The sequence below is a fragment of the Pleurodeles waltl genome, chromosome 1_2 (genome assembly GCF_031143425.1).
Source record: "Pleurodeles waltl isolate 20211129_DDA chromosome 1_2, aPleWal1.hap1.20221129, whole genome shotgun sequence".
Taxonomy (NCBI): Eukaryota; Metazoa; Chordata; class Amphibia; order Caudata; family Salamandridae; genus Pleurodeles; species Pleurodeles waltl.
In genome coordinates this window covers 1,053,023,894-1,053,168,072 of record NC_090437.1, presented here as the reverse complement: position 1 = coordinate 1,053,168,072, position 144,179 = coordinate 1,053,023,894, and positions in this window count along the sequence as shown.

Below are 144,179 nucleotides of genomic sequence, written 5' to 3'. Positions count from 1 at the left end.
TCAAATAAGGGATGCTGCTATTCCACAGGATGTAGGCGTCATGCACAGAGCCAGGGAACATAGCATTTACCTGGGAGATGTACTGGTCTGCCAAACATACCATCTGTACTTTCATGGAATGATAACTCTTCCGGTTCCTGTACACCTGTTCACTCCTGTTGGGGGGGAGGACCAGAGCTACATGGGTCCCATCAATGGCACCTATGATGTTGGGGATATGTCCAAGGGCATAGAAGTCACCTTTAACTGTAGGCAAATCCTCCACCTGAGGGGAAACGATGTAGCTCCGCATGTGTTTCAGCAGGGCATAAAACACTCTGGACAACACATTGGAAAACATAGGCTGGGACATCCCTGATGCCATGGCCACAGTTGTTTGAAATGACCCACTTGCAAGGAAATGGAGCACTGATAGCACCTGCACTTGAGGGGGGATTCCTGTGGGATGGCGGATTGATGACATCAGGTCAGGCTCCAACTGGGCACACAGTTCCTGGATTGTGGCACGGTCAAACCTGTAGGTTATGATCAAACATCTTTCCTCCATTGTCGACAGGTCCACCAGAGGTCGGTACACCGGAGGATTCCGCCATCTCCTCACATGTCCCAGCGGACGGTGCCTAGGAAGGACAACAGCGACCACAGAGTCAAACAACTCAGAGGTATGTACCCACAGTCTACACAGAACACCATTCATACACAAAATGTGGCCTGTATTTGTGTTGTGAGACAAGGCCTCGGTATGTGTGACGCAGTTGGTAATGAGGCCATGTGGGCCCCTGAAATGGCGGCTGCCTGACCTCTAAACTGGGACAATGGGATGTGAGGTATCTGCGCTGGCGTTGTACACCGTTGCGGTAGGTGGTCAAAGACCGCGGCGCAATGCTGCATTGGTTAACATTGGACCCTATGGGTCCCAGGAGCCAATGACGATGTACGCCGGCGGTGATGGACCGCCATTTTCTATCTTTTCCATCACTCGATACCTGATCTTCGACAGGAGAGGACCTACACTGCAAGTGCTGCTGTGACCTCGGTCTGGAAGAGACCATGGCTCGTGCGTCTGGGGAAAGGGCCCCTGCCTTCACTGCAGAGGAGTTGGAGAAGCTCGTGGACGGGGTCCTCCCCCAGTACGCGCTACTCTACGGTCCTCCAGACCAACAGGTGAGTACACAGGGAGCACGGTGTATGGGCTATGCCTGTGTGGAGAGGGCTGGTTGTAAGAATGAAGGGGGCACAGTTCTGCGTGCACGAAGGACTGTGAATGCATGTGCCACATGGCAAGGGTAGGGATGTGGGCCACTCACTTAGACGGTGCAGTTGGTAATGACTTCTCTTCTTCCCCTGTACATGTCATGTAGGTCAGCGCCCACCAGAAGAAGGATATTTGGCGTGCCACTGCCAAGGACGTCCGGACCCTGGGGGTCCACCACAGACGGAGAACCACTGCCGGAAAAGATGGGAGGACATTCGCCACTGGAGCAAGAAGACGACGGAGGCTCAGCTGGGGATGGCCTCCCAAAGTGGGAGGGGTGCCCGTCGAACCATGACCCCCCTGATGTTCCGGATCCTGGCGGTGGCCTACCCTGAGTTGGATGGGCGCTTGAGGGCATCACAGCAGACACAAAGGGGTGAGTACAACATCATTCAGCTGACTTTGCGCGCAGTGAAGGTGTCAGGGTGGGTGAGGAGGGCTGTGGGTTTCCCTAGGCCAGGGCGAGTTCTGTAGGCTAGGCCCCTCCGTAATGCAGGCCATGTGGCACCCCACCCCAACTCTGTAGAGTGCCAAGTACAGGTATTCATGCCCTGTGTCATCTATGTGTGCAGATGTCGTGCATAGCCATGTAGGCCATATCCCAGCCCAACAGCGCGACGTAGTGCAGGGGGCTGCTGTGTCTGTATTGTCCGCCAACGGTAGCGGTAAGCCATGCACTCAACCTGCCTTTCTTCTGTCCCCCCCCCCCTTTTTGTGGTCTCCCTGTTCTTGTGTGCATCAGCATCATCAGGCGGAGGTACAGTGGCACCGGAGCACGAGGGAGCTGCATCCCACATGGCCATGGAGGGCCACACCACGGACTCAGAATACACCAGTGGGACGGAGGGCGAGGGGAGCAACACAGCGGTCACAGGATCTGCAACCAGCGACACAGACTCGTCCTCCGATGGGAGCTCCCTTGTGGTGGCGGCAAAATCTGTGCCCCCCACTTCTACAGATACAGCCGCCTCCCCCCCTACCAGCACCACCCTATCAGCAGCCCCTCAGCGTGTGCCCCGTGCCCACTCATCCAGGAGGGTGGGCATCACCTTTGCCCCAGGCACCTCAGCCCCTGCCCCTGTCACCTCTGCTGCCCTCAGTGAGGAGTCCATTGACCTCCTCAGGTCCCTCACTTTTGGGCAGTCTACCATTTTGAATGCCATCCAGGGTGTAGAAAGGGAATTGCAACACACAAATGCATTCCTGGAGGGCATTCATTCTGGTCAGGCTGCCCTTCATCGAACCCTGCAAACTTTGGCCTCAGCACTGATGGCAGCCATTGTCCCTGGATCTAGCCTCCCCCCTCCAACTTCCTCCACCCAGACCCAATCCCCTGCACCCAAGCCTATCCCAAGCACACCATCAGACCAGCCTGCACACACCTCACTACACAAGGGAAGCTCAGGCATACATAAGCACCACACATCCCACAGGCACTCACGCAAGCATAACACACATACAGACACACCAACATCCACTGCCTCCACTGTGTCCCCCTCCTCCTCGTCTCCCTCCTCCCTCCCAGTCTCGTCTACATTCACACCTGCATGCACTACCACTACAGCCTCTGTCTTCCCCCAGTGTGTCTGTGACGCCCCCTCCGAAGATACACAAACGCAGACACACACCCACCCAACAGCCATCCACCTCACGACAGCCTCCAGCCCATGCACCTGCACCCAAATCGACAAAAGTTACACCTCCTACAACCACCACCTCTTCCTCCACTCCCAAACCCCCTCCATCTACCTTTACCAGTGTCTCCAAAAATCTTTTCCTGTCCCCCCTTAACCTATTTCCCACCACCCCCCCTTCCAACTCATAGGTCCCGTACTAGCACCTCAGCCAAAAAATCTCCGGGACCAGTGGTGCCATAGGTATGTGGAGTGCACCGGCCACCAGGACAGCCAGTGTGGCACGGAGCCACAGCACAGCCAGTCTCCCCACCCCTGTGAAACACCAGAAATTGGACAGTGCCCGGAGGGAGAGGGGGAAGACTCCAGCCAGCAAAGTCGCTCACAAGGGTCCCGGGGGGAGTGTCGACTCAGCTGTGACTCCTCCCAAGGTGGGGAAGGGGCAGAAGAAATCTCCAAAGTCTGGGAGGAGCAGCACGGCGGAGAAGACCGCCATCATCCCCGCTGCCCAGGAGGCCACCGCCAGCCCCATCGTCACTGGCCAGGAGGCCACCGCCAGAGTCACTGCCCAGGAGGCCAGCCCCATCGTCACTTTCCAGGAGGCCACCGCCAGCCACAGCCCAACTGGCAGGAGAGCCCCGCAAGCCACAGCCCAGCTGACCCATGAAGGACCGCCAGCCACAGCCCTGCTGGGCAATGCTGAACAGGCCAGGGACCGCTGAACAGGGCAAAGAGCGCCATGGAATGCACAGCTGAACAGGTCTGACACTGGCAACTCAAGCACCGCTAAACAGGCCAGGGACCACTGAACAGGGCAAAGACCGCCATGGAATGCACCGCTGAACAGGTCTGACACTGGCAACTCAAGCACTGCTGAACAGGCCAGGGACCGCTGAACAGGGCAAAGACCGCCATGGAATGCACCGCTGAACAGGCCAGGGACCGCTGAACAGGGCAAAGACTGCCATGGAATGCACCGCTAGCCCATTTGCGGCAGGGGCAGTGACGCAACTGGGACCGTCACGGGGTGTGTGCTGCACTCTGGGCACCAGTCCCCCTCCAGAACCAGTGGAGACTTGCATCCACTCCGTCTGTCCTGCACAGGATGAATCACTCTGGCCACAAAGCCCCCTCCAGAACCAGTGGAGACTTGCATCCTCTTCCTCAGTCCTTGGCAGGATGAAGCACTCTGGGCACAAAGCCCCCTCCAGAACCAGTGGAGACTTGCATCCACTCCGTCTGTCCTTGGCAGGATGAAGCACTCTGGGCACAAAGCCCCCTCCAGAACCAGTGGAGACTGTTATCCACTTGAGAGACTGTGGCTCTGCACTCCCCAGGATGGTACAGTGGGCAACCCACCCACTGCAGAGACTTGAGAGACTGTGGCTTTGCACTCCCCAGGATACATCAATGGCCATGGAGCCCCCTCGTGGATCTGGCATTGTGCACTCATCCGGCTGAGGTGCCCCCCCTTCCCTTCCCCCTGAGGTGCCTGTTGTATTTCTATCTGATGCCCCTGCAGAGTGGACAATGAATGGTGCAATACCTGCACTACTAATCGTGGTGTATATTTTGTTTAATGTGTATATATATATATATATATATATATTTGCTTACTGTATTTTGATATATTACAATGGTTCCACTCATTTCCTTTTGTCTTTGCATTCTTCCGGGGGGGTTGGGGGTTGTTACTGTAATGTATAGATTTGCATTGGTGTGTGTGTTGTAGTGGGTGAGGGTCGGGTGGGGGTTGGGATGTTGGTTGTGTGTGTCCCTGTGTTTTTGCCTCCCCCGCCCCTATGTCGTAGGTGCAGTACTCACCGTGGTCTTCGCCGCTGGCGTTGATGATCCTCGTATAGGAGCAGGAAGACTATCGCAGGGAGAATATGGAGTTCAGGCTCCATGGTGCCCTCGTTCCTCGTAGAGTGTGTAGAGGTGAGCATTTTCCCTTTGAAATGGCTGTTTCCGCCATGTATCCGCGGTGAATCCACCCCCGAAAAGGTGGCGGATTGGTAGGTTGTGATACTGTGGGCGGTACATTGTCCTCCGCCTGTCTGTTGGCGGTGACCGCCGCGCTGTTTGTCTGTACCGCCGTGGCGGTCTGAGTGTTAAAGTGGCTGTCTTTGTTGGCGGTTTCCGCCACGGTCATAGCTCCAAATTTTTACCGCCGGCCTGTTGGCGGTTTTACAGCCGCTTTAACACCGTCCGCCAGGGTTGTAATGACCCCCTAAGTGTCCTTTGCGTGAACTACAACCGTTACCCAGGAGCTAAATAACTACATTAATGAAGTGTGAACTTTCTCACAGAACTAAGACAAAGGCCTTGTTTGTAGAGAGGTGTTCTGTTTCACTAGCAGGATGGCCATCTGGGCTGTGCCTAGGAACTTAATTAACTTAAAAGAGACTTACACTTTCACAAGCAGATGTAACTGACACCTGGCCTGCGCCTTCTTTTGTCCCTCTAGTCAGCCATGCCCCAGTCCGTGTGGGAGAGGAGCTACCCCTGATCCAGTGTTGAGTGACCACAGAGGAGGGGTTGCTCATTTCCCTGGAGTGAAGATTTGGGTGTGCTATATGATGTGGCTGTGGGATCTCATCATGCAACACACTTACACATACCATCTTGGGTCCAGTCAGGCTCATTTACTTAACCACAAGCTCTACCATAGGTAGCTGTGGGTTCGAGCAGTGTGACTCAGTGAAGGAATTATATGCAAAGCATTTAACAGCACCAGACAATGAAATTAGAAAACAAAATGACACATGAAAGAAAAAAGACACCGATTTATAAAAAAATAGATTATCTTTTTTATTAATTTGTAAAGAACTTGATCAACAAAATCCACCGGAGGGTTCCAGAGATACGGATATTATCATTTTGAATGCAACTGCAAACAATAAAAACTTAAAAAACTCTTACAAATTTTCAAAAAGTTAGTTTGGCTATTCCTGCCCAGGTAGGGCAAACAGTTTTGGCAGGACAGAGGAGTGAACACTTTGGACAGTTACATGGCACCAGAGTGTATCTGAAGCAAAATCCAAACTTAACAGGGCAACTGCTATAGACTTTAATAAAGTGAATCTGATGCTGAGGAATGCAGGCAAAAGATAGTCAAAGGATGCTCAGGGTGTGGTGTGGTTGATGGGTGTGTCTTTGTGGGCACTCCTTGGTCTACGGGCGAAGTGGAGCGAACTTAGCCTGATAGATCGGGCTCATTTGAAGTCCTCTATGTTGCAGTAGCAGGCCAGCGATGCTGGAATACTGGTCATTCTGCACCTCAGTAGGGGCAAAATCATGAGGTGCGGGCTAGTGCCCTCACTCTGGACTTGAATAGCACTCCCAGTCATGCAAACTCGAGTTTCAAAATTGTTGTTTTGCGTGTCCAGCAAGAGGTAGCTGCATAATGTCTGTGGTTTGGGCTAATTCAGCTCTTGTGTCCCTGGAGCTGGTTCCAGGAGATCAGTCAACTGATCCTTGGAGTCACTGCTATTGCATGGGGCTGGGAATCTACTTTTCCCCAAATCAGGAGCTGCAGGCACAATCCAATCTTTGTAAGCCCGTAGTGCAGCAGGTGCAGTCCATCTGACCATGCAGCCTCTCTTTGTGTGGGTTTAAGGGCAGTTGGCCAGTCCTTCGTTGGTCCTCTCTAATTCCAGCATGATCCAGGGATCAGAGTGCCAGGGGTGCCATATTTATCCCATGAAAGTGCAGTGAGGGGACCACATGGTCATTAGCCAATGAGCTACTGGTTCCCCTCCTACTTAGTGACTTGGGCCTAATTATGAAATTTGGCAGATAGGGTACAACCATCAAAACAGCTTCAGTTTCCTTGCCCATCAATTTAGTGGTCCGCCCGCCCAACTGTAAAGCAACTGGATGCATGGACTAAAGACCACTATGGCACCGTCAGGAAATCCCAACCACAACAGTGGCGGTATAGGCCACTGCGTATGTCAGAGGGTGGACTGCCAGTTACACTGCCGCTTCAATCACGATGCCCCTTCTCTCCAAAGTGACTGTGGTGGCAAAACCACATCTGAGCTGGCAGAAAGGGATGGATATAAGGCAGAAACTCACCTATATTCACCTGGACACGTCCTCTATGTCATGGAGCCAATAGTACACATCCTGTCACTGCTGCTGCTGCTTAATGAAGTCCAAAACCCACTCCACATGGACCCAACCGATGGTAAGCCACAATCGTATCCACTCCCGTTGCCTCTTCAGTTCAGAGATGCAAAGGCTGGTGCAACTTAAGGTGCATGGGGTGAATGGGCTAAACATATTTTATGGTTCCATGTTCGGAACAGATCCCAATGTATGATCCAAGTCAGCTCTTTGATGCCCTCTTCGGCCAGGTTACTGACACTGCACAGGCACATTCTTCTAAATTTTAAATGTGTGCACGGCTATTATACAGGGATAGTGATGTGTGTCCACAATACTGTAACAAAAAGTAGGCGCACACTAATATCACAGCAAATAATCGCTATGACATCCTTCAACGTCTCACACGCTCGGTCCAGTTTTGATAGAAAAGTAGGGATATTGCATGAAACATAAACACACCTTCTCTGCACAATTACTGCAATAAACCCTCACACATCAGGCACATCAAAAAGTAATTTTTGTAAAATGGAATCCAAAACAATCTGCCAAAGACATATTGCAAGGTCATCATGGAAATACTCTCTGTAAAACAGGATTGGCTCAAACAGGGGACCCCCTGAAAGGTTTGGTCCATGTGCTACAGTCCACTTTGCCCATGCCCCAAAATGTCACTGTGCAGAGGCCCTCTGCCTTAAATATACCAGGGACAACCAGTAGCATCACCAAGTGCCATGCATATGTGTGCAATGTATAAGTGCAAGATATTAAAACAAACACAACATTCTTCACTTACAACTAAAGTAGGTGTAAGTTACCACAGAACTTGGACACATCACAGTACAGAAGACAAAAATGGATGGCAACCAACCACCCTCCAGGTGTGGATAAACAAATAAGAAACGTGCACACAGCTAACATATGTCCAACACACTTCATAGAGTGAAGTGCAAGCAAAATGAGATTGACATTGCACAAGACAAGCTGAAGGTTTACCATGTGAAATACCACCCAAATCAATGTCTGACCAAATTTAGATACATCCCAATTAGGTAGGTCCTGCACTGGTCCCAAACTTTAAATATACAAACCCAGTAATATTGATCAGCAATCGGGGTGAAAATAACACACCTGCAGTCCCACATCCTAATGTATTAAAGCACAGCAATTAGATGGTGCAAGTGCTCAGCGCGATGATGAATGTCTGCCCAGAAAAGCTGATCACCAACACACATCATTTAAAATGTTGAATGTACATAACAAAATACACTAATAACATGTGTACTATAGCCTTCTATAATGGCTATACACAATGATATTGTGTCACAATCTAACTGATGCAACATTGCTAGGTTTCCAAAACTAGCTAGGATCACTAAATCAAGGACAAATGTGTTGCAAAACAAATGGATCTTTATTTTTTTTTCAAAAAGAAATCTAGAAAAACTGCAACAGTTAATGACCAGTCCAACTCTAAATGGTGTGAGCACACTTCTGTGCCACCAACTTGCCTCAAAAGACACTTCCTGAGTAACTTCCTCACAAAGACTCATCCATTGGGCACCTCAAAGCTAACATTTGGGAGTGGGACATATGAGTTTGGGAGGGGTGTCCTTGTTATGGGAAGTAGTGGGTTGGGAAGAGGAAGGAGTGGACCAACGTTTAAGAGGGGGGTGTTTGGAACGTGGAAAGGGTGGAAAACATTTTGCTGGGGTGCCTTTGGACCTGGAAGTGGTGGTTGGGTGGATAATAGGGGTGAATTTTGAAGTGGGAGAGCACCTTGGGAGCGTGGTTTGATGTTTGGGAGGGTTAATGGCCAGGGAAAATGAAGAATCTTCAATATGGTACTTAGAAGTGGGAATGTGGGTGTTGTGTTTTCAGTGGTGGTTGTGGATGTGATGGCATTGGGGGTGTCTGTCGGTGTGATGGTGGGTGCGGTGTCTGTTTGGATGTATGCCTTTTTTGTGTTTGTGCTTATGTGTGCATGTGCTGCTTGGGTATATGTGAGTGTGTGTGCATATGGCTGCATCTGCTTTAGACTGGTGTGGGCATAGGGTATTAGTATGGTGAAGGGGCAGGGGAGAGACACAAGGATGGGGATGAGATGCTGAGCTGAGGGAGGAGGCCAGAGCCTAAACAGATCTCTATAGGCCAGACATTGCACTTTTAATTCCTTCCAGGTAGGTCACCGTCTGCTGCAGATGGCTGCCTTGCCTCTAGATGACATTCAGAATAGAAGTCTGACCCACAGAGATGTTTCCCAAGAGGTCAGTAGTCTCCTCACTCTGCGCAGCGGGGGGAGGGGCAAGGTTTGAGGTTCCCAGAACAAAGGCGATAGCTCCATTCCTAGGCTAGCGGGCCAGTCCAACTGTGTGGGGAGCAACAGGGAGGGTGGAGATGGAACTGGCAGTGGCAGACATGGATGAATTAGGAACAGATTCTGTGGGGTCCACCACCACTCATGAGTGTCCACTGGAGGATGACTGGGAAGGTAAAGACTTTGAGCTGGTAAACATCCTTTTTTACGACTTTTTTATTACGAAAGTCGTGGTTAACGAAAGCGTAACAATGCTTTTTTTAACCACGACTTCGTATTTTTGTGACTTAACTACGTATGTTCTGAACAACGAACATGAGTGGTTAAGGTACAAAGAAGGGAGTTGGCGAAGGTAAGTGGTGGGTTTAGGTTTTGGGGGGTGGGGCGTTTTTGGTTTTGGGGAGGGGGTGGGGTGTCAGGGGGTTTTAGGTTTTATGGTGGGGTTGGGCGTTTTTGGTTTTGGGGAGGGGGTGGTGGTTAGGGGGTTTTAGGTTTTGGGGTGGGGTTGGGGGGGTGGGGGGTTTGTGGTTTTGGGGAGGGGGTGGGGGGTTTTAGGTTTTGGGGTGGGGTTGGGGGGGTGGGGCGTTTTTGGTTTTGGGGAGTGGGTGGGGGGTCAGGGGGTTTTAGGTTTTGGGGTGGGGTTGGGGGGGTGGGGCCTTTTTGGTTTTGGGGAGTGGGTGGGGGTCAGGGGGTTTTAGGTTTTATGGTGGGGTTGGGGGGGTGGGGTTAGGGATGTAGGGTGAATGGTGCCTATTGCTAATTATTTTATCAGGAATGCCTTTACAACAAAATATCATTGTTAAGGCATTCGTTGTAAAATCATTAGTAGTAAGGACGAGGTCGGTGTTCCGACCTCGTTGTTAAGGTTAGTAGTTGTTTTTAGTTTGGTGTTCCGTCATATAATCCTTTGAGCTTGCATCCTCTGTGGCACTCCCCACATCCTCTCGGCCAGTGGGTCCTTCTATGTCAATGGAGTCATAAACGGAACCACTGTGGCCAGCTGTTTCACAAAAGATTTTGGCACAGTCTCCTTCACTTGCCCTGAATGAATCTAAAATGACACATGATAACACAAAACATTACAGATGGGCACTGGTTTCCCCAGCTGCATGGTCCACTTCGTGGGTTCAACATTAGCATGAGTAAGTGCATGCACGCTAAAAACAGCTGACAACAGTTGGTGCAAGTGATGTCACAACCCTAAAAAATGTCCTATGCCCTGAATGAACTTGTCTACACTCCATCCTCATGTATGTGCTAGGACGGTTGCTCACCTTGTATACTGTGGCCCTTGTAGCATACCATACTGAACTGATGTCACAAGATATGATGGCTACCAAAAATACATTTCCACAGTGTCAACACAATGCCCCAAATTCAGCTAATGTTCATTTCCCTGAAACAACATAATTATGTGATGATGGGAAAGTCATTCAGCAATGTAGGTGCAATAAGCGCTGTTGCAGAAATCATGTCACATGCAAAGGCTCAGTTCGCAGTGATGCTATTATTTCCTTGATACTTCCTCATATGTCCATTGTCAAGATAGTAAAATAAAAGCTGAACTGAGGTAGCTTCGCTACATGGTACATGTAGCATAGAAACATCGGCTGGAGAGAATCAGGGTCAAAGCATTGAGAGATCAATCAATTAAAAAATGTTATAGAGCGCTCTACTCACCCGTGAGGGTCTCAAGGTGCTGGTGGTGGGGGGGGGGGGTGTGAATTACTGTTCGAACAGCCACTTCTTGAGGTTCTTTCTGAAGAGCAGGAGGTTCTGAGTCTTGCAGAGGTTGGTGGGGAGGGAGTTCCAGGCCTTGGGGGCTAGGTAGGAGAAGGATCTGCCTCCGGTGGTAGCGCATTGGATGGGGGGACTGTGGCAAGAGCGAGGACGGTGGAGAGGAGGTGGCGAGTGGGAGTGTGGAAGTTCACTCTTTCATTGAGGTAGGTTGGTCCTGCGTTGTGGAGGGATTTGTGTGCGTGGATGAGGATTCTGAAGGTGATCCTCTTGTTGATCGGAAGCCAGTGAAGGGACCTGAGGTGTGGGGAGATGTGTTCATGGCATGGGAGGTTCACGATGAGGCGGGTGGCTGCGTTCTAGATCGTCTGGAGTTTGAGTTTGAGTGTGGTGCCGGCATAGAGGGCGTTACTGTAGTCTAGACTGCTGCTGATGAGTGTGCGGGTGACGGTCTTTCTGGTCTCTATGGGTATCCATTTGAAAGTTTTTCGCAGTATGCGGAGTGTGTTGAAGCAGGAGGAGGTGATGCCGTTGATTTTCTGCGTCATGGAGAGGGAGGGGTCCAGGATGATGACGAGGTTACGTGTGTGGTTTGAGGATGTTGGTGGGGGGCCTAGGGAGGTGGGCCACCAGGAGTCGTCCCATATGGTTTTGTTGGGGCCGAAAATGATGACTTTGGTTTTGTTGGATTTGAGCTTGAGGTGGTTAGCTGTCATCCATGTTGCGGTGTCAAGGAGTCCAGCGTGGAGGTTGGTTTTGGCGGTGGTAGGGTTTCAAGTGAGGGAAATGATGAGCTGGGTGTCGTCTGCGTAGGATATGATGGTGATTCAATGTGGTCAGAGGATGTTGGCGAGCGGGGTCATGTAAATGTTGAAAAGGGTGGGGCTGAGGGAGGACCCTTGGGGGACTCCGCAGATGATTTTGGTGGCTGTGTAGTGGAAGGGAGGGAGGCAGACTTTCTGGGTTCTTTCGGTGAGGAAGGAGGTCAGCCAGTCTAGGGCCTTGTGTTGAATACCTGAGTTGTGGAGTCATGTGCGGAGTGTTTGATGGCAGAGAGTGTCGAAGGCAGCAGAGAGGTCCAGGAGGATGAGTGCGACGGTCTCGCCTTTGTCGACTCTGGTTCTGATGTCGTCAGTGCATGCGATGAGGGCGGTTTCTGTGTTGTGGTTCTTGCGGAACCCAGACTGGGAGGCGTTGAGTGTGTTGTTTTCCTCTAGGAAGTGAGACAGGGGGGGAAGGAGAGGAGTGAAATTGGGCGGTAGTTGGTGAGGTCATCAGGGTCTGCTTTGGGCTTTTTCAGGAGAGCAGTGATTTCTGTGTGCTTCCAGGGGTCTGCGAACGTGGAGGTGTTGATTATGTCGCGAAGCTTGGGAGCGGTGGTTGGGCTGGCTTTGTTGTAAATGCAGTGGGGGCAGGGGTCCGAGGGGGAGCCTGAGTAGATGGAATTCATCGATATTTCAGTTTCTTCATCGTTAGTAGTGGCCCAGGTGAGTAGTAGGTTGGGGGAGTGGAGGGTCTTTGCTGATCGAGTCGGTGGTGTGTGTGGCGGGTGTGTGAGGTGTGAAACTGTTGTGTATGTCTAAGATTTTACTGTGGAAATGGTTGGAGAGGGAGTTACAGAGGAATTGTGTGTGTGTGGGGTCAATGTTGCTGGCTTTGGGTTTGGAGAGCTCTTTGATGATGGTAAAGAGTTCCTTGCTGTTGTGAGAGTTACTGTCTATGCGTTCCTTGTAGTATGCTCTTTTGGTGGTGCGTATAAGTTGGTGGTGTTTGTGAATGGTGGTTTTGATGGTGGAGTAGTTGGTGGTTGAGGGTTCCTGTCGCCAAGCTTTCTCCATTTTGCGGCATTCACGTTTGGAGGCTTGGAGTTCAGTGGTGAACCAGGGGCTTTCTTGATGTTGCGGGTGATGATGTTTCTTCTGAGGGGAACAAGTGAGTCTGCGCAGGTTGTGATCCATTGTGTGAGGTTATGGGCAGCAATGTTGGGGTCGTTGGTGTGGGAGGGATTCTGTGCGAGTTGGGAGTTCAGGTGCTCTGTGGGGATCTTGTCCCACATGCGGTAGGGTGTGGTGTGTTGGTGGTGGTGTGTGAGGGGGTTTGGAGAAGGAGAAGTGGACGCAGTTGTGGTCAGTTCAGTGGAGTTCGGTGGTGTGAGTGTAGGTTATGTGGTTGCTCGAGGTGAAGATTGCATCTAGTGTGTGTCCTGCTGAGTGGGTGGGTGCTGTGACCAGTTGTTTGAGTCCGAGGTTAGTAAGGTTATCTAGCAGGGATGAGGAGTTGTGGTCGTGGGGGTTTTCTAGGTGAAAGTTAAAGTCACCGAGGAGGATGTAGCCTGTGGAGGTGAGGGCGTGAGGGCTGATTGTGTCAGCAATGATGTCACAGAAGGGGGGGCGAGGCCCTGGTGGTCTGTAGATGAGGGTTCCTCTGAGGGTGGTGTTGTTGTTTATGTGAATTAGGAAATGCATGTGTTCTGCGCTGTCTGGGGTGTCGTGTGTGTTGGTGGTGACCTTATTGGTGTTTTTGTGTATAATGGTGATGCCGCCTCCTGGTTTGTTTGAGCGGTCTCGGCGATGGAGTTTGTATCCATTTTGGGTGGCTGTGGCTATGTCTGGCTCAGATGAGTGGTTCATCCAAATTTCCGTGAGGAGACAATGTCTGGTGAGCGTGATGTGATAAGGTCCCAGAGTTCAATGGCATGCTTGTGTAAGGAATGGGTGTTTAGCAGTATGTAGTTGAGGTGGTTGTGGGGGCTGTTATTGTTGTGGTGCACGATGGTGTTTGTGTGGGGGGGTTTGGTGTTGCTGTGGGTTGAGGTGGTGTTGTTGTGGAGTGTGTTCGGGTTGAGGGGCTTGTTGGTGTAAGGGTAGGGTCTGTTGGGGTGGGTGGGGACTGTGTGAGAGTCTTTTGCGTCAGAGTTGTGGTGTTTGTTGTAGGGAGCGTTGGGGTTGGGGTGGGGCGTGTGAGGGTCTTCTGCGTCAGAGTTGTGGTGTTTGTTGTGGGGAGCGTTGGGGTTGGGGTGGGGCATGTGGGTGTATCTGGTGTTTGTGGGGGAGCAGGAGAACCAGCAGGCATAGCAGGTGAAAGGTCCCTGTGTGTGTTTGGGGTTGGCTTGGGTGCAGGCGGGGAGTAGTCCTGGGTTGAGAGAGTGAAGTGTGGGAGTTGAGTAGCATTGTCTGGGGGGGCTGGGTCAGGGGTACCAGGGGGGCTGGCGCGGACCAGGCGTGGACGGGCACAGAAGGGCTTGCCTCTGGGGGCACCAGCAGCGCGGGCATGCATCAGCCGCCATTAAGAGTGTGAGGTGGGAGGGTGTAGCAGCTAGGAGGTGGGAGGGAGGGCCAATGGGTGTGCGAGAGGGGCGGGGCGCAGGGGAGGCAGCGGCAGGGTGAGCAGAGACCAGCCGGAGCCGATAGCAAGAAATGGGCGGTGAGAGCCGGCAAAAATGAAAGATATACAGGGGGGCAGGGTGTCAGAGACGTGCAGAAAAACGCGACAAGAGTAGACGGCAGTACAAATATCTAACAGATTCTAGCAACACGGCAACAATACATGGCAATACAAAATTACTTAAACAGATTCTAGCAACGCGGCAACAATACACGGCAATACAAATTACTTAAACAGATTCTAGTAACATGGCAACAATACACGGCAATACAAATTACTTAAACAGATTCTAGTAACACGGCAACAATACACGGCAATACAAATTACTTAAACAGATTATAGCAAACACAGAGAGGATTATTCACACGACGAAAGCAGGGAAGGCCTACCACTAGGCACCAGGGATGAGGCGCAGGCGGGTGCCTGCGGGTGGAGGAGGGCCTCAAACTGGTGTCCAGGTGGCAGTCGACAGTCACAGGGGCACGGGGCAGGCTGGTGGAGCCAAGTGAAACTCTTGGCAAGAACCAGTCAGGGAGTTTACCATAGAGATATGTAATACAAAAGCATTGGTAGACCTGACAGCCTTAGGGTGGTCATCCCCAACATTTTGCCTGCCTCCCTCCACTTTTCTGACACTGTTTTTGCTGGTTTTAGGACTCTGCGCACTTTACCACTGCTAACCCATGATAAAGTACACATGCTCTGTCCCTAAAAACATAGTAACATTGGCTCACTCTCAATGGGTATATTTGATTTACTTATAAGTCCCTAGTAAAGTGCTCTACATGTGCCCAGGGCCTGTAACTTAAAAGCTACCAGTAGGCCTGCAGCACTGAATGTGCCACCCACATAAGTAGCCCTTTAACCATGTCTCAGGCCTGCCTTTGCAAGGCCTGTGTGCGCAGTTTCACTGCCACTTCGACTTGGCATTTAAAAGCACTTGCCAAGCCTTAAACTCCTCTTTTTCTACATATAAGACACACCTAAGGTATGCCCTAGGTAACCCATAAGGCAGGGTTTTGTGTAGGAAAAAGGAAAGACATGTACCTATGTAGTTTACATGTCCTGGTAGTGTAAATTCCCAAATTTGTTTTTACACTGCTCCCTTCATAGGCTAACATTGGGGTTGTCCTCATATATTGTTTGAGTGGTAGCTGCTGATCTGAATGGAATAGGAAGGTCATATTTAGTATGGCCAGAATGGTCATGTAAAATCCTGCTGACTGGTGAAGTTGGATTTAATATTACTATTTTAGAAATGTCACTTTTAGAAAGTGAGCATTTCTCTGCCTCTTACAATCCACGTCTGGCTGGGTTTAGTTGACAGCTCCTTGTGCATTCACTCAGACACACCCCAAACACAGGATACTCAGCCTCACTTGCATACATCTGCATTTTGAATGGGTCTTCCTGGGCTGGGAGGGTGGAGGTCCTGCTCTCACACAAAGGACTGACTGGGAACCTGGAAGACAGGATTGAACTGAAAGGGGCCTGGTGCACTTCTAAGCCACTCTTTGAAGTCTCCCCTACTTTCAAGGCACATTTGGGTAAATAAACAGGGCCTCTGCCCCTTCCAACTCAGTCACTTCTTGGAGAAGAAACTTGTAACCAGAACCTGCATCATGCCAAGAAGAACTGCCTGGCTGCCCAAAGGACTCACCTGACTGCTTTCGGTGAAGGACTGCTGCCTTGCTGTTGCCCTGCTGCCTTGCTACTCCCTGGCTGTGGTGAAGAAGTGCTCTCCAAGGACTTGGATAGAGCTTGCCTCCTGTTCCCTGAAGTCTAAGGACCAAAAATACTTCTCTCTTGCAATTGGACTCCTTGTGTGGCACAAATTTGAAGCACAACTTGCTAAAAACGACGCACAGGTGCTTCACATGGTGAGAAATTCACTGCACGCTGAACTGGAATGATGCAGCCCGACTTCACAATGAGAAGATCGACACGGCGCCTGCTTTGTGACCGGAACTTCGACGCACAGCCCACCAGATCAACACACAGCCGACCAGGGACGACGCAGCCCGACTTCAAGAGGAGAAATCAATGCAGCGCCTTCCGTGCGGAAGAAATTTCCACGCAATGCCCACCGGAATGACGCAGCGCTTGTGACTCCGCTCCACAAGCCCAGGATTCCACGCACAGACCCCGGGGGCATCTGAAAACCCCGCAACCCGAAGAGGATCCACGACCGAGTGCCAGAAATCGACGCACAGCCATCCCTGCATGGAAACTAAACGATGCCTCACGGTGTGCGGCCCAAGAAATCGACGCACACCCCATTTGTTTCCACGCTTCTCCTCCTCTGCGGCCCATTGCAGAGATTTTTCATGCAAACCAGGTACTTTGTGCTAAGAAGAGACTTTGTTTGCTTTTAAACAACTTAAGACACTTTTATATCACTTTTCAGTGATATCTATACATTTACTTATTGCATCTTTGATCGTTTTGACCTGCAAATATCCAGATAAATATTGTATATTTTTCTAATCACTGTGTGGTGTATTTATGTGGTGCTATATTGTGTTATTGTATGATTTATTGCACAAATACTTTACACATTGCCTTCTGAGTTAAGCCTGACTGCTCAGTGCCAAGCCAATATGTATCTGGATAAATGCAGGTCAAAACAATTAAAATGCAGTAAATAAATGTTGAGATATCACTGAACAATGGTATAAAGGCCTTCATTCCTACCGCGGCGGTCATTCTGACATTCCCGCTGGGCTGGCGGGCGACCGCCAAAAGGCCGCCCGCCCGCCCAGCAGGAAAGCACCAGCAACGAGGATGCCGGCTCCGAATGGAGCCGGCGGAGTTGCTGGTGTGCGACAGGTGCAGTTGCACCCGTCGCGATTTTCAGTGTCTGCCAAGCAGACACTGAAAATCAATGTGGGGCCCTGTTAGGGGGCCCCTGCAGTGGCATGGGCACTGCAGGGGCCCCCAGGAGCCCCACGACACCCGTTCCCGCCAGCCTGGTTCTGGCGCTGAAAACCACCAGAACCAGGCTGGCGGGAAGGGGGTCGGAATCCCCATGGCGGCGCTGCTTGCAGCGCCGCCGTGGAGGATTCACAGGGGCAGCGGGATACCGGCGGGAAACCGCTGGCTTCCCTTTTCTGACCGCGGTTATACCGCCGCAGTCAGAATAGCCCCAGAAGCACCGCCAGCCTGTTGGCGGTGCTTCCTCCGTCCCCTACCCTGGCGGTCTCGGACCGCCAGGGTAGGAATGACCCCCAAAGTGTCTTAAGTCTTTCAGAAGCAAACAAAGGCCGTCATTACAACCCTGGCAGTCGGTGATAAAGCGGCGGTAATATCGCCAACAAGCTGGTGGTAAAAAAATAGAATTATGACCACGGCGGAAACCGCCAACACATGCAGCCACTTTAACACACCGATCCCCACGGCGGTAGCAACAAGCACCGTGGTGGTAACAGCCAACAGCCAGGAAGAAGACAATATACCTCCCACAATATTATAACTGGCCTATCCGCCACCTTTTCCGGGGTGGTACCAACGTCATCAAAAGCACGACGGAAACAGTACACAGAAGGCAAAGGTCTCACCTCTGGACACTCAAGGAAGGACCACAACGCCATGGAGCCCAAACTGCAGGTGTTCCCCATGCTAGTCCACCTCCTCCTACACTAGGAATACCAATGCTGGCGAAGCCGACCACAGTGAGTACTGCCGCCTAGCACACAGGGGAGGGGGAGGAAAAAGAGAGTGACACACACACGCAACACGCAACACCCCCAACCCCAACAAGATACACACAAATAGATGCAGTAACATTTCATATTCACCCCCTACCCCTCAGGAATAATGCAAGGACAAAATGATTTGAAGAAAGTGAGTGTAATAAGATAAAATACTAGAAATACGTCCTCAAAAATCAAAAAAGTATTTACAGATATACAAATGAAGGGACACTGCACGGTCCATAATGTCGGTAGGCCACAGGGCCATATCACATAGGCCAATGCCCCACTTGACTCCTGCTTTAATACGGAGAGAACACTGCTGGTGCATCAGGTTGAAAATACACAGGCACCTCAGCGGGAAGGGGAAGGGGGGGGCACCTCAGCCGGAAGATGGTACAACGTCACTGCTCCTGGAGGGGCCTACATGCCCTCTGCGATGTTCTGGGGAGTACAAAGCCACAGTCTCTCAAGTGGGTGGTTTTCCCACTGCTTGGCCCTGGGAAGTGAAAGGCCACAGTCTCTCAAGTGGGTGGTTTGGCCCACTGCTTGGTCCTGGGGAGTGCAAGGCCACAGTCTCTCAAGTGGGTGGTTTGCCCACTGCTTGCTCCTGGGGAGTGCAAAGCCACAGTCTCTCTAGTGGATGGCTTCTCCACTGGTTCTGGAGGGGGCCTTGTGCTTCATCCTGGCAAGGAGAGGGTGAGTGGATGACTTCTTCCACTGGTTCTGGAGGGGGCCTTATACCCAGTGTGCTTCATCCTGGCAAGGAGGGGGTGAGTGGATGCCTTCTTCCACTGGTTCTGAAGGGGGCCTTGTGCCCAGTGTGCTTCATCCTGGCAAGGAGGGCTGAGTGGATGCCTTCTTCCACTGGTTCTGGAGGGGGCTTTGTGCCCTGTGATGCAGCCCTTGGGGAGTGCAACGGTCACAGTCTCTCACCTGGGTGTCAGATCCATGAGATTTGCTGTGGGCAGGATGAATGACACTCCATAGAGGCAGGACTACAATCCATCCACCGGCGGCATCGGCTGCACAGTGGTGGCAGTGCCGGTGCTGGTGTCGGTGCTGCCAGTGGTGGAGGAAGGCTTCAGCCCTTCCCCTGCAGGCTCGGATGGCTGCCCACTGGGTCTGCAGCTGCTGGCAGTGGTGCTGGTGGCGGCGGTGCCAGTGGCAGTGCTTGTGGCGTGCTCATGAGGAGGGGGACACAGTGGAGGCAGTGGAGTTAAGTGCATCTACTTCTGGATGGTGTTTGTGTGAGTGCCTGTGGGATGATGTATGGTGCTTGTGTTTGCCTGAGCCACTCCTGTTTGTTGTTTTGGGTGCATGCCTGTCTGATTGTGTGCTTGGGATAGGTTGGGGTACAGGGCAATGGGACTGGGTAGAGGAGGTTGGAGGAGGGAGGCTAGAGACAGGAACAATGGCTGCCATCAGTGAGGAGGCCAGACCCCGGAATGATCTATGTTGGGCCGCCACGCCAGAGCGAATGCCGTCCAGGAATGCATTTGCATGTTTCAGATGCCCTGCCAGCCCCTGGATGGCATTCACAATGGTTGACTGCCCAACAGAGATGGATCAAAGGAGGTCAATAGCCTCCTCACTCAGGGCAGCATGGCTAACTGGGGCAGGGCCGGAGGTGTCTGGGGTGAAGGAGATGCTCACCCTCCTGGTTGAGAGGGCACGGGAAACTCGCTGAGGGGCTTCTGGGAGGGCGGTGCTGGTATGGGGTGGCGGCTGTACTTGTAGTTGGGGTGGCCACAGAGGTGTCCGCCACCAGCAGGGAGCTTCCACCGGAGGAGGTGTCACTGTCAGAACTGTCCCCTCCTGTCTCTGCCATGGTGTTCCCCTTGCCCTATGTCCCACTGGTGCCCTCACGGTCGGTGGATTCGGCATCTATGGCCATGTGGGATACAGCTGCCTCAGTCACCGGTGCCTCTGCTCCTCCGCCAGATGATGATAATGCGCATTAGGACAGGGTGACAAAACAAAAAGGGGGGTGAAGAGACTGAGGATACACTTGATCAATGCCAGCAACGCCACTGTTGGAGTACAAAACACACAGGAGACAGCCCTACAAACTAGGCGATGTACTACCAATGCTAGTCACCAGGCCATGGACAGTAATACCTAACACAAATAGCAGCATACCTGAGACCCACAGATCCCTGCCCAGTAGGAGATGCCCACTAGCATGTTTGGGGGCGGAGTGCATCAGCCCCTGCCCAACATGGAACCTACCCTGCAATGTCCAGCCTGGCTTAGGGGCACCCACAGGCCCACATCCCCCACCCAGAGACCACCCCACCATGTGCAATTTGCAGATTTGGAAACTGTACTCCCCCCCTTGTGGCTGCTGTGATGCCCTCAAGTGCCCATCCAGCTCGGGATAGGCCACTGCCAGTATGCAGAACATCGGGGGGTCAGGGATCGACGGGCACCCCTTCCTCGTTGGGAGGCCATCCCCAATTGGGCCTCTGCTGTCTTCCTTGCCCAGCGTCTCAGGTCCTCCCACCATTTGCAACAGTGCATGCTCCACCTGCTGTAGACCACCAGGGTCCACACGTCCCTGATGATGGCACGCCATATACCCTTTTTCTGTTGGGTGCTGACCTGCTGAAAAATTTAAATGGAAAAGGGATTATTCATACCGTTCGGCCTGTTACACCCATGGCCCACCATATCCCTCCCATCCCCTTACGCTCATTCATTGCCCATCATACATGCTGCACGCTGTCCAGGACCCCTCCACACCCCCCCTTACACGAGGCCTTCGCACACCTCACACCATGCATTCATGACCCATGCATCGTGCCTACAGTGTACCCACCTGTTGGTCTGGAGGCCCAAAAAGCAATTGGTACTGTGGTAGGACCCCATCCACCAGTTTCTCCAACTCTGCAGTGGTGAAGGCAAGGGCCTTTTACACAGTGACTCGAGCCATGGTCACTTCCAGACACAGGTCACAGAAGCACTTACAGTGTAGGTCCTCTCCTGTTTAAGGTCAGGTAGCAAGTGAGGGAACAGATAGAAAATGGCAGACACATCTGCAGCGGTGTGTACCGTCACTGCCGGAGTACATCACCATTGGCTATTGTAACCCATAGGGCCCAATGATAACCAATGAGGAGTTGCACAGTGGTACTCGACCGCCTCCCGCAACGGCGCACTACGTCAGCGGCATTACTTCGTTTCCACCTGTCCACACAGGACAGATGTCCGCCATTTCAGGGGGGGAAGGCCATGGCACCTAACTACGTCACAGCCGACATAAGCACATTTTGGGAATAAACATGAACATACTGTTTCTGTCACAACATGAAATGCATTGTACAATGAGGAAATGTTGAAAACTGACCAGATGCTCAACATTTTTCCACTAGAGTACAACAGCTGAGAATGAATAGGAGATGAAGACATTCCCTGTGTACAGGCCCGTGGTGGTCTTGGCAACAATGGAGGACAAGCAAATTATCCTCACCTACAGACTTGATAGGGCCACAATCCAAGAGCTGTGTGCCCAATTGGAACCAGACCTGATCTCAACTATCCGTCTGCCCACTGGGATCCCCCCTCTCGTGCAAGTCCTATCTGTGCTCCATTTCTTGGCAAGGCATGGCAGGAGGAATGTCCCAGCCAATGTTCTCAAATGTGCTGACCAGAGTGTTGTCTGCCCTGATGAAACACATGCACAGCTACATTGTTTTCCCCTAGGTGGAGGATTTGGCCACAGTGAAAGCTGACTTCTATGCAATGGGACATATCCCCAACATTTTTGGGACAATGGATGGTACACATATTGCCTTTGTCCCCTCCCCCGGAGAAATGAACAGATGTTTTGAAATCAAAAGAGCTTTCACTCCATGAATGTAGAGATAGTGTGCCTGGCAGACCAGTATATCTCCCATGTGAATGCAAAGTATCCTGGGTCTGTGCATGATGCCTTTATCCTGAGGAATAGCAGCATCCCATTTGAGATGGATCAACTCCAGAGGCACAGGTTGTGGCTGATAGGTGAGCCCATGGCCCCTACCCAGTATATGTTGGTATATGGGTGTGGGGTAGGCCCTAAGGGTGAGTGTCTGGCTAACAAGTGTCCCTCAATATTTAAAGGTGACTCTGGTTATCCCAACCTCTCATGGCTACTGACCCCAGTGAGGAATCCCAGGACTAGTGCAGAGGAACATTACAATGAGGCTCATGGGTGAACAAGATGAATTATAGAGTGAACCTTTGGCATCCTGAAGGCCAGGTTTCGGTGCCTCCATCTACCAGGTGGATCCCTGTGCTACTCACACAGGAAGGTGTGCCAGATCATCGTGGCATGTTGCACTTTGCACAACCTTGCCTTGAGACGACAGGTGCCTTTTCTGCAGGAGGATGAGGCTGGAGATGGGCGTGTGGCAGGGGAGGAGCCTGTGGACAGTGACGAAGAGGAGGCAAAGGATGAGGATGTGGACAACAGAACATCTATCATTCGACAGTACTTCTAGTCACACACAGGTAAGACACTGTAACTTCACCTTCCATTGCAGTTTTGTGTTGTAAATTCTAACTGGTAGGCTGCTGTTCCCACTACTATGGTCACTTACTGTACCCTTTGACATGTCTATTCACAGATATTTGTGCCCTACTCTGGCTCCTGGTGTAATGACTGCAGCACAATACAGGTCATACCTATGTATACATTACTGTACAGTCTACTTGTAATGTCTACAAATTGTTAAAGGAATACATACTTAAATCATTTGACATACTACATACTTGCATGTTTTCAAAGGGTGTTTATTTAATTGCTGAAAATTTAATGGGGATGTGCAGTGGGCTTGGGTGATGGTGGAGGAGAGTCTAGGATAGAGTCCAGTCTCTTTGTATCACAGGTGCATTGTCCAAGGGGAAATAGGAAGTGGAGCAATGGCAGTTCAAGGTGGACAGGGCGATAGAGTGGGACTTGGCAACGTTCTCTGGCTTCTGCCTGGATCGCAGGGACATTTTGTGGGGTGTTTCTCCTTCTGCAGGGGGAGGGGTGCTGGTGGCCTGTTGTTCCTGTGTCAGGGCCTCCTGTCCACTAGTGTCAGCGGAGGTGGAGGGCTGTTCACTGGTGTGGCTAGTGTCAGGGGCCCGTCGCTGTGCCACCGCCTCCCTCATGGTGTTGGCCATATCGGCCAGCACCCCTGCAATGGTGACCAAGGTGATGTGGATGTCCCTCAGGTCCTCCCTGATCCCCAGGTACTGTCCCTCCTGCAGCCGCTGGGTCTCCTGCAACTTGGCCAGTATCTGTCCCATCGTCTCCTGGAAATGGTGGTATGCTCCCAGGATGTTGGTGAGTGCCTCCTGGAGAGTCGGTTCCCTTGGCCTGTCCTCCCCCTGTCACACAGCAGTCCTCCCAGCTTCCCTGTTGTCTTGTGCCTCTATCCTCTGAACCGTGTGCCCACTGCCACTGACCCCAGGTCCGTGATCGTCCTGTGTTTGTGGGGTTGCCTGGGGTCCCTGTAGTGGTGAACACACTGCTGATTGACGTGTCCTGGGGACAGAGGGATGGGCCTGCTGGGTGGGTGCTGTGCTGGTGTTTCCTGAGGGGAGGCTCTGTGGTGGTATGGGCCTGTGGCTGGGTAACCGACTGTCCAGAGGTCCCTGATGGGCTAGGTTGGTCATCCTGATCCAGGCAGGCAGAGCTGCTGTCATTACTGTGGGCCTCTTCTGTGGGGGGCTGGATGTTGCTGGCACCTCGTCTCTGGTGATGTTGGGTGGGGGACCTGTGGGGATGTAAATGCAGTGTAATTGTTTCTGTATGTGGCATCTTGTGCGTGGGTGTGTTGGCCTCTATGGTTGTGAGTGCCCTGTCAGCTTTGCCTTGTGTGAGTAGTTATTTTCTGGGCTAGGTGATTCTCTCTAGTGTGCATGCTGTGCTGATGGGTGTCCATGCAGGGTTGTGAGTGGTGTCCATGCATTGGGGGTGCATGCAGAGCTCGGTATTAGGATGGGTGGGTTGTGATGGTGGGGTGTGTGGGAGGTGGTGGAGTGATGGGAGTGAGGGTTCGAGTGGGTGGTTTGTGATGGCATGCAGGTAGGGGGGTGAAAGTAGTAAAGATTTGACTTACCAGAGTCTAGTCCTCCTGCTACTCCTGCCAGGCCCTCAGGATGCAGTTCTGCCTAGACTTACTCCTCCCATGTTGTTAGCTGTGGGGGAGGAGGTGGGGGTCCACCGCCAGTCCTCTGTACAGCTATCTCTTGTCTTGCAACTGCGGAACGCACCTTCCCCCGTAGGTCATTCCATCTCTTCCTGATGTCATCCCTTGTTCTTAACTGCTATCAAACGGCGTTGACCCTGTCCACGATTCTCCGCCATAGCTCCATCTTCCTGGCAATGGATGTCTGCTGCACCTGTGATCCGAATAGTTGTGGCTCTACCCGGATGATTTCCTCCACCATGACCCTTAGCTCCTCAGAGAACCTTGGGTGTCTTTGTGGTGCCATTGCTGTAATGTGTGTGGTGTGTGTGAGGGTGTGTGGGTTGATGTGTTAGGGTGTGTGCTGTGAAGTGCGTGGATGGTATATGGGTGATGATGTTCTGTGGCTCTGGTTCTGTGGGTGCTCTTGGTGTGTCTCTCAGTCGGCAATTTCTTTGAGTCGTAAAGGGATGTGGGAAGTGTGGGTGTGTGTTTTATAGTGTTGTGGGTGTGTGGGTGTGGTGTGTGTATGAGTGTCAGGTGTGTAGTTTGAATTGTCCAATGTGGTGTTGTTTTGTATGTGTGTGTGTATTTTGAGTGTGGCGGTATGTACCACCAATGGTTTACCGTGGTTGAATGTCCCCAGCGGTGATTCGTGGGGCATAATGCTGTAGGCACAGTTATGTTGGCGTAATGGTGTGGGATTTGCTACCGCCATTTTATCACTGACCTTTGGGCTGGCGGACTTGTGTTTGTGTCCAAATAGTGACGGATTGCTAAGGGTGGGTCATAATATGGGTAGCGGTACACCGCTGCGGTATGTTGGCGGCAGTCAGTATGGCAGTAAGCGGGACTTACCACCAATGTCACAATGAGGGCCAAAGTCTCTTTCAAGCACAAAGTACCTGTTTCACGTGAAAAATCTCCGCAGAGAACCGCAGAGAACCGCAGAGAAGGAGATGCGTGGAAACAAAGGGGGTGTCCGTCGATTTCTCAGTCCGCACACGGTGATGTGTTGTATACTTTTCACGCAAGGACGGCTGTGCGTCAATTTCTGGCACTCGGTCGGGGATCCTCTTCATGTTGCAGGATTTTCATATGCCCTGGGGACGATGCGTGGATTTCCTGCGCTGGCAGGACGAACTCACAGGAGCTGCGTCGATCCAGTGGGCATTGCATTTAATTTTTTACCACACGGCAGGTGCTGCGTCGATTCCTCTCTGGAAGTCGGGCTGCATTGTTCCGGCTCGGCTGTGCTTCGATCCTGTATGCCATGCATTGAATTTACGGTCACTACTCTGGTGGTGCATCGATCTTCTCGTTGTGAAGTCGGGCTGTGTCATTACGGATCTGTGTGCTGTGAAATTTTCACTGTGGTTCAGGCTATGCGTCATTTCTGGCAGGCTGTGCGTCTAATTTTGATGCACAAGTAGTACTTCTTGAAGAGATGAAGTCTTGTTGGTCTTGAGACTTCAGGGAACAGGAGGCAAGCTCTATCCAAGCCCTTGGAGAACACTTCTTCACCACAGCCAGAGAGCAGCAAGGCAACAGCAAGGCAGCAGTCCTTCACAGAAAGCAGTCAGGTGAGTCCTTTGGGCAACCAGGCAGTTCTTCTTGGCATGATGCAGGTTCTGGTTCAAGTTTCTTCTCCAGGAAGTGTCTGAGTTGGTAGGGGCAGAGTCCCTGTTTATATACCCAAATGTGCCTTTGAAGTAGGTGAGACTTCAAAGAGTGACTTAGAAGTGCACCAGGTCCCCTTTCAGTTCAATCCTGTCTGCCAGGGTCCCAGTAGGGGGTGTGGCAGTCCTTGTGTGAGGGTAGGCCCTCCACCCTCCCAGCCCAGGAAGACCCATTCAAAATGCAGATGTATGCAAGTGAGGCTGAGTATCCTGTGTTTGGGGTGTGTCTGAATGAATACACAAGAAGCTGTCAACTAAACTCCACCAGACGTGGATTGTAAGGCACAGAAAGATTTAAGTGCAGAGAAATGCTCACTTTCTGAAAGTGGCATTTCTAAAATAGTAATATTAAATACACCTTCACCAGTCAGCAGAATTTTGAATGACCTTCCTACTCCTTTCAGATCACTACAACTCAATCAATGTATGAGGGTAGCCCCTATTTTAGCCTATGAAGGGAGTAGGCCTCACAGCAATGTAAAAACAAATTTAGGAGTTTTACAGTACCAGGACATGTAAGCTACACAGGTACATGTTCTGCCTTTTGCCTACACAGCACTCTGCCCTATGGGTTATCTAGGGCATACATTAGGGGTGTCTTATATGTATAAAAAGGGAGTTTTAGGCTTGGCAATCACTTTTAAATGCCAAGTCGAATTAGCAGTGAACCTACACACACCAGCCTAGCAATGGCAGGTCTGTACACGGTTAAGGGGCTACTGAAGTGGGTGGCACAATCAGTGCTGCAGGCCCGCTAGCAGCCTTTAATCTACAGGCTAAAGTACACTTTACTAGGGGCTTATAGGTAAATTAAATGGGCTTATTGGGTATGATCCAATGTTACCATGTTTAAAGGGAGAGAGCATATGCACTTTAGCACTGGTCAGCAGTGGTAAAGCGTGCAGAGTCTTAAAACCAGCAAAAACAGTATCTAAAAAGTGGAAAAATGGAGCCCCCACCACCAACCATGGTTGTGCAGCCATCTGAGGGTGCAGGGGCTGTGCAGGAGCTTCCCACCACCACCAGCACCACCACAGTGCAGCCATCCAATGGTGCAGGGGCTGGGTAGGAGGTTCCCACCAACACCACCAGCACCACCACAGTGCAGCCATCCGAGGGTGCAGGGGCTGTGCAGGAGCCTCCCACCACCAGCACCACCACAGTGCTGCAGTCACCGCTGGTGGACGCAATGTGATCCTGCCCCCGTGGGCTGCTGTGCGGCCTGTCCACTCCAGAACAAGTGGTCAAGACACCCACTCGAGAGACTGGGGCCTATCACTCCCCAGGATCAAGCACAGGGCATGTTGCCCCCTTCATAACCATTGGGCAAGTCACCCACTTGAGAGACTGTGGGCTATCACTCCCCAGGACCAAGCACAGGGCATGTTGCCCCTTTCAGATCTAGTAGGCAAGTCACCTACGTGAGAGACTGTGGCATATCGCTCCCCAGGACCAAGCACAGGGCATGTTGCCCCTCCAGAACCAGCAGGGAAGACACACACTACAGAGACTGTGGCCTTGCACTCCCCAGGACAGAGTAATGAGCATGTTGCCCCTTCCAGAACCCGTGGTCTTGTTTCCACTCCTGGCTGAGGTGCCCCATCCTCCCCTTGAGGTGCCTGCCTATTAGCCAACTGATGCCCCTGCAGTTTTCTCTCCGCATTGATGCAGGTGACAAGTGGAGCCTTGGGCGTTGCCCTGTGGCCATGTGACCCATGTGAACTGAGGACTGGGCAGTGTCCTTTTTTCTGTACATTTGTAGATATCTGTTCCATTGGCTAAATTATTTTTATAATGTGTTGATCTTATTACAATCACTTTAGTAAATCCATGTTGTCCTTGCATTATTCAGACGATTTAGGAGGATGAGCTTGTTTTCTTGTGCATCTGGTTGTGTGTGGATGGTGTGTGTGTGTTGCGTGTGTGTGTCACTCTCTTTTTCCTCTCCCCCTCCCTTGTGTGCTAGGCGGCTGTACTCACCGTCTTCGCCGGCGTTGGTGTTCGTGGTGGAGCAGAACGTAGAATATCGTTGGAAATACATGCAGTTCAGGTTCCATGACGGTTTGGTTCTTCCCGCTGTCTCCAATGGTGAGTCCTTTCACTTCTGAGCTCTGTTTCCACCAGGCTTTGGATGCCATTGGTACTGCCCCGGAAAAGGTGGCGGATTGTTTTGTCATAATATGGTGGGAAGAACTTTGACTTCCGCCGGGCTGTAGGTGGCTACCACCGTGGTGCCTATTGTTTCCACCCTGGCGGTCGGTGTGGTAAATTGGCTGTCTTTCGGAGATCTTTCCCCCATGGTCATAATTTGGCGGTACTTACCGCTGGCCTATTGGCGGTATTACCGCCACTTTATTACTGACTGCCAGGGTCTGAACAAAGGCCTATATGTCTTACATAACAAAAAGGACTCTATAGGCCTTCCTTCGGGGATACTTTAATACAATGTTAAGGTATAGGTTTGCTTTGTTATTGGTGTGAATGGCAAAATTGAACTGGCAATGAAAACCCTGCCCTTCCAGTCTGCAGTGGCAGGCTGGAAGTCATTTTGCACTTTATCACCCCCAGGGTGTTAAAAACAGTGCTGCAGCCCTGAGTGGACACTTTGCCATACATGCCCTGGGTAAACTGAGTACCATATAATAGGGACTTCTAATTAAGTCAGTCCATGCCAATTGGGTGTATCCAATTTGACATGAAATTTGTATAGGGTCAGAATTCTGGCAATGAGGTTTGGTTGGAAGTCGTCTTTGCACTCTCTGAGTAAAAAAAACAGGAGTTAATAGTCCAAATAGGATTGGGGGGGGGGCAAACAATAGGGGTAGATCTGCAAAGAACCTATTGCTTACACCTGGTCTAAGCTCTAGTGCGGGCAAAGGAGCACCACATAGGGTCAGAAAGGTTCCCCCATCTTGGTTTTAGGTTTGAGGGGAACTGTGGGATTGTTTGCAGTATGCCACACAGTAAAGTGGCCATGAGCTGCCCCTGCCCACATATTGATGCCAGGAATAAATATGCCACCTAAAGTACACTCCTGAGAACACTTTCTAGACTGTAAAAAACAGAAGATGACTGGAAATGCAGTCTGTGACAAAGAATAGCCCTAAATTCTGGATGGCTCTTCCTTGTGTACCCGGGACAAAGAAGTCCCCTGCAAGTGTCAAAAGGTTGACTTTAAGTTCAAGCTACAGGGACACATCAAGTTGCAATATGCTGTTTCTGCAACTAACCTGCTGACCAGTTCCAATTGGGACTGCCCTTGAGTCTGCTGATGGCCTCTGCTAGAGGGAGATGTAAGCCCAAAGTGCTGTCCCAAAGGTCCTAGAGCCTTGGCTGGTATAAAAGTGTACTTTCCCTAACACAGACATTGTTAAAAAATGGGTTATTTGCTGAGTGGGATGGAAACCTCACTCAGGCAACAACCCCCATCCTTGTCAGGGTGAACCATAAAAGTCACTACATAAACCTGTGCTTAATCATCTGGTAACTTGGCAGAAAGTCAGACAGGCTCAACGTAGAGGCAATGTGTAAATTATTTATGCAGGAAACAGTAATGAAGTGGAAACACTGCACAAGAACGGAATACATTCTAACAAATAAAATTATACCAGGATAACAAAAATCCAATTGGTGGACCTGGAGGTGTGCAGTTTTGTCATTTTTAGTGAAAAATAGAGCCTAAAAGCACAAAGTGCCACTCGTGGGCATCTGTTCAATTTAAACCAGGAACGAGTCACAAGATCAGGCCAGCAGCAATGGTCCATGCTGCAGCATGAAGTGCAGATGTGCATTATACTCTGTCATTGATGTAGCGTGAAGAGATTGTTGGGCATTGCAGACATTTGTTGCTGTAGCTTCATTTGACGGTCACTGTGGGCTGTTATGCTGTAGTGTGAAGTGCAGCTCTTGCATTGCTGGTCATCACCGGCAGTCAGTGTAACACAAAGAGCAGGCATCACCTGAGCTTTGTGTTGCCGGTCAATGCGGGCGGGAGAGTCTCAGCCAATCCATGGTCTTAAGTAGCTAAAACTTCAACTTTTCTTGCAGAGGAACACATTAAGATGACAGCCAGAGATCCAGGACCTGGTCGCACCTCATGGGAATCAATAACTCATTTCAGGAGAGGCCAGCCAAGCTCCTGGAGAACCAGTTGCAGGTTCAGTCAGGTCCAGGTGCAGAAGGTCAGCTGGGAAGTTTTAAGGAAGTCTCTGTAGCTTAGTTTGTGTATGCAGCTCTCACAGGAGGTCAGCCAACTGGCCCTTGGAGTCACTTTAGGTTATCATGGGATGATGGTAAGTAGGTGCTGTCTTCCTTCCAGACAGCAAGGGAGTCCTCAGTAGCAGGGCAACTCTCTGGAAACAGGGCAGTGCTTCTGTAACTTCTAAAGGTCCAATGTATTGAAGAATGGCTCTTGGAGGTCCAATATTCATACATGGTGCCAACCTTTGTGTGGGGGGATTCCCTGTCCTATCCCCACTTCTATGCTAGTTTTTCCCTATTTGATGTCAAAGCTCAAAAAAATCTGGGGTCACAAAAGACAGGGGAGTCCAGGAGTCAGAATGACTTGAGGAAAAGCCATTTTAAATGTAAGTGAGATTGAGTACAGCCCCGTCTAATCATCCGGGCAGCATGGCCTATTCTGTCCGCATCAAGGCCCTCTGTGCATTACAGTCTGGAAGCAACACACAAACACCAAAAGCAGATCAATTCACAGTCATATTATCCAGGACACAGGCAGAAGTCACAAATGGCTCGTACCACAAAATGACAGCTTTCTAAAAGTATACAAAAACTGCCAGGTACTCCCTGAACTGGAACACAAGCAACCAATGACTAGTTTCATCCTATTTATGGCTCATGAGCCAGCCAAACCTGGCTGGTGACATAGTTTTGCATGGGACCTACACCTGGGCATACACATCACACTCAGAGTGACACACTTAACAATATAAAAAAGTAACAGCTAGGATGCTTGAATTAATTTCAGCCATAGTAATTACTTGCAGCTGTATCCCAGTTCATCATTATTCTACTCACCATGCCTCGTCAGTTTGGGCCTAGTTATATGCAAATTAGTCATGATCCTGCTTCAATGGAAACAGTCCAGATGGAACTGCCAGGATAGGTCATCTTGCAATGGTTCTAGCAGAGGAACGCATCTACTCGTATACCCATGAGACAGACCGGAGACCGGTTTGTCTATCGGGGTGGAGCTGTCCTCTGTGACCGAGTGCACACGCTTTGGGAGGGACGTACATGGAGTGGTGAGGGAGGAAGGGGATACCTGCCTAGCCAGCCAGATCAGCTGAATCAACCCTAGCGATCAATGGGGTGACAGATGTCACAGCCAGATCACCCTCACATCCCTGCAATGGATCACACACGACCCAGGACCTGTTTTGCCCTAGTTAGGGCTCATTAGCCAGGTATAGCTTGGTTTCAGTGACACAGTGTGCACAGGACCCACATCTATACATACCCATTCCACTAAGAGTGACAAGCTAAAAGTGACATTTTCGGAACTGAGACATGAATCTGTCCTCACCATTAAAGAAGATTTTAAAATACAGTTCACTTGCATGTAGTCACATCCTCCTATCTGTACCAAATCCAAAGTTAGCCCTTATTAAATTTAATATGGTAACTCAGTGTTAGTCAAAGGGGGAGATAGGCCTTACAGTGGTGAAAAATGACTTTAGGAGTTTTTCACCACTAGGACATGTAAAACATAAGCCCACATGTCCTACTTTTTAAATACAATGCAGCTTGCCCCACAGGGTTTAGTGCCTATCTTAGGGGTGACATATGTGAAAAGAGGGAAAGATTAAGCTGGGCAAAATATGTATTTCTTAAGGTTGAAATGGCAGAATAATGTTGCACTACATGCTGAAGAAGCAGGCCTGAGACAAGTATTAAAGTGCTACTTTACTGGGTGGCACAAGGAGTGTTGCAGGCCCACTAGTAACATCTAATTTAAAGGCCCTAGGTACACATAGTACCATATACTAGGGATTTACCAACTAAATTGAATGTGCCAATCAGTTGTAGGCCAATTTTATCATATTATCAGAACGAACAAGCAGCTTAACACGGGTTAGCAGTGGTAACGTGCAGAGCCCTAGTGCCAATAAACAGGAATCCAGAAAATAGGAGGGGTGAAGGCAAACATTTAGGGAATACCACTTCAAGGATGTCAAGTCTAACAGAAATGTTTTAGATCTCCGTAGGACCTGGATTGACCTGCCATCCCAATCAGACAAATGGGCATTGCTGCCTGGCCAACAAAGGTGCAAAACGTATATGGCCAGCAAGGGACCTTTTCTGGGCATGAACTTAAATTTTTTCTCACTTTGTGCTTTACCACCAAAAGTCAAAACTTTATTCAGCACGTATTTGACAATGTGAAGTCCCCTTCAGCCACAGCTTTCTATCATGACCCACTAAGGATTTTCCTTGTCTTGAGTTTTGACTTCATTATTCTTTATATTTATTACTGTTTTTGATGATGAATAAATACTGTACATAATGCCTATAAATTAGGCCAGTCTGCTGCTTTGACATAGGTACCAGGGGACTGAGCTCAGGCTAATTTAGTAACTATAAGGGTTAACCCTGACAAAGGCTGTGGTTTGAATGAGTTATTACCTTCTTAGCATACTGCTACCCCAGCCATTTCCACAATACCAGTATAGTTGTCTTCTGGCCCTTATCCTGTCCTCTGAGATGTTGACATTTTTTGAAATAATTATGCTGTATGCCTTGCAAAAGTAATGCTGTTTGGGAGACTATGGTGGTCATTCTGACTTTGGCGGGCGGCGGAGGCCGCCCGCCAAAGTCCCGCCGTCAGAATACCGCTGCGCGGTCAAAAGACCGCCGCGGTAATTCTGAGTTTCCCGCTGGGCTGGCGGGCGACCGCCAGAAGGCCGCCCGCCGGCCCAGCGGGAAACCCCCTTCCATGAGGATGCCGGCTCCGAATGGAGCCGGCGGAGTGGAAGGGGTGCGGCGGGTGCAGTTGCACCCATCGCGATTTTCAGTGTCTGCTTGGCAGACACTGAAAATCTTGGTGGGGCCCTGTTAGGGGGCCCCTGCAGTGCCCATGCCATTGGCATGGGCACTGCAGGGGCCCCCATGGGCCCACGACACCCGTTACCGCCAGTCAGGTTCTGGCGGTCAAAACCGCCAGAACCAGGCTGGCGGTAAGGGGGTCGGAATCCCCATGGCGGCGCTGCCTGCAGCGCCGCCATGGAGGATTCCCTAGGGCAGTGGGAAACCGGCAGGACACCGCCGGTTTCCCGTTTCTGACCGCGGCTGTACCGCCGCGGTCAGAATGCCCATGGATGCACCGCCAGCCTGTTGGCGGTGCATCCGCGGCACTCTGCCCTGGCGGTAGTCAACCGCCAGGGTCAGAATCAGGCCCTATATGTTCTTTTTGTAATTATCAATGTATTTTTCTTTCAAGCAACCATGTTGGTATGTACAATCATATGGACTTCTTCGAACAAAAAAGTCTGTACGACCATCATATTTGTCCGGGGTCAGTCACATAATGGTCTTTCATGTGAAACTTCCAGACTTGCAATATCACCTCCACTAATGAGTGACGTGATAAAATTACATTACTGAAGTTTCCGTCTGTTCAAAAGCATGGCCATGTTCACATCAAACAAAGATAGACTTCACTTTTGAAGTTAAAGGTGGGCAGAGAGAATCTAACTGAAACAGAATTTGTTTTTAGCTATACTCTTGTAGTAGAACATATAGGCTAGTACTACCCACTGTGATGCTGTTGGTTTGATTTCAGTGATCATGTGCGCTTTCTACTTTTGTGAATTGGGAGAACCAGTTCACTTTAGGGCAGGGAGTTTGAGTTCTGAAGCCCATCCTTTTTATTTGCATAGTTCATGCAAGCATCTAATAAAATTGGTCTTGAAACATAAGCCACAGCTATTGGTTTATAACACACAAAATAACATATTTACCTCATTCACCAGCAACGGATGATTAAACAATAAGGCCCTCATTACAACCCTGGCGGTCAGTGTTAAAGCGGCGGTAATACCGCCAACAGGCTGGCAGTAAAAAAAATGGAAGCACGACCATGGTGGAAACCGCCAACATAGACAGCCACTTTAACACTCCGACCGCCACGGCGGTAGAAACAAACACTGCGGCGGTAACCGCCAACAGACAGGCGGAACACGATGTACCGCCCACTGTATTACAACAGGCCTATCTGCCACCTTTTCCGGGGCGGTACCAACGCCATCAAAAGCACGGCGGAAACAGGACTTGGAACGGAAACCACTCACCTCTCGACACCCAACTAGGAACCAGGACACCATGGAGCCCGAGTTACAGGTCCTGCCCATGTTGGTTTACCTCCTCTTCTAACAGGAGCAGCAAAGACGCTGGCGACGACCACGGTGAGTACTGCACCTAGCACACAGGGGAGGGGTGGAGAAAAGAGAGAGTGACACACACACACGCAACAGGCAACACACCAACCCCCACCCTCACCCACAGCAACATACACACAAATACATGCAGCAACATGACATTTACACTCCGTCACCCCCTGGAGGAACGCAAGGACAAAATGAAATGATTGTAACAAGTGTAATCATTGAAAAATCAGATAGGCCAAGATAACTTTAAATCATCAGTATATACAAATATGTACAGCAACTACACAAGTCCGGATAGTGTTGCAATCATTGTCTGTGATGGACTAGTGGTCCCAAAATGCATGGGCGAAGCCCACACATGATACCTGACTTGACACGGAGAGAACATTGCTGAGGCATCAGAATGAAAATAAACAGGCACCTCTGGGAGAGGGGGAGGGGGAGGGGGGAACCTCAGCCAGATGAACGGACGACGCCACTGCTCCATGAGGGGGCTCCATGCCCACAGTTTGGTCCTGGGAAGTGCAAAGACACAGTCTCTCAAGTCTCTAAAGTGGGTGGGTTGCCCACTGCTTTATCCTGGGGAGTGCAAAGCCACAGTCTCTCAAGTCTCTCAAGTGGGTGGTTTGCCCACTGTTTGGTCCTGGGGAGTACAAAGCCACACTCTCTCAAGTCTCTCAAGTGGGTGGGTTGCCCACTGTTTGGTCCTGGGGAGTGCAAAGCCACAGTCTCCCAAGTCTCTCAAGTGGGTGGGTTGCCCACTGTTTGGTCGTGGGCAGTGCAAAGCCACAGTCTCTCAAATCTCTCAAGTGGGTGGGTTGCCTACTTCTTTATCCTGGGGAGTGCAAAGCCAGAGTCTCACAAGTCTCTCAGGTAGATGGTTTGCCCACTGTCTCTCTAGTGGATGCTTTTCTCCACTGGTTCTGGAGGGGCCATAGTGCTTCATCCTGCCAAGGACTGTGTGAGTGGATGTTTTTCTCCACTGGTTTTGGAGGGGGCTTGGTGCCCAGAGTGCTTCATCCTGCCAAGGACTGTGTGAGTGGATATTTTTCTCCACTGGTTCTGGAGGGGGCTTGGTGTCCAGAGTGCTTCATTCTGCCAAGGACTGTGTGAGTGCATGTTTTTCTCAACTGGTTCTGGAGGGGGCTTGGTGCCAAGCGTGCTTTATCCTGCCAAGGATTGGGGTTGTGGATGCTTTTCTCCACTGGTTCTGGAGGGGGGTTGGTGCCCAGAGTGCTTCATCCTGCCAAGGGCTGTGTGAGTGGATGTTTTTCTCCACTGGTTCTGGAGGGGGCTTGGTGCCCAGAGTGATTCATCCTGCCAAGGATTGGGGTTGTGAATGCTTTTCTCCACTGGTTCTGGAGGGGGCCTGGTGCCCAGATTGCTTCATATGCAGTGTGGCAGGGCCCATTCCCTCACCTGGGTGTGTGTGCCACGAGATTGCCTGGGAACAGGTAGCATGATACCCCATGGAGGCAGAGACACACTCCACACTGCTGCGACTTTGCCTGCAACCTGCTGGTACAAACAGTGCTGTGTGTCGTGCCTCATGTACGCTGTGCAGGGTCCAGGATGTCTCCTGCAGCCTCGGATGGCTGTCCAATGGGAATGTTAGCCATGTCGGCTGTGGAAGCACTGTCTGAGCACGTCATGGGGCTGGTGGCAGTGGTTTCGGCTGTGTCTGTTGCGAGATGCTGCCGGTGGTGAATGTGTCAGCACCTGTGGAGGGAGACAGCAGGAACTCTCCTGCAGCCTCGGATGGCTGCCCACTGAGGATGATGCTGGGGACTGTTGCTGAGGCAGCAGACTTGCCCGTGGCGGTGCAGGTGGCGTCGTCCACCGCCATACAGGTTGCTGTTTGGTTGCCAGAAGGGGTGACTCTAGTCCCTCAGCCGAAGGCTCCGTGCTCTGTCCTGACTTCCCCTTCACCTTGTGCCCCTTCTCTACCTTGGATGTCGCTGCTGGTCCCTTGGCACTGTCCCCTTTTGGCTTGGAGGAGGCCTTGCTGGGTGGTTGGTGCAGCTTTTCCCTATGGCATGTGGGCCCCTTCTTCACCTTGGCAGGTGGTGGAATAGGCTGATCCTTGGCCTCGCTAGGTGGCACACTGGCAGACCTGATGGGTGCCACCCGCGATGTGACCGGACTTGCTGAGACCACAAAGTGATGGAGGATTTGGTGGCTGAGGTGCTGGGCTGGGACCTGGACATCCTGGCCCTAGGGGAAGGACCGGGGGTGTAGGGAAGAGGTCATTGTTAGCCAGGATTTTTTTTTAGACACACTGGGATGGGAAGATGGAGGGGGTTTGGGAGTGGAGGAAGAGGTAGTGGTTGTAGGAGGTGTACGTCTGCTGAATTTGGGTGAAGGTGCATGGGCCAGAGGCTGTTGTGAGGTGGATGGCTGTTGGGTGGGTGTGTGTCTGCGTTTGTGTACTTTGGGAGGAGGGCTCACAGACACACTGGGAGAGGAAGTGTGCATGGTAGTGTGGGTGGTGAGTGCACATGAGCGGTGTGTGGTGATGGGTGTGCTGGTGATGGAGGTAGTGGCTGAGGATGTAGTGCAAGCAGGTGTGAGTGGAGACCAGACTGGTAGGGAGGAGGAGGACGTGGAGGAGGGAGACACAGTGGAGGCAGTGGATGTTGGTGTGTCTGCATGGGTCTGGTGCTTGTGTGCGTGCCTGTGAGATGTGTGGTGCTTATGTTTGCCATTTCCACTCTTGTGTGTTGATGAGTGTGCATGCTGGTCTGAAGGTGTGCTTGGGAGAGGCTGAGGTAGAGGGGATTGGGTCTGGGTAGTGGATGTTGGAGGGGGGATGCTGGACACAGGGACAATGGCTGCCATCAGTGTTGAGGACAGAGCCTGAAATGCTCTCTGTTGGGCCGCCACGCCAGAATGAATGCCCTCCAGGTATACATTTGTTTGCTGCAAATGCCCCTCGACACCCTAGATGGCATTCAAAATTGTTGATTGCCCAACAGTGAGGGATCTCAGGAAGTCAATAGCCTCCTCACTGAGGGCAGCAGGGCTGACTGGGGCAGGGCCTGAGGTGCCTGGGGCGAAGGAGATGCCCACCCTCCTCGGTGAGTGGGCAGGGGAAACTCGATGAGGGGCTGCTGGGAGGGCGGTGCTGGTAGGGGGGTGGCAGCTGTACCTGTTGTTGTGTTGGGCACAGAGGTGCCCGCCACCGCAAGGGAGCTCCCATCAGAGGAAGAGTCGCTGACGCTGGTGTCTGCTCCTGTCCCCGTCGTGGAGCTCCCCTCGCCCTCCATCCCACTGGTGCCTTCAGACTCTGTAAATTCACCCTCCAGGGCCATGTGGGTTGCAGCTCCCTCCTGCTCCATTGCCAATGCTCCTCCGCCAGATGATGCTAATGCACACAAGGACAGGGTGACAAAACAAAAAGGGGGGAAAGACACAAGAGAGACATGGTCAATGCCTGCAACACCACTACCGTTGGCGGACACAACACACAGGGAGCAGCCTTATGCACTAGAGCAAGTACTAACAGTGCAGGGGAAAAGCACATTCCCATGGGGGACTCTGTCTAGACCCATTTCACGCACAGCTGGAACCCCTAGGAGCCTGACTAGGTGTAGAGGACAACTACAACCTTTGGGGTTGGAGTGGCACTGAGCCTGCAAAACAATGGATGTACCCTGGCGCGTTTGTCCTGATTTAGGGGAACCCACAGACCACCTCCCCCACCCAGACACCTCGTCAAGCGCGCAGAGTCAGCTGAATGAGACTGTACTCTCCCCCTTGTGGCTGCTGTGATGCCCTCAAGCGCCCATCCAACTCAGGATATGTCGCTGCCAGGATCCGGTACATCAGGGGGGGTCATGGTACGACGGGCACCCCTTCCACATTGGCAGGCCATCCCCAGCTGGGCCTCCATCACCTTCTTGCTCCAGCGGCACAGGTCCTCCCAACTTTTAGGGCAGTGGGTGCTCCATCTATGGTAGACCCCCAGGTTCCGCACTTCCTTGGTGATGGCCCGCCAAATACCTTTCTTCTGGTGGCGCTGACCTAGAGGAATAGTGTAGTAAAAATGGGTGTTACTCCCCCGTACAGTTCTTCCCACTCATTGGCCACAAACCTCCCACACTGGCCTAGAAAAACACACACTCATCATCCTCACATTCTGGCCTGTGCCCCCCCTGTCTCTTCCATCCACAACACTCCATACAATGATGTGCCATCCAACATGCACACAGTTTACTCACCTGTTTGTCTGGAGGACGGTAGAGTAGCGTGTACTGGGGAAGGACTCCATCCAACAGTTTGTCGAACTCCTCCACAGTGAAGGCAGGGGCCCTTTCCCCAGACACTGTATCCATTGTTGCTTCCAGACGCAGGTCACAGCAGCACTTGCAGTGTAGGTCCTCTCCTGTTGAAGGTTAGGTATCAAGTGAGGGAACTGATAGAAAATGGAAGTCACGTCCGCGGCGGTGCGTACCGTCACCGCCAGCGTACATCGTCATTGGCTCCTGGAACCCATAGGGCCCAATGATAACCAATGCCGAATTGTGCAGCGGTCTTCGACCGCCTACCGCAACGTTGCACAACGCCATTGCAGTTACCTCATTTCCCCTTGTCCCTCCTTACAGGTCAGGCAGCCGCCATTTCAGGTGGCCACATGGCAGGCCAACTAACTCCGTCTCAGCAATTTTGGCCCGGAATACAGACAGACAAAGGCACACAAAGATTATTTCACGATTGTGCTAAACAGCCTTATGAAACCTATGTGGTGTATGACCCTCTGCTCACCCTTCTCCTCCATGGGGCACGTCCGCTGGGGCAGGTGATGAGATGGTGGCATCCTCCGGTGTACAGACCCCTGCAGGACCTGTCGACAATGGAAGAAAGACACATCATTATCACTTACAGACTTGATCGTGCCACAATCCAGGAACTGTGTGCCCAGTTGGAGCCAGACCTGATGTTAGCTATCCGCCATCCCACAGGCATATCCCCTCTAGTGCAGGTCCTGTCAGTGCTCCATTTCCCGGCAAGTGGCTTCTTTCAAACAACAGTGGCCATGGCATCAGGAATGTCACAGCCAATGTTTTCTAACGTGTTGTCCAGAGTGTTATCTGCCCTGCTGAAACACATGCGCACCTACATCGTGTTCCCTCAGGTGGAGGATATGCCCACAGTGAAAGGTGACTTCTATGCCCTGGGACATATCCCAAACATTATTGGTGCCATTGATGGTACACATGTGGCATTTGTCCCCCCCCACAGGAATGAACAGGTGTACAGAAACCAGAAAAGCTACCATTCTATGAATGTGCAGTTGGTGTGTTTGGCAGACCAGTACATCTCCCATGTGAATGCCAAGTATCCTGGCTCTGTGCATGACGCTTAAATTTTGAGGAATAGCAGCATTTCTTATGTGATGGAGCAACTCCAGAGGCACCGTGTGTGGCTAATAGGTGAGCCCAAGGTCCCCACAAAGCTTAAATAGGTGTCTGGGTATGGGAGAGTCCCTAATGGTTGGAGGATGTCCCTCAATATTTTCAGGTGACTCTGGTTACCCCAACCTGTCATGGCTACTGACCCCAGTGAGGAATCCCAGGACAAGGGCAGAGGAATGCTACAATGAGACACATGGGCAAACTAGGAGGATAATAGAGCGCACCTTCGGCCTCCTGAAGGCCAGATTCCGGTGCCTCCATCTGACAGGTGGCTCCTTATACTACTCACCGAAGAAGGTGTGCCAGATCATTGTGGCATGTTATATGTTGCACAACCTGGCTTTGTGACACCAGGTGCCTTTTCTGTAGGAGGATGAGCCTGATGCTGGTCTTGTGGCAGCTGTGGAGCCTGTGGACAGTGAAGAAGAGGAGGCAGAAGAAGAAGAAGATATAGACAACCGAAACAACATCATCATGCAGTACTTCCAGTGAGACACAGGTAAGAAGATGGCACTGCTTCTCACATCTCATACTACTGTAGGACATAGCATAAATCTGCCTTTTTACCTCTGTGTATGGACCCTGGCATGTCAGTTTGGCTTTCCATTGCGCAGATCTGGGTCCCACTTTGTGCCCTCTTCTATGTTTACTGCTGCCCAACAACTGTGTAACCATGGTATGTGAACATGAACATTGACATTGCTAGATTTCTGAAAGGTTGCAATAACACATTTGTAAAAGTACAGACTGACTCCAGATTGATTTGTGATTCAAGGGTGTTTATTTCCTGGCTAATAAGTGGAGGGGGTGTGTGCAATGGGCTGGGGTGATGGTGGAGGAATGTCCATGGTTGAGTTCAGTCTCTTGGTCTCACAGGTGCATTGTCCAAAGGGTCATAGGAAGTGGAGCTAGGGCAGTTTAAGGTGGACAAGGTGACAAAGCGGGACAGAAGGGTGACAATCAGGAGAGTGTTATTTCCTGGCTGGGGGTCTTGGCAATGTTCTCTGTCTTGTTCCTGCATCTCAGGGACCGTTTGTGGGGTGGTTCTCCTTCTGCAGGGTGTGGGGTGCTGGTGGCCTATTGTTCCTGTGGCGGGGCCTCCTGTCCACTAGCACCATCGGAGGTGGAGGGCTGTTCATCGTTCAGGCTAGTGTCAGGGGCCTGTTTGTGTGCCACTGTGTCCCTCATGGTGTTGGCCAGGTCTGCCAGCACCCCTGCAATGGTGACCAGGGTGGTGTTGATGGACTTCAAGACCTTCCTGATCCCCAGGTAGTGTTCCTCCTGCTGCCGCTGGCTCTCCTGAAACTTGGACAGTACTGTGCCCATGGTCTCCTGGGAATGGTGATATTCTCCCATGATGTTGGAGAGTGCCTTGTAGAGAGTGGATTCCCTGGGCCTGTCCTCCCCCTGTCGCACAGCAGTCCTCCCAGCTTCCCTGTTATCCTGTGCCTCTGTCCCCTGAACCGTGTGCCCACTGCCACTGACCCCAGGTCCCTGATTGTCTTGGGTTGGTGGGTTTGCCTGGGATCCCTGTAGTGGTGGACACACTGCTGATTGACGTGTCCTGGGGACAGAGGAATGGGCCCGCTGGGTGGGTGCTGTGGTGGTGTCTCCTGAGGGGGGAGGATCTATGGTGGCTTGTGACTGTGGCAGGGGAACCAACTGTTCAGAGGTCCCTGATGGGCCGGATTGGTCATCCAGATCCAGGCATGCAGAGCTGCTGTCGTCACTGTGGACCTCTTGGGGGGGGAGTGGATATGTCTGGCACCTCCTGTCCGGTGATGTTGGGTATGTTTCCTGTTGGGGTGTAAATGCATAGTTTTAGTATCTGCGTGTGCCATCTTGTGCATTGGGTGACTTACCCTCTACTCCTGTGCTTGTCTTGTTGTGTTTGAAATTGTGTGATTAGTGTTTTGGGTCTGTGTGGGTGTCTGTACTGGACATGCTTTGGCAATGGGTGTCCATGCGTTGGTGTTGCATGCAGGGCTTGGTATTGGTATGACTGGGTTGTTATAGTGGGGCATATGTGAGGTGTTGGAGTGATGGGGGTGAGGGGGAGGGCGGGGGTATGTGAAGGCATGCAGGTGAGGTGGGGGGATATGGTAATTAAGATTTGACTTACCAGAGTAAAGTCATCCTGCTACTCCTGCGAGGCCCTCAGGATGCAGTATTGCCAAGACTTGCTTATCCCATGTTGTTAGTTGTGGGGGAGGAGGTGGAGGTCCGCCAGTCCTCTGTACAGCAATCTGGTGTCTGGATACCATGGAACGCACCTTCCCCCGTAGGTCAATCCACCTCTTCCTGATGTCATCCCGTGTTCTTGGATGCTGTCCCACTGCGTTGACCCTGTCCACGATTCTCCGCCATAGCTCCATCTTCCTAGCAATGGAGGTGTGCTGCACCTGTGATCCGAAAAGCTGTGGTTCTACCCGGATGATTTCCTCCACCATGACCATGAGCTCCTCCTCAGAAAACCTGGGGTGTCTTTGAGGTGCCATGATGTGATGTGGGTGATCTGTGAGGTGATGTTTGTTGTGCTGTGTGAAATTTTGTGTTGGTGTGTGTTTTTTGAGGTGCGTGGATGTTGTATGAGTGATGGTGTGGTGTGCTTGTGGATGCTGGTGTAGTGTTGGCTATTCTCTCTCTGTGCTTCTTCACAAAAATGTTGTTGTAAGGGTTTGTGGGTAATGTGGGTGGGTGTTTTATAGTGGTGTGGGTGTGTGTATGTGTATCAGGTGTGTGTATTTAGAATTGACCTTTGGTGTGGCGGACTTGTGTGGGTGTCTGAATTGTGGCGGATTACGAGCTGTGGGTCGTAATACCTGTAGTGGATTTCTGCCGTGGCCAAAGTATGTTAGTGGCCTTCAGCACGGCGGTAAGCGGGACTTAGCTCCAGGGTTGTAATGAGGGCCTAAGAAGAGAATAACATAAGGGGAATGAGAATAGTTGAAGAAAGATCAATTTGTAGCATGATCTCAAAAAGAGCAGAGCAAACCCAGGGTGATGGAAGGGGTAGCAATATAAGGCCAATATTTAAAGGAAAATAACAGAGCGCAACACTGTGCCGAAATATTCACAATGCAGGGATGCCCCGTATTTAATTGAATACGGCACACCCCTGTGTTGTCCCCTGCGTTGGTGCTAAATTTAGTTGCCAGCACCAACACAGGCATCCTTGCGAACTCCTGCAAGGATGTCTGTGCTGAGGTTTTTGATTGTTTATGTGTGGGAAGGTGTCCCTTCCTATACATAAACAATCACTAATGGAGATTTGGCTCTTCTGTGTGTGCTGCATTCAGAACACACAGAAGTGCCAAAGTGTTTTTTTTTTTAATTATTGTTTATTTCCAGGAACGGACACCTTCCCACACATGAACAATCATGTCTGGCATTTTGCTCTTTGTCTGCATTCTGCAGAATGCAACACACATAAAAAAAAGCAAAAAACAAGAAGAAATAAAAGGTATTCCTCCTCGTTGCGCCTTGCTAACGCCACCCCTGGAGTGGCGTTTGATTTTGGCGCTGCCTCGGGTTTATGAAAACTCGGAAATCTGAGGCAGCATCAAAATATGATGGTTGTTGCTGTGGGCTTTGCTGTGGCACATCCACAGCAACACCCATTGCACGCCCCTTCCACACAAAGGGCTACGTGTGAAGGGGTCGCATTTAGAAGGTGGCGTTAAGCCACAAAAAGTGACTTAGTGTGACCTTGTAAATATGGCGCAGGGCATAGCTCCACAGAAGCGTCACGAAAAGGCAAAGCAGTGTTTTGTGAAAAAACATTTTAGCACAGAATTATGGAAGCAGATTTCTAGAGACTGATATGAGTCACAAGATTGTTTTGCATATTTAGGTCCTCATTTAGTAGAAACTGGCACATCGTGATCGATGAGCCAGTTTTCTTGCGCCCCCTAATGACACCATTGGAGCGCTGTATTTATAGTACAGTGCTCGACAGTGCACAGTGTCCACAACTGAGTCAGAAATTCTGACACATTTGTGGCATTAAACCTTAGCATTGCTGGACTAGCGTCAAAAATGTTGATGGCATTCCAGCAATGCTAAGGGATCCCCATAGAACAAAGAAAAGCGTCACTTTAATGCCTGCCCTGTGCAGGCATTAAAAAAATGATGCTGTGACAGCGCAGGAAGGTGCAGTAAAATTTGGTAGATTTCACTATGTCGTCCCTGGGGGCCCTTTTTGTGGGGTAATGCCTTCCTTGCATGCATTATACCTGGCACATGTATATTGTGGCACATGGCTTTACAAACTGGTGCAATGGTACCATTGTCTCAGTTTGTAAATGTAGAGCTGCGTGGGGGACTGTTTGCACCACTGTAGCATAAAAACAAATGACTACAGTGGTGCAGAATCCTTGTAAATGAGGCCCACATTGTGTTGCATTTTTTTCTTGTGGTGATATGTTGTGATGCTTTTCAGGCTATTGTGTTTTTGTGCTGGAATGTTGCATTGCGTTCTTCTTGTGTTATGCTCTTTGACTGCTTTGCTGTATTGTGCCTTTCTTATATTTCACTTGTATTATTAAGTTGCTTTATGCATGTAACTTTATTATGTTCTGTCTTTACTTTGGCCATTTCACCAAATTCTGCTACATTTCTAGCCAATAGCAGCACGTCTTTACATTTCAACAACATTTACCATCTATAGTGTCAGAATGCAATTCCTCCAGCTCTGTAAAACACCAATAAGCCAGCAACTTTGAAAGAGATTGACATGAAGGTATGCCACGGTTGTTCATTGTTAGAGAAACTGCTTAAATGATAAGGTGATCATCTTTAAGGACCCACACCTGACTCAGAAACATATAGGGAGATTGCTACAATGCAAAATGATACTCACTTTAAAATTCCAAAAACATAAAATATTGTTAAAGTTTTGAATACAAGAACTACAATGCAGAGAGATTTAACTGAGGACTGTTAGACCTGCCATTATTCGTGTGGTTTTCCTCCTAACTTTTTGCCTTCATATCTCCTGTTTGCTTATTTCATTTACACTGGCTTTAGAACTCTGTGCACTTTACAACTGCTAACCAGTTTGAAAATACCAGTGCTCTCCCCTTAAAACATGGTAGAATTGGCATCTACTCAGTTGGTATATAGAATTTACTTGTAAGTTCTAGTGAATGGGTGCTACCTGTGCCATGGCCCTGTAAAATAAATGCTACTAAGGGGCCTGCAGCACTGAATATGTCACCCACCTAAGTAGCCCTTTAATCATGTCTCATGTCTGCCATTGCAGCCTGTGTGTGCACAGTTTTTTTACTGCCATGTCGACTTGGCAAAGTACATATTTTGCAGACCAAAACCTTCCTTTTTTTATTTATATAGTTACCAGCAGAAGGTCCTGGACAACCTGGGGAGCAGGGGGCATTGTATTTAAAATGTAGGATCAATACTTAAGTTTTACATGTCTTCATAGTGAAACATTCTTCGATTATATTTGTCATAACTGCAAGGCCTATCTCCTCCATAGGATAACAACAGGATTAGGCTATAACATTTAATAAATTATAATTTCCAAATAGGAGCAGGATACCAGTTCATGTTTGATGTCTTTGGAAATGTAATGAAAACTTGCCTCTCATGGTGAAGTTGTTTTTAAAATTACATTTTTTTTAAATGTTACTTTTTGAATGTTGTCATTTTCCTGGTTTAGTAATTTAAGGCATGCAGCCTGTCTCTGGGTCAGACGACTGAGTGCAGCTGATAATTGGGCTTCGTGTATTCTTCCTACATAGACACACACCTTTGAGAGCTTAAGTGTGCGTGGATGGACCATCCCTGGCAGGATGGGAAGGTTGAGTTGGGCACATACCTACTGAAACTTGAAGAAGCTGTGTCCTGCCTCCACACAAAGGGCTGAATACTCTCTGTGGTTAGTCTAGAACCAGGAAAAGCATGGAAGCATGCCTGGGGACTTTAAAGGCAAACCTCTAGAAGCTTCTTCCACTTCAAAGTACGGTCCAGGTATAAATATTGCACCTCAGATACCAACTCTTCTGTGCTCTTCTGGACCTGTGGTTACTCTGCCAGAAAGAAGGACTGCCTTGCTGATAAAATGACTGCCACTCTGCTGGACTTCTGCTCTGAAAGATTGCTTAACTGGTCTACTTTCCTGCAACCTGCAGCCCTCTTGCCTGGGTGACAAGGACGGGCCTGTATCTTTTGAACCCAGGACCCCATTGTGATCCCAAGGGCGTGTTGGCTGACCTCCTGACTAGAGTCTCAGAGAGAGAAGACATCAACAACCTTGAATACAACACCTGGGCTCTGTTATCTGTGTGTCCTACTCTGCCAAGTGGTGCAACCTCAGTCGTGGACACTTGGAGATGGGTCTGAATATGCTCTGTCAGGCCATCGTTGGACCCAATAGAACTGGTGCATCACCTCTGCTGTAAAGGTTCTTCTAGTGTAAGGACTCTGTATCATCCTTGCAGCCCCCATTGGAACCACTGCTGTGCTAAGCTTCATTGATGCAGGCCTTTGCATCACAAATCTATCATCAATGGCAGCCTCGATGAAGACGCAGGTGCATGCACCACAGGGTTGGAGCTCTTCAGAACTGACCTTGACTGAGTGACTCATCCTCCAAGCCAGACATCACATCGCTAGTTCTAGTCAACAGGATCCATAATTACGATGCAGGACCCCACATCACTGCCAATGTTAAAGGATGCATCTCCTCCGCTATGTGACGCATCCTCGACATGGGACCTCACAACACTCCACAACCAGGATTTAAGGTACTCCTGTTCAATGGGCCTAACTGGGTCCCTGTAGCCAGCCTGCACTCCATTGTGGTCGGCCTGAACTTGTGAGTTTTTCTTGGACCAGTGCAACCAGATATCCACAGATGGCACTTTGTGCTTTTGGGCACAATTTTTAGTGAATTCCGAAAAATTGCATATCTCTGGTTGTACTGAGTGGATTTTGGGCATTCTGGTCTTAAATTATTTATGAAATTTGACTCTATTATTCGAAATTGATACAGGATTTTTCTTGTGTTGTGTTTCACTTTATTACTGTTAGAAGTGATGCATAAGTACTTTGCCATGTTAGCAGAGGGTTGAGCACAGGATAATTTGGGGTTTGCCTGTGCCTCGCTCTCATGAGGATTGTGGTTCCTATTTGATTAGAGTTTCACCCCCTTCAACCAGTAACCCAATTTCTCACAAAAACCAACACATCAAAACTGAAAGTGAGCATGTTTGCACATTCTTTTTTTAGTAAACAGAAGGGATACTTGCAGTTGAATTGTCTACTCAAGAATGTACTTTCAATTTCACAGTATTTCCACACATTGTGAATCTGAAATAGTTAAAAAGTAGTATGTTATTTGGCAGTCCCTTTGACATTCATAGGGCTTGTGCCCCAACCCTCTTGTCCTGCCCATAAGTTTAATGCCGATGGTTCTTTCTTCCCAGAGTAACTAGTGCATCTGGGCTGGTTCCTCTTTACCTGTGATTAGGCTCATGAGGTGTGAACATCAGCATTAAATTGATATGGCTATCTATTTTTTTAATGCAAATTTGTAACTACTATTAGTGCTTACTTTAGCTGTTCTTCAGATAACATGTTTGGGGTCGATGTACTAAAAATTGGTCAGTGACCCGTATTTTTTCAATCAGTAGAGAATTTTATGAACCAACCTATCTACTAATAGGTCAGTACTTAAAATGTTGATTCATAGTGTCATAATCTGACCTGCCTGCTGATAATTAATTAGGTAAATCACAAATTGCACCTCGGATTTCTGGTCATCATAGGGACATTGGCCTGCTAGGTTCAGCAGTCCACCATGTATGTGATCGCCCTTAAAAACAATTATTTTTCTTTAATTTCAGCTTGCATCTTTAAAAAAATGGTTGTGTGTTTAAGAAACACAGCACCAGAGTTGAGATTTGCAGTAGAATTCCCAATCAAACTTTTATTTTACATTAAAAAAAGGGAAGTGGCTCCCAAGGGGGACCCTTTGCCATTTACGAGTGGGTTACCACCGCCTTTGAGAAGTTGCTTACTTTTCAATTGTTTGTAACTGGAATTAAGGTTGCAAATCATTGGTGCATATGGTACCAAATTAATATTTGGAAAAGATGCTCACAACATGCAACTTCAAAATAGCGATTCATAAACCAATTTTTTCAAACTCTACTACTGAATTGAAAATACTTTTGAAATTTGTTGAATGGGTTTAGTGCAAAGGTGAAAATATTAGTAGTAGTTACAAACTCAAAAATGTTAGTCAATGACAGTGTTTCCAAGTGCTAAAAGTACATTCGACCACAAATTCGCTGCCTCAGTACATCAGCTTCAGCTTATGATATCTTGAAGTAGTTCCACAGTATCTCAGACTTTACAGTGTCATCTCAGCACAGAGACATCGACATCTACCACAATTTTTTATTAAACAATTTTTGTTGGAAATTCCACTTACTTTCTTTCACGAGTATCTAAGCTGCTCTGGGAGACCACTACTTATTGATTGTATCAATGATGCTTCAAATCATAGATTTTGTACCACTCGATTGCTAAACCAAATAGAGTACTATTCCTAGCACACCACTTGAGAAAGCCCATTTAAATGATATTAGCTAGCTCTCAAATTTACCATGGTTGAGTACAAGGGTTACTGGTAGGTGAAGGGAAAGTGGGTCATCGTATACAAGGGCTTAATTCATGAAACATAATTAAGCAACATAGCATGACGTCTCCCTTGTTTGTCATTCCCGTTTTACAGTAAATCATGGTTGCTGAATTTGGTTTTACAGGAAACATACGTTGTGCTTGTCTCGCGCTACCTTTGCGTTATCCGTTGCAATGAAAGCAGCAAAAGTGATGCAACCCAAATGAGTTTAATTTTCCCCAGTTGATAAACATTAATTAATGTAACCTATATTGTATAGGGTTTAGAGGAAAGACCCTTTCAGTGCAAGATTTATTTAACGATGCATAAAGGTAATATGGGAACTCAAAAACAAGTGTTGCTTTTCCTGTAACAGAATTGCAGATACAAATCAAGTCACATGTCTTCAGAGCTGTAGTCATAGACTTTGTTCCTTTTCAAATAATTGTCTATGTTCCAGCTTTCCCCACAATAACACCTGATTTCCAGTACATGAAGTACAAGGTCACCACCAGTTCTAAAGGTTCTCTGTCATTTCTGCCGTCACCTGCAGAGAATGAATCATGGCTTGATTGCAGAGATAATGTGAGGCAGGCATATCTTGAGCACGCGTAGCTTGGATTGAAACATTTCAACTTCCTTTGATTTAAATTACATACTCCCATTGTGTATCATGAGCTAATATGCGAGAATACTAAAAATTTAAGTAAGGCAAGCCTAGCATGGCATGAATTGTTGGCCGGAGTTCAAATCATTGGGAGACTTGGCACAGAATGAATAGGAAGTCATTTTCAATTATGAATGCAACATAATTATCTCTGTGCCTGCTTTATGCTAGGGCTCATTATTCGAAAGCTCATGTCCACAGTGCAAACGCAGATTTGCTTTGGTTGTTGTGATAAGATATGTGCACGAACATATAAATCACCAATCGCTCAATTTGCATGCAAAGAGAGGCGAATATTTTGTTGCAGGTTTCATGGATTCTCTTTATTTGCTATGTTAATCTGGAGTCATTGTAGGCAGCATTCCCATTTTTTTTCCGCTGTGGTTATTTTGTGATGGTGAGCTACAACAGCACCTCTTAGGGGGTAGGAGGAATCTTTAATGCTCTGCTGTGGCCAGAGGTCCCAAGGCCTTCCGTTTCCGCCTGGCTAGGCTGTTGCCGTCCCAGTACCCGAGCCAAGGCTGGCGGTGGTGGAGGTAGCGGCGCGCTCTTTGCACAGCAGCCATCAGTACTTATCTATCTGTCTTGGTCTACCTCTCGTAGCATATTATATACAAAAATAATGTACTTTCTCTTTCATTGAAATGAATCCAGACCAGTTATATCAGTAACACTATTCTCCACAACGTTATGGAAGCAAATATACTGCTGCGTTTTGAATGCCATACATCTCTGAATACTTGACATTACACAATTTTAATAAATACCGTTATCCTTGGAGATCATCATGGGGCCAGTCATGTGTTCGCTGAGTGCAGCTCATTGCAGCACTAATATGTTATCTATTTTACAACCCTTGACTTGAGTTGTGTCAGTAAAATAACAGACTTTTAAGTGTCTGTTAAAGGCAAAGTAAAGACCTTTGTGGAAGAAATACTTACCTTTCAGAAGACAGAATATCTGACAATGTTGGTTGGTTTGTGGACGTGGCTGTCTGGTGGTTAGTAGATATAGTGGGACCTGAGAAGACAAATTAAGAACTATGCTTTTGCATCATTGCTCTAAAATATTTGGCATCCTCACACCAACCGGTTCATGCATATGTAGCCTGCCCAGTTCTAAAGCGATGTTTATCAGTGATGAGTAGTTATGCAGGCTGCCTGACACAGGATATAAATGATTTGAAATGAGCCCTGCATCTAGAGTCGAATGAGTATAGAAGGTGTTAAATGCAGGTGATTCTGCTAGTGGTTGTTGGAGTGTTAAGGTACAATTGGTCCGATTGTTTGCCAATTCCAGGAATTTTGCCTTTTTAGACAAGCTCTATGAATCAGGAGAAGTGAGAATGTTTAGATTACTTACTGGTAATTTCCATTACTCCGATTCCTAATTCTCATCCTATTCCTTACGTTCCCTCCCTCCCACACTCTTTATCTTTCAGAGAGTGGCTCTAGAGGTTTGGTATGTCAGGATGTGCTTTGCCATTGTATCCCTTTACTAGTAAAAGGTGGCCGAGCTGTTATTTATTTTCACTTAGAGTGTGCTTGGTAGGTGTGGTAGTAGTGAGGCCTTGCCTCACGAAGAGCATGTAGTGAGGAATGGGACGAGGAATGGATAAGGAGGTAATATTATGTGCTCTTATTGTGCCGCAATACAGAATTAACCATCAATTTCATCTGCCACCGGTAATTTGCTCGGCAGTTTTCACCTGAGATCACAAAGATGTCAATAGTAGCAAATCATTCTCCCTGAATTTTTGTTTCATTCCTTTATTATTAGAGTTGACACTAACCAAAGCAAACTAAAATCCCCAAGCTAGTGTAGCAGACATTCAACCAGAAATTCGCAATATAGAGGACAATGAAAAATGAAGAAAATCTTGGTACAACATTTCTGATGTGTAAACACTGGTGAAAGGCTATGTATCCTATCCAATACTGCTATCCAATGGAACATTCTGAAAAAAAAGCCACAAAAAGAGAATGGCCCAAGGTTTTATGGAAGAAGCAACAAAATACACCAACGAGTTATTTTAGATTGCTATGCAGTTGGGCAATGGTTTCTAACTTCTTGAGTCATTATTCATAGTTGGTTGGAGTTGGATGATTGGGCCAAAAACCCAATGAACTGACAAGTTTGCGAATGCAAATACTATCTCCATGTTGTGTGACATAACATTAGTAGTGATGCTTGTGCCTAAGGAACCAGCTATCCACCGTCTAGTTTTTAAATGTTCACAAGATGATCTCAATTGAACACTACCATAGATGGGTCGCAAACACACTAAGCTAGTTCTAACTCAGGACTGCCTATTTATTATTAACAATGTCTCTCTTTAGATATTAACTTATTTTCTGATTCTTCCAGTTTCTAAAAAAACATCGGCTACACCTTGTACTGGTTACTGTGAGAAAGTGGATTATTAATTGGGGTAGATGGGAATCTACTACAAGTACTAATGTTCCCATTTTGTTAGGCATGGAAAGGATTCAGTAATTTAAACCTGACCTCAACACTTGGTAGCTATGGCACAAAGCGGACAAGATTAACTAACCAAAATGTGTAAAACATTTAAAAGTACCAAAACAGTGAAAAGTCAAAATCACAATTCTCATTCCACTTCATAAAAATGGGGCATGATTTAATGAACTAAATGACACCAAACATCAACAAATCAATAAGGGCAACTGGAGATATGAGTTTCTAAAGTTTTAAGTAAAATAGAACAAAAATGTGTAAAGTGTCAATGCCCATCAACTGGTTTTGGTAGACTGGGTCCTAGGCATGATTTGAGGCTGACTGTGAGGGAATGCAGGTTGGATGCACCAACCAGGTTCAACCCGGTCAAAGATTTTGCCATCGGAATTATACTTGAAAGTCAAAGTCCTTCAGAGGGGCAGGGCAGCAGACTGTATTGAAGATGGGCTCAACAACATTGGAGAGGCACTGATCAATGTCCTACTGAAGTCATTGGTTTAAGTAGAAAAAGCTCAGGTGAGGAAAATTCAAAATTTGCACCCAGGGAAGTCTTCTTGCCAGCTAGATACTTTTTCTGCCTTTGCGCATCGCATTTTCTATGTTCAACCTCATCACTTTTTTGAAGCTCAAAATACTCCAGGGGGGCACAGCTTTAGGCTGTAGCCAAAGAGATCTCCACAAGGACAGATATTTTCTCCAGTAGATCCCGTTGAAATGGATTGGCTGCTGCAGAAAATCTCACAGTGGGAGAAGCCAGAATCATCAGTCCAGCAGCATCTTACCTTAGTTAGATTGAGTTCGCAGATTTGCTCTAGTCCACCAGAGCCTTTAGTCCAAATATCAGACCTAACATCCTTGGCATGGTATTCACCCAAACTTTTTACCTGTACCCCTTCTGTTTGCTGATTTCCCTTTTGTTGGATTTTGGATGCTGTGCTCTTTATCACTGCTAAACTACGCTGAAGTGTTAGTGCTCTCATCTTCAAATATGGTAAAATTATACTACACCTAATTGTCTCATTTAATTTACTTTTATAGTAAATTATACTATTAGTACACAGGGCGTGTAAATTAAATGCTGCTAGTGCACAGTAGTACACATTGTGCCACCCTCTAAAATAGCACTGTAAAACATCTTGCAGGCCTGCCACTGTAGCTTGTGTGTGCAGTTGTAAAATGCTTGTAACAGATGACCACATAACTACATCCTGTGTTTTATATCTAATGTTTTTATTTTTTGATACGACTAATTAAGAGGATGTAAATACATTCCGGGAACCAACAGTCACTTTGGTGTCTTACGCTGTTGGAGCCTCAGTTCTTGTTTTCTGATGTAGATTTGTAGTTTGAGGCCCATATTTAAGAAAACTGATGCTCAATGCGCTCATTCCCTAGCACCATCCGTGGGTGATATTTAAGAAATGACGCATGATGGCGCTAAGGTATGGTTAACCATTGACGTTAACCATGGCAACATGCCGAAAGGAAATGTGACGGTAATGCAGCAAAAGTGGTGCTAGACCATTTTGTGGCACCTAAATATGTAGCAAAACAGGTTAGCACCATATTTTATAGCATTAGCATCAGAAAAAAACACAAAAACAGGAAAAACTGCAATTTAAAGAGAATATGGAGTTTCCAGGCCAGGAGAGACCCCTGGGAAGCCCCAGTCACCCAAGTACCAGCTAGGAGGTTCCAGAAAAGTCCCAGGAGAAGGAGGAGAGAAAGCACAAGTGTCGCTTTAGTGAGGAGGAGCATGACATTCTGGTCAGAGAGATGATGTACCATACTCAAGTAAACATGGCACATCACTGCTTATCTATACTGTTGCAGTGTTGTGCAACACATATTGCTGCTGCCCTGAGCTGTGCCACTTGAGAAAAAGTCTACTCTAAAGCTTGCAACCTGTGGAACACAACCCACACAGGGTGAACCCACAACAACTCAGAGACAGCCATATGTGCCATTTGGGAATGGCCACAAAATAAAAAAATACAGCACATGGAACATGTCTCTGAACCTCACGTGTGCAGCTGTACAGGTAGTTGCAATCTCACCATCTGACAAGAGAGAGGCCCAGGTTAAACAGAAAAAGGTGGTGCATGACACTGCACCAAATTAGGCAGCATCATGCACTGTTATTTTCAAAATGCAGGGATGGGCCATATTGATAAGAATACGGCACACCCCAGTGGTTCCCCCTGCGCCATTGGTAAATGAGCTGTTGTGCGTCAACAAAGCCACCCTTGCACCATAGTGCAAGGGTGGCTGCTTTGAGTGGAAGATTGCTTTTGTGCAGGAATGAATGCCGCAGCACACATAGAAAAAGAAAAAAACAAGGAGAAATGTAATCATTTCTCCTTGTTTTGCCATGCTAACGCCACCCCTGGGCTGGCGTTAGATTTTGGCACTGCTTCCTGCTTACGAAAACTCGTAAATCTGAGGCAGTGTCAAAACGCAATGGGTGTTGCTGGGGCACACCCACAGCAACACCCATTGCACGTACCTTCTGCGCAAAATGTTGCGTGTGAGGGGGCCATATTTACAAGGCTGCATTAAGCCACAAAAAGTTGCTTTACGCCACCTTGTATATACGGCTCATGGCATTGTGCCACCAGAGTCTCACCAGAAGTGACACTCAGGTAGCACTCGGAGCACCTACATGTGCCCTAAAATACCTTGTGAGCTTGAACCCCATGTGTGATGCGCAATGCAACACATAATGTACAATTACAACCTTGGGTCAGTAACATGTCCCTGAGCCTTGAGTAGCAAATAAATGATGTGCCATATTAAGAGCCACAACAATCTAATATTGACTTTACACTATCTCATTGTAGAGAATAATGGCTTATCTCTTGTCGAGCTGCCTGTCCTAGATTTTACAGATTACATGGATGACCATCTGCCAACCATCAATGAACAGACTCTCCAGGATGTGATAGGATCCCTCCAGACACCACCTCTGGTAGCAGGGAAGACACACAGCATTGCAGGGTCTCCATATGACACAACCCAGCTACCAACACACACCACCAGCCAGTAATGACACAGCCCTGGACTCCAAGGACCCAGAGATCACCTTTCAGAGGACAGTGGTAGGAGTCCAATGGGAGCTGGCTGGCCAAGCAGGTGCAGGTGGGGATGGAGACCATGGCAGGCAGCCTAGAGGGAGTGCAAAGGTTCCTCAGTCCAAATAAGGACAACTCAGCTGCTACTAGAGGCACCCACTCCCTGCTACGTGGACTCCAAGAGTCCCTGGCCAACATAGCCGTTGTCATGAGGCAGAGCCTACAACAATTGCCTTCCCAAACTGGCAGCAGCATAACAGACAACAGGCTGTGGGCTATGCAGAATATCCTGGAGTCCATATAGCGGGAAGGAGCCTCCCTCAGAGAAAACATGGCTGCCTACCACCTTATGTTGCTGTGGTGTTGAAATATCAGCAGTTCCTCCCTGCTGCAGTGATGCCTTATATGTTTCCACAAATTGCAGTTGCTGTGACCTTTGACTCCACTTTCTATCCCCAGAAGTGTGTGTGGTCCTCTCTACCTCTACCTCAGCACCAGCCATGGCACAGGAGGCACCACACATCAGAGGATGAAGATGTGGAAGGAATAACATTCACAAAGAAAAGTACCCAGTAGCACCAGTCAGTGCCACATGGACAGTATCTCATTAGTTCTGAGCTTAAGATCATGCCAGTGTTGCGACAGTAGGGAATGTGCTCTCTTCACCCAACCGCTGTTGACTTGTCTGCTATGTACTGTCATTGTCTCCATTCTTACCAATTGGCAATTTTTAACCTCCTCACTAATGCACACTACTCCTAACCATGTCTCATGGCATGTCCCTCAACACTGGAGTCTGATTGTGCCACACATAGCTAACGTTGACTCATGGGCTTAAATGACCTGGACATTGTGTAGCATTTGAAAATACACTTGCACCTGTCAATCAAGCACCTTGTATACACATAACACTTCTACGTTTACTGTGATTCATCTACTCAGCTAAATGATCGCAATGTGTGAATCCATGTCAATGAGTACAGAAAATCAGTATATGAGTGCATTACTGTCAGACACGTAGCCACACACTAGGATCCTAACATGAGAAAGGTGAATGATGGGGCTGTCGGCTACAACCAACTTACTGAGTATTCTATACATAAATGTATGGACTATTTGATGTTATTTAGCAGCCAATCTGACAGTTCCTTGGTCATAGGGGATGCACATGATAATCCTTGGACATCACGTCATGGTCAGGCAAAACTACAGCATTCCACACATCAGACTGACTTGCACCAAACCCTGGATTGGCACACATGACACACAAGATGACACTTACTGGCTGCGTCAGAGTAAACATACCCTAGGCCAATCCTCCAACTTGGCCAGTGCACACATGAGAACCCCAGACACTCAATTAACTTTGAAAAAACTAGTCTAATAGAAACAGAATTTATTGTAAAATTTTAACAACCATATCTCTATTACTATCCTAAAAGCTACCCTACACTAAACTAACCTAAACAAACTTAACTTAGCTTACAACTACACCTATCTAACCTATTCTATACTTATCTTACACATGTAACACCACACTCTAAACATTGTCCCCCAACACCCTTTAAGAGACAAGATAGTAGGACAACATAAGCTATGACTACATATGTACTGACCTAACCTGTGGCCTGAACAAATATTTTTTTTATTTTTTTTTATTCTTCTTTATATAATTTTTTATACACAAATAGCCCGATATGACCCCCCAACCCTCAATAGAATTCTTTTTTTTTTAAAACACCCCGACTATGCTTAATCTAACCTATGCCTACCCTACACTAACCTAATACTACCCATTTAAAATCCAATCTAAAACTATGCACAGTAGTAAAAGGGAGGGGAAAGAACTGGGAAGCTGTGGAACAAGCGTTTTACATTTTTTCAGATTTTTCTTGATGAACTTCAACATCTTCTTGTTGTCGGCACTCTCCTTCTCTAATACGTCCAGTCTGGCCATCATGTTGGCCATGCCCTGTCTCATGTCCCTTTCAAATTGGCTGCTCATGACTGCAGCAGTTGGCTGCACAGATGCCTGGCTATTGACAGGTGCAGCTGACGTGGTGGGGCTTGCACCTGCAGAGGCCCTCTGCACCCCTGATATTTTGCCCATATTGTCCTTCTTTTGCTGCGGCTGCTGTGAAAGGCCCCCATGTGCGAACGTACGCCATTCCCCAGTGGCCTTTTCCTTGCAGAACCTCCTTCCCATCCTCTGGTATCCGACATCCACTTCCAAAATGTGACTTTACCCTTCAGCCCTTTTGTGGAATGCATGTCATTGGTACGATTTCATGCTGGCAGATGAAAAATTAGGAGAATCAAGCATCACATACAGCATTGGGTGGAGGCTGAACAAACATGTAATGTACACTGCATCTGCAGATGATACATGCAGTCCACCACACATTCCTCAACAATGACTCACTCCTTATCTATGATTATTTCCTACCAGCCATCTATGGTATCATGTACATGTCACTGGGATGACGGCTATCCATTGTTGACCATCAGGGCCCAGAGGTGAGTGGAGTAAATTGTCCCTGATCAACATTTATGTTATCAAACTTGTGAGGATCACATGCCCCAACAAGTCTGAATTTCCTTTGTCCTTTTCCATAAGGGAGGCTTTGTAGGCAATCTACCACTTTCACACCCCTGGCGAAACATTAAGGCTTGCCCAGCCATTATGGATGCATGGTGGGTGCCATCTGTTAGGGGGTCTGAAAACCTCCCACTGGATATTCTAAAGTTTGCTAAATCTTCAATCATGTGTCCTGGTTTAAGATCTGGCCTGAGCATACGTTACACAGGGCACACCATTGGCCATGATGTGCCCACACATAAAAAATAATGCAATATCCCCCGAACGTTTTGGCAAAGCCTGACCTGCACATCAAAGCTGTCTACACATTACAGAACTAATACCCCATACCCTGTGTAAAACAGCACACACATGGTGGCTGTGTGGGTGCCCTTAGGCCCACAGTGCGTTTGGCACTGAACTGGGTGCTGCCCCAGTATTCTCATATGTTGAACTTCATGTGCACATGCATGTCAGACATCAACAAAGTACCAGGTACACACTTAGCACTCACATCATATGCAAATATGATGTGACTTACCCTCTGGAGCTGAGTTGTTTCCTAATGGGGACACTACTTACTGTTGTCCAGCACAATATGGGTCCTTGCATTACTACAGCCTCAAAATATATCTGAAGGGTACTGAGGCACCTATGGTGCAAGTGTCTCCTACATAAACCCCCTAGAATCCTCTATATAAATAACCTATGTCTGTACCATCTTATAAGTAAGTGTAAGCTATGTATGGCACAAAGTGCTGTCAATAGTGCTATGACAAAAGTTGTTGTCAACAGGCATGCTATTTACATAAACAGCTGCTCTGACACATATCATGATAGACATCAATGAATATGTGGCCAGCCACTCCATTTACAAATACCCACAATTCCATGCCAGCACACATTGCCACTTATGTTACAACTAAGCGATTTTCAATGCTCAACATTCCAACAGACATGATGTCACCATCCTAACTCCAATGATATCATATCATTGCTCAGGCAAAACCATTATTCATAGCATTCCACACCTCAGACTGACTCACACCAAACCCTGGATTGGCACATATGACGCACAAGATGACACTTACTGGCTGCATCAGAGTCTTCAAATCTGGTGACCTCACCAACGGTGGAGTGTGGAGGTCCACCTGCAAGATATGAATGGAAAACATTGCTTAGTGATATTTGTACATATCAGTTAATGGACAACATCATTTACTTTCAACTTGTTAAGCTGAATGAGCAAGTCAACCTGGTGGTAGATCAGAGCAACTGACAAACATCTATCTATGATCAGTCAATCACACATAGGGGGTCATTCTGACCTCCGCGGGCGGCGGAAGCCGCCTGCCTGGCGGGAACCGCCAGAAGACCGTACCGCGGTCGAAAGACCGCGGCGGTCATTCTGAGTTTCCCACTGGGCTGGCGGGCGACCGCCAGAAGGCCGCCCGCCAGCCCAGCGGGAAACCCCCTTCCATGAGGATGCCGGCTCCGAATGGAGCCGGCGGAGTGGAAGGGGTGCGACGGGTGCAGTTGCACCCATCGCGATTTTCAGTGTCTGCTTGGCAGACACTGAAAATCTTGGTGGGGCCCTGTTAGGGGGCCCCTGCAGTGCCCGCACTGCAGGGGCCCCCAGGGACCCCACAACACCCATTACCCCCAGCCAGGTTCTGGCGGTCAAAACCGCCAGAGCCAGGCTGGAGGTAAGGGGGTCAGAATCCCCATGGCGGCGCTGCCTGCAGCGCCGCCATGGAGGATTCCCTTGGGCAGCGGGAAACCGCCGCAGTCAGAATGCCCATGGGAGCACTGCCAGCCTGTTGGCGGTGCTCCCGCGGTCGTTGGCCCTGGCGGTCCATGACCGCCAGGGTCAGAATGACCCCATAGTCTCAGATAATGGAGAACGAGGCACCTACAGACCATCACTTTTAAATAAACTCCTGTAGTGCTTTTCACTGAACCTTAGATACATGGCATTGTCATGCAGGTGTATACTGCATCTGAGGGGCATGCAATGGTTGTTGCAGTGGCCATCCCATTGTGACACCCATAGCTTTTGAGCCTGCCCCAGATGTTGAATACGTCTACTTCATTGTCACCGCAAACTGACAAACAACTGTCCAGGGGTTGTGTGGGTATTTCAAAGTGCTGAGGAATGCTGCGATACATCCTTGTTTGTAGTTACTAATATGTGTGTGCCGTCACAAGGCCCACACATGAGCAATAATGCCATGGGAGTTTACCTATGTCTAAATAGTTGTACCTACCTGCACATTGACTGATTGAAATTAGGTATGTATTGCCAATACTGTGTGGTCAGCCATTGTTGGCATGGTATACCAATATTTGTTCCAGGAGGGATAAGAACATGTGCATTGACATATGCCTCAACACAGACACACTTGCTCTGTGGTCCAACGATACATGTGTTGGTGCAGGTTTCAGAGTTATCTGTCATTGATGGCGAAGATGCAGGGCAGCTCCATACAGTCAGTTAGATGCAGCAGGCCTGTGGTACTAATTCAGCACATCTGTGTGTGGTAATAGACGTAGTTTGGGTGGATGTGATACACAATGTACAGGAAGAGGAAAGTGCTAATAGTCTGGACACAGTGCATAGTCATGCTCCCTTACATGGCCTTGGCCAATGAAACAAAGGGGCAGACTGAACGGCAGTGGTGCAGCACAAAGTGCATCCCTACTGTGCTTGGGGCCCTCAGTGCACCCCTTACCCCTGCCATGTGTGCACCTAATGAGAATTAAGGCACAGCATGATGCAGGTAGGGTGCAACTGCATCAATATTATATGGGGGAAAATGATGTACTCAGCAGCTGGAACAAAACAGATCATCACGACTTCTGCTGAGTACAGAGGGGCCCAATAGATACATTTATATGCCTCCATATAACACCTGCTCTCAGCAGCCATTCAAAGTGCATGAAAAATAGGATTTAGGCATTTCTCATTTTTCCCAGAAGCTTGTACATTTGTCCCCAAACAGGTGTTGCCCCCCATACATGATGCATGGTGCAAACCTCATGTTGGGCTGCTCAAAACCAAGATACCCTATGCATGTATCACTACACTTTGTAATGGTTGTGCTGGAAAGATGGCACATCTGCCCTGCCTCGGCTCCATTATTGTACACTACTTCTCCCCCTCCCCATCGCCTTGAGACCCTAACGGGTAAGTAGTTGCTCTTTACAAGCACTGATTGATTGATATTGTACATTAGAATGGCAGCCCTAAGGTGGCACTGGGGCTCTTCATACAAGCAACATACAACATCTCCAGATCCTTAAACATAACATGCTGCACTCAACCATATTAGCACCTGTCAAGCACATGCAAATAATGGAATAAAAATGGAAATGGGATACTTACCAGCTGCTCTACCAATTTTGATGCCCAGGTGATCCAGCAAATGTTGCTCCTTTGTGATGAGGTCACCCCAACAGTGTTTCAATTGGTGGTCATTCATTCCGGCAGAAAACTCTTGACAGGTGATGGAGCACCTTGCCCGACAGCAGTTTCCTGGCCTCTTTGGGGTAGCCCTTAATTACACAACCACCTAGTATGAGCATCATGGAGAGGTAATGTTGTACTAGACAAATAAAGCCCCCACAGCTCAACGGCCAACATCCTTGTTATCCTCCCTTCCCCTGACATCATGCCCTTCAAATGCAGTTGACAGAAAAAAAATGCCCTGACCCTACCCCAACTACCCCAAATACCCAATAAATTTTCGTACCCCAGACAAACACCCACAATACAGTGACAGATACAGAACAATTACAATACAAAAGACAGAATAAAAGACAAAAAATACACAACAGCTACAGGACACAGCACAAAAACACTCCAAATACTCCAAATACTCCAAAGCACAACAGCTCCACACACCCTCACACAATCACAGACAATAGGACTGTGAAGTGAAAGTGAAAGTGGACTCACTGTACCATGTATGCAGACAGGATGCCCTGTTTTATCACCTATTGGTAATGTGTGTCACATTTCTAGTCATGCGTCATTTTTTGATGCATGATGGTCATGCGTAAATTTTTCCCCATTGTGCGTAAAAAGGCCTGTGTACGTGCAATAGACCCTCAGGGGCTAGGAGTCTTTTTGTTTAGGAAAAAAGTATGGTATAGATGTATGCATATACATTTTTGATGCATGATAATCATACATCAATTTTTTCCCTATTTTGATTGAAGAAGCCTGTGGATATGCGACAGACGCTCCGGGTCCAGGCGTCTTTTAGCTCTGGAGAAAAGTATGAGGTTTAGGAGTATGTGTTTATATTTTTGATGCATGACGGTCATGGGTTGATTTCTCCCCATTGTGCGTGAAAAGGCCTGTGGACGTGTGATAGACGCTCAGGGGCCAGGCATAATTTTTCTGGCATTGCAGAGTGTAGATTTAAGCCGTTTGCATCATTAATGTTTGAGGCATGATGTGATTGCATTGAATTTTCAATGTAGGCCTTGAGTGCACCCAGATTCACTTACCATGTCACATGGGCTATTCTACAGTGTAGTAAATATGCTATGGCTACAAGTGTATAACTAACCGTTCCGAACTTTATGGTGAGATGTATGTTGAACCTATAAGTTTGTTTATGTGTCTGCTGCATGGGATTACTCATACCTTGTGCATATGTGCATGTCAAGCTATACTGTGTTCGCATTCATGTTAGCACAGGTGTACTATGCATTAACATACATGTTTGAAAACTTATTTGTGGGAGTACTACATTGTTATCTCTGATATGCAAATGTACACATACCAACAACACGCAATATATGATGGCCTATGTCCAAAACATGGAAAGGCTTGCAACAGCCATGACAATTTGTATTCAGTGGATGCAGTGGACTAGGACTGTGTTGACATCATGTTACCCATAACATATGACCACAGTGGAGTGTTCATGGGATGTGAAACCTCACGTAACTATCTTCATGCATGGAAACATGTTGGACTTTGACAAATGCCTGTGTAGTCATATCAGTGCCACCTATGTTTCCGTATGTTGGAACACATGAAGGTAATTTCTTTCAGTCAGTGATCTTGTGATAAATATGCCCTTACATTTCTGGTAGAATGCCTTTTGTTCAGAATTCTATACATCCTATAGCATGCTTGAGCCATTTCAGTGGTACATGTGTGCTGTGATATCTGGTATAGTTGTGCATGCCACCAAATAGGCACTCACATTTGTCCACATCATGTTTGTTATGACAGTCACATACAATGGCATACCAATATGTTGCAGTATGGCAGTCTGGTATAGATGGCAGCTGTTAGAAATGGGGTCTCTAGTTGGCAGAGGTATACACCCTTGTCCATGTACGGACCACAATCCTAGTCAGGGTAAATCACACACAATTCAAATTATCCTACACCCACCCTCTTGTAGTTTGGCTCTGAGAAGTCAGGCTTAATTTAGAAAGCAATGTGTAAAGTATTTGTGAAATAAATCATACAGTAACACAGTCAAAATTACACCACACTGTTTTAGAAAAATATAGGATATTTATCTTGTTAAACTAAAGTCAAAACTATAAAGATTCGATAGACACAAGTTAAGATATCACTTTTTCAGGATTAAAGAGTAACATTTTTTAAATCAACAGTTTTTCTCTTGGTTCCACAAAGTACCTGGTTTGAGTAAAAAATAACACACACTGACACTGCAAAGGAGAAGATGCATGGAAAAATAAGGTATACATCAGATTTTCCGATGCAATACAGACAATGCATAGTTTCTTTCCACGCTGCAAGGGGTTTGCGTTGTTTTTTGGTGCGCAGTCTTGGTTCCTCACTGCGATGTGGGGATCTTTTTGACGCCCATGGATGATGTGTGGAAATCCTGGACATGCTGGAAGAATTCACAGGCATTGCTTTGATCCAGGAGTGTGATGTGTAGAATTTTCTGTCACACGGTAGGCACTGTGTCAATTTTCCACTCAGGGATTCAGCTGGATCATTCCAGTTTAGCTGTGTTTTGTCCATTAGGGCGGTGCGTCGCATTTTCATATGCAAGGCAGGTGCTATGTCGAATTTCCACTCGGAAAGTTGGGCTGCGTCATTCTGGTCTGGCTGTGCAGTGATTTCTTGGTCACAAGACAGGCTGTGCATTGTTTCCGGCAGGCTGTGAGTTGATTTTTGGCACACAAGGAGTTTCCTGAAGAGTTTACGGCCCACATTATAACATTGCCGGTAAATCCGGCTTACCACCACACTGACAGCTGCCAATTTACTGTTGCAGAGGCGGTATCCATTCACCATATTATGACACCGACACACCAATCTGAGAGAATTCAGCCACATACACAGATCCGCCAACTCAAAGGTCTGTGATAAAAACCCACACCGTTATACCAACAGAACAACGCCCATCAAATTATGACCCATGAATCACCACGGCAGACATTCAACAGCGGTAAACCATTGGTGGTACATACTGCCGCTCACACAATGGACACCCACAGACAAAACAACACCACATTGGACAATTCAAACAACACATATCGGACAACCATACACACACCACACCCACAACACTATAAAACACCCAGCCACATTATCCACAACCCTTTATGTTTATAAATCATTGTCACCAGACAGACACCAAGACCACTGAGACAACTAGAACCACACACTACTCACACCTATACACCCCTCACGCACTCCACATCACACACCCCAAAACACATTACCCAACACACCCTCACCAACACACCTCACATAACAGCCATGGCACCACAAAGACACCCCCGTTTCACAGAGGAAGAGCGAGGGTCATGGTGGAGGAAATTGTCAGGGTAGAGCCACATCTTTTTGGAGCACAGGTGCAGCAGATATCAATAGCCAGGAATATGGAGCTATAGTGGAGAATCGTGGACAGGGTTAACTCCGTGGGACAGCACCCCAGAACTAGTGATGACATCAGGAAGACATGGAACGACCTACAGGGGAAGTTATGTTCCATAGAAGTAAGACACCAGCTCGCTATCCAAAGGACTGGCGGCGGACACCCACCTCCTCCCCCACAACTCACAGCATGGGAGGAGCAAGTCTTGGCAATACTGCATCCTGAGGGCCTGGCCGGAGTTGCAGGAGGACTGGACTCTGGTAAGTCAACTCTCTACTATTATCACCCATCCACCTGCATGCCATCCCATACCCTCACTCCCATCACTCCACTACATCCCACACACTCCACCATCACATCTCACTTATTCCAATGCCAAGCCCTGCGTGCTGTACCAATGCATGGACAACCCTCACAGCACTGCAAGACACTCATCACTAAAGCATGCACAGCACAGAAAACTAACAATCCCACTATACACTAACATACAAAAATGAAAGGTGGCAGGGCAAATCAAACCATAGAGGGGAAGCCAGGGATGTACAATATGTCATGCACATCAACCATAACACATAATTTACATCCCCACAGGTACCCCAGCCAATGTCAGCAGAGAGGAGGTGCCAGCATTATCCAGTCCCCCAACAGAAGAGGCCCACAGTGATGACAGTAACTTTGGTCTTCAGAATCTGGATGATCTACCTGGTCCATCAGGGACCACTGGACTGCTGGTTACCCAAGCCCAGTTACAGACCACCACGAAGCCTCCCCCATCAGGAAGTAACACCACAGAACCCACCCAGTGTACCCACACCTCTGTCCCAAGGACACGTTAATCAAAAGTGTGTCCGCCTATACAGGGACCACAGGCCACACCTCGCACACAAGACAATCAGGGACCTGGGGTCAGTGGCAGTGGGCACACAGTTCAAGGGACAGAGGCACAGGCCAGCAGGAAAACTGGGAGGAGTGCTATATGCCGGGGGGGGGGACAGGCCCAGAGAACTGACTCTTCAGGAGGCACTCTACAAGATCCTGGGAGCCTACCAACATTCCCAGGACATGATGGGCCAGATCCGGGACAACGTGCAGGAGAACAGGCAGCTGCAGGAGAGACAGTACCAGGGGATCAGGGAGGACGTGCAGGCCATCAACAACACCCTGATCTCCCTAGCATGGGTGCTGGCAGACATGGTCAACATTATTAAGGGGCAAGCAGCACACCAGCGGGCCCCTACCACTAACCAGACATCTGAACTGCCTTCCACTTCCGCTAACGCTAGTGGCCAGGAGGCCCCACCATAGGACTCACAGGCCACCAGCATCCCTTCCCCTGCAGAAGGTGAACCACCCCGCAAACATTCCCTGCGATCCAGACGGAAGCCAGCGACACATGCCAAGACCCCCACCAGGAAATGGGTCTCTCCAGATTGTCCCCCTTGTGTCCCACTGAGTCACCCTGTCCACCTTGAACTGCCCTTGCTCCCCTTCCTATGTCCCCTTGGACAATGCACTTGTGCTACAAACAGACTGGAATAATACCCTGGACTTTCCTCCATCATCACCCCATCCCATTGCACTTTCCCCTATATGTTAGTACTTCAATAAACACCCTTTGACAAAAATCCATTTGGAGTATGTCATGTATATAAAATATATATTTTTTGACACAGGTACAAACATTGCAAATTAACTGTACATAGAATGAGCATAGATTAATGACCTGTAGCTGGCTGTAGTGATCACACCAGGAGTATCTGTCAAATCACCAACATCTGCAAAATTAATTGCCAGAGGGAACAGTAAGTGGGCATAGAAGTGGGAAATATCAGCATGCAATTGCCACACAGATTCCAACCAAAGTCATTGAAATGTAAAGTTACACTATCTTACCTGTGTGTCATTGGAAGTATTGACGGATCACAGATGTTCTATTGTCCTCATCCTTTGCCTCATCATCCTCACTGTCCACAGGGTCTACTGCTGCCACAGAGGCATCTCCAGTCTCCTCCTCCTGCAGAATAAGTACATGGCGTCTGATGGCCAGCTTGTGCAACATGCAGCATGCCACTACTATCTGGCAGACCTTCTTGGGTGAGTAGCAAAGGGATCCACCTGTTAGATGGAGGCACCAGAACCTGGCCTTCAGAAGGCCTAAAGTTCTCTCAATTATCCTTCTGGTTCATCCATGTGCCTCATTAAAACATACTTCTGCCCTTGTCCTGGTCAGCAGCCATGATAGGTTTGGGTAACCAGAGTCACCTGGAAATATTGAGGGACAACATTTAGCCACACACTATCCTATATGGCCAACACCACAGGCATACACCATCGTATACTGGTTGGGAACCAGGGCTCACCTATTAGCCACATCCTGTGCCTCTGTTGTTGGCCCATCACATTTGGGATGCTGATATTCCTTAGGACAAAGGCATCATGTACTGATCCAGGATACTTAGCATTGACGTGAGAGATGTACTGGTCTGCCAAGCACACCATTTGAACATACATGGAATGGAAACTCTTACGATTCCTGAACACCTGTTCATTCTGCCTGGAGAGGGGGGACAAATGCAATATGTGTACCATCAATCACCCCAATTATGTTGGGTACATGTGTTTAATCAGGGCATACAACAATCTTGTTAGCACTATTGAGAACATAGTGGCTGTGACATTCCTGCTGCCAAGCCCCCGTCACTTGGTAAGAACCAGTTGCTAGGAAATGGATTACAGATAGCACTTGCACAAAAGGGGGGAAGCCAGTGGGGTGATGTCACATGCTGGCACTGGCCACTCAGAGCCCTCCAGAGTGCCCCCACACCTTGCAAAGCAAGATGGCTGAAGTCTGGGATACACTGGAGGAGCTCTGGGCACCATCCCTGGGGTAGTGATGGACAGGGGAGTGGTCACCCCCTTTCCTTTGTCCAGTTTTGTGCCAGAACAGGGGACAAGGGGTCCCTGAACCAGTGTAGACTGGTTTATGCAAGGAGGGAACCATGTGTGCCCTTCAAAGCATTTCCAGAAGCTGGGGGATGTTAAGTGAGGTATAGCCCACAGTGTGTCAGGGTTGTGCCCAATGGCAGTGCCAGGGCAGAATCCCACGGATGCACAGTGCAGTCTCTGTCTCTAACATTGGTTACAATTCCTGTACAATTAATGAAGGTCCATAGTTACCAATTATGTCCCCCACTTGTCACACATGCACCATGCAGGGAAAGCAGCAATCACCCTGAGGTGTGACAGTGTTCAGTTCCTACTTAAATACCTTTTGATTACAGCCCCTACCTTATGTGTACCAACCTTGCATACATCCTGGTAGGCATAATGATGATGTGGGGACAGGGCTAGGAATTAGCACCTTGCCCACTTGACGCCACAATATATGTTGTGGTGCATGGATCTAGGCCTTCAGGAGTCACATGCATGTCACTGATATGTGAAATGGAAGCAGTAGACCTTCTTTCATCATAAACGGTGTTGCTACCATATATGTAACTATGGTATTTCTTACCTGCTCCCTGAGGTTTGAGTTTCATTCCAATGGTAAATTTAGTGGAGAATGAGTGCAAAGTATTTTATTGGTACTATTTACACTGTGATTATGATTGACCAGTCAATATGTATAAAAGATCTGTTGCATTGCCACAATGAGACGTAAGGTGGGTTGTCGCTTCCTAAAAATGCCACTAACTCCAATGTTCTGACTATAGGAAGGTCTACCGTCAAAATATAAACATGGAGTTAAGTTAGCATCAAAAAAATGAGGACAAGGCATAAATATGGGCCTGAGTGTGGTCATCTTCTTCAGAACTTCCACGGTCACTTGTTTGAGGCCTCAAGAGGACACAAACACTGGCCATGAATGGCCCATTCTTAGCTGAGTTTAAGTAATCCCTCTTCAATAATCCATGATACTTGTTTCACTTGTGTCATTCAAAATCAGTTGTTCTATTGCCCCTCAATAATATCCTTGTTGCAGGTATCCCTTCCAGCTCCCCACCATCTTTAAGAATGAAAACTGTTCCAATTGCTTTAGGTTACAGGTCTCTGTAGGGACAGTAGCTGCGGAGTTTACCATGCCTCTCCCGTCTCGTAAGGGCACCTTTGTGTCTCCTGCAGTCCTCAGCACTCATGCTCCTCACCTTCCAGTTCACCTGGAGTCCAACTGGGTTCCTTGTCTTCCCTGCTGATCTCCTTCCACATAGGTGTCTTTTCAGTGTAGCCCTGACTGTGACTCACCTCTGTCTTCACTCCTTGTCAGGGTGGTCTTCTCCTCCTGTCTCTGCCTGGTTTTGTTGTTGCATATCTCTCTTTCTCTTCCAAAAGTCAGTCTTATCCAACCCCTTACATTCTTGTGGGCCCACGTTTGTTTACAGGGTCTTGGAAGTATTTAAACCACTGACTTCTGTAGTCATCTCACCTCCTACCATGGCCATCTTGGAATTCACACTACAACAGAGTCCCCCATCCAGGAATAGCCATTTGGACTATTCAGAAGAGGAAAGTCTAGACAAAAAGTGCACATTTGTCTGGAGGCTGCCCACTTAGTGATGAACCTGGAAGGAAAAGGGTTGTGGGGCAAAGAACCAACATAGATTTCAGGGATTGGAATCTTTATTCTGAGCAAACCATACCAATGGTACATGGTCAGTTAACATCCAAAAGTGGTGTCTTAATAAATAATAATGAAGAACTTCCTTTACCCCTTTTATGGCCAAACATTCTTACTCTATAGTCGCATAATGGAACTCCCTTGTAGGGGGTTTGCGACAAGCGTAAACAGTATGTCGTAGGAGGTTTTTACTATCAGGTTGTGACAATACAGCCCCAAGTCTGGTCCCTGAAGCATCCACTTGTAGTACAAAGGGGATCTGGAAGTTAGGACAGTACAAAATGGGTTCCTTACATAAACACTTCTTCAGGATGTGGAAAATTGTTGTTAGTCTGTATCCCATAATCGTAGCCTAGATGGCTGATCATTTTTTAGTAGGTCTGTAAGGGGTGATACTGGACTGGAAAAACAGGGATAAATCACTGATAGTACCCCACTAGACCCCAAAAAGATCTGACCTATTTTAGTAGCTGGTGTGGATATATCTGTGATTGCTTTTACTTTGTCTACCTGAGTTTTTATGATACTGTGACAGGGTGCGAAGATCGGCGCCGGACCTAACACACCCTGGGGGCACTGCTCAGAGTGCCAGAGTGGATTTCCAACCCCTACGTTATGACGACTGCGCGACATAGGGGGTGGGCCCTAACATACCCGGAAGATGCAGGGAGTAGCAGACAGGTAAAAAAAAGGGACGCGAAGAGCAAGGGACGGTCGGAGGAACCGAAAGGAGCAAAACGGAGGAAGAAATACGGGATGAGGAAACAAGGGAGATTTGAACTGGAAACAGATGGCAGGGTGAAACAATGAGGACATTGCCTCCAGTAATCTGAGAGGGAGATCGATATATGAAGAAGCCGGCCACGTTCGAGGAGAAGCGTGGTCCAACCAGGTACATGCAACGAGCCGGGGAAAGGTTGGGGGTGAAGAAAGCCGCGGAAGTGGGGAGCACTGTTTGTTTGATTTGTTTTCCTTTATAAACGTATACCTTTAAACCACTGAAAAGAAAAGACAGAAAAAGACACTGGATGAAGGAAAAGCTGGGTGGTGCACAAAGTAAACAGTGACAAGACTGACTAAAGAGACAGTATGCTAGAAAAGAAGAAAGCTAAGAGTACAGAACAAATAGAGAGAGAAGAATAAAGTAGAAAGAAGGTAACTTAGGCACTAAATCACTAAATAACGAAGGGGCACAGGTAAGAGCCAAGAAGAAAAGAAAGAGAAATACCTGATTTCATTCTAACGTACCTCTTAAAAAGGGCTTCTTATTTTTCTCTCCCTCTCATGGTGTGGATGATCTTCTGGACCCCTGAGACATCTCAACCTGAAACAGAAAAAAAAAACAATTTAAGGAACTGGAAAGAATGACAGGAAGAATACATCCTACAGACATGCAGCTAAAGTAGAAAAGGATTAAGGGAGACATTTTATGAACAAGACAAGAAAAAAAGAAAAAACGTAAACATGTTTTCTCTACTTAGGTATCCATTTTTATATACCTGTCTCAGATACCCTCTAGTATTTGGCAGCCTAGATATCCAATAGAGTTGGTGGCTTGTAAACATTTGTTGAGTTAGCTGTGAGCCCTGCTTTCAGGAGAGTATTGAGTGCAGTTTGTAAATGGGTAAGGTGTTGTTACCAGGTGGAGCTAAAGATGACAATGTCATCCAAATATGCTGTGACATATTGCTAATGTGGCCATAATATTCTGCCCATTAGCTGTTTGAATATGACTGGGGCTCCATGCAGATTAAAGGGTAGTACATTGAATTGGCATAATCCAGAGGGAGTGGAAAATGATGTTTTTTCCTTAACCATGTCAGCAAAAGATATTTGCCAGTATCCCTTGGTAAGGTCAAGGGTAGATACATATTTGACGTTTCATAGTTTTTGAATGAACTCATCTACCCTGTGCATGGGGTAAGTTTTGAATTTAAAGATATAGTTGAGATGGCAGAAGTCAATGCAAAATCGCAGAGAGACATTAGGTTAAGGAAGCAGGATACCATGCACTCGAGGAGGGTTCCATGACTATACTATCTAACATAGCTATTACTTCTTCTTCAACAGCTTTTCTTCTCACTTCCGGTATTCTAAGTGGCTTTAGTCTTACTACTTGATTATAGCTACTCACCACTTGTTTTAACTGTTTGTTTGGCAGGAATTGCAGGCCTTTTGTTGTCTCCATCGGTCCTTCTCCTGTATCTCTCCCATTTGGGAGAAGGTGATTTGAAGTGTGTTGGGATTGGTAATTAGGTAAAGCCTAGCTTCAGAGGGCCTATTAGGGTCATCCTGCTCCCACTGTTTTAAAAGGTTCATGTGTAAAATGTGTTCATTTGTATTTTTGGTGGGTATAGCTACTTGGTATGTAAGGGGGGTTGCCTGTTCAAGTATTGTGAAGGGACCCTGCCATTTTGGTAATCATTTACTCTCAGAAGATGGTAGCAATATCAGTACCTTTTCTACCACTTATAAGTGGCATACTTTATATTGTTTATCATATGTTTTTTTGTGTTTTCTGGGCTTTTTTCATGATGATACGTACTTCCTCCTAGAAGAAGTTAATTTTATTTTGTAAATTTCTTGCATCATTGAGGAACCTCCTCCCTTCATCCTCTTCACTTTCCCATTGCTTTTTGTCGATATCCAGCAGTGTTCTAGGTTGATAGCCAAAGACCAGCTCGATTATGGAGTGCCTAGTGGGTCTTTGACAATGTGTCTTAATGACAAACATAGCTAGTTCTAATTTTCTTGTCCCAGTCTCTTCCGCAATTGGTTAAAAATTTTATTATGATGGATTTTAGGACTCTCTTATATCTTTCTACCAATGTATCCATTTGTGGGTGATATACTGATGTCCATATTTGTTTTATGCCTCATAAGGTACTTATTTTTGTCATCAATGTGGACATGAATGATGTCCCTTGGTTAGTCAGAAGCTCCTTTGGAAATCGTACTCTGGAGAAAAACTCAATCAGGGCCAGTGATATTGCATGGGTATTTGTGCTAGTCAAGGGTACAGCCTCCGGATACCGGGTGGCAAAGTCTACTAAGACTGAAATATATTGGTATCCTTTTCAAGGAGAAATCAAGGAGCCAACCACGTTCATTCCCACTCAAGAACGGGAATGTCAATAATAGGAAAAGGCCTGAGTGGACCCTTAGGGTTACCTACTGGATTAACGAGCTGACTTCGCTCACATGTAACACACTGTCTTCTCATGTTGGAAAATACTCCAGGTCAATAAAACTGTTGCAAGAGATACTCTCAGTCTTCTCCTTATCCTAGTGTCCTCCCCTATTCGATCGTGCCCTAAGCATAATACCTTCTTTTTTTTAAATGATGACAGAACAAGTAGTTGTACCATTTTTCCTGATTCCCAGTTTATTACCCTATAAAGTAAACCCTTCTTTATGCAGACATATGGTCCTATCTTATCCTCCTGAGAAGCAGGAGACCTGGCATGTGCTAGTATATTGTCTTCTCTTTGAGCTGCATAAAAACTGTCTTGGTGTTCCCACTTGTCATCTGTGGAAAGACACATAGAATGCCCTTCGACTTCTCTCAGGTGAGTACTTGTTCATTTAGAATGCATTTTTCTGTACTGGACATTCTACTTTTAATCTTTCCTCTTTGCATGGAGCTTGGTCTAGCCATGTCGACATCAACCTTTTTTCCTGCTTCAGAGTGTCCAATAAATGCTGGAAACAGGGGTTGTCAGTTCCTATTATTAGATCTTACCCTAGATTCAGAATAACTCCTACTTTTAGTTTCCCTGTCTTTCCTTGCCCCTGTACAGTGACAAGAGCAGTTTCATTGGGCTTACCATCACAGTGTGCAAATGTGTAATGAGTACAATTTCCCCATTTGACAGTTGTTCTGGTTTTACCCATGATTCTTTAACTTCAGAGACATGACACCCCAAGTCTACCAGGCCAGTCACAACACACCCATTAAGTATTAACCATTTATTAAATCATTCCTGAGACCCTTCCATGCATAAGACCCATACTATAGAATAATCTAAACCTATGCACTCAGGTGGTCATGTTTTCTGAGGGCAGTTTCTAGTTATATGTCCCCATTCCACACATTGGAAATATTGGGGTCCCTGTCCTGTTTCTTTTCCTGATCCCTTTTGTATCCTGTTATCCAAGAAGGGATGAGGAAGTATTTTAGGGGAAGGCTTCCAAGATGTCGAAGGAAAGCTTTGAGTTTGAGATATTCCTGTTTTTTTAAATCAGGCTTCCAATGATACACACATGCAAAATCTAACACTACAGTGACCTAAACCTTTAGATGATGCCTAATTCATGTTCAAGGTAGGGCAGGTAAAGCTTCCAGGTACTGTTCTAGGTATATCTTCTCAATAACTCCTCTAGGGTTGAGCAAGATGAATAAACCACCTTTTCTCAGATTGTCATTTTAGACCCCATTTTTCTTTTTGGAAACAAGTCCCATAAAACTTGGCACCATATCCCAATTGTTCAAGGATAATCGTTTTTGTCTCCCCAAATGGTGTGGTCCCCCATGTATTAGCAGCCTGATAAGCAGTTTGCAGTTCCTCGGATAGTAGTGAAGCAATGTACTGATCCCACCCTTCTGGAGGCCAGGTTGTAGATGTAGCCACCCTTTCTGAATGAGTGAAAAAGAAATCAGGATTCTCAACTCTATGATATTTCTATAATACTGAACTTGGGACATTAAGATATACTTTGGCATGGCCACAGTCAGCTTAAGGACAGTGGCATCATGTGCCTGTTCGTCATCCAACATCCTTGCTGCTTGTGTCTTCAAACCTGTGTGTAAATGCTCCTTATCTTGCTGTGCTGTCTTAACTTACACTTCTACTACTAATTGTAAGTGGAGGCAACTTCTTGACCAGTTCCTCCATTGTTATGGGCTGTGACATTTTAGTAGGCTCTGGGGTGCTATCCCACTTCTGACACCACTGTAACAGATGTGCCTCTGGGGTGCTATCCCACTTATGACACCACTGTAACAGATGGCCATGTGACTACAGCCAGTATTACACATATGGGCGGTCATTCTGACCACGGCGGGCGGCGGTCGCCGCCCACCATGCGGTTACCGCCGAATGGCCGCTCCGCGGTCAGGAGACCGCGGCGGCCATTCTGGCTTTCCTGCTGGGCCGGCGGGCGACTGCCAAAAGTCCGCCCGCCGGCCCAGCGGGAAAGCCCCTGCAAAGAGGAAGCCGGCTCCGAATGGAGCCGGCGGAGTTGCAGGGGTGCGACGGGTGCAGTGGCACCCGTCGCGATTTTCACTGTCTGCAAAGCAGACAGTGAAAATCGGTATGGGGCCCTGTTAGGGGGCGCCTGCACTGCCCATGCCAGTGGCATGGGCAGTGCAGGGGCCCCCAGGGGCCCCACGATACCCGTTCCCGCCATCCTGGTTCTGGCGGTGAGAACCGCCAGAAACAGGCTGGCGGGAAGGGGGTCGGAATCCCCATGCCGGCGCTGCTTGGGATTCCCTGGGCCAGGGGAAAACTGGCGGGAAACCGCCAGTTCCCCTTTTCTGACCGCGGCTTTACCGCCGCGGTCAGAATAGCCCAGGAAGCACCGCCAGCCTGTTGGCGGTGCTTCCGCTGCCCTCCGCCCTGGCGGTCAGAGACCGCCAGGGTTGGAATGAGGGCCATGATGTCTTTATTATTTGATATGTCTAATAAAGAAAGATTCAAATACAGCTCGGGGAACCAACAGTCACTCATCAGTTTTTGTTTTCTGGTGCCAGTATGTACTTTTGGTGTGGTTTTCTTCCTCAGAACTTCCCCAGTCACTTGCTTGAGCCCTCAATAGAACATAAACACTGGTCCTGAATGGCCCACTCTTAATTGGGCTTAAGGTATTCCCCACCCACTGTCACCTTTAATACTTATAAGTAACATCAAAGATAGGCCCTAAAGTTGCATATGGCGGGACATATTGTATTTCAAAGGTAGAACAGGTGTATGTAAGGTTTGTATGTTCTGGCAGTGAAACACTCCTAAAGTTGTTTTTCACTTTTGTAAGGCCAGTCTATACCATTAACTAACATTCAGTTAATTTATCACATTTAATAAGTGCTAACTTTAGACTGAGAGCAGGTAGAGGTATCCTGTTTAACCTAAAACATATCCAAAATCCTCTTTAATTGTGAATTCGAATTCAGGTTAAATTTCTGAAAATTCCACTTTTAGAAAGTTGGTATTTTCTTGTTCCAAAAATGTGTGTCTCCTATCAGTGTTGTGGCTCACATGAATGTGAATGGCTCTTCTGTTGGGGATTCTGTATTGCTTCCAGACAATACCATAAATGGGGGCTTAGATGTGGACAGGACTGGAAATCCTGAAAGGATGAGTGAGGAGGGGCTGCACACAGCCCCACTTATTCTTCAAAGGGCTTTGTTTCCTGCACGCCAAAGGTGCCTGGCACCATGCCAGCCCTCCCTTTTGTCACCCCCAGACAGTTTGGAGCCTTCACCTCAGAGGGAGCAAGCCAAGCCCTTCAGTTCTCCCCACAGGTCTCAAAGAGCTGGTGCACTACATCTTTTTTCCCACACTTTAAGTAGTGGTTTGAGGAGGATAATTCAGGTACAACATTTACGCATGCAGCCAGCTTGTCTGTGGGTTAACACCTGGCCTCTCCCTAACCATGGATTTAAAGTTCCTAGGGGGTTACCCTACCCACTTCTGAAGCATTTCATGTGTTCCCTACTGCAAACCATCCCACGGTGCCCCTTACTATCTAAATCGATGATGGTAACTTTCCTTCATGCAGAACCTGTGTGCCCACCCCAAAGTGTGACCAGGAAATGGGGCACTTCAAATCGGTCCTGAGGGAAGCCTCCCCCCCTGCTGGGATTAAACCCTGCCAGACTGGAGGACCAAAGAAACAGCCCTGTCCAGGTGTCATCTGACATCTGTTTGTGACAGCAGAGCCCTTATTGAAGTACATTATGCTTCTGGGCACAGCTCAACTTCTCATCATACCAGAGGAAAAGAAAAAAAACAGTTCCCCACACCCTGTCCTTTGTCCCAGCTCTTGGAGTGGTTTTGAACCTCATTTAGGGTATGGGCACTTAGAGGGTTTCAACTAGAGGTTAATGCAAGATAGCCTCCTGAGGCTTTAGGCAAGAAAAGGATAACTTCTAAAAGCACCTTTTCCTTAATATTTATTGAAAATCTGGCTTCTTCAATGAATTGGGCTTTTAATACCTATCACAAATAGTGCAAGAATGAAATGTCTAGGTGTTTCCTAGCTAAAGAAAGCATTATTCAATGTAATAGTGCATCCCAGTGATTCTCTGTGAAACAGCCAGCAGTACTAAAGTAAAAATAGCTTTTAGGTGTTAGCCAATGTTTTATAGTAAGTTTCTAAATAAGTGAAATTCATTTTTTTGCACCAATAATACACTTTGGATACCGTATAATGCAGGCAAATACTCCAATTGTTTCTCTTCCTAGGTTGTAGAAGTGGTGTGGGCAGCAGTCTGCGGGGGATCCAGAGTGGATGGACGCAATGGTGGAGAGGGTATCTTCGGTAAATAGCTGCTTCCATGCGGTTAACCTATATGAGGGGAGAGGTGGGATGGGGTGTGGGGATGGTCGGGGTCAGTGATTTGGAGGTCGAAGTTGCTGTAGATTTTGGCAACCTTGTGATGAAAGTAGTCCAATAGTGTGTTGCAGAAGGCTTGGGAACATTGGATTGTGTTCTCTGTGGTGGAGGGGCAGGAGAATTCTCTGACAATGCTGAAAAGTTCTCTGGTATGGTTAGTGCTTGCCTCGATGCGGGTGGTGAGTGCTTCTTTCTTGGTCTTTTGGAGTCAATGATAGTATGTTTTGAGGGCAGTCCTGAAAGAGTCGATGCTGGCTGTGGTTTTGTTGGAGCGCCAATGTCTCTCTAGTTTTCTGCAATGTTGTTTGAGGGTCAGAAGTTCCGGGGTTAACCATTTGACTTACTTGGTGGGCTTCCTGCTGGTGGTTCTCTTCAGTGGGGCGATGGTGTCAGCAGCTGAAGAGATCCCGTTAGAGAAGTTTTGCACATAGCGTTCAAGGGTGTCTGGGGGGATGGTTCTAGCTTCTTTGAGGGTGGAGATCCTGGGCAAGACCAGAATGACAAAAATCCAATTACTAGAACTGGAGAAATTGAATTGTAAATTTTTAAGTAAAAGTAGCACCAAGAAGCACAAAGTAATATTGTGGAATTTATTCACGTTTGACGAGGACAAAGTCACAAGTTCAGCCAACCACAAAGGTGTAGAGGCTGGTTACCTTGAATCCTGGTTGCAGAGCATTAAGTAGATCTGCACTGAAGATGTTTTGCACAGTTCCAAGATGCAGTGAGGTTGCAGTGTGAGGTTGACGGAGGGAAATCCCTTCAATGGGGCTTGCAATACAAAGGCCGGTGTTGTGATGTGTTGCACAATCAAGGTGATGCATCCATTCCAAAGAGCAGTGAAGCTGCGATGCGGAGCTTTAGGCATCCAGACTGCAATGGACAAGAGATGTGAGGAGCTGGTCCTGAGAAGAGTTGTGCAATGGTGACTCCGAAGGCAATGCTTCAAACCCAAGGTGCGGGATGCAACAACAATGCATGTATTTTGTGATGGGCCCAATCCATGCAGCAGCCTCAGTGCTGGAGGATCTCACGAGTTATGGTCAAGGATGTGCCACTTCTACAAGGGGATTTGTTGGTTATGCTCGGTGATGCAGGGAGGATACATTGGTTCAACTGCCAAGCACCTTAGTGCCACTGCCAGGGGTGTCCAGGACTGGAGTGGCACAACTTGGCAGGATAGACTCACAGATGGCAGAGTCCAGGTGCAGAAGCAGGCTGATTGGAAGTCTTTTAGGTCCCTGAGACTTCAGATCAGAAGGCCAGCCAACTAACACTTGGAGCTACTCTGGTTTCAGGGTTCAAGAGATGCAAGTCCCCTTCTCACCCAGACAAGAGGGCAACAGGCTGCAGGTCAGCATAGCAAAGCAGGAGTCCAGCAGAGTGCAGTCTAGCAGAGTGGCATTCTTTCAGCAGCATATCAGTCCTTCTTCCTGGTAGAGTATTCACACGTCTAGAAATGTACTGAAGTGGTGGTATCTGAGGTCCCTCTTTTATACACAGGTGCCCTTGTTCTGGAGGTGGGGGAAGTTTCCAAACAATGCCTTTGAAGAGCATGAATTTTACAGCCTCCCCTGCCTTCTCTCCAAGCTGACTGAAATGAGAATGCAGGGTCATTAGGCCCTTTGAGTGGAGACAGAACACAGCCTATTCAGGTGGAAGTGAGGATGGGCCCAGCTCCTCCCTTACATCTTGCCAGTGACGCCCCATCCAATCACACCTAAGCTCCCATTGTATGTGACTGGCTAGGAGGGATACATAAAGGTCAATTTCCAAGTACCCCCAGTCATGTGACCCAGGAAGGCTGAAAGCACAAAATTACTCAGGCAAGAAAATGGCAACTTCCTAAAAAGTAGCATTTTCAAAAGTGTAACTTAAAATTCAAGTTCACCATAAGTTATAATTTTTAATTAGTATATCAAACATATATCAGTTGCCTCATCTCATTTGGGAATTGCACTTATAAAATGTAATAAGGTAACTAAAATGTTATCCAATGGGAAAGACAGGCCTTGCAGTAGTGAAAAACGATTTAGAGAGTTTTTCACTACAGGAACATGGAAAACTTAAAACTACATGACCAGCGTTTTAAATACACTACATCCTGCCCTTGGGGCTGTATGGACCTACACTAGAAGTGACATATATGTATTGAAAAGGACGCTTTGGGCCTTATAAATGGTTTACTTTGCCAAGTCAAAATGGCAGTTTAAACTGTACACACAGTCTCTGCAATGGCAAGCCTGAGACATGTCTTGAGGGCTACTTAAGTGGGTGGCAGAATCAGTGCTGCAAGCCCACTAGCAGCTTTTAATTTGCAGGCCCATGTAGTGCACGTTATCAGGATCCTATAAGTAAATTAAATAAGCCAATTGGGTATAAGTCAACGTGACCATGTTTTAAGGAAAGAGCACAGCACTTTAGCACTGGATAGTAGCGGTAAAGTGCACAGAGTCCTAAAGCCAACAAAAATGAATTCATCAAAAAGTAGGACAGGGAAGGCAAAAGATTTGGGCATGACCCTGCAGAAAGAGCCAGGTACAAAACTTTGGTTTTGAGTTTGATGAATATATATCTCAGTCACAAAGTGATGGGTATCCTGTCTGCCTTATTCTAAGTGTCAGAGGATATATGGTGTTTGTATTAACGTGGTGAGGATATCTGTCTCGTTAGTGACAGAGTAAGCCACCTGCTGAACTCTAAATCAGGGACTCAGTGACATGATATACTATCAAAAGTGCAAAGGAATGGCTCCAATAAAGAAATGTGATAGTCACAAAATTGCACTGGTTTAAAAACAAACCAGAAATAGAAGTAATAATAGAAGTGCAACATTTATAATACTGGCCTTTTGCCACCATCGTGTTGTGTTGTCCTGACCTATAAATATCAGGACTCCAGAGATTTAGAAAATATGGGTTAATTCCCACGTAACCCTATTTTATTAAAAGCTTCCTGCACAGTTTGGCTAGGTAAATATGTATTTTTTACTGTACTTTAATTAGTGATTTCCTGCTTCAGATAGCTGCTATTTGTGAATATTTGGTCTGTGGAAAATAGTAAATTATGATGCTTCTTCAGTGAAATATAACATTCATTGGTGCAGATTTGAGTTGGCCAATTCACATGGACCTGTCGTTGCTGAACTGATAAGGCCAGCACCAGTTGTGAACACCATTTGTGTTTTGGACCTGATTATTGATGCTGAGTGCTGATTTAATTTTACTTGCCACTTATACTTGTCATGTAGGCTTCCATATGTATTTCTTGTTTGGCATGCATAGAACCACACAATTTGCTCCAAACTCATGACACAATAAACATATCTATTTAGTCAATTTGACTAACCCTTTGACTAACTTTTAATTGTTCTTGCCATATCTAAACAGGTCATTTCTGTAATGAGTTCACCCTAACTAGCCACAGTCAAATCTCTTTTCATAGACATGGCTGGTCACTTTGTTTCACTATTAGGTAAATTACAGAAAAAATATGTCTTCACAAGATGTAGGGACATCCTTTATATTTGAAAATAATGGAAAGCCCTTCTGCCCAGACCTTTTTGATGTTATTTATCGCATCACATGATAGACTGACCTCACTGGCACACTGTGCATTATAGTTTTGCAAAGGGGTTTGTAGGGAATAAAATCATATGTAAAGCATACACAGTGAAGGGAGTACACAACATGTTTTTAAAGGTTCAGAACACTTGCCCCACTCCAAAAACAGTGGAAATGAAAAATAAGAGCAGTACTAAATATAGGACTGGGCTGGGTGGTCAACTGGATTGTGTGCAACAATAGCAGGATTAGAGACAGTGCAGGGAGAGATTGGGTCTTAGGAAGGTTAAATGTATCTTTATTTAGCACTCTGAGGCCCATATTTAAAGGAAAATGATGGAGCACAGCGCCACGCTCAGTTATTTTCACAACGCAGGGAGGCACCGTATTTAATTTGAATAGGGTGCATCTCTGTGTTGTCCCCTATGTTGGCGATAACTTGAGCTGCCAATGCAGGAATCCTTGCACCATCATGCAAGGATACCTGCATTGAGGGGTGTGATAATCACTAATGTTGATTTGGCACTTCTGTGTGTGCTGCAGAATGGACTTGATTTCATTCTTCCACAGGTCTTCTTGTCCGGGAATCCACTGTAGGTGTCTTGCAGTCTCTTCTGGGTTTTTCAATATTCTTCTTTACTTCTCTGTGTATGTTCTAGGAAACTTACTGTGATTTACTCCTGTTTTCCTGGTCGCTGGGGTGGGTTATGGTACTTTGGGCTTTCTTAGTTCTCCAACCTTCCCTCTACACACTACACTTACCTAGGTGGAGGACCGACTTTCACATTCCACTTTGTTACTATATTGTTTGTGCTCCCCCTGGGTCTATTTCTAACTATTGTGATTTTCACTAATTGCACTTTTTCTAACTGTTTTTATGCCTATTTCTGCAAACTAGTGTGTATATTTGTGTATTACTTAAAGACAGTATAGCCTCTATGCTACTTTTGGTGTTTGTATCACCAAAATAAAGTAACACTGAGGGGGTCATTATGACCCCGGCGGTCTAAGACCGCCGGGGCCAGGGTCGGCGGGAGCACCGCCGACAGGCCGGCGGTGCTCCCAAGGGCATTCCGACCGCGGCGGTAAAGCCGCGGTCGGACCGGCAACACTGGCGGTCTCCCGCCAGTGTACCGCCGCCCTTTGGAATCCTCCAAGGCGGCGCAGCTAGCTGCGCCGCCGAGGGGATTCCGACCCCCCCTACCGCCATCCAGTTCCCGGCGGTCCGCCCACCGGGAACCGGATGGCGGTAGGGGGGGGTCGCGGGGCCCCTGGGGGCCCCTGCAGTGCCCATACCACTGGCATGGGCACTGCAGGGGCCCCCGTAAGAGGGCCCCTACAAGTATTTCACTGTCTGCTTGGCAGACAGTGAAATACGCGACGGGTGCAACAGCACCCGTCGCACCTTCCCACTCCGCCGGCTCGATTACGAGCCGGCATCCTCGTGGGAAGGGAGTTTTTCCCTGGGCTGGCGGGCGGTCTTTTGGCGACCGCCCGCCAGCCCAGGGAAAAACTTAGAATACCCTCCGCGGTCTACTGACCGCAGTGCGGTATTTCGGAGGGGAGAACTCTGGCGGGCGGCCTCGCCGCCCGCCAGAGTTAGAATGACCCCCTGAGTGTTTTCTTTCATGTGTAAGTACTAAGTGTGACTACAGTGGTATTGCATGAGCTTTGCATGTCTTCTAGATAAGTCTTGGCTGCTCATCCAGAGCTATCTCTAGAGAGCCTGGCTTCTAGATACTGACTACTCTACACTAATAAGTGATACCTGGACTTGGTATAAGGTGTAAGTACCATAGGTACCAACCACACACCAGGCCAACCACCTACACCTTCCACACAAAGGGCTGCGTGTGCAGGGGTTGTATTTACAAGGTGGCGTTAAGCCACAAAAAGTGGCTTAACATCGCCTTGTACATACCATGCAGGGCATAGCAACACCAGAGTGTCACAAAACGTGAAGCTCTGGTGGCGCTAGGGGCTCATAAATATGCCCTTGAGTTTTGTTCTACAGCTACGTTGGAGTCTAGACCTGCCATTTTGTTTTGATATCTACAGTCTGAATATTTTTCTTTTATTGTTTTATCTATTTCTTTTGCGTTTATTTTTGCAAGCATTTACGGATTTCAGTAGTTCGCTTCAGTGACGCAGGCATGAGATACACAAAAAATGCAGACCTTTTCGTCCATAGCTAGTAAATCCAGGCATTCTCACAAAAGCGATGACCAATACTGTACCTCCCTCTATCTATCAGAGCAAAGAGACTTTTGAGAAGCAGACCATTATATTTATTCAGGGGAGTCCCATTTACACACCACAGTGCATGCAGTGGGACACGGGATCTGCAGGTGGGGTGATGCACAGGAACACCTCTGGTGGAAGAGCAGAGGTAATTGGGATGTGTTTTTTTATCAAATAAGCAATTATTTAGTGTTCAATATCTCTGCAGTCTCTGCCTCTCTTGTATCTCAAATCAGAGAATGTCATGGACGTAGGGGGGAAACTGGAAGCAAGCAAGGGCAGGGAGAATGAGGGACCATGTGGGGAGGCAGAGTGGGATGAGGAGAGACCTGGTGGGAAAGAAACTAGAAAGGACTTGAGGGTGGTGCTTCAAAAGAGCAAAAAGGGCCATGCATTAATACTATAAAACTATTCAAAACAGAAAGTTATTTCCTGATTTTAGCAGTGGAGGGATTTAAGTCATCCATTTAAAACACTGTGATACTGAAATGTTTCTGGTGGGAAAAACATAACAATATGCACAACAACTACCCAGTCACAAGCAGCCAATTGAAATGTCATTGAATACTGGGAAAGGTAAGACATAAAGTCCAATCTAAGGAGCATATTTATGAAAACTGATGCATAGCTGTGGCAAGGGAGCGATTTGTCAGAAAATGTTGTGCTGCGGTACAACACTTCCAAATGCCATGGAAGTGCCATATTTATTGTATAGTGCACAATTTTGTAAGGTCCCAAGGTGTGACAAAAAGAATTAGGCATCCATGGGACGGATGCTACAGAGAAAAGTGATGCATGTGCAGCAAAAGTGATGGAAAGCTGCTTAATGTTCGCATACCAACACTTATATGCCACAAATTACATTGGTGTCACAATGTGGTGCGTCAAGCATAAACAATTGCTTAAAAAGGATGCACTGGATAATAAAATATAACCTGAAGATCAAAAGGGAGAGTTGGAATAGGCAGCAAGGAACAGAAGCAGTCAGGGCAACAACCCCAACAAACCTAAATGCAGCCAGGTTGTCCAGGCAAACCCCAGAAGCAAAGGAAGGTTAATTATAGTGAAATGGAGAATGACATTCTAATAAAAAAGGTGGCAAAGCATGAACATCAACTCTTTGTCACCTCCAAATTGCCACTAGGGAATAAAGAAGCCATTTGAGATCCATGGAGGAGAAAATAAACAGTGTAGGTCAAAGTAAAAGGACAGAGCCAGAGTGTAAGACATGCTGGCATGATGATATGCTTAGGACCAAGGAGAAACTGGCCATGAAACTAAGGTAAACCAGGCAGACCGGAGGAGGACCTGAGGACCTGGAGGAGCTGGACCTATTGGAGGAGCAGGTGGCATCAGTCATCCCAGCAGAGCTGGTGGCAGGAGTGGACAGACAGGACAGTGCCGCAGTTGAGGATCAGCAAGACCAACAGGGTAAGTTGCAACAAGGAACAATCTGCATATAAAAGCCATGCTGTGCAGTGCAGCAAGCTATGTCCCTGTGCTACACTGCACTGTGTGCAAGGCAAACGGCAGGAATTCCTCACATGTTCAGTCATCCATCACCTAAATGTAAGTCATAATGCCCAGTCACATGTTGTACAGCCCAGTCCAACTTTGTCCAGACCATGTGTTATGTGCAGCACTAGTCCGGATTCACCTTCATAATGTGGGACTTGTAGTAAAGTGTAGAACATGAGTGACCAGGATTATAAGTGCCACTACACAAAGCAAAAATAGCTGGACTAGAAAAGCACATCATGTGTGGATACGTCAACCCTGCCTAACTTGACTGTGACAATGCAGACCTCCTTGTACCATGAGGCGAGTCTGCCTGTTTTGGTCCATTGTAGCCAAATCTGGACTGTATAGCAATGGAATGGAATGACATTGCCATAGACTTCTCACCTGAGAGGGGCTCCAGGTGTGGTCTATGTGATGTAACACCATGTAGAATCAAGCAAAGAGCTATGTGTACAGTCACTAGCATATAAGTGCATTGCATGCAGCTGTCATGATGTGTGGGGTGAAAGCTCTCTGGTGTTTGCTTCCGTGGGACAGATGATCCTACCTCTTTGCATGTACACATTTATACTGGGGGTGGTGGTGAATGCAAGTGATGCACACCAGAGGACCATGAGTATTTATTGGAAGAATAGATGTTGTGTGAGCCTGCATGTGTCCCTGGTAGTGTAGGGCACATTGAACTGGCACTGTGGCTGAATGGGGAGACATTGCATTGCAAGGAGGTGAGTTGTGACATTTGCATTTCAAGGCAGCCTAAGTGATACTCATGCACTGCTGTGTCTGTTAGTGTTACAATTGTGGTCCAGCTGTGAAGGGTAGCCATAGAAGACAAAAAGTGAATCTCAGATCAGTATAGCCAACATGAAATAGAAAGCCAATCACCCAGGCAGATGTGCAACCTACCTCAACTTACCCTCACATGAAGGGCAAGTCAGCTAGCTGTGTGACTGTGTTGCAATGTCTGGCATGACATGAAAAGTCACCTTTGTTACACAGTGGTTATTTGGCAATGGAAAGGTTGAACTGAAAGTGAAAGAGAATAAAGTCTGTATGTCAGCAAGATTACACATGTAAACCTCTAACATAGATGAAGACTAATATATTTCCCATTTCATTGCAGAGGAAGAAAAATCACCTCCTGATGACCAGCCTTTCCTGGATGATGAATCTGTTGACAATGATATCCTGCCCCTCATGGATGATGACACTTTCCAGCAACTCCATTGAAACACCTTCTCTGGTCATAGCAAGGATTGACAACTTGATGGGTCTCCAGAGAAACCACCTATCCCAGAACATACCCCATCTGGCAGTCCCAGCCATGTCAAGATTCAGATGTCCCCAAAGTTGTCTTTCAATGGCAAACGGTAGGAGTCTGATGACAGAAGGTAGATCAGGTATGGGCAGGTATAAAGATCATTGCAGCACCCTAGAGGGAATCCGTAGGTGCCTCAGTCCCTATAAGGACAACTCTGAGGCAATCAAAGGAACCTAACCTTTGCTCCATAGAATGGAACAGTTGCTGGCTGACAATTCTGGTGTCACGAGGAAGAGACAACAATAACAGCTCAGCCAATGTGATACCAGTGAGGTTGCCACACAGCTGGGCACCATATGCACCATCCTCCAATCTATGGAGGGCAATCCTGACTCCTATATTGTAACTATGGGTTCCTTTCACAGCACCTTTGTTGCCTTGTTGACCAGTCATCAGGCCATTGTCTGTGCTGTGCTGCCTTCCTTGCTGGACAGGCAACTGCTGCCGGGGACAGGGGATGTACATCTTATACCCCTAATGTAGATGTGTCTCGGGTGACTATTGCACAACCACCATCACCCTCAGGGGAGGCACAAAACACATCAGAAGAGGAAGATGTGGACTTCACTAATTTCCAACAGTGAACTTCCCATTAACATTTGTCTGTGTCTTTTGTCCAGTTTCACATTATACCTCTGTTTATCATAATGCCACATCCTTTGTTGCCAGGTACAGTCCTATTTTTGTTTGCCCACCTGTTTATCTGATTCTGTTGTGGACTTTTGATGAGGCCTACCTTCCCTATTTGGACCTCCTCCTCATTTGAAGTCTCTCCACCTCCACATGTCACATTACATGTATGCCACATGGACTTTGTCTGGACATCCTTTGTTGTGAAGCAATGTTGGGTTTGTTGATACACTAGCTGTAATTATGTAAATGCCTATTTAAAAACATGTAAATAAAAACACTCCCATGAACCAGCATGTTGAATGTCTGTTGCAAAAATAACTAACTAGATTATGATGGATGTTTTCCCACAAAAGCTACTTCTTACCATCTGAAAGAAATAGTACTACAGACATGCCCAAGTATCATGTACATCCACTGCCACAGCATTATGTCTTATGTCTCAACTAACTTGACATAGTGTGACAATAAGCATTGATTTTTTTTCTTTACAGGCAGACATGCCTACCTGCACAAAATGGGTCCTGCGAGCGATTAAAGCCACCAACACAGTTTGACATATCCGTATATAATTCCTTTGTGTTCCTGACAACATGATCAAGTATATATGAATGGGTGTATGTGTGGTGAGTGTGGGTGTCTGTGTGCGTGTATGGGGGATGGAGGGGTGAGTGAGTGGATTGGAGGGGGTGGCAGGAGAGTGAATGGATCGGAGGGTTGTGGGGGTATTAGTTTGTGTATTGTGTGGATAGGGGGTGAGTTTGAATGGAGGGTGGCGTCAGGTGAGTGTTGGTGAGGTGGAGGAGCCGCCTACTATGGGTCACGGGGAAGGAATTCCATGTCACCGGTAGGGCCTACCACCATGGTTTTCATGGCATTGCTAATGCCACAAAAACCATGTTGGCAGGCCTGCTCATAATGCCATGGGCGGTTCTATGTCGGCCGACGGGCTGGAGATAGACATCTCCGGTCCGGTGGCTCATACCACCATGGCGATATGAGTCAAGGAGTGGGTGGTTGGCTACAGCCAACTCGCAAATCTCATAATGTGAGATAATGTGATGGTATGTCACACACACACACACCAATCCGTCACTATTCAGCCACAGACACAAATCCGCCACACCAGAGGTCAGTAATAAACTGGCAGTATCAAAACCCACACCGGTACGCCAACAGAACTACGCCCATCACATTATGACCCACGAATCACCACAGCGGATATTCAATGGCGGTAAACCATTGGCAGTACGTACTGTTGCGCTCAAAATACACGCACACATACAAAACAACACCACATTTGACAATTCAAACTACACACACCTGACACATATACACACACCACACCCACACCACTATAAAAGACACTCACATTACCCACAATCCCCTACGAATACAAACCATTGGCATGCGACAGACACCACGACCACAGACAAAACCAGAGCCACACACTACCTACACCTATACACCACCCACGCACCCCACATCATAAACCCCAACACATCACCTTACACACCCTCACCTACACAACTCACACAACATCCATGGCATCACAAAGACACCCCCGATTCTCAGAGGAGGAGCTAAGGGTCATGGTGGAGAAAATCATCAGGGTACACCCACATCTATTTGGAGCAAAGGTGCAGCAGATATCCATTGATAGGGAAATAGAGCTATGGCGGAGAATCGTGGAGAGGTTCAACACCATGGGACAGCACCCAAGAACCATGGACTACATCAGGAAGAGGTGGAACGACCTACGAGGAAGGTGCGTTCCATAGCAGCAAGACACCAGCTCGCTGTCCAGAGGACTGGTGGTGGACCCCTCCTTCTTCCCCACAACTAACAACATGGGTGGAGCAAGTCTTGGCAATCATGCATCCTGGGGGCCTGGCCAGAGTTGGAGGAGGAATGGACTCTGGTAAGTCAACTCTACACTACTACTACCCCCCTACCTGCATACAATCACACACCCTCACCCTCACTTCCATCACTCTGACACTTCCCAAACACCTCACCATCACATCCTACCCATCCCAAAGCCAATCCCTGCATGCACCACCAATGCATGGACATCACTCACAGCTCTGCATGGACACCTATCACCAAAGCATGCACACTAGAGAGAATCAGCTAGCCCAGCACATACCAGATTTACACAAATTAAAACTGAAAGAATAGTTGAAAAAGAAAAAACAATGGGGCCAGTAGACAACCGTGTTTCGGGCCATTTTTGGTTAATACCTTTGAAGACAATCCCTGTTCTCCATCCATTAAGATTTTTCACCAGGTTGATGAGTGTAGGGCAATCACCAATAGCAGGAGACCAGGTGAGACCCCTAGATCTTGGAGTTTCTTCCACAGTGTTCCCATATCCACTCTGTCAAATACACAATCCAAAAAGGGAGCACCCTGTCTTACATTTCAGCTCGAATAGCCCCAAAGCATCATGATAAATGCAGTCATTAGAATGAATTTGAGTAATATTTTAAAAAGTCTTTCACCATAATTGGGTGCAGCTAGTGCTGTAACGTTGTAGAAAGTTTTTCACTATATGTTGGTGCGGTGAATGCCATATCTCCAGACACGTATTTCTGGCTTTCGGCCGTCATCAGCGGAGAGCAAAGTGTGGCAGACGGGGTTGCTTGAAATGCCACCTAAACGTATTCTCAGGTTTTTGTACCACTCAGTAGGCACACAGATGCTTCACCAGAGCTCGTCAGCTCAAAGGTTCACGGGAGCCATTAAATACACAATCCAAAAAGAGAGCACCCTGTCTTACATTTCAGCTCCAATAGCCCCAAAGCATCATGATAAATGCAGTCATTAGAATTAATTTGAATAATATTTCAAAAAGTCTTTCACCATAAATGGGTGCAGCAAGTGCTGTAACTTTGTAGAAAGTTTTTCACCATAAGTTGGTGCGGCGAATGCCGTATCTCCGGACACGTGTTTCTGGCTTTCGGCCGTCATCAGCGGTTGCTTGAAATGCCGCCTTAACGTATTCTCAGGTTTTTGTACCACTCAGTAGGCGCACAGGTGCTTCAGCAGAGCTCATCAGCTCAAAGGCTCAAGGGAGCCGTTAAATACACAATCCAAAAAGGGTAAAAAAAACTGAGATTACGTTTAGGCAGCATTTCAAGCAACCCAGTCTGCCACACTTTGCTCTCCGCTGGTGACGGCTGAAAGCCAGAAACACATGTCTGGAGATACGGCATTCGCCACACCAACATATAGTGAAAAACTTTTTTAAATATTATTCAAATTCATTCTAATGACTGCATTTATCATGATGCTTTGGGGCTATTCGAGCTGAAATGTAGGACAGGGTGCTCCCTTTTTGGATTGTATATCCACTCTGTCAAATGCTGTGGAGTAATCGATAAATTCCACATACAATATACTTTGCCTAGTCTGAACATACTAATCAATTATAATTTGCATAATCAAGATATTGTCTAAGGTATTATGGGCCTTTCTGAAGCCTGCCTCTTCCACTGGTAAAATACCATTTTCCTCCACCCAATCAGTCAATTGCAGTAAGATGCTTTTTGTGAATATATTTCCAGTTGCGTCTAATAAGGCGATTTGTCTGTAATTTAACGGGATTGATCTATCTCCCTTTTTATGTAGTGGAAGAATTATACTACCCGTCCATGATTCCGGTATGTTGCCTTGGGCATAACAGGAGCCAAAAACTGGTTGAAGAAGTTTTTTCCCAGAGGAAAGGCTCCCTTTTAATTAGAGTCATTGGAACCACCTCGGGCCCATAGCACCTGAAGAGAGCATTGATGTTATGATCACTTCTAATTCTGCCACTGTTGGAGCCCCTGTATTACCTATTTCTCCACCTCTGTTTAATACGAACTCCTTTCTCTCCGGGTCAACATCCTGGTTTTCAGCGTAAAGATCTTGAATGTACAATTTCAAATATTCCTCTACTATCGGGGCGGCAGCTAAGGTTTTACAGTTTCTGCACCCCTCTGAGATAATAGCCCAAAATGATCTGGGATTTCTCTTTACAGCCGCTTCCCTCAGTGCAACCCAATTATGGTCCTCTTTTTTTTTCGGATTGCCAGTTTCAGCCACCATCTTCTTCTCTTAAGTTTTGTTATTTCCCTATTCATTTTCTTAGACTTGTGTTCCAATTTTCGCCGTACTAGCTTATTTATTACTCTGCTCAGGTTCAGAATAGGAAGCTGAATGTTTTCCCCTCTCGTTATATTACGCTCGGACTGCTTCCACAAAGTAATGTGCTTTATTAAGTTGGAAAATTGTATTAAAACGTCTTTCCCCCACACCTCCAGATTTCCCAGGATGTTCTCCAGTAAGGGCTTAATCAATATCATTTTAACTGTCGTCCAGGACATTCTCCTTTTTTTTCCCATTGAATTTAAGGTTTGCTCCTTTTATAGACCATGAGTCTGTGGCCCCTAACTTCAAGCTTAAAGAGAGTCTTAAGATTTTGTGGTCACTGTATAGGGTGTTTTATACAGCCATGTCCTCAACTTTTTGAGCTAAGTTATACGAAGCACAGATATAGTCTATAATGGAGTTATTTTTGACCGGCTTATGGGTGGGGGCTGCAGGTGAATCCATGCTAAAGCGCCCATTCAGAATAATACAACTGCAAGACCTTAGACCTTTCAAAAAGGTTAATCATCTTTTATCTGTCCTAATTCTAGGAAGACACATGATAGAAGGGATATTCGAACGCTTTTCCCCTATCTAGATTACTGAATGAATAAAGCCTAGTATTAGAAACTTTACAATTTAAGTCCCCCATTAAAATTAGAGTAACAGGATTTCTTATGGCACGAATTTGTAAAAAGACTTATTTTAAAATAGTATCCCATTCCTTTTCGGGAGGGATATATGCATTTACAACCGTTAGGTGTAGTTTCCCACCCCTTTCCCCCCTAACTTGTACTCATACTATTTGACAAAAATGTGTAGAGTCGGGGAGGCTGACATATTTACAATAATATCTGTCCCTTAAAAGCATGGCAATGCCCCCTTTAGCATGCCCTTTTTTTTAAGGGAGTGCTTTTTTACTTAAAACGGTGTAACCCGGACATGTAAACTCATTTGAACACAGGTTTCTTGTATGCAAATCAAATCGATCATCATTGAACACAAAACTTATAGTTTACACTGATCTTTCCCTAGACCTGCAACATTCTAGGACACCAAATAAAGGCCAGTGCTAGTAACATGGCTGATTCAACTTATCCCTAGGCTTAGGTCTATTCAATGCCCCCCCAACCAATTCCAGTTTTCTTGATTGGTACCGTAGCCCTGTGATTTAGGTCCTTCCACGATGTTCACTACCCTTATACCTTGATATAAGGAAACATGCACACTTCCTCCTGAGGTAAGAGAAGATTTCCCCCCCCAATTCATGACTGAGTTTGTTGACTCTAATTCATGAATCGTAGACTGCCCACCAGAGTACATTGACTTCTCCCAGACTGGGATGACATCTATACCCCGTGTTGAAGTTGGGCACAATTAACCAAGATTAATTTCACAATAGTTTTGGAAGAGAACAAAACATTTGCCTTGCTCCTGCCCATACTGTGGTCAAGAAAGACCCTCACAATATAGGTACTTTCAATTGAATCAAACTTGTCTATTTCCAGAAAGCATAACAGTAGGAACAACCGATTTATGCATACATTTGAGTAAAATATTGTCAAGAACTCCAGATAGTATGGTAAATCAGTCATCCCATCAAGGGCATTATCCCCTCTGACGTTTTCTCTCACATTCTGAGTGCCTAATCTGGGGTGAATTTCCTTGATCACAGGATGGACCAAATCAGGTGGAAACATGATGGTGGAGTCAGATCTAGCACATAGAATCGCTGGTTGGTCCGTCTGAACATGGACTTGTGATGGTACAACTACAGATCAGTCCTGTTCTGAGAGTTCTTAAATGGGGGGACCTGTTCCACAGTGTCCATAAATTCCACCTGCTCTCTCTCTTCAAACTTAACTTTCCTTTCTTTGTTTTTTATATTTCTCTGGTTCCTTTTCTTTCCAGTCTTTTTCCCTCTTATTTTAGAGATTTAGGATATTTTGATAGCCTGACCCATGTCGTTTTCATTTTGTTCCACTCTTTTAATAGGTGGATGATCTTTAGGAAGAAAGATTGGGAATGGTGCTGCTCTGAGAATAGGGGCAGCTTCCTTTACCCGGACAACATGAGTCAGTGGGGTAGTATTGAGCAATGAGTTCGTATTAGAGAAAAGATTGTCCAGGAAATATATCTCATTCTCTTCAGAGGCCTGAATTGCTGTAGTAGTAGCTCCTTCATCCATCAGTGGTTTTCCTGCTTGAGTTCCTCTTGTAGTGTGGTTAGTTTTACGTATTCTTTGCGCTTTAGCTTCAGGCTTTAGGCCTTTGTGCATTTTGCCCTGAATATATTTTATTCATTTGCTGACAGCTTAGAGCCTCTGTGCACTCTGCTCTACATGCTTTTTTATTAGGCTTCGTACAGTTATTTTTCAAATAGCCAGTTCTACGGTGTTGTTTTTTATTCATATCACACTGTTTTGCCTACTTCAGCACTGGAGTTCTCCATAACATATTTACTCTGTGCTTCAGTCAAGGATACAGTCTGGTACATTGCCGATAGACGTGGTAAGAGTTTAGACTTGGCATTCCTGCGTAGGGACATTTTGTGATCACGATGACATGTTAGTTATAAAATCACTTCCTTGTCCCAATACACGCAAGAGGGAGATTCCGACCAGGGAACCACAACTTGACGCTGACTGCCTCGTTCCAGATGCTGAACCAAGATCACAGGCCTTTGCTCTGGTATGAATGTATCCGTCTCCCTAGTGATACAGAAAGGCAAGCTGAAAGCTTAACATGCTGTGCTCTAAATAGAACAAGCAGAGGGAGAGTAGAAACGGTTAGGAAATATGATAGCTTTATTTCTATGTTTTACTCTCCTGGTTACTATATCAATCCTACTATGTTGTATTGTTCTGGTTATTGCGGCTCACGCCTTACTATCTAAAATACAGTCGTTTTATTAAAACATTATATAAAACTTATACTGTCTTTGTCATTTGTATATGAGACCATATTGTGAATGAGAGAGTTGGTTTGGATCTGAGTGACCACGACTTCCCTGAGAAGTTCCAAAGATGTCATGCGCTCGTCTGCCCAATCATTTCTACCTCGTGGGAGAAATGAGGCACTGCTAGTTAGCCGGAGCAACAACCAGATTTAGGGTGACAGAGTTCCTTACACGTGGGTCAGACTCAGTCCCCCACACCGTTATCGATCCTGCTGCCTAGAAATCCAGTAGTCTCATTTAGGATAATGAGAGCCCACGCGACATGGCGCCGCCAACGTTTGGTCTGGCTCTAATGTTTGGGTCCGACTGACTCTCTCGGTCTCGTATATATTTTGACTCCTCGGTTCCGTATGCGGAGACGTCCGTGGGGCTGAGGGTTTCCGCCACCACAGGTTGGGTACATCCTATTGCTTAGTGGTCGGTTGTTCAAGCTTGAACTTTGAAAGGAAAAAACCCCGATATTGGTGTGCCTTCTCTGACCTGCAGCCGTTTTTTATGAAATGGCGAATCCTAATGTAGTGAACATAGCAATTAATATGCGACATCCGCTCACGGGACATCTATTGACACATGGACTGACAGTCCAGGGGGGTCCAGTCACTTTTGTGGTGGACGCCCATGCAGCCTATAGAGCGGAACTTTTTTATTCTTGGGTCGCTTTTCCAGCAGTGGATGGGGGAACAAATACTTTTCACGAATACACAGTTGCGAATGCCCCTGGACAATACAGGGCTTACGCTTATTTAGAAATACCTCTATCTTATCAAGAACACCATAATTGGCTTGATGGCGCCCTCCCACACACAATAGCACAAGTAAGGTTAGGTCCACTGAGTAATGATGGTCCTACCTGGCCTTTATTGGCTGCATATACACCACATCCTGCGGTTGCTCAATTGGCAGTGGTTGAAGTTCGTCGTTTATATACAGAATTAACGGCTACATATAGACGATTAGTTCAGTTTGTGATGCAGACATTAAATACGAATGCAGCGCGTGCTGCTCCAGCGCACCCACAGGCAGTGGTTCCGGGTCTTAATCCGGCCACTGTACACTCAGTTATGGGTAAAGCACCGGCTAAACGAGAGGAGACTCCGTTTTGGCTGGCGCAAAAAATTAAGACGCTGGAAGCAGTATTTCCCCATACGGGACCTCAGGATAAACATAGAATTTTGACGATGTGTTTGCCGTACGGGATGGTTCCTCCGGTGGACCTTTGTAATACCTGGGGCACGGTGTTTGCCGCGCTCTACACTACGGCACACGGTACACCGACATTAGCTAATTTACCGGACGTACTTAAGCAGATACAGGAAGAATATGGGGTTGCCCCTGCCTTGGATTTGGGCATGCAGTTGCTGGGCAATTTTGCCACAGTTTCTTCTATTATTTTGAGTAATCTCAAAGGAGAGGCAGTAGCACTAGCAGTGCGTATGCGTCTTCGGGATGTTCCGCTGCTTCAACAGGAGCGGGAGCTTCCGAGAATAATAGCGGAAACATATTCTAGTATTGGTCGTGATAGCCTAGGGGCTAGACCACAAAAACCCCAGTTACAGGGTAAAAATAATAAAGATCATGCTAAACAGCAACAACCTGAGGGTTCGAAAAAGCGCTGGGAAAAGAAACAGCAAACACCTAAGAAGGATGATGGGCAGTCCCTGCAACCGGAGACCCCACAGAATAAGTATAATCTCAGGAATAGGGATACTTTGAAGACGCCTGATAGATATCAATATACTGATACACGCCAATCTCGTTCCTTTCAGGACTCCTCGGAAAAGAGAAGTGAGAGAGGTGGGCGGTCAGAGCGGAGGACGGAGTACGTGAAACCGAGACAGGATTGACAACGCTCAGCGGAGGTTTCTATTAAACAAGAAGAGAAACCGCTGCAACAGAAACAGCAATTCAAAAAGAAGAAAGTGGCAGCTGTCTCAGTTAGACATGCCGCTCAAGAAGAGAGTTCTCTTGACGAACAAGACATGGGCGTTAGCACTGTTAGACAGCGCGGCAGAGGTCACAATAGTTCGCCGGAGTCTTCTAGAGCATCTGGAGGTGAAAGCAACTGATGACTTCATACAAGTCGAGACGGCGGATATGCGAGTCTCTGATCCTGATAGAGTATATGAAGTAACTCTGCGATTGGAAGGGGACATTGACCGTGTTATAAACGCCATTTTTTGGGACCATGTGGTAAAATCATATGATGTTCTGTTGGCCGAACAAGATTGGCCACCTGACTTTGTTCGCGACTGTCCAGTTGGGGAGGAGGTTATTACACCTTCCTTCTCACCACTTGTTCCGAGAGAACTCGCGGCGTCCTATAGTAAATCATGGGCTCTAGCACAGGCTCCCGCCTTGTATAGAAATAACGTGGGGTGGGACAGACAATCACCTTATTATGTAATACCGATAAAGGGCGAACCTCAGCCACAACCGCAATATCCTATCAAATTTGAAGCTAGGGCATCGGTTAGGAAAATTCTTACTGAATTGGAGTATCAGGGTGTTATTGAGCCCTGTGTCTCGCCGATGAATAATCCCTTGTTTCCGGTTGCTAAACCGGACCATTCATATAGGATAGTGGTGGATTACCGACATTTGAATAGTCATACACGCACATATGCAACACAGAATTCACATAGCGCAGCGCTTATGAATAATATAGTGCGTAAAAAATACAAAACAACATTGGATATCTAGAATGGATTTTTCTGCCAGAATATAGCGCCCGAGAGTCGGGACTATACCTGTTTCAGTGCGTTTGGCTCTCAGAATTTTTTTTGTTGTTTGCCTCAGGGGTATAAGAATAGCCCAGGACTGTTTTCGGCTCGTGTAACTGAAATGCTGCATGAGTTCGACCCTGAAGCATTATCATATGTTGATGACATATATCTGACAGATGATGAGATTCTGCAACATCTAAGGCGTGTATCGCGCATTGTTGTGGGATTTGCTGATATTGGCTATAAGTTCAATTTTAAGAAATCAAAGATTGCTTTCCTCAGCGTCATTTTCCTGGTATATGAGTTGTCGAGTGAGGGCAAGAGCTTAGCGCCACATTTTTTGGAGAAATGTGCTTTATTGCAGCCTCCTAATACGGTTCGGAAGCTCCAGTCATTGTTGGGGTTTCTGAATTTTGGCAGAACTTACATTCCTGAGTATGCAACGCGTATAAAACCATTATACGAGTTGATTCGCCCGAGTTTTTCGAGTAAACTTTGGACGATTGAACATACACACATACTGCGAGAATTACAGAGTGATCTTTTAGCAGTTAAACACTTACACACTCGGGACAATAAGACACATTTAGTGATCAGGGTAATACCTGGGGCTGTTGGGTTTACTTATGTCACCTTTAATGAAGGGGAGACTGTCCCGATTGCATACAAATCTCACTTGTATTCTGCTGCAGAGCAACGTTTTGCACAAACTGAGAAAATTCTCACTGCAGTACAGATGGCTGTTATTAAAGAAAGACCGCTGGCCCAGGGTCAACGCATTGTTGTTGTTTCCCCGGTTCCGGCATTAGAGGCTGTTACTAAAGCGAGTGTTCCTAATTCGAAGGCTCTACACCCACGATGGATACAATGGGCTACGTCTTTGACAGCCACTGATGTAGATTATGTATTTGACCCTAAACTGCAGACTCAAGAATTTCTTCAATACGAAATAGAATACCCTGTTCCTGCTGGTACATTGCCTATTGACCAATATGAAGTGGTCATGTATACTGATGGCTCTGCGCAACCGGCGGTTGGGACTAAACAACAATATTCTGCTGCATGTGCGGTGGTGAGCGGCACTATGGAGGGGGAAGTGTTCTGCCCCCGACATACTTATACTAAAACCTTGGGAGATTGCACGGCACAGCTGGCTGAGCTCAAAGCTCTATTGTTAGCGTTGGAGCACGCGGATCCGGCACTTTTAACCTTGCTGGTCTGTGACTCCTACTACTGTGTGCAGTCTTTCAACAAATATTTACACTATTGGAAGATGAATGGGTTCAGAGATTCTAAAGGCAACACCATTAAGCATAAAATGTTGTGGGGTAAGGTTGCGGATCTAAAGGAAACGCTTCCTAATGTCCATGTTGTGCATACACTTGGACACCAGCGCGTTGGAATACACGTTGCTGGGAATACTTTGGCTGATGAAGCCGCGAAATCGGCAGTGGCTGTCGCCACAGTAGCCGCAGTGACTCGTTCGAGTTCAAAACCAGACACAGAAATTTCAGCTGCCATAAAGGCTACGGCTGATGGCACGCCTTTTCCTAAAGGATTTCCTTCTAAATATAGTTACTGCTTGAATGGTGCGCTACATGCTACTGTTACAATTCCAGGCATTGGTGTACGTGAAATTCCCAATAAAATTGAGAGACCTCGATTGATTTCTGCAGCACATGAGGGGGTGGCTTCTGCACATGCAGGGGTGGCTGCCACAATTTCACTTTTACAGGCTCGTTACTGGTGGCCTGGTCTCTATAAAGAGACGAAACAGTATGTCCTTTGTTGTGACATTTGTCAACAAATTAAGACATCGTCGGCTAGACGCCCGCAGCAGACGCCCCTTCTGATTTCAAACAAACCATTACAGTGTGTGTACTTGGATCATTGTGGTCCGCTGACACCAGATAGTGCATACAAATATATATTGGTTGCAGTAGATTCGTGCTCCAGATTTGTATGGGTATGGCCACAGCGCTCGGCTGACGCTCGGACTGTTATTAAAGATTTGCGTATCTTTGTCGATACATTTGCAGTTGCGGCTTTTCATTCGGACCAGGGCCCTGCTTTTGCCTCTAAGGCATTCAGGGACACCATGGCTTCGTTGGGGGTCCAACTCCAATTCTCGTCTCCATTTCATCCCGAGGGAAATTCTGTCGTGGAGCGTTTAAATCGTGATTTAAAGCAATCCTTAACAGCCAGGGTTATAGGTACGGGTCGTAGTTGGCTAGCCCACCTGTATGGAGTACAGAGAGCACTTAATAACTTGCCTAGAAGGTCACTGGGGGGTCGTACTTCATATGAGTGCCTGTTCGGAACACGAATGTATGTTCCTGATCTAGATGGTCTTGGTGTGGAGGCGGCAGATACGCCCTTTGACATAAATGATCGTGTCACTGTTTTGCAGGATTTACAACAATTTCGTGAAGATAACTCTTCTGCGAGTGCTGCCTCCTCTGGAATTAAGGATGAGCCAGTGACACCTACTGGTTGGATACCCAGGATTGGGGATCTGATGCGTGAAAAGGTCGCAGTTAAAAAAGAATTTGGTCCTTCTTATCGAGAACCTGTCCCTGTGTTAGGGGTAAGCGGCACGAGAACTGTGATTTTACCGCCGCTGCGAGGGGCCAAAGGAAATCGCTTTGTTTCCATTGATAATGTCAAGTTACAACATGTGGCCGATTCTGCACAGCAGACCAAGTGGGACACCCAGTAGTTCCGGAATCCCTCTCACTACTGGGGATGAGGTCCCGATGCAGGTGATTTTCACCGACACTGTTTCCTCTCCGAGCTTGGGGAGGGTGGATGATGATCTTGCGATCGTTCCACCGACGGCGATTAATATGGAATCTTGTGATCAAATTGCTGTACGTTCTACTGATGTTTCTGAACATGTGGTTTATAGCGTGCCACGGCGGGAGCCTCCGTCTGCTTCTTCGTTCAGAGTTGCACCTTTTGCTAGAACTGCTTCTGGCTGCTTCAACGACGCTGATAATGATGGGTCCGGCTCCTCGTCTTCGATGTCTTCTGTCCACGGTCCACAACGGCTGCTGGGATGGCTTAAACGAACATATTTTGTTTTTCCTTGGAACTATTTTTGGCTATTTTTGGCCGTGATGACTATATTATTATGGTTGGGATTTGTGGTTACTTTTTTTCTGATAATACATGGTCATTTTCTTCCTGATCGATCTGACATTGAGCACGTGGAGACTGTGTTGAAACCACATTTTTCGTCTCATATGGTTCGAAGAGACTTGTCCACAGTGAACATTTCTGCTATACCAGTTCCCGATGGAATTGTGTGGGATAAAGTAATGTTTGATATATATGGTCCCACTGAATTGATTCAAATTCCGTATGTCCTCAAATTATCAATGAATGATATTGTTATACCTGGCATTGTTTCTGATGATTGGGATGTGAAGACAGTAGATTCTATGCTATCGGATTTGCAATATTATACTGTCTATGACGATGAAGATGCTTACCAGTTTAGAGATAATCATGGTGACATGTTTTGTTACAACTATTATGGACACCACTTTATCCATAAAGCTAGTAGCCCTAAGTCCATGTTTAATTATGTGCAATGGGAACATTGCTCGACTCCTCCTCAAGGGAGTTCAAAAACGTATTATGACAAATTTGCATATTTTACGGGGCATGATCCACGTAATGCTAGGTCCTACTATTTTAAAGTTACACCGTATTCTAATAAGCAAATGTTATTGACCGATACTAAATTACTGTATTCTAATTTGTTTGTATCTAAACTGTCGGTCGAGGGATATGAATACTGGTTCAAAACTGTTGACTTGAAAAGTGTTTGGGGTACGAAAAATTGGCAAATGCGAGGCAGGGATACGTTATTTAGAGCATGTATTATCCCTGTACAGATGATTTTTCCTCAATGACACAGTACAACAGACTAGCTGTTTGGGCTTAGCAACGATTAAGGAGTTAACTTTGCCTAGTATACCTGTCCCTTCTAAATTAACAAATTGGCAGCACTATGTGAATGCTACTTTCAGTGACTTTACACATTGGGTCCAGAATGGTACACTTAACACTTCATCGTTACATCCAGGCGGGTGGTTATTATGGCCTGTAGACACTAATATGTGTCATCAACGTTTTGTCACCTCTTCAGGGGGGTTCAGGACTAGTAGGGCAGACCCTCGTTACGTTTCACCAGAACATGCTGATATTATAACTACATACAATGAGGGGAAGCTTTGTCAGCAATGGTTGAAGTCCTCCACGCTGGATGCAGTTAAGTCACATCTCATGTTACTGTTTAATAATACTGATTTACAAGATTTTTTGTCAGGTCCCAGAGTACCACGGAAGAAAAGGTTCTTATACGAGGTTTATAATGAGATTTGGAAGCTTTCACAACAAGAGGCTGCAGCCCGGTTGAGGCAGATTGATCAAGAAAATCTGATGCAGACCTTGTCTGTTGTTGATAATGGCATGCATACCCTTTCTGAACGTGTTTACACGATTGACAGCTTTGTTTCCTCTGCCATTGACATTATTAAATCGGACATGTCTTCTTTATATCATGGGCAGAGTCAGACGCGGTCCATCATGCAGCTGGGTTGGACTCTTCAGACCTTGAAGGCGGGTCGCGTTCCATGGCAGCACGTTCGTGCCAGAGAGATCTTTATCTCTTTTGATTTGACTCGTCAACAACAACTGATGGCTAAAAAGGAAGCGACATATGTTATGTTAAATATTGAAAAATTAGAGAAACTGCCTTTCACGGTAGCTGAGATTCCGTCAGCTGAATGGTTGATCCATGGGGTTATTAATTTGCCTATCTCTACTTTGCAATTTACTTCGTGTTTGAAGCACATTCCGGTGGGTAGATATGAACTATTGGGAGACAGTTACATACACGTGGTGTGGGACCTTCCCTTTCAGTACAGATGTGTTAATGGTTTGAAGGAGGTTTTTCTTAGCGGCAGCGAATGCGAAGCTTCTGTCAGCCATTCAATGGTTTGTAAACAGCTGTCCTTGCACGGGGCGTGTAACGCTTCGATTGCTAACTTAGCTTGTTATCTGAAGGGAGTTCCAGTCCCGGTTATTAAAAACACTTTCCAGGTGCTTTCTAACGGCAGTTACATTGTTCTTAACAGCGAACGCTGCTGTGGCATGCGTGCCGGAATTGTTTACATCGTCGTTGTCAACAAGGCTGTTACGTGCTGCGGGAATGTGTTGTTTCCCCCCACTCAAATTAGGGAGGTAGCGGACATCTGGCCTCATATTGCTACTTCCAAGGTTGATTTCGACAAGTTGAGTCGGCTAAAAGCTTTATTGTTTCAAAAGCATGTGGCCCTTACATCTGCTAGCGAGACCTACGCACTTCAGGTGGCAAGGTCATTGGCGGAGATACAGTCCCTTTTGAATACTAACTTTCCGACTCACTTCGGTGAACTTGTGGGACGTATATTTAATACATCCAGCGCTGCTGGTATTGCACATTTTTTCAAAGTCGTTGGTATTGGTTTTGCTCATACCTTCTCTTCCATAATCGGTTTGATACCTTCGGCTATACATTCTATTTTCGAAAGCATTTTTGGGGGTTACCCGATTACTTTGGCTTTTTTGGCTGGAGTCTTGCTGTTATTGCTGTTTTTTCGCAATGGCTGATCCTGTACTGCTGCTCCCATCAGCGCAGCTGTGTCGTGAATGCATGATGCAGCATTTTGGAGCAACACTCCTGGGACATTTGGAGTACGACTGGTCTCTGTCATTCAGACCGGTTTTGGATTGTGTGCAACCCGTGTTTCGATGCCTTTGGTGCTCGTTTGAACATGCACTGGCTCTCTGTCTCTCATTGCAGCGCCCTCCAATGGTCGATACTGATCTGTTGATGTTCCCGATTAGGGCTCATTCCCAGACTTGTGCACTACGGATGCGCTTGCTTCGTGAGGCAGTCTATGAGATTCCCTTCCTGGAGGAAGATGGTATTGTCTCTTTCATAGGCCCTGCACGGGGTGCCGCCCTGAATGGTTTTGGGGCTTTGGATCACACCTGCTCCATGGTACTTTGTGGTGTGGATCTTCCGATCTTGACATATATCGAAGTGGAGGAACTCCTGCGTTCTATTGCTTCTATCTGAAGATTGGATTTTTACAAAATTGACACTATATTGAATTTGGTTTTATGACCATATGTTATCTAAATTTATGACTTTGTTGTCTTCTCACCTTGTCGAAATACTTGTTTTAGGTATTGTTTATATTTAGGGCATCCTTTTATATTATTGGAACCACTTGCTACCGACAAGGGGAGCGTGTAGTGTGGTTAGTTTTACGTATTCTTTGCGCTTTAGCTTCAGGCTTTAGGCCTTTGTGCATTTTGCCCTGAATATATTTTATTCATTTGCTGACAGCTTAGAGCCTCTGTGCACTCTGCTCTACATGCTTTTTTATTAGGCTTCGTACTGTTATTTTTCAAATAGCCAGTTCTACGGTGTTGTTTTTTATTCATATCACACTGTTTTGCCTACTTCAGCACTGGAGTTCTCCATAACATATTTACTCTGTGCTTCAGTCAAGGATACAGTCTGGTACATTGCCGATAGACGTGGTAAGAGTTTAGACTTGGCATTCCTGCGTAGGGACATTTTGTGATCACGATGACATGTTAGTTATAAAATCACTTCCTTGTCCCAATACACGCAAGAGGGAGATTCCGACCAGGGAACCACAACTTGACGCTGACTGCCTCGTTGCAGATGCTGAACCAAGATCACAGGCCTTTGCTCAGGTATGAGTGTATCCGTCTCCCTAGTGATACAGAAAGGCAAGCTGAAAGCTTAACATGCTGTGCTCTAAATAGAACAAGCAGAGGGAGAGTAGAAACGGTTAGGAATTATGATAGCTTTATTTCTATGTTTTACTCTCCTGGTTACTATATCAATCCTACTATGTTGTATTGTTCTGGTTATTTCGGCTCACGCCTTACTATCTAAAATACAGTCGTTTTATTAAAACATTATATAAAACTTATACTGTCTTTGTCATTTGGATATGAGACCATATTGTGAATGAGAGAGTTGGTTTGGATCTGAGTGACCACGACTTCCCTGAGAAGTTCCAAAGATATCATGAGCTCGGCTGCCCAATCATTTCTTCCCCGTGGGAGAAATGAGGCACTGCTAGTTAGCCGGAGCAACAACCGGATTTAGGGTGACAGAGTTCCTTACACGTGGGTCAGACTCAGTCCCCCACACCGTTATCGATCCTGCTGCCTAGAAATCCAGTAGTCTCATTTAGGATAATGAGAGCCCACGCGACACTCTATCAGAGTGAGAGAGTTTATCTCCTGCGATCTTCAAGTCTTCAACACTTGGGAACTGCAGGTCAGTACCATTTGAGTTCAGGCCTTAACTCTTACATGCTTCTTTTTCAGTTGTCATATTTGTTGGATATTGGAATGTATTGTTGCCTAGTGATGTGGAGAAGAAGCTAGAATGTTGAGGCAGCATACGGTCAGTTGAGACTAGATAGCTGCCAGGGTTGGTTGTAATATTGAAGCTTAAATAAACGTATACTTTGGCAACATTGGAAACGACGTTGGAGCATCTTTTCAGTGGTGACGAGGATGGGATGCCATGTGTGAACGGTGGACCAACCCTGGCGGTGTGTGATGAGGTCGTTAAAATGAGGTGGAGAGACTCAGTGTATCTCATCTGCGTTTCATTTGCCAACTCGTGCTACAATTCGGGAAGGAGTGTAAACTGTGCACTGTAACGCTCAGGTGTGGGAGAAGTGCTTGGACACGTTGTGCAGAGGTGCATAGAAACACTGAGGCACCGAAGAAGAGAACTAGTGCATTCCGGTGTGGAAAATAGAGTGAAAAAGCACCGGGGCACCGAAGAAGAGAGCGAGTGCATTCCGGCGTGGGAAACGTACCTGGAGTATATGTCGGCATATCTGTAGGAGCAAAATTACGGTTTGGAAAAGTTTTTATTCTATATTTTTCTCCTGCGGAAACCAACGGCTGTTTTGGTCGCGCGGATGTGCTGCGTGCCGGCGCGTGGAAAGCGCAGTACGGGCACGCAGATTTCTGGTGTTGTGCATCGCCCAGGCAACGTATACGGATCGCGTTGAGCACGGGGCTATATTGTCAGCACGCACGCGCGCACATTACCAAAAGAAATGATTTGGTAAATGCGGTCTGAAGAACAGATTTGCGCGATCTGCGCGCCAGCGTTTTTTTTTTTTTTTTTTTTTTTTGATTCAGAGTTGCTTCGGAGTGGAGACAAGGAAGGAACAAGTGAGTGATTTTTGGGCAATATCCATTTTGGACGCTGTATTTTGCCTAAGGTCTACAGGACTATAACAGTAAGAAAAAAAAAATTGTTTATTGAAGAAAAAAAAAAGGAGACATAAGTATTCTATAAATTCCCATTCACAGAGACAAGTAACATGCAGTCAATAGTGCCGCCTCCAGTCTTTTTGAGTATGCCAGGTGATCCGAATATGCCTTGGGAGGATTGGCGTGAGGCATTTGAGACTTACCTGGAAGCGTTAGGAGGGGCTATTTTCACGGCAAAAAGAAAATTGGCTTTGCTCAAACACAATTTGGGTGTTGAAGGGAGGAAAGTATTAAAAACATTACCCAGTATCGAGGAGTTAGAAGTTAATAGGGATGGTTCTGATGAAGAAGATGAGAGCAATGACATATATATAGGAACTATGACAGCTCTGGAAGAACACTATGGTAGAAGATTTAGTATTGTTGTGGAACGACATAAATTCTTTTCTAGAGTCCAATCGCCAAATGAATCAGTAGATCAGTATGTGTGTGCATTACGATCGTTAGCCAACACGTGTAAATTTAAAGATTTACATGAAGAGATAATACGCGATCAATTGATATGCCGTACCAACGACAGAAAAATACAAGAAAAAATGTTGTCGCTCAGGGACCCATCACTAGATGAAGCATTGGCAGCAGCAAGGCGCATTGAGGCTACTTCTAAGTATATCAAGGAATTAGGAGGAAATTATGGTGTGGATGAAAATGATATGCCTGTCCGGGAAGTGGATAAAATTAAGGGTGGCAATGATAAGTTGAGGATTGAAAAAAAATGTTACAGGTGTGGCAGTGTAAAACATTTAGCATTCTCAATGAATTGCCCAGCTAAAAACAGTAAGTGTTTCAATTGTAATAGAATAGGACATTTTTCTAAAGCTTGTACCCAGAAGAAAGTGGGGAACAGGAAAAAGGTGAACTATTTATGTGATGAAAGTTCCTTGGAAGTTGATGAGTGTTGTGAACAAGTAGAGGTACTAATGCTACAAGATATAATATCGGAAGGTACTTCAGACGTGTCTGAATTTAGTGATGTGTGGATGATAGGGAATGATGATTATAAACCGCCAAAATGTGTGGTGGAATTAAATGGAAGACCAGTGAGGATGTGGGCGGATTCGTGTTCCCCGCATACTTTGGTTAATAAAGAAACATGGGTGAAATTAGGTGAGGTGCAGTTACTTAAACCCAAAGTAAATCTGATGGGATATGGAGGAAATAGAATACCTGTTTTGGGTTGTTTCAGAGGTGAAATTGAGTTTAAAGAAAAAAAAATCTTCAGTGATATTTATGTGGTGGAGAGTGGAAGATGTTTATTAGGGTGGAGTGAACAGCGAGCTTTAGAAATTATACTGAACCCTAATATGGAAGAACAAGTATTGGTTGTGGATGGTGAAGACATGAAGTCAGTTAAGTGGAAATTAGAATTTCTGGATTTATTTAACGAGAAACTGGGGTGTTTGAAAGGATTCCAACATAAAATCATTTTGAAGGAAGGAGCTGTACCTAAAGTACACAAGGTAAGGAGCGTTCCAGTAGTGCTGAAAGAAGCCTTAAAAAGTGAGCTGAGAAGATTGTTGGAGATGGGGGTGATAGAGGAAGTAGAGTCATCAGAATGGCTAAGTCCAGTGGTTTTGGCACATAAGCCTAATGGAAAAATTCGCATGTGTGTGGATTTGAGGGACCTAAATGATAACATCTGGATAGATAGACATCTGATATCGAATATAAATGAGCTGTTGGCAAGTATTCAGGGTGGTGAGGTGTTTTCTACCATTGATTTGTCCAATGCGTACCACCAGGTCATGCTGCACCCTGATTCAAAACATCTAACATCTTTTATAACTCCGGAAGGAGCATTTAGGTATCTACGTATGCCCTTTGGTTTGGCATCTGCTTCGGCAGTGTTCCAAAGAATCATGCAAGGTTTGTTGGGTGAGGTAAAAAATGTAAACAAAATCCAGGATGATGTATTAGTATGGGCAAAAGATGTGAGGGAACATGATATGTTATTGAGGAAGGTATGTTCCATATTGGAGAAGGCTGGTCTGACAGTGGAAATGAAAAAGTGTAAATTTGAACGCAAAAATGTTGAATATTTGGGCCATACAGTATCTGGGAAAGGTATAAAACCGAAAATAAACCTTCTGGAAGCAATTGAAAAAGCACCTATTCCTTCGAATAAGGACCAATTGAGATCGTTTTTGGGTCTAGCAGAATATTATGCAAAATTTTTGAAGAATTTTGCTGAAGTGGCCCAACCGTTGCACGCTATAATGAAGAAGAATCAAAAATTTGAATGGTCTAAGGAGTGCCAGCAAGCATATTCTACCTTAAAACTATGCATTGTCGACGCGGTGGAACTAAAACCTTTTGTAGCAGAAGATTATACCATTGTGTCTACCGATGCGAGCATGCATGGCCTTGGAGCAGTACTAATGCAGTCATGCAAAGGGAAGGAACGTGTGATAGCGTTTGCTTCTAGAACATTGAAGGGGGCAGAAGCAACATATTCTGCTATCGATAAAGAAGCTCTTGCTTGTTGGTGGGGTGTCAAGTACTTTAAAAACTATGTGTGGGGAAGAAAGTTTGAACTGCGAACAGACCATAAACCGTTAATCGATATGTTCACGACAAAGGGTGCAAAGCGTGCATCTTCCAGAATAGCAAAGTGGATGTATTGTTTACAGGAGTATGATTTTGTTATAAGATATGTACCAGGGGTAAAGAACATTAATGCAGATTGTTTATCTAGACTGCCAATTGAGAATCAAGCAGATGAGGAGGAAGAAGAGTGGATGGTTGCGAGTGTCCAGGATGTAGGAACTGATGCAATTAGTGAGGAACTTTGGCGTGAGTCAGTGGATGGAGATGAGGAATTACAATTGCTGAAGAGATATGTGGGAATGCATTGGTCCAAATTGGGAGAGCGTGTGAGTCAGGTGACAAATTTCAAGAGTGTATGGTCGGAATTGTCCAATCAAGATGGTTTGTTGAGATGTGGTGACAGGTTGATTGTTCCTTATAAATTAAGAAGGAGGTTGTTGGACGTGTTACATGAGGGTCATGGAGGTATGTCGGGGATGAAGAGGAAGGTGAGAGAAGATTTTTGGTGGCCAGGGATGGACCGGGATGTGGAAAGATTTGTAAGGAACTGTGTGGAGTGTGCATGCAGTGATAAATCCCATGTTGGGGTGAAGGCACCGGTTATTCCATTCCCGTTTCCAGATAAACCTTGGCAGAAGGTAGGGATGGACATATGTGGTCCTTTTCTATTGGATACTGGTGACAAGGTTTTTATCATAGTAATGATAGATTATCATTCCAAATGGCCTGAAGTAAGTGTAGTGAGAGATGTCAGGTCAGGTGCTGTGATTGAGTTTTGCGAAGATGTATGGAGGAGAGAAGGATATCCTGAGGCGGTGGTAACGGACAATGGTCCGCAGTTTACATCTGAGGAGTTTGGCGATTATATGAAAAAATGTGGGATAAAGCACATTAGAACTGCCGTAGCCCATCCTAGGGAGAATGGACTGGTACAGAGGTTTAACAGAGTAATAAGTGAAAATATACAATTGTCGGTGCAAAATGGTCTGAACTGGAAAAAGGAAATAAAGAATCTTTTGTGGAATTATCGCACTACTCCACATTCCCTCACGTTGGAGACCCCATTCATGTTGTTAAAGGGTAGAAAGCCATGTACCAAGGCTGTGCCTGGATGGATGGGTAAAGCAGGAAGAGAGAAGGTGAATGAGGAGGAAATGTTGAAGCGAGTAAGGGTAGGTCAAAAAGCGTATGACGGAAGAAATAAAGGGTGTTGGAAGAAGTTGGAAAAGTTGAAGATTGGTGATTGGGTAAGAACTAAGGTGTGGAATAAAAAAAAAGGTGAATCTAAATGGTCAATGCCTAGGCAAGTGGTGAGTGTGAAAGGTTATAGTGTGGAGATGGAGGATGGCAAGAGATGGAATGTGAGCGAAGTAACGAAGTGTAATGAAGCAGAGTTGCGAAAGTGGAAGAGTATGACGGATGATAATAAGTGGACCGAGGTGAACAATGAGGTGTGTAGGAGAAGGACATTGGTGAAGAGACCTGTGTATTTAAAGGATTACGTGACGTAGGAATTTTATGGATTTTATATACATTAGATAAGGTGAAGTTAATTTCGTTATAAATCGGGTTTGCAGGTTGTCATGTAATGCATAGTATGCTGTTATTGAATTAGGATAGAATTTATTTATGTAAAAGTATTGTAGCTATGATTTTTTTATTTTTTTTTTATTTTTTTTTGTTTGTAGGATAAGGGGGGGAGATGTGTTGGATATTGGAATGTATTGTTGCCTAGTGATGTGGAGAAGAAGCTAGAATGTTGAGGCAGCATACGGTCAGTTGAGACTAGGTAGCTGCCAGGGTTGGTTGTAATATTGAAGCTTAAATAAACTTATACTTTGGCAACATTGGAAACGACGTTGGAGCATCTTTTCAATATTCAACTCTGTAGGGGAGTGACTCATGTTTTGATTTGCTAGTAAGACTTTTAGAATGGAGACCAGGATGTCTTGAGTATGGTCTGAATTTTTTAGAGATTTCTCCAAAAGTTCTACACTTCTTTCAAGGCACTTGAGAGATTCAGAAAGGACTATGGCCCTCATTATAACCCTAGCGATCGGTGTTAAAGTGGCGGTAAGACCGGCAACAGACCGGCGGAAAAAAATGGGATCACAACCGTGGCGGAAACCGCCAACAAAGACAGCCACTTTAACACTCCGACCGCCACAGCGGTACAAACAAACAGCTCGGCGGTCACCGCCAACAGACAGGCGGAGGACAATGTACCGCCCACAGTATCATGAGAGGTCAATCCGCTACCTTTTCCTGGGCGGATTCACTGCGAACAAAAACACGGCAGAAACAGGACTTCGAAGGGAAAACGCTCACCTCAACACACCCCACGAGGAATCCGGACGCCATGGAACCCGAGCTCCAGATCCTGCCAGCCCTTATTTTCTTGCTCCTCTACCAGGAGCAGGAACGCCAGCAGCGAAGACCACGGTGAGTACTGCACCTATGACACAGGGGAGGTGGGAGGGAAAAAACAGGGCTACACAAACGCAACACGCAACCCCCCAACCCCACCCTCACCCAAGACAACACATACACTAATACAGCATGATACATTACAGTTACACCCCCCAAATCCCCTGGAAGAATGCAAGGACAAAAGGAAATTAGTGTAACCATTGTAATACATCAAAATTCACTAAGCAAAAATATATATACACTATAAACAAATATATACACCTAGAATAGTAGTCCAGGTAGTGCTCCATTGAAGTCCGTGGAACACTGGGCCCACACGGTATGGGTGAGGCCCACACTCAATCCCCGAAACATGACGGAGAGAACACTGCAGGGGCATCAGATAGCAATAAAACAGGCACCTCAGGGGGAAGGGAAAGGGGGGGCACCTCAGCCGGTTGAGTGCACGACGCCAAATCCACGAGGGGGCCACATGCCCACTGTTCCATCCTGGGGAGTGCAAAGCCGCAGTCTTTCAAGTCTCTACAGTGGGTGGGTTGCCCACTGTTCCATCCTGGGGAGTGCAAAGCCACAGTCTCTCAAGTCTCTACAGTGGGTGGGTTGCCCACTGTTCCATCCTGAGGAGTGCAAAGCCACAGTCTCTCAAGTCTCTACAGTGGGTGGTTTGCCCACTGTTCATTCCTGGGGAGTGCAAAGCCACATTCTCTCAAGTCTCTACAGTAGGTGGGTTGCCCACTGTTCCATCATGGGGAGTGCAAAGCCACAGTCTCTCAAGTCTCTACAGTGGGTGGGTTGCCCACTGTTCCATCCTGGGGAATGCAAAGCCACAGTCTCTCAAGTCTCTATAGTGGGTGGTTTGCCCACTGTTCAATCCTGGGGAGTGCAAAGCCACAGTCTCTCAAGTGGATAACAGTCTCCATTGGTTCTGGAGGGGGCTTTGTGCCCAGAGTGCTTCATCCTGCCAAGGACAGAGGTAGTGGATGTAAATCTCCACTGGTTCTGGAGGGGGCCTTTTGCCCAGAGTGCTCCATCCTGCTTGTAACGGACTCAGTAGCGTCAGTGCCCTTGGCGCTCATGGGCCAGCAGTGCTTGTTGCAGCGGTGTCCTTGGCAGCGGTGCTTGTGGCGGCAGTGTCCTGTTCAACAGTGCTTGTTGCAGCGGTGTCCTTGGCAGCGGTGCTTGTGGCGGCAGTGTCCTGTTCAGCGGTGCTTGTGGCGGCTGTGTCCTTGGCAGTGACTCAGCTGCTGGCGGTCCTTTATGGCCCAGCGGGGCTGGTGCTGGCGGTACTTTATGGCCCAGTGGGGCTGGTGGTACTGTCCTAGGCAGCAGGGCTGGTGCTGGCGGTGCCCTCCTGGGCAGCAGGGATGATGGCAGTGGCCTCCTGGGCAGCGGGGACGATGGCGGTGGCCTCATAGGCAGCAGGGCTGGTGCTGGCGGTGGCCTCTTGGGCAACGGGGATGACGGCGGTCTTCTCCGCTGTGCTGCTCTTCCTAGACTTGCTGAGTTTCTTGTGCACCTTCCCCACCTTGGAAGGTGTTGCAGCTGTGTCCACACTCCCACCTGTACCCCTGGGAGCGGCTTTGGTGGCTGGAGTCTTCCCCCTCTCCCACCAGTCACTGACCAACTTTTGATGCTTGGCAGGTGGGAGACTGTCCGTGCTGTGGCTCCGTGCCACACTGGCTGCCCTGCTGCCCGGTGCACTCCAGATTCCGGTGACTACAGGCACCACTGGTGCCAGAGATGTTGTGGCTGAGGTGCTAGGTTGGGACCTGGAGAGTCGGGCCCTAGGAGACTGACGGGGTGGGGGAGGTGAGGGAAAGAGGTCAAGGCTGGACAGGAAATGTTTTTGGGGAACACTGGGACGGGTAGCTGGAGGGGGTTTGGGAGTGGAAGAAGATGTTGTGGTTGTAGGAGGTGTTCGTTTGGTGACTTTGGGTGAAGGTGCATGCGCTGGTGGCTGTCGTGAGGTGGATGGCTGTTGGGTGGGTGTGTGGCTGCGTTTGTGTATCTTGGGAGGTGGCGTCACAGACACACTGGGAGAGGACACAGGGGACGTGTGAATGGTAGTGGGGGTGGTGACGGCACGTGAGCAGGGTGTGGTGGTGGGTGTGCTGGTGATGGAAGTAGTGGCTGTAGATGAAGTGCATGCAGATGCGAGTGGAGACGAGACTGGGAGGGAGGAGGCAGACGAGGAGGAGGGGGACACAGTGGAGGCAGTGGATGTTGGTTTGTCTGCATGGGTGTGATGCTTGCGTGAGTGCCTGTTGGATGTGTGATGCTTATGTTTCCCTGAGATTCCCTTGTGTGTTGAGGTGTGTGCATGCTGGTCTGAAGGTGTGCTGGGGATAGGCTGAGGTACTGGGGATTGGGTCTGGATGGAGGAAGTTGGAGGGGGGAGGCTAGAGACAGGGACAATGGCTGTCATCAGTGCTGAGGCCAGAGTCTGAAAAGCTCTCTGAAGGGCCGCCTGACCAGAATGAATGCCCTCCAGGAATGCATTTGTCTGTTGCAACTGTCTTTGTACACCCTGGATGGCATTCAAAATGGTAGACTGCCCAACAGTGAGGGACCTGAGGAGGTCAATGGCCTCCTCACTGAGGGCAGCAGGGATGACTGGGGCAGGGGCTGAGGTGCCTCGTCTTCGCCATAGTACGTGTTCGTGGTGGAGCAGGATTTAGAAAATCACTGGGAAGACATGCAGCTCGGGCTCCATGGTGGTGGTTCTTCCCTGTGTCTCCAAAGGTGAGTCCTTTCCCTTCTGTGCAGTGTTTCCACCAGGATGTGATGTCTTTGGTACCATCCCTGGAAAAGGTGGTGGTTTCCGGGGTCTTAATACGGTGGGCGGAACAATGTCTTCCACCTGGCTGTAGGTGGCTACCGCCATGGTGACTGTTGTTTCTGCCCTGGCGGTCGGTGTGCTAAAGTGGCTGTCTATTTGAATTTTCACCACCATGGTCTTAATTTGACGGTAGTTACCGCCAGCCTTTAGCGGTATTAACGCCACTTTATCACTGACCGCTAGGTTATAATGAGGTCCTAAGAGTCTTAGGTGGTCATTACAACCCTGGCGGACGGTGTTAAAGCTGCGGAAATACCGCAAACAGGCCGGCGTACAAAAAAGGGAATCATGACCCTGGCGGAAACCGCCAACATAGACAGCCACTTTAACACACCGCCCGCCACGGCGGTACAGACAAGCAGCGCGACGGTCACCGCCAACCGACAGGCGGGAGACAATGTACCGCCCACAGTATTACAACCCGCCAATCCGCCACCTTTTCCGGGGCGGATTCACCGTGGATAAAAACACGGCAGAAACAGCTTTTGCTATGGGAAAACGCTCACCTGAACACATCCCACGAGGAACGAGGACTCCATGGAGCCGGAATTACAAATACTCCCTGCCCTTGTCTTTCTGCTCCTTTACGACCAACAGCTACGTAGGCGCCGAAGACACCGGTGAGTACTGCACCTACGACACGGGGAGGGGGAGGCAAAAGTTAGGGGACACCCACCAAACACCCCCACCCTCACATATTACAACATACACACCAATGCATTAGCAAAAATCACAGTAACAACCCACAATCCCCCCAGAAGAATGAAAAGACAATGCGAAATTCGGTCAAACATTGTAATGTGCCAATATGCATGTCATACAAAAATATACAGATATATATTTGAAAATCAGTCATAATTATATATACAATACGAGAAGTAGTGCAGATATGTACACAACAATGTCCGTGCACCAACAGTCCAAAAATGCATGGGCGAGGCCCACAAACGATACCTGACCACAATCGGAGAGAACACTGCCGGGGCATCAGATAGAAATACTACAGGCACCTCAGGGGGAAGGGAAAGGGGGGCACCTCAGCCGGATGAATGCAAAGCCAGATCCACGACGGGGCTCCATGCCCATTGATGTATCCTGGGGAGTGCAAAGCCACAGTCTCTCAAGTCTCTACAGTGGGTGGCTTGCCCACCGTGCCATCCTGGGGTGTGCAAAGCCACAGTCTCACAAGTCCCTACAGTGGGTGGTATGCCCACTGCTTCATCCTGGGGAGTGCAAAGCCACAGTCTCACAAGTCTCTACAGTGGGTGGTTTGCCCACTGCTTCATCCTAGGGAGTGCAAAGCCACAGTCTCACAAGTCTCTACAGTGGGTGGTTTGCCCACTGTGCCATCCTGGGGAGTGCAAAGCCACAGTCTCTCAATTCTCTACAGTGGGTGGTTTGCCCACTGTGCCATCCTGGGGAGTGCAAAGCACAGTCTCACAAGTCTCTACAGTGGGTGGTTTGCCCACTGTGCCATCCTGGGGAGTGCAAAGCCACAGTCTCACAAGTCTCTACAGTGGGTGGTTTGCCCACTGTGCCATCCTGAGGAGTGCAAAGCCACAGTCTCACAAGTCTCTACAGTGGGTGGTTTGCCCACTGTGCCATCCTGGGGAGTGCACAGCCACAGTCTCACAAGTCTCTACAGTGTGTGGTTTGCCCACTGCTTCATCATGGGGAGTGCAAAGCCACAGTCTCTCAAGTCTCTACAGTCGGTGGTTTGCCCACTGCTTCATCCTGGGGATTGCAAAGACACAGTCTCACAAGTCTCTACAGTGGGTGGTTTGCCCACTGTGCCATCCTGGGGAGTGCAAAGCCACAGTCTCTCAAGTAGATGCAGGTGTCTACTGGTACTGGGTGGGAATGGTGCCCAGACTGGATGAGTCTCCCCGTGAAAGTTCCTGTCCTGTCACTGTCCCAGCTGCACATGGGATGAGGATGCCTGATGTGGCGGTCTATTCATTCCTACACGGTGCTTGCCCTGTTCAGCGGTCTTCACCATGGCGATCTTGGCCCTGTTCAGCGGTGCTTTTCCATGGCGGTCTTTGCCCTGTTCAGCGGTGCTTTGCCATGGCGGTTCTGGACTGTTCAGCGGTGCTTTGCCATGGCGGTCTTTGCCCTGTTCAGCGGTGCTTTGCCATGGCGGTCTTTGCCCTGTCCAGCGGTGCTTTGCCTTGGCGGTCTTTGCCCTGTTCAGCGGTGCTTTGACATGGCGGTCCTTACCCTGTTCAGCGGTGCTTTGCCATGGCAGTTCTGGACTGTTCAGCGGTGCTTTGCCATGGCGGTCTTTGCCCTGTTCAGCGGTGCTTTGCCATGGCGGTTCTGGACTGTTCAGCGGTGCTTTGACATGGCGGTTCTGATACGGACATTGGCATGACGTTCTCTACACTGGGCATTGGTGTGTGGCATCACGTTCCATCATTGCCCAGCTGGGCTGTGGCAGCCGGGGCCCTCCAGGGCACTGACTCTGGCGGTGGTCCTGGGCTGTGACTCTGGCGGTGGTCTCTGGACCAGTGACGAAACTTGGGCCCTCCTGGGCTGTGACTCTGGCGGTGGTCTCTGGACCAGTGATGATACTTGGGCCCTCGTGGGCTGTGACTCTGGTGGTGGTCTCCTGACCAGTGACGATACTTGGGCCCTCCTGGGCTGTGACTCTGGCGGTGGTCTCTGGACCAGTGATGATACTTGGGCCCTCCTGGGCTGTGACTCTGGCGGTGGTCTCTGGACCATTGACGATACTTGGGCTCTCCTGGGCTGTGACTCCGGCAGTGGTCTCTGGACCAGTGACGGAACTTGGGCCCTCCTGGGCTGTGACTCTGGCGGTGGTCTCTGGACCAGTGACTATACTTGGGCCCTCGTGGGCTGTGACTCTGGTGGTGGTCTCCTGACCAGTGACGATACTTGGGCCCTCCTGGGCTGTGACTCTGGCGGTGGTCTCTGGACCAGTGATGATACTTGGGCCCTCCTGGGCTGTGACTCCGGCGGTGGTCTCTGGACCAGTGATGATACTTGGGCTCTCCTGGGCTGTGACTCCGGCAGTGGTCTCTGGACCAGTGACGATACTTGGGCCCTCCTGGGCTGTGACTCTGGCGGTGGTCTCTGGACCAGTGACGCCGGTGCTGGCGGTTGTGTCTCGACCGCCAGAAATGATGGCGCACTTCTCCGCTGTGACACTCACAACAGGCTGGGCAGACTTCCTCTGGCCCTTCCCCACCTTTGGTGGAGTCACAGCTGACTCTCCAATCCCCTTGGAACCCATGTCAGTTGTTGTCCCACCAGGAGTCCTAACACGGTCCCGTCGTCCACTCTCCAACTTTAGAGCCTTTACAGGGGGCGGGCTGCCAGTGCCTTAGCTCCGGGTCCTACTGCCTGCCCTAGTGGCCGGTGCACTCCACAAGCCTTGAACACGCACCACTGGTATTGAAGGCTTTTTGGCTGAGGCGCTACGACGGGACTGATGAATTGGAGGGGGGGGCAAAAAGGTCACCCTACTGGGTGAGCGGGCACGGGGCGAAGGCTGAGGGGCTGCTGGGAGGGCGGGGCTGGTAGGGGAGGTGGCGGCTGAAGGATGATCCAGATGATGGTGTTGTAGCAGCTGTGGAGTCTGTGGAGCCTGTGGACAGTGATGAGGATGTAGCTGAGGAAGAAGACAACGCCAACAGGGAGTCAGTCACACAGCAATATTTCCAGTGACACACAGGTGAGAACATTTTCATTTTTTACATTAAATTCACTGTCACACGTGTTACTCTATCCTGTGTGTAATTTACTGGGATTATTTGGTAACTGAGTTGTTCCTTTCCATTACAGTTTCACAGGTGTGGTTACCAACGTGTGTCATCTGCATGCATCCTTCAAGGACTTGTGATGTGTGACATTGGTATGTTGCCTTAACAACCAAAAAAGCCTTTTGACAATATCATTGATAATACATTTTACAATATCATAGACTGACTCCAGAATGTTTTATGGATGTTTATTTAACAAACAAGGGTGTTTATTTAAGTGCTCAAAAATGAAGGGGGGGGTTGTAAAATGGTTATGGGGGATGGTGGAGGAATGTCCATGGCAGAGTCCAGTCTATTAGTCTCACAGGTGCACTGCCCATCTGGGCATAGGAAGTGGAGCTGGGGCAGTTCGAATATGGACAGGGTAACAAAGTGGGACAATGGGGGGACAATCAGGGTGGTCTCATTTCCTGACTGGGGTCTTGCCATCTTGCTCTGTCCTGTTCCTGGATCTCAGGGACCGCTTGCGTGGTGGTTCTCCATCTGCAGGGGGTGGGGTGCTGGTGTGGTGGTCCTGTGGCAGGGCGTCATGTCCACTAGCGCCGGCGGAGGTGGTGGGCAGTTCATCGTCCTGGCTAGTGTCAGGGGCCCCTTGGAGTGACACGGTGTCCATCATGGTCTTTTGTATGTCCTTCAGCACCCCTACGATGGTGCCCAGGGCAGAGCTGATGGTCCTGAGCTCCTCCCTGAACCCCAAGGGTCTCCTGCAACTTGTCCAGGACCGTCGCCATCGTCTCCTGGGAGTGGTGGTATGCTCCCATGATGGAGGATAGGGCCTCGTGGAGAGTGGGTTCCCTTGGCCTGTCCGCCCCCTGTCGCACAGCAGCCGTCCCAGTTCCCCTGTGTTCCTGTGCCTCCGTCCCCTGGACCGTGTGCCCACTACCACTGCCCCCAGGTCCCTGTTGTTGTTGGGGTGGTGGGTTACCCTGGGTTCCCTGTAGTGGTGGACACACCGCTGATTGACCTGTCCTGGGTAGGGAGGTTTGGGCCCGCTGGGTGGGTGCTGTGCTGGTGTTACCAGAGGGTGGAAGGTCGGTTTTGGGCTGTGCCTGTGCAAGGGGAACCGACTGTCCTGAGGCCCCCGATGGTCCGGGCTGGTCATCAGGATCCAGTAGGGCAGAGCTGCTCTCGTCACTGTGGGCCTCTTCTGGGGGTGGAGTGGTGTTGTCTGGACCCTCTGGTGTGGTGACGGTCCTTCGGGTTCCTGCAGGGGCATAAGATCATGATTATTGCATGTGTGTGTGTAATGGTGTGCAATGGGTGGGTGTTTGTGTACCCCAGTGCGGCCTTCCTGTGTGTGGGTTTGTGTGATGATAGTTGGGGGGGTGTTCTGGGAATGTGCATTGGGCATGCTTTAGTGCTGGGTGTCCATGCTTAGTTGTGTCATGCAGGGCTTGGTGTTGGGATGGGTGGTTAGTGTCATGGGTACATTAGTGAGGAGTTGTAGTGATAGGGGAGAGGGTGAGGGAGGGTGTGTGTGATAGCATGCAGGTAGGGTGGGGGATATGATAGTTAAGATTTGACTTACCAGTGTCCCATCCTCCACCGACTCCTCCGAGGCCCTCAGGATGCAAGATGGTCAAGATTTGCTCCTCCCATGTTGTTAGTTGTGGGGGAGGAGGTGGGGGTCCGCCGCCAGTCCGCTGTACCGCGATGTTGTGCCTGGAGACCGTGGAACGCACCTTCCCCCGTAGGTCGTTCCACCTCTTCCTGATGTCCTCACGATTTCTTGGGTGCTGTCCCACGGCGTTCACCCTGTCCACTAATCTGCGCCATAACTCCATCTTCCTGGCTATTGATGTGTGCTGTACCTGTGAGCCAAATAGCTGTGGCTCTACCCGGACGATTTCCTCCACCATGACCCTGAGCTCCTCCTCGGAGAAGCGGGGGTGTCTTTGGCGTGCCATGGGGTGATGTGGGGGTGGTGTATGTGTTGATGAGTGTGGTGAGTGTAGTGGTGTGTGGTGTTTGGTGCGTGGATGTTGTGTGGGTGATGGTGTTGTGTGCCTCTGTGTGATGGGGTTGTCTATTCTGTGCTCTCTCTCTGGCCTTCGTCCGTGAATTTTGGTCGTAGGGGTTTGTGGGTTATGTGGGTGTGTGTTTTATATTGTAATGGGTGTGTGGGAGTGTTGTTTGTATGTGTGTCAGGTGTGTGTATTTTGAATTGTCCAATGTGGCGGTGTTTTGGTGATGTGTGTGTATTTTGAGCGCAGCGGTTTGTACCGCCAATGGAATACCGAGGTTGAATGACCGCCGCGTGGATTCGTGGGTCGTAATAGCATGGGCGTGTTTCTGTTGGCATGGAGGATTTGTTCCCGCCAGTTTCTCACTGACCTTTGGTGTGGCGGTGTTGTGTGGGTGTCTGAATTTCGGCGGATTCTGAGATGTGTGTCATAATAGCTGTGGCGGTATACCGCGGCCGCGGCGGTGTATTGGCGGTCTTCTGCACGGCGGTAAGTGCCTTTTACCTCCAATGTTGTAAATACCCCCTTAATCCTTAGACAACAGTGAGAATGCTGTTGTTACACAAAGTACCTGGTTAGCGTCAAAAACAAAGCTGGACGATGAATCGATTCCTTACTCACAAATGAGGTCATGCATCGTTTCCTTCTCCGGTCGAGTCAGTGATGCGTTGTTTCTCTCCTTCGCAAGAGAGGGATGTGTCGATTTGCAGATGGGGCACCTCGGATCCGAATAGGGCCAGCACTTCTCCGCAGCTGTTCAGCTCTTCTCCTCAGCAGAAGTTTCTCTTGGTTACAAAAGTGATCTTGAAGTAATCTAAAGTCTGGGGTTTTGTGTCCACTACTTATACCTCTTTCTGCCTTTGAAGTAGGCAAACTTCAAAGGAAAGTCTCTCTTGTTTGTGAGACCCTGCTTTGCCCAGGCCAAGCCCCAGACAGACACCACAGGGTTGGAGAATGCATTGTGGAGGGCAGACACAGCCCTCTCAGGTGTGAGTAACCACTTTTCCCCTCCCTCCCAGCACAGCTGGCTCACCAGTATATGCAGGCTACGCCCCAGCTCTCTTTGTGTCACTGTCTAGAGGAGAGGTGCAAACGGCCCAACTGTTAAACTGACCCAGACAGGGAATCCACAAACAGGCAGAGTCACAGAATGGTTTAGGCAAGAAAATGCCTGCTTTCTAAAAGTGGCATTTTCAAACACATTCTAAAAACCACCTTTACTAAAAAATGTACTTTTAAATTGTGAGTTCAGAAATCTTTAACTCCATATTTCTACCTGCTCCTAAAGGGAATCTGTACTTTAGTGATATTTAAAGGTAGCCCCAATGTTAACCTATGAGAGGGATAGGCATTGCACAGTGAAAACCGACTTTGGCAGTATTTCACTTTTAGGACATGTAAGACACATTAGTATATGTCCTACCTTAAACATATACTGCAACCTGCCCATGGGATTACCTAGGGCCTACCTTAGGGGTACTTTACATGTAAGAAAAGGGACGGTTTAGGCCTGGCAAGTGGGCACGCTTGCCAAGCCGAATTGTCAGTTTAAAAGTAGCACACACAGACTCTGCAGTGGCAGTTCTGAGCCATGTTTACAGGGCTACTAATGTGGGTGGCACAACCAGTGGTGCAGGCCCACTAGTAGCTGTTCATTTACAGGCCTAGGGCACCTCTATTGCACTGTACTAGGGGCTTACTAGTGAATCACTTATGCCAATCATGGAAAGCTAATTACACATACATTTACATAGGAGCACTTGCACTTTAGCACTGGGTAGTATTTTTAAAGTGCCCAGAGTATCAAAAACAGCACAAACAGAGTCCGGCACACATCAACAGCCTGGTAAACAGAGGCAAAAAGCTAGGGGAGACTACGCCAGAGATGCCAAGTCTAACATGTGTCCCCTCCAGATGAAATTGGGGAGCAGCTACCCAACCTCATGTGAGTTCTCATCACTAAGGCGGAAGAATCTGGACAGACCATCAGCTTTGGCGTGTTCTATACCAGGGTGGTGTTCCACTGTAAAGTCCATCCCTTGTAGGGAAATGACCCAACAGTTTTGAATTCTCACCATTCATCTGCATTAACCATCTGAGGGGCTTGTGGTCCGTCTGAACCCGGAAGTGAGATCCAAACAAGTAGGGTCTTAGCTTCTTCAGCGCCAAGACTATAGCAAAAGCTTCACGTTCTATTGCACTCCACCTATGTTCCCTGGGAAAAAAACCTCCTGCTAATGAAGGCTACAGTTTGAGCTGTGAGAGTACTGCTCCTATACCATGCTCTGAGACATCTGTTTGCACAACAAACTACTTGGAGTAGTCAGGGGCATTCAGCATAGGTGCCGTGTACATGACAGCCTTTAGGACATCAAAAGCAGTCTGGCAAGGCTCTATCCAGATCAACTTCTTTGATTGCTTCTTGGAAGTCAACTCATTAAAGGGGGCAACAATTGTGCCATACCCCTTGACAAACCTCATGTAATAGCCAGTGAGGCCTAAGAAGGCCCTCACCTCAGTCTGGGTCTTGTGAGGCTCCCAAGCAAGAATGGTGTCAATTTATGACTGTAGGGGTGCCACCTGGCCACTCCCTACTTGTTGTCCCAAATACACCACTGAGCCCTGCCCTACTTGGCACTTACTGGCCTTATTAATGAGGCCTGCCTTCTGCAGGGCCTCCAACACTCTGCAGCGGTGCTCCAAGTGTTCCTCCCCAGTGGAACTATACACTGCAATCTCAACCAGGTATGCTGCACTGAAGTAATCTTGCACAGTCAACACCTGGAATGTGGCAGGGGCATTTTTCATCCCAAACAGCATCACTTTAAACTGGAAGTGTTGATCTAGGGTAGAAAATGCTAAACTCTCCTTGGCCCCCTCCGTTAGGGCAATCTGCCAATACCCAGATGTCAGATCAAATGTGCTGAGCTATTTGACATCTCTCAACCGATTGATAAGTTCATCAGCTTGGGGTATGGGGTGTGCATCAGTTTTAGTGACCACATTAAGACCCTGGTAGTCCACACAGAACCAGAGATCTGGGGTGGCACCAGGAGCAGCAGCCTTTTGTACCAAGACCACAGGGCTGGCCCAAGGACTGCTAGAAAACTCAATGACCCCTAGTGTTAACATCTTGGACACTTCATCTTTGATACTAGCCCTGACCTTATCAGTCACCCTGTAAACCTTCTGTTTAATGGGTGGGCTGTCCCCAGTGTCCACATCATGTGTATACAACTGTGTGACCCCTGGGATTAAAGAGAAAAGGGAGGCGGACTGACCCAATATCTTGCAACAGACCCTCTGTTGTTCTGATGTCAGGAAAGGGGAGAGGTTCACTCCTTCCACAGACCCACCCATCTCCCCTCCCCCACAGACAGGAGGTCAGGAAGAGGGTCACTCTCTTCCTCCACCCCATCATCTGTGACAACTCAGTCTGCTGAAAGTGTGGCTTGAGACGGTTCACATGAGGGCCCCTTAAGGAGCTCCTGGGAGACCACAAGTCCACCAGGTAGGTGAATTTGCTCTTGGGCCACACCACCTCAAATGGCCCAGTCCACTTGCCCTGGAGCGCACTAGGCTCCCCTGGCATCATTACCCTCAATTTGTGCCCAGGCTGAAACTTGACCAGAGTGGCATTCTTGTCATACAATTGTTTCATGTCTGTCTGGTTTGCTTACAGGTTCTCTTGTGCGAGAGCTCTGAAGCAAGCAGTCTGGTTTCCTAAGGTCAGCATGTAGCTAAATACATCCTGGGGAGGTTTACCAGGGGCTTTCGCTAAGCCCTCCTTCACCAGACTCAAAGGCCCCCTGACAGAGTAGCCATAAAGTAACTCGAAATTACTGATTCCAAGCCCTTTTTGAGGCAGCTCCCTGTAGGTGAACAGAAGGTATGGCAAGAGGATGTCCCACTTCTGCCTCAAGGGCTCTGACAGGCCCATGATCATGCCTTTTAAGGTGCAGTTGAGTATTTGAAACAGACCATTGCTTTGGGGGTGGTAAGGAGTGGTGAACTTATAAGTTACCCCACACTGCTTCCACAGAGACTTCATATAAGTAGATATGAATTTGGTACCCCTATCAGATACCACTTCCTTGGGGAACCCCATGCGGGTAAGATCCCCAATCAATGCACGACCCACCACAGGGAAAGTGTTTGACCTCAGAGAAATAGCTTCTGGGTACCCGGTGGCATGGTCCACCAAGACGAGGATGAACCTGTTGCCCTTGGCTGTCTTGGGATCCAGAGGCTCCACAATGTCAATACCAACGCTTTTAAAGGGGATACTAACCACAGGAAAAGGTTGGATGGGAACCTTACATTTCCCACCACCGTTGCCACTTGTCTGACAAGTCTGGCAAGACCAGCAATGAGCATCTGAATGCCTGCCCATTAGGGACCAGTAAAAGTGGGTGACAAGCCATTCAAAGGTCTTGTACTGCCCCAAATGTTCAGCTGAAGGCACATCATGAGCCAGACCCAGTAGGAAGGCTCTGAAGCACTGGGGTACCACCAGCACACAGGCTGACCCAGGCTCAGCAACCTTAGGCTCACTATACAGAAGGCCGTCATTCCAATAAATTAGGTGAGATCCTAGCTCCTTGCAAGCCGCCTGGTCTGTAGCCTGCTGCCACAAACCCACTAGAGTAGGGCATGTCCTCTGTGCCTCACAGAATGCCTTCTTGGCGAGTCCCCCTTCCTGCTGCCACTGTGACAGCTCAGGTACCTCCCCAAGCTCAGCTACCTGTTCCCCTGTAGGCTCCTCAGGCTCCACCTCCTCCCAGACAGTGGAAACTTCTGGGGCTTGTTTCCCGCACCCGTTGCTCTTCCTCTTTTTGGTGGTCTCCTGTACCACTGTTTCAGGCTCCAGGGGTTCCTGACCACCCTGATGGGCTGCCATTGACCTGGTGGATATGCATACCCACCCAGGCAGACCCAACATCTCCAAGTGTGACCTGTGTTCCACCTCCTTCCAAGGGGAATCCTCTAGGTCATTGGCAAGCAAACAATCCAGAGTCATGGTTGGACTCACAGCTACCTTCAAGGAACCTGAGACCCCCCCATCCAAAGGGAACTGGTGCCCCTCTGCACAGGTGCTCTGAGTTGTTCACTGCAACTACTTGGTGAAGTACACAGGGATCTATCTGCTTTTCAGACACCGGGTGATTCCTCACTGTAGTCACACTGGCTCCTGTGTCTCTCAGAGCCTCCACCCTCTGTCCCTTAATGGTCACCTACTGCCTGTACTTCTTAATGTTCTCAGGTACTAGGGTTATCTGGATCATCTCACTGTCCACTAGCACGACAAGTGTAATCTCATCAGGCTCCCACCCACCTGGAACCAACTCCTCCCCAACTGCTACACTAGCCAAACCCTGGGACTGAGCACCAGTGGGTACCAGTGTACTCTTGGGGCATTTGGGGTCCCCCATCCCATGACCCACCTGGTCATATGCATAACACTTACGCGGGGGACCCCTTCCAAAGGTTTCCCTTTGCAGAACCATGGTTTCTTTTCACTGGGGGTGTGGGAATCCTTACCCTGGGAACTAGGTTGGGCCCTTTAGAGAACTCCCCCTGCTTACCTTACCCCGTTTTCTTTTTGAGAGGGACCCTGCCAACCCTTGGCATGGTCTCCCCCATACCTCTTCTGGACCCTAGTGCTCTGCCGGTGGTCCACTTTCTGCGCAAGCTTCCTGGGATCAGCCAGCTTGCTGTCAATTAGGTGCTGCCACAGCTCTGGAAAACATAAATGCTCCTAAGCAATTACATTATAAAGCCCATTATACATTGTCACCTTACTGCCCTTCACCCAACCATCCAGTGCACCTGCAAAAAGAATCAACACACTCCAACCATGTTTGGGATTCCTTCTTCTTATAGGACCTAAACTTGTCCTTATACTGCTCAGGTGTAAGACCACACCTTGTGAGTAGGGCATCCTTCATGATAGAGTAGGTGACCCATGGGGATTCTCTAAGGATGTGAGAGTGTCCCTCGTCCCACCTCAATGTGCTTCCACAGACCCACTCCTAATGAGCTTCAGGGACCAGATTCATATGGAGATTAGACTCATACCCTTGAACCACAAGAATATGTAATCCTCCCTTTTGTAATCCTTCAGAAAGTCCTTAGGAATGTGCACTCTCCTCTCATGCTGCACTGTGATATTGCTACCACCATCCCTACTGGACTGGCTCCTCTGATCCAGCTCCCTCAAGCTGAGCTCATGAGCCATCCTCCTTTTTTCCATCTCCCTTCGCATCCTAAACTTCTCCAGCTCAAACTGGTGAACCCTCTCTGCCTGTATGTCCTGTAACTCTTCAGGAGTCAGACCCTTGGATGACACAGTGCTTCCAGCCCTGGAGACTCTCTCCCTGGACATAACAGGCCCACCCACTATACTATTGTATATGAATTGCACCTCCTCATTCTCATCTTCCTCCTCCTCTGTGTGACCTTCAGCTTCCTTGGCTGTCACCCAGGCCCTCGGTGCCTTCTGCTGCTCCTCCTTCCTGGTGGAGCCCTTAATGGGACAGGCATGATTTTTGCAGAACTGCCTCAACTGAGCAACTGTATAGCTCTCCAGTTTCCCTAAGTCAAAAGCAGCTCCAGCTGATGCATCTCCACCCTGAGACATGATGAAGAATCAACAAGAAATCCAAGGCAAAAAAGAGTTTCAAAAGAAGCTCAAAAGGTCAATAAAGGATCAGCAAACAATATGGAGGTAGAAAAAGACCCAAAAAGAGAAAAAGCAAAAACAAACTGTATGGGGTCACATAATAGACTGCACTGAAAACAGCAGTGTACGCTTAATAGCTGTATGTCAAGTACAAATACAAGTTTAATGCTCACCGCTGATCACCAGTGTTAGAAATGGGGTCTTTGGTTGGCAGTCACGATACCCCTTGACCAAGCACGGACCCTCAATCTAGTCAGGGTAGAGGAGAATCAACTTCAGTTAACCCCCACTCACCCCTTGGTAGCTTGGCATGAGCAGGCAGACTTAACTTCAGAAGCAATGTGTAAAGTAGTTGTCCCAACACACAAAGTAATACAGTGAACCACTACAAAACGACACAAAACAGGTTTAGAAAAATAGGTAATATTTATCTAAACAAAACAAGACCAAAAGGACAAGTCAAGATATGAATTTTGAAAAGAATAAGGCCCTCATTACAAACCTGGCGGTCCAAGACCGCCAGGGCTGTTTTGGCTGAAGCACCGCCAACAAGCTGGCGGTGCTTCAGAGGGGATTACGACCGCGGCGTCGCACTGCTGGGGCTGGCGGTTTCCCGCCACATTTGCCCCAGCGGTGATAATCCGCCACCAGGGGATTACGAGTCCCCGTACCGCCAGCCTTTTCCTGGCGTTTTGAACCACCAGGAAAAGGCTGGCAGTACGGGGAGTCACGGTGCCCCTGGGGGCCCCTGACAGGGCCCCATGCAGCTTTTCACTGTCTGCATGCCCCCACTGACCCCTTCCTCTGTCCTTTAGGTCTCACCACCCTAGACCTCTGTTTTTGAGACAGAAGTGTGGTCTTACTTGGAGTGGCTACCATCCCACTCAGGGGCCCCTTAGTGCCAACAGCAGATTTCTTGGTGGGAGCATTGGCAGACTGTTTGCTGAAGGGCTGGGCTGGATCATTGGGACCTTGCACTTACGGGCAGGACGGGGGGAGGGAAGAGGTCAAGATGGGCAAGGAAAAGGTTCTTAGGGACGTTGGGGTGGGATGTGGGAGGTGTGATGGGAGTGGAGGCAGAGGTAGTGGTTGTAGGGGGAGTATGCTTGATGCACTTGGGTGCAGATGCATGGACAGTGTGCGTGTGTGAGATGGATGGCTTTTGGGTGTCTGAATGTGAGAGTCTGTGTTTCTTAGGAGGGGGCAGACAGTGTGGGAGAGTACAAACAGGACAGGTGGATGGATGTTGTGGAGGTGTCTGCAAGTGAGGTGGGTGTGCTGCATGAGGTGATGATGTGGTGGTGGCTGTTGATGCAGTGCATGCAGGTGGGAGTGCGGATGTGACTTTGAGGGAGGAGGAGAAGGAGGGGAAGACAGTGGAGGCAGTGGATGTTGTTGTGTGTGCAACTGTCTGTTGTTTGTGTGAGTGCCACCAAGCCACCATGAATGCCCTCCAGTTAGGCAATGCATTGCAGCATCTGGGATGCCAGCCCCGGGATGCCATTCACTATGGTTGACTGCCCTACAGTGAGTGATCTCAGGAGGTCAATAGCCTCCTCACTGAGGGCTGCAAGGCTGACTGGGGCAGGGCCTGAGGTGCCTGGGGCGAAGGAGATGCCCACCCTCCTGGGTGAGTAGGCACAGGCAACTATGTGGGGGAGTCCCACTGGTCCCCTCAGCGTCAGTGGACTCTGCCTCCTGGATCCTGTGGGCTGCAGATCCCTCACTCGCCAGTGCCCCTACTCCTCTGCCAGACGATGCTAATGCACACATGGACAGGATGATAGATGAAAATAGGGAAGGGAAGAAAGAAAGAGAGCACTGGGTCAATTACAGCACCAACACCACAGATGGCATACACATCACCATCACACACAGGGACCATGATTGAGCGGTATGCACCGCACTAGCAATCCATTGTCTAGGTAGGATGAGAGCCACACAACGCCATCTGCATCCCTCCTGGGACCTACTAAGCCCTCTCTGACATGGAATGCCACCTAGCTAGCTATCCAGATTTTGCTATTCACCCATTTACCCTGAGCTGGACCATGCAGCAATGTATGAGCTGGCATTAAGGGGTACCCCCTTTCTTAAACCCACCACCAGGATACTATGCCAGGCAACAAAGATGGTTTTTACACACACTGTACTCACCTCCTTGTGGCTGCTGTGATGCCCACAAGGCCCATCGAGCTCCGGGTAGGCCACCACCAGTATGCGGGCCAATCGGGGGGGGCAGGTTCTGACGGGCACCCCTCCCTCGCTGGGAGGCCATCCCCAGCTGGGCCTCCACTGTCTTCCCGGCCCAGTGTCTCAGGTCCTCCTACCGTTTCCTACAGTAGGTGCTCCGCCTGCTATAGACCTGTAGGGTCCTCACATCATTGGCATGCCACAATCCCTTCTTCTGATGGGTGATGACCTGCAGAGGAAACACAGACATTAGGACACCATTAACCATGCAATCCAGCCTGTCACACATATGGCCCACAAAATCCATTTCCCCTCATCAGACACACACATCACCGGGAGCCCTGCATGTTCACTACCACCAGCCATACCCCACACCCAAATGACACATTGCCAGCACACACACACACGTGTCCATGCAGCTATGTCAAATTCAACATCTCCATGGTCTACACACCTGCTGGTATGGAGGCACTTACAGCTGTTCATCCAGGGTTAGGACCCCATCCACCAGGTGCTCCACTCCTCTGAAGTAAAGGCAGGGGCCCTTTCCCCTGCCACACGGGCCATGGCAGGTTCCAGACACAGGTCACAGCAGCACACACAGTGGAGGTGTTGTCCTGTGGAAAGTCAGGAATCAAGTGAGGTTATAGTAAGAACATGGCGGTCACATCTGCTGCAGTGTACACCGTCACCGCCGTCGGTGGCCCTTATTGGACACTGTACTCTATAGAGCCACATTTTAGTCAATGAGGAATAGCACAGCGGAACAAGACAACCTTCCGCCATGACGCCCAATTCTGGCGGAGTTACATCACTTCCACCTGTCACTAAATACAGGACAGGGGGTTGTCATGTTATGGTGCTGGAACATAATCTTAAATTGAAAACAACGTCATTGCTGTAAATTGTACATATATTGCCATTTAACCGCTTCTGTGCCTTGGACGAGGTCACCTCGTCCAAGGCACAGGGGAACTTGGGGGAGCGCTAGCGCGCCCCCGTGCACCCTCCTCCCCCCCAAGGCGGGGATGAAAGGGGAAGCTTCCACCCCGACCCCCTGTGACGTCAGTGCGCGAGCGCGCGCTGATTTGTCACAGGGGCCTCCCCCATCGCGCTGGAAGCTCTGCTTCCAGCGCGATTGAAAGAGAAATACAAAGCATTTCTCTTTCAATCACTGAGGGAGGCCCGGAGGGGCTTCAAAGGGAAGGAAATGTATTTCCTTTCCTTCCCTTTGAAGTCTCTCCCAGGATTTCAAAAGCCGGATTGCCTGCAATCCGGCTTTTGAAACCCCACTAGACACCAGGGATTTTTTTATTTATTTTAGTGACATAAGGGAGCGACCCCTTGGGCAAGGGTCGCTCCCAGGGGGGGGCATTTTCCAGGAAGGCCTTTTCTGCCCCCCCTGGGTGCAGAAACCTCTAGGCACCAGGGATAACATTTTTTTTTTTTTTTGTTATTTTTTATTTCTTTTTTTTAGATGGGGAGCGACCCCTTAGGCAAGGGTCGCTCCCCTAGGGGGCAAATTATAATTAGGCCGTTTCTGCCCCCCTTGGGGGCAGATTGGCCTATTTTGATGAGGCCAATCTGCCTCTAAGGGGGCAGAAACCACTAGGCACCGGGGATTTGTTTTTTGGCGCCAATGTTACACAGGGGGAGCAACCCCGTATTTATTTTAGGCCATGGCGCCAGGGCAAACTTTTTTTTGTGTTTTTTTTTTGTTTGTTTGTTTTTTAGAGATGAGGAACGACCCATCAGGCAAGGGTCGCTCCCCTGGGGGGCAAATTGTATTTAGACCATTTCTGGCCCCCTTGGGGGCAGATTGGTCGATTTTAGGTCAATCTGCCCGAAGGGGGCAGAAACCACTAGGCACCGGGGATTTGTTTTTTGGCCCCAATGTCACACAGGGGGAGCGACCCTGTAGGCAAGGGTCGCTCCCAGGCAGGGGGGGTTTGGGGGGGGTGGGGAGGTCAAATTTATTTTAGGGCATTTCTGCCCCCTCCGGGGCCGGCTGACCTAGAGGCCAAACTCCACAGGTAGGCACTTTACAAAAAACACCTCTGTTTTCTGAGAAAAAATATGTTGTGTCCACGTTGTGTTTTGGGCCATTTCATTTCGTGGGCGCTAGTCCTACCCACACAAGTGAGGTATCATTTTTATCGGGAGACTTGGGGGAAGGCTGGGTGGAAGGAAATTTGTGGCTCCTCTCAGATTCCAGAACTTTCTGCCACAGAAATGTGAGGAACATGTGTTTTTTTAGCCAAATTTTGAGGTTTGCAAAGGATTCTGGGTAACAGAACCTGGTCCGAGCCCCGCAAGTCACCCCTCCTTGGATTCCCCTAGGTCTCTAGCTTTCAGAAATGCACAGGTTTGGTAGCTTTCCCTAGGTGCCGGCTGAGCTAGAGGCCAAAATCTACAGGTAGGCACTTCGCAAAAAACACCTCTGTTTTTTTCCAAAATTTAGGATGTGTCCACGTTGCGCTTTGGGGTGTTTCCTGTCGCCGACGCTAGGCCTACCCACGCAAGTGAGGTATCATTTTTATCGGGAGACTTGGGGGAAAGCTGGGTGGAAGGAAATTTGTAGCTCCTCTCAGATTCCAGAACTTTCTGCCACAGAAATGTGAGGGACATGTGTTTTTTTAGCCAAATTTTGAGGTTTGCAAAGGATTCTGGGTAACAGAACCTGGTCCGAGCCCCGCAAGTCACCCCTCCTTGGATTCCCCTAGGTCTCTAGTTTTCAGAAATGCACAGGTTTGGTAGGTTTCCCTAGGTGCCGGCTGAGCTAGAGGCCAAAATCTACAGGTGGGCACTTCGCAAAAAACACCTCTGTTTTCTTTCAAAAATTTGGATGCGTCCACGTTGCGCTTTGGGGCGTTTCCTGTCGCGGGCGCTACGCCTACCCACACAAGTGAGGTATCATTTTTATCGGGAGACTTGGGGGAACGCTGGGTGGAAGGAAATTTGTGGCTTCTCTCAGATTCCAGAACTTTCTGCCACAGAAATGTGAGGAACATGTGTTTTTTTAGCCAAATTTTGAGGTTTGCAAAGGATTCTGGGTAACAGAACCTGGTCCGAGCCCCACAAGTCACCCTATCTTCGATTCCCCTACGTCTCTAGTTTTCAGAAATGCACAGGTTTAGTAGGTGTCCCTAGGTGCCGGCTGAGCTAGAGGCCAAAATCTGCAGGAAGGCACTTTGCAAAAAACACCTCTGTTTTCTTTCAAAAATTTGGATTTGTCCACGTTGCACTTTGGGGCGTTTCCTGTCTCGGGCGCTAGGCCTACCCACACAAGTGAGGTATCATTTTTATCGGGAGACTTGGGGGAACGCTGGGTGGAAGGACATTTGTGGCTCCTCTCAGATTCCAGAACTTTCTGCCACAGAAATGTGAGGAACATGTGTTTTTTTTAGCCAAATTCTGAGGTTTGCAAAGGATTCTGGGTAACAGAACCTGGTCCGAGCCCCACAAGTCACCCCATCTTGGATTCCCCTAGGTCTCTAGTTTTCAGAAATGCACAGGTTTGGTAGGTTTCCCTAGGTGCCGGCTGAGCTAGAGGCCAAAATCTACAGGTAGGCACTTTGCAAAAAACACCTCTGTTTTCTTTCAAAAATTTGGATGTGTCCACGTTGCGCTTTGGGGCGTTTCCTGTTGAGGGTGCTAGGCCTACCCACACAAGTGAGGTATCATTTTTATCGGGAGACTTGGGGGAACGCTGGGTGGAAGGAAATTTGTGGCTCCTCTCAGATTCCAGAACTTTTTGCCACAGAATTGTGAGGAACATGTGTTTTTTAGCCAAATTTTGAGGTTTGCAAAGGATTCTGGGTAACAGAACCTGGTCCGAGTCCCACAAACCACCCCATCTTCGATTCCCCTAGGTCTCTAGTTTTCAGAAATGCACAGGTTTGATAGGTTTCCCTAGGTTCCGGCTGAGCTAGAGGCCAAAATCTACAGGTAGGCACTTTGCAAAAAACACCTCTGTTTTCTTTCAAAAATTTGGATGCGTCCACGTTGTGCTTTGGGGCGTTTCCTGTCGCGGGCGCTAGGCCTACCCACACAAGTGAAGTATCATTTTTATCGGGAGACTTGGGGGAACGCTGGGTGGAAGGAAATTTGTGGCTTCTCTCAGATTCCAGAACTTTCTGCCACAGAAATGTGAGGAACATGTGTTTTTTTAGCCAAATTTTGAGGTTTGCAAAGGATTCTGGGTAACAGAACCTGGTCCGAGCCCCACAAGTCACCCTATCTTCGATTCCCCTACGTCTCTAGTTTTCAGAAATGCACAGGTTTAGTAGGTGTCCCTAGGTGCCGGCTGAGCTAGAGGCCAAAATCTGCAGGAAGGCACTTTGCAAAAACACCTCTGTTTTCTTTCAAAAATTTGGATTTGTCCACGTTCCACTTTGGGGCGTTTCCTGTCTCGGGCGCTAGGCCTACCCACACAAGTGAGGTATCATTTTTATCGGGAGACTTGGGGGAACGCTGGGTGGAAGGAAATTTGTGGCTCCTCTCAGATTCCAGAACTTTCTGCCACAGAAATGTGAGGAACATGTGTTTTTTTTAGAAAAAATTCTGAGGTTTGCAAAGGATTCTGGGTAACAGAACCTGGTCCGAGCCCCACAAGTCACCCCATCTTGGATTCCCCTAGGTCTCTAGTTTTCAGAAATGCACAGGTTTGGTAGGTTTCCCTAGGTGCCGGCTGAGCTAGAGGCCAAAATCTACAGGTAGGCACTTTGCAAAAAACACCTCTGTTTTCTTTCAAAAATGTGGATGTGTCCACGTTGCGCTTTGGGGCGTTTCCTGTTGCGGGCGCTAGTCCTACCCACACAAGTGAGGTATCATTTTTATTGGGAGACTTGGGGGAACGCTGGGTGGAAGGAAATTTGTGGCTCCTCTCAGATTCCAGAACTTTCTGCCACAGAAATGTGAGGAACATGTGTTTTTTGGGCCAGATTTTGAGGTTTGCAAAAGATTCTGGGTAACAGAACCTGGTCCGAGCCCCACAAGTCACCCCATCTTGGATTCCCCTAGGTCTCTAGTTTTCAGAAATGCACAGGTTTGGTAGGTTTCCCTAGGTGCCGGCTGAGCTAGAGGCCAAAATCTACAGATAGGCACCTTGCAAAAAACACCTCCGGTTTCTTTCAAAAATTTGGATGTGTCCACTTTGCGCTTTGGGGTGTTTCCTGTCGCGGGCGCTAGGCATACTCACACAAGTGAGGTATCATTTTTATCGGGAGACTTGGGGGAACGCTGGGTGGAAGAAAATTCGTGGCTCCTCTCAGATTCCAGAACTTTCTGCCACAGAAATGTGAGGAACATGTGTTTTTTTAGCCAAATTTTGAGGTTTGCAAAGGATTCTGGGTAACAGAACCTGGTCCGAGCCCCACAAGTCACCCCATCTTGGATTCCCCTAGGTCTCTAGTTTTCAGAAATGCACAGGTTTGATAGGTTTCCCTAGGTGCTGGCTGAGCTAGAGGCCAAAATCTACAGGTAGGCACTTTGCAAAAAAACACCTCTGTTTTCTTTAAAAAATTTGGATGTGTCCACGTTGCGCTTTGGGGCATTTCCTGTCGCGGGCGCTAGGCCTACCCACACAAGTGAGGTATCATTTTTATCGGGAGAATTGGCGGATCGCTGGGTGGAAGGAAATTTGTGGCTCCTCTCAGATTCCAGAACTTTCTGCCACAGAAATGTGAGGAACATGTGTTTTTTTAGCCAAATTTTGAGGTTTGCAAAGGATTCTGGGTAACAGAACCTGGTCCGAGCCCCACAAGTCACCCTATCTTCGATTCCCCTACGTCTCTAGTTTTCAGAAATGCACAGGTATAGTAGGTGTCCCTAGGTGCCGGCTGAGCTAGAGGCCAAAATCTACAGATAGGCACTTTGCAAAAAACACCTCCGGTTTCTTTAAAAAATTTGGATGTGTCCACTTTGCGCTTTGGGGTGTTTCCTGTCGCGGGCGCTAGGCCTACCCACACAAGTGAGGTATCATTTTTATCGGGAGACTTGGGGGAACGCTGGGTGGAAGGAAATTTGTGGCTCCTCTCAGATTCCAGAACTTTCTGCCACAGAAATGTGAGGAACATGTGTTTTTTTAGCCAAATTCTGAGGTTTGCAAAGGATTCTGGGTAACAGAACCTGGTCCGAGCCCCACAAGTCACCCCATCTTGGATTCCCCTAGGTCTCTAGTTTTCAGAAATGCACAGGTTTGGTAGGTATCCCTAGGTGACGGCTGAGCTAGAGGCCAAAATCTACAGGTAGGCACTTTGCAGAAAACACCTCTGTTTTCTTTCAAAAATTTGGATGTGTCCACGTTGCGCATTGGGGCATTTCCTGTCGCGGGCGCTAGGCCTACCCACAAAAGTGAGGTATCATTTTTATCGGGAGACTTGGCGGACCGCTGGGTGGAAGGAAATTTGTGGCTCCTCTCAGATTCCAGAACTTTCTGCCACAGAAATGTGAGGAACATGTGTTTTTTTAGCCAAATTTTGAGGTTTGCAAAGGATTCTGGGTAACAGAACCTGGTCCGAGCCCCACAAGTCACCCTATCTTCGATTCCCCTACGTCTCTAGTTTTCAGAAATGCACAGGTATAGTAGGTGTCCCTAGGTGCCGGCTGAGCTAGAGGCCAAAATCTACAGATAGGCACTTTGCAAAAAACACCTCTGGTTTCTTTCAAAAATTTGGATGTGTCCACGTTGCGCTTTGGGGTGTTTCCTGTCGCAGGCGCTAGGCCTACTCACACAAGTGAGGTATCATTTTTATCGAGAGACTTGGCGGATCGCTGGGTGGAAGGAAATTTGTGGCTCCTCTCAGGTTCCAGAACTTTCTGCCACAGAAACGTGAGGAACATGTGTTTTTTTTAGCCAAATTTTGAGGTTTGCAAAGGATTCTGGGTAACAGAACCTGGTCCGAGCCCCACAAGTCACCCCATCTTGGATTCCCCTAGGTCTCTAGTTTTCAGAAATGCACAGGTTTATAGGTTTCCCTAGGTTCCGGCTGAGCTAGAGGCCAAAATCTACAGGTAGGCACTTTGCAAAAAACACCTCTATTTTCTTTCAAAAATTTGGATGCGGCCACGTTGCGCTTTGGGGCGTTTCCTGTCACGGGCGCTAGGCCTACCCACACAAGTGAGGTATGTTTTTTATCGGGAGACTTGGGGGGAACGCTGGGTGGAAGGAAATTTGTGGCTCCTCTCAGATTCCAGAACTTTCTGCACAGAAATGTGAGGAACATGTGTTTTTTTAGCCAAATTTTGAGGTTTGCAAAGGATTCTGGGTAACAGAACCTGGTCCGAGCCCCACAAGTCACCCTATCTTTGATTCCCCTACGTCTCTAGTTTTCAGAAATGCACAGGTTTAGTAGGTGTCCCTAGGTGCCGGCTGAGCTAGAGGCCAAAATCTACAGGAAGGCACTTTGCAAAAAACACCTCTGTTTTCTTTCAAAAATTTGGATTTGTCCACGTTGCACTTTGGGGCGTTTCCTGTCGCGGGCGCTAGGCCTACCCACACAAGTGAGGTATCATTTTTATCGGGAGACTTGGGGGAACGCTGGGTAGAAGGAAATTTGTGGCTCCTCTCAGATTCCAGAACTTTCTGCCACAGAAATGTGAGGAACATGTGTTTTTTTAGCCAAATTTTGAGGTTTGCAAAGGATTCTGGGTAACAGAACCTGGTCCGAGCCCCACAAGTCACACCATCTTCGATTCCCCTAGGTCTCTAGTTTTCAGAAATGCACAGGTTTGGTAGGTTTCCCTAGGTGCCGGCTGAGCTAGATGCCAAAATCTACAGGTAGGCACTTTGCAAAAAAAACACCTCTGTTTTCTTTAAAAAATTTGGATGTGTCCACGTTGCGCTTTGGGGCATTTCCTGTCGCGGGCGCTAGGCAAACCCACACAAGTGAGGTATCATTTTTATCGGGAGACTTGGCGGATCGCTGGGTGGAAGGAAATTTGTGGCTCCTCTCAGATTCCAGAACTTTTTGCCACAGAAATGTGAGGAACATGTGTTTTTTGGGCCAAATTTTGAGGTTTGCAAAAGATTCTGGGTAACAGAACCTGGTCCGAACCCCACAAGTCACCCCATCTTGGATTCCCCTAGGTCTCTAGTTTTCAGAAATGCACAGGTTTGGTAGGTTTCCCTAGGTTCCGGCTGAGCTAGAGGCCAAAATCTACAGATAGGCACTTTGCATAAAACACCTCCGGTTTCTTTCAAAAATTTGGATGTGTCCACGTTGCGCTTTGGGGTGTTTCCTGTCGCGGGCGCTAGGCCTACTCATACAAGTGAGGTATCATTTTTATCGGGAGACTTGGGGGAACGCTGGGTGGAAGAAAATTCGTGGCTCCTCTCAGATTCCAGAACTTTCTGCCACAGAAATGTGAGGAACATGTGTTTTTTTAGCCAAATTTTAAGGTTTGCAAAGGATTCTGGGTAACAGAACCTGGTCCGAGCCCCACAAGTCACCCCATCTTCGATTCCCCTAGGTCTCTAGTTTTCAGAAATGCACAGGTTTGGTAGGTTTCCCTAGGTGCCGGCTAAGCTAGATGCAAAAATCTAGAGGTAGGCACTTTGCAAAAAAACCACCTCTGTTTTCTTTCAAAAATTTGGATGTGTCCACGTTGCGCTTTGGGGCATTTCCTGTCGCGGGCGCTAGGCAAACCCACACAAGTGAGGTATCATTTTTATCGGGAGACTTGGCGGATCGCTGGGTGGAAGGAAATTTGTGGCTCCTCTCAGATTCCAGAACTTTTTGCCACAGAAATGTGAGGAACATGTGTTTTTTGGGCCACATTTTGAGGTTTGCAAAAGATTCTGGGTAACAGAACCTGGTCCGAGCCCCACAAGTCACCCCATCTTGGATTCCCCTAGGTCTCTAGTTTTCAGAAATGCACAGGTTTGGTAGGTTTCCCTAGGTGCCGGCTGAGCTAGAGGCCAAAATCTACAGGTAGGCACTTTGCAAAAAACACCTCTGTTTTCTTTCAAAAATTTGGATGTGTCCACGTTGCGCTTTGGGGCGTTTCCTGTTGCGGGTGCTAGGCCTACCCACACAAGTGAGGTATCATTTTTATCGGGAGACTTGGGGGAACGCTGGGTGGAAGGAAATTTGTGGCTCCTCTCAAATTCCAGAACTTTCTGCCACAGAATTGTGAGGAACATGTGTTTTTTAGCCAAATTTTGAGGTTTGCAAAGGATTCTGGGTAACAGAACCTGGTCCGAGTCCCACAAACCACCCCATCTTCGATTCCCCTAGGTCTCTAGTTTTCAGAAATGCACAGGTTTGATAGGTTTCCCTAGGTTCCGGCTGAGCTAGAGGCCAAAATCTACAAGTAGGCACTTTGCAAAAAACACCTCTGTTTTCTTTCAAAAATTTGGATGCGTCCACGTTGCGCTTTGGGGCGTTTCCTGTCGCGGGCGCTAGGCCTACCCACACAAGTGAGGTATCATTTTTATCGGGAGACTTGGGGGAACGCTGGGTGGAAGGAAATTTGTGGCTTCTCTCAGATTCCAGAACTTTCTGCCACAGAAATTTGAGGAACATGTGTTTTTTTAGCCAAATTTTGAGGTTTGCAAAGGATTCTGGGTAACAGAACCTGGTCCGAGCCCCACAAGTCACCCTATCTTCGATTCCCCTACGTCTCTAGTTTTCAGAAATGCACAGGTTTAGTAGGTGTCCCTAGGTGCCGGCTGAGCTAGAGGCCAAAATCTGCAGGAAGGCACTTTGCAAAAACACCTCTGTTTTCTTTCAAAAATTTGGATTTGTCCACGTTGCACTTTGGGGCGTTTCCTGTCTCGGGCGCTAGGCCTACCCACACAAGTGAGGTATCATTTTTATCGGGAGACTTGGGGGAACGCTGGGTGGAAGGAAATTTGTGGCTCCTCTCAGATTCCAGAACTTTCTGCCACAGAAATGTGAGGAACATGTGTTTTTTTTAGCCAAATTCTGAGGTTTGCAAAGGATTCTGGGTAACAGAACCTGGTCCGAGCCCCACAAGTCACCCCATCTTGGATTCCCCTAGGTCTCTAGTTTTCAGAAATGCACAGGTTTGGTAGGTTTCGCTAGGTGCCGGCTGAGCTAGAGGCCAAAATCTACAGGTAGGCACTTTGCAAAAAACACCTCTGTTTTCTTTCAAAAATGTGGATGTGTCCACGTTGCGCTTTGGGGCGTTTCCTGTCGCGGGCGCTAGTCCTACCCACACAAGTGAGGTATCATTTTTATCGGGAGACTTGGGGGAACGCTGGGTGGAAGGAAATTTGTGGCTCCTCTCAGATTCCAGAACTTTCTGCCACAGAAATGTGAGGAACATGTGTTTTTTTAGCCAAATTCTGAGGTTTGCAAAGGATTCTGGGTAACAGAACCTGGTCCGAGCCCCACAAGTCACCCCATCTTGGATTCCCCTAGGTCTCTAGTTTTCAGAAATGCACAGGTTTGGTAGGTTTCCCTAGGTGACGGATGAGCTAGAGGCCAAAATCTACAGGTAGGCACTTTGCAGAAAACACCTCTGTTTTCTTTCAAAAATTTGGATGTGTCCACGTTGCGCTTTGGGGCGTTTCCTGTTGCGGGCGCTAGTCCTACCCACACAAGTGAGGTATCATTTTTATTGGGAGACTTGGGGGAACGCTGGGTGGAACGAAATTTGTGGCTCCTCTCAGATTCCAGAACTTTCTGCCACAGAAATGTGAGGAACATGTGTTTTTTTAGCCAAATTCTGAGGTTTGCAAAGGATTCTGGGTAACAGAACCTGGTCCGAGCCCCACAAGTCACCCCATCTTCGATTCCCCTAGGTCTCTAGTTTTCAGAAATGCACAGGTTTGCTAGGTTTCCCTAGGTGCCGGCTGAGCTAGAGGCCAAAATCTACAGGTAGGCACTTTGCAAAAAAACACCTCTGTTTTCTTTAAAAAACTTTGGATGTGTCCACGTTGCGCTTTGGGGCATTTCCTGTTGCGGGCGCTAGGCCTACCCACACAAGTGAGGTATCATTTTTATCGGGAGAATTGGCGGATCGCTGGGTGGATGGAAATTTGTGGCTCCTCTCAGATTCCAGAACTATCTGCACAGAAATGTGAGGAACATGTGTTTTTTGGGCCAGATTTTGAGGTTTGCAAAAGATTCTGGGTAACAGAACCTGGTCCGAGCCCCACAAGTCACCCCATCTTGGATTCCCCTAGGTCTCTAGTTTTCAGAAATGCACAGGTTTGGTAGGTTTCCCTAGGTGCCGGCTGAGCTAGAGGCCAAAATCTACAGATAGGCACCTTGCAAAAAACACCTCCGGTTTCTTTCAAAAATTTGGATGTGTCCACTTTGCGCTTTGGGGTGTTTCCTGTCGCGGGCGCTAGGCATACTCACACAAGTGAGGTATCATTTTTATCGGGAGACTTGGGGGAACGCTGGGTGGAAGAAAATTCGTGGCTCCTCTCAGATTCCAGAACTTTCTGCCACAGAAATGTGAGGAACATGTGTTTTTTTAGCCAAATTTTGAGGTTTGCAAAGGATTCTGGGTAACAGAACCTGGTCCGAGCCCCACAAGTCACCCCATCTTGGATTCCCCTAGGTCTCTAGTTTTCAGAAATGCACAGGTTTGATAGGTTTCCCTAGGTGCCGGCTGAGCTAGAGGCCAAAATCTACAGGTAGGCACTTTGCAAAAAAACACCTCTGTTTTCTTTAAAAAAATTGGATGTGTCCACGTTGCACTTTGGGGCATTTCCTGTCGCGGGCGCTATGCCTACCCACACAAGTGAGGTATCATTTTTATCGGGAGAATTGGCGGATCGCTGGGTGGAAGGAAATTTGTGGCTCCTCTCAGATTCCAGAACTTTCTGCCACAGAAATGTGAGGAACATGTGTTTTTTTAGCCAAATTTTGAGGTTTGCAAAGGATTCTGGGTAACAGAACCTGGTCCGAGTCCCACAAACCACCCCATCTTCGATTCCCCTAGGTCTCTAGTTTTCAGAAATGCACAGGTTTGATAGGTTTCCCTAGGTTCCGGCTGAGCTAGAGGCCAAAATCTACAAGTAGGCACTTTGCAAAAAACACCTCTGTTTTCTTTCAAAAATTTGGATGCGTCCACGTTGCGCTTTGGGGCGTTTCCTGTCGCGGGCGCTAGGCCTACCCACACAAGTGAGGTATCATTTTTATCGGGAGACTTGGGGGAACGCTGGGTGGAAGGAAATTTGTGGCTCCTCTCAGATTCCAGAACTTTCTGCCACAGAAATGTGAGGAACATGTGTTTTTTTTAGCCAAATTCTGAGGTTTGCAAAGGATTCTGGGTAACAGAACCTGGTCCGAGCCCCACAAGTCACCCCATCTTGGATTCCCCTAGGTCTCTAGTTTTCAGAAATGCACAGGTTTGGTAGGTTTCGCTAGGTGCCGGCTGAGCTAGAGGCCAAAATCTACAGGTAGGCACTTTGCAAAAAACACCTCTGTTTTCTTTCAAAAATGTGGATGTGTCCACGTTGCGCTTTGGGGCGTTTCCTGTCGCGGGCGCTAGTCCTACCCACACAAGTGAGGTATCATTTTTATCGGGAGACTTGGGGGAACGCTGGGTGGAAGGAAATTTGTGGCTCCTCTCAGATTCCAGAACTTTCTGCCACAGAAATGTGAGGAACATGTGTTTTTTTAGCCAAATTCTGAGGTTTGCAAAGGATTCTGGGTAACAGAACCTGGTCCGAGCCCCACAAGTCACCCCATCTTGGATTCCCCTAGGTCTCTAGTTTTCAGAAATGCACAGGTTTGGTAGGTTTCCCTAGGTGACGGATGAGCTAGAGGCCAAAATCTACAGGTAGGCACTTTGCAGAAAACACCTCTGTTTTCTTTCAAAAATTTGGATGTGTCCACGTTGCGCTTTGGGGCGTTTCCTGTTGCGGGCGCTAGTCCTACCCACACAAGTGAGGTATCATTTTTATTGGGAGACTTGGGGGAACGCTGGGTGGAAGGAAATTTGTGGCTCCTCTCAGATTCCAGAACTTTCTGCCACAGAAATGTGAGGAACATGTGTTTTTTTAGCCAAATTCTGAGGTTTGCAAAGGATTCTGGGTAACAGAACCTGGTCCGAGCCCCACAAGTCACCCCATCTTCGATTCCCCTAGGTCTCTAGTTTTCAGAAATGCACAGGTTTGGTAGGTTTCCCTAGGTGCCGGCTGAGCTAGAGGCCAAAATCTACAGGTAGGCACTTTGCAAAAAAACACCTCTGTTTTCTTTAAAAAACTTTGGATGTGTCCACGTTGCGCTTTGGGGCATTTCCTGTTGCGGGCGCTAGGCCTACCCACACAAGTGAGGTATCATTTTTATCGGGAGAATTGGCGGATCGCTGGGTGGATGGAAATTTGTGGCTCCTCTCAGATTCCAGAACTATCTGCACAGAAATGTGAGGAACATGTGTTTTTTGGGCCAGATTTTGAGGTTTGCAAAAGATTCTGGGTAACAGAACCTGGTCCGAGCCCCACAAGTCACCCCATCTTGGATTCCCCTAGGTCTCTAGTTTTCAGAAATGCACAGGTTTGGTAGGTTTCCCTAGGTGCCGGCTGAGCTAGAGGCCAAAATCTACAGATAGGCACCTTGCAAAAAACACCTCCGGTTTCTTTCAAAAATTTGGATGTGTCCACTTTGCGCTTTGGGGTGTTTCCTGTCGCGGGCGCTAGGCATACTCACACAAGTGAGGTATCATTTTTATCGGGAGACTTGGGGGAACGCTGGGTGGAAGAAAATTCGTGGCTCCTCTCAGATTCCAGAACTTTCTGCCACAGAAATGTGAGGAACATGTGTTTTTTTAGCCAAATTTTGAGGTTTGCAAAGGATTCTGGGTAACAGAACCTGGTCCGAGCCCCACAAGTCACCCCATCTTGGATTCCCCTAGGTCTCTAGTTTTCAGAAATGCACAGGTTTGATAGGTTTCCCTAGGTGCCGGCTGAGCTAGATGCCAAAATCTACAGGTAGGCACTTTGCAAAAAAAACACCTCTGTTTTCTTTAAAAAATTTGGATGTGTCCACGTTGCGCTTTGGGGCATTTCCTGTCGCGGGCGCTAGGCAAACCCACACAAGTGAGGTATCATTTTTATCGGGAGACTTGGCGGATCGCTGGGTGGAAGGAAATTTGTGGCTCCTCTCAGATTCCAGAACTTTTTGCCACAGAAATGTGAGGAACATGTGTTTTTTGGGCCAAATTTTGAGGTTTGCAAAAGATTCTGGGTAACAGAACCTGGTCCGAACCCCACAAGTCACCCCATCTTGGATTCCCCTAGGTCTCTAGTTTTCAGAAATGCACAGGTTTGGTAGGTTTCCCTAGGTTCCGGCTGAGCTAGAGGCCAAAATCTACAGATAGGCACTTTGCATAAAACACCTCCGGTTTCTTTCAAAAATTTGGATGTGTCCACGTTGCGCTTTGGGGTGTTTCCTGTCGCGGGCGCTAGGCCTACTCATACAAGTGAGGTATCATTTTTATCGGGAGACTTGGGGGAACGCTGGGTGGAAGAAAATTCGTGGCTCCTCTCAGATTCCAGAACTTTCTGCCACAGAAATGTGAGGAACATGTGTTTTTTTAGCCAAATTTTAAGGTTTGCAAAGGATTCTGGGTAACAGAACCTGGTCCGAGCCCCACAAGTCACCCCATCTTCGATTCCCCTAGGTCTCTAGTTTTCAGAAATGCACAGGTTTGGTAGGTTTCCCTAGGTGCCGGCTAAGCTAGATGCAAAAATCTAGAGGTAGGCACTTTGCAAAAAAAACACCTCTGTTTTCTTTCAAAAATTTGGATGTGTCCACGTTGCGCTTTGGGGCATTTCCTGTCGCGGGCGCTAGGCAAACCCACACAAGTGAGGTATCATTTTTATCGGGAGACTTGGCGGATCGCTGGGTGGAAGGAAATTTGTGGCTCCTCTCAGATTCCAGAACTTTTTGCCACAGAAATGTGAGGAACATGTGTTTTTTGGGCCACATTTTGAGGTTTGCAAAAGATTCTGGGTAACAGAACCTGGTCCGAGCCCCACAAGTCACCCCATCTTGGATTCCCCTAGGTCTCTAGTTTTCAGAAATGCACAGGTTTGGTAGGTTTCCCTAGGTGCCGGCTGAGCTAGAGGCCAAAATCTACAGATAGGCACCTTGCAAAAAACACCTCCGGTTTCTTTCAAAAATTTGGATGTGTCCACTTTGCGCTTTGGGGTGTTTCCTGTCGCGGGCGCTAGGCATACTCACACAAGTGAGGTATCATTTTTATCGGGAGACTTGGGGGAACGCTGGGTGGAAGAAAATTCGTGGCTCCTCTCAGATTCCAGAACTTTCTGCCACAGAAATGTGAGGAACATGTGTTTTTTTAGCCAAATTTTGAGGTTTGCAAAGGATTCTGGGTAACAGAACCTGGTCCGAGCCCCACAAGTCACCCCATCTTGGATTCCCCTAGGTCTCTAGTTTTCAGAAATGCACAGGTTTGATAGGTTTCCCTAGGTGCCGGCTGAGCTAGAGGCCAAAATCTACAGGTAGGCACTTTGCAAAAAAACACCTCTGTTTTCTTTAAAAAAATTGGATGTGTCCACGTTGCACTTTGGGGCATTTCCTGTCGCGGGCGCTATGCCTACCCACACAAGTGAGGTATCATTTTTATCGGGAGAATTGGCGGATCGCTGGGTGGAAGGAAATTTGTGGCTCCTCTCAGATTCCAGAACTTTCTGCCACAGAAATGTGAGGAACATGTGTTTTTTTAGCCAAATTTTGAGGTTTGCAAAGGATTCTGGGTAACAAAACCTGGTCCGAGCCCCACAAGTCACCCTATCTTTGATTCCCCTACGTCTCTAGTTTTCAGAAATGCACAGGTTTAGTAGGTGTCCCTAGGTGCCGGCTGAGCTAGAGGCCAAAATCTACAGGAAGGCACTTTGCAAAAAACACCTCTGTTTTCTTTCAAAAATTTGGATTTGTCCACGTTGCACTTTGGGGCGTTTCCTGTCGCGGGCGCTAGGCCTACCCACACAAGTGAGGTATCATTTTTATCGGGAGACTTGGGGGAACGCTGGGTAGAAGGAAATTTGTGGCTCCTCTCAGATTCCAGAACTTTCTGCCACAGAAATGTGAGGAACATGTGTTTTTTTAGCCAAATTTTGAGGTTTGCAAAGGATTCTGGGTAACAGAACCTGGTCCGAGCCCCACAAGTCACACCATCTTCGATTCCCCTAGGTCTCTAGTTTTCAGAAATGCACAGGTTTGGTAGGTTTCCCTAGGTGCCGGCTGAGCTAGATGCCAAAATCTACAGGTAGGCACTTTGCAAAAAAAACACCTCTGTTTTCTTTAAAAAATTTGGATGTGTCCACGTTGCGCTTTGGGGCATTTCCTGTCGCGGGCGCTAGGCAAACCCACACAAGTGAGGTATCATTTTTATCGGGAGACTTGGCGGATCGCTGGGTGGAAGGAAATTTGTGGCTCCTCTCAGATTCCAGAACTTTTTGCCACAGAAATGTGAGGAACATGTGTTTTTTGGGCCAAATTTTGAGGTTTGCAAAAGATTCTGGGTAACAGAACCTGGTCCGAACCCCACAAGTCACCCCATCTTGGATTCCCCTAGGTCTCTAGTTTTCAGAAATGCACAGGTTTGGTAGGTTTCCCTAGGTTCCGGCTGAGCTAGAGGCCAAAATCTACAGATAGGCACTTTGCATAAAACACCTCCGGTTTCTTTCAAAAATTTGGATGTGTCCACGTTGCGCTTTGGGGTGTTTCCTGTCGCGGGCGCTAGGCCTACTCATACAAGTGAGGTATCATTTTTATCGGGAGACTTGGGGGAACGCTGGGTGGAAGAAAATTCGTGGCTCCTCTCAGATTCCAGAACTTTCTGCCACAGAAATGTGAGGAACATGTGTTTTTTTAGCCAAATTTTAAGGTTTGCAAAGGATTCTGGGTAACAGAACCTGGTCCGAGCCCCACAAGTCACCCCATCTTCGATTCCCCTAGGTCTCTAGTTTTCAGAAATGCACAGGTTTGGTAGGTTTCCCTAGGTGCCGGCTAAGCTAGATGCAAAAATCTAGAGGTAGGCACTTTGCAAAAAAAACACCTCTGTTTTCTTTCAAAAATTTGGATGTGTCCACGTTGCGCTTTGGGGCATTTCCTGTCGCGGGCGCTAGGCAAACCCACACAAGTGAGGTATCATTTTTATCGGGAGACTTGGCGGATCGCTGGGTGGAAGGAAATTTGTGGCTCCTCTCAGATTCCAGAACTTTTTGCCACAGAAATGTGAGGAACATGTGTTTTTTGGGCCACATTTTGAGGTTTGCAAAAGATTCTGGGTAACAGAACCTGGTCCGAGCCCCACAAGTCACCCCATCTTGGATTCCCCTAGGTCTCTAGTTTTCAGAAATGCACAGGTTTGGTAGGTTTCCCTAGGTGCCGGCTGAGCTAGAGGCCAAAATCTACAGGTAGGCACTTTGCAAAAAACACCTCTGTTTTCTTTCAAAAATTTGGATGTGTCCACGTTGCGCTTTGGGGCGTTTCCTGTTGCGGGTGCTAGGCCTACCCACACAAGTGAGGTATCATTTTTATCGGGAGACTTGGGGGAACGCTGGGTGGAAGGAAATTTGTGGCTCCTCTCAAATTCCAGAACTTTCTGCCACAGAATTGTGAGGAACATGTGTTTTTTAGCCAAATTTTGAGGTTTGCAAAGGATTCTGGGTAACAGAACCTGGTCCGAGTCCCACAAACCACCCCATCTTCGATTCCCCTAGGTCTCTAGTTTTCAGAAATGCACAGGTTTGATAGGTTTCCCTAGGTTCCGGCTGAGCTAGAGGCCAAAATCTACAGGTAGGCACTTTGCAAAAAACACCTCTGTTTTCTTTCAAAAATTTGGATGCGTCCACGTTGCGCTTTGGGGCGTTTCCTGTCGCGGGCGCTAGGCCTACCCACACAAGTGAGGTATCATTTTTATCGGGAGACTTGGGGGAACGCTGGGTGGAAGGA